General features: G+C 53.5%; 3 protein-coding genes across 11 annotated transcripts in view; 2 read left to right on the forward strand and 1 right to left on the reverse strand.

The window, feature by feature from the left end:
• The first annotated feature begins 16,516 nt into the window (after positions 1-16,516).
• Positions 16,517-76,764, forward strand: MAP4 (microtubule associated protein 4). 8 transcript variants are annotated; one of them, XR_005955375.1, is made up of 18 exons: positions 16,517-16,588; positions 17,447-17,590; positions 21,617-22,393; positions 23,341-23,484; positions 24,163-24,309; positions 25,361-29,728; positions 51,593-51,693; positions 52,520-52,732; positions 54,287-54,464; positions 58,051-58,110; positions 58,622-58,941; positions 60,633-60,755; positions 62,483-62,575; positions 66,609-66,690; positions 69,847-69,959; positions 71,215-71,392; positions 71,515-74,574; positions 74,622-76,764. XR_005955375.1 is itself a non-coding variant. In XM_041470224.1 (17 exons), exons 1-17 carry the CDS (start codon positions 16,531-16,533, stop codon positions 71,619-71,621), a joined length of 7,104 nt encoding a protein of 2,367 aa, XP_041326158.1. In that variant the 5' UTR covers positions 16,517-16,530; the 3' UTR covers positions 71,622-76,764. The 8 variants fall into 8 exon arrangements, 7 of the variants coding, with proteins under 7 accessions (XP_041326158.1, XP_041326159.1, XP_041326163.1 ...); XM_041470224.1 differs by having other exon boundaries at positions 71,617-76,764; XM_041470225.1 differs by having other exon boundaries at positions 58,625-58,941; positions 71,515-76,764.
• Positions 76,765-77,528: 764 nt separating this feature from the next.
• DHX30 (DExH-box helicase 30) lies at positions 77,529-109,254 on the reverse strand. Of its 2 annotated transcripts, XM_041470215.1 has the most exons (20): positions 109,208-109,254; positions 105,988-106,036; positions 96,173-96,303; positions 93,976-94,086; positions 91,723-92,078; positions 90,894-91,020; positions 89,783-89,932; positions 89,135-89,287; positions 87,548-88,369; positions 86,375-86,453; positions 85,377-85,481; positions 84,212-84,387; positions 82,223-82,429; positions 81,821-81,902; positions 81,121-81,314; positions 80,888-81,047; positions 80,494-80,651; positions 79,944-80,047; positions 79,726-79,865; positions 77,529-79,221 (listed from the first exon to the last, which is right to left on the reverse strand). In XM_041470215.1, exons 2-20 carry the CDS (start codon positions 106,016-106,018, stop codon positions 78,986-78,988), a joined length of 3,522 nt encoding a protein of 1,173 aa, XP_041326149.1. In that variant the 5' UTR covers positions 106,019-106,036; positions 109,208-109,254; the 3' UTR covers positions 77,529-78,985. The 2 variants fall into 2 exon arrangements, with proteins under 2 accessions (XP_041326149.1, XP_041326148.1); XM_041470214.1 differs by lacking the exons at positions 105,988-106,036; positions 109,208-109,254 and adding an exon at positions 102,141-102,286.
• Positions 109,255-114,167: 4,913 nt separating this feature from the next.
• The window catches only part of SMARCC1 (SWI/SNF related, matrix associated, actin dependent regulator of chromatin subfamily c member 1), a 61,965-nt gene continuing 37,850 nt past the window's right edge, over positions 114,168-138,282 (forward strand). Inside the window, exons 1-18 of the mRNA XM_041470217.1 lie at positions 114,168-114,283; positions 116,788-116,873; positions 120,404-120,485; positions 121,294-121,386; positions 122,642-122,711; positions 123,884-123,953; positions 125,148-125,223; positions 126,172-126,297; positions 126,660-126,778; positions 127,322-127,446; positions 128,143-128,202; positions 128,817-128,854; positions 129,930-130,051; positions 131,084-131,155; positions 134,736-134,849; positions 135,554-135,707; positions 136,108-136,221; positions 137,837-137,896. Coding sequence (XP_041326151.1) covers positions 116,800-116,873; positions 120,404-120,485; positions 121,294-121,386; positions 122,642-122,711; positions 123,884-123,953; positions 125,148-125,223; positions 126,172-126,297; positions 126,660-126,778; positions 127,322-127,446; positions 128,143-128,202; positions 128,817-128,854; positions 129,930-130,051; positions 131,084-131,155; positions 134,736-134,849; positions 135,554-135,707; positions 136,108-136,221; positions 137,837-137,896 — 1,569 coding nt within the window. The 5' untranslated portion in view covers positions 114,168-114,283; positions 116,788-116,799. The remainder of the gene's footprint in view (positions 114,284-116,787; positions 116,874-120,403; positions 120,486-121,293; positions 121,387-122,641; positions 122,712-123,883; positions 123,954-125,147; positions 125,224-126,171; positions 126,298-126,659; positions 126,779-127,321; positions 127,447-128,142; positions 128,203-128,816; positions 128,855-129,929; positions 130,052-131,083; positions 131,156-134,735; positions 134,850-135,553; positions 135,708-136,107; positions 136,222-137,836; positions 137,897-138,282) is intronic.

The following is a 138,282-nucleotide window of genomic DNA, read 5'->3' on the forward strand; positions in this document are numbered from 1 at the left end:
TGAGATTTAGCAGGCCAGACTTTCAGGTAAAACCACATAAATATAGATACAAATGAGCTGATGAGAGGTTTCACCTGGCAGTTGTGTTTCCTGTGGTGATTTTGGAATTGCTGGTCACGGGGGTCACATCACATTTTTACCTTCTGAGTCTTGTGCTACTTTTCTGCCTCAGGGGTGTCTCCAGTCCTGCTAAAATCAGGTTTCAGCATTAAAACCTCTGTGAATTGAAGACAGCTAAAGGTTCAGCAGGGCCTAAAAGGTTCCAGGAGAGCTGCAGAGGGACACAGGAGCTGTGGGGCTGCAGAGGTTTGATCTGTCTCTTCTCAGAGAGAATGTCCTGTGGCTCTGTGTGACAGGTTCAGCCTGTGCAGGGCCAGGAGCTGGCCTTTGGTGACCCTCGTGGGTCCCTTCCAGCTCAGGATATTCGGAGATTCTGTGAAGTTGGGTTTTCTGTGCCCTCAGTTTACTCTGGCTTCCTGAAAAACCAGCCTGGCCAAACTCACTGCCTTCCCCTGTTCTTCCTGAACTGCTGGGGATCAGCAGTGCCTTGGATTTCAGAGGCTTGGGAGTTCCCTCTAGATGACTGAAGGACTGAGAAACACCCTTCCATTCTTCTGGAGCCCTTTTTCACCCGTGCAGATTAAAGCTGGCCGTGTTGTGTGGGACTGAAGGGTGGTCACGGTGAGTCAGTGGGAAGGCTGGGAGCAGAGCTCAGGTTTCCTGAGCCAACCATTAAAACTGTTCCTTCCCAAGCCAGCCCTGGCAGTGGCAGCAGCAGGAGCAGGGCTGTGGCAGTGTTGGCTCAGGCTGCAGTGGCCCTGTGACATTCCCTGTTCATGGATTTGCCACAGGGGAAGGGATGGAGGGGTCTGGCTCTTGGGATGCCACCAATCCTGCATTTATTGGGGCCCAGCTTTTTGTGCTTCCAAATCTCCCATCCCACTGGGGCTGGGGGCTAGAATCTGCCAAGAGAAATCATAAAATCAGAATGTCCTGGATTGGGAGGGAAACCCAGGGATCATCAACTCCAGGGAGGTTCTGATCACTGGGCAGCAGCATCTGATCTGTTCCTCCAGCACACTCAGGTGGCAGAAACTGGGCTGCTCCCCTGAGTCTGTGTGCAGGCTGAGAAAAGATACTTTTATCTTCATTTCATCAGAAGTTTTGGATTTCTAGGATTAAAAATGAAAACATGAAGCAAGGGTTGTTTTGGATCCTCGATCCTCACACTCTAATAACTGGTTATGTTCCTCCAGGAAGAGAATTCCCCTTTTGACATTGCCTTGCCACTTGTCACTTAGCCAACTCTTTATTTACCTTTGTGTCATTTCCTTGTGTCTCCACTTTCCCTAACATTTCCCCTGGCTACAGATAAAAATACTTTTGCTTTCAGCTTTGTCAAGCCTTCCATGCTTTGCCTGGGAAATCTGTGATGTTCCATCTCCTACATTAACACTCTCCTGCTTGCCAGTGATGCAAACAGCTCTTTCAAATTGTCACTCATGGGCAGTTTTGCAAGATTTTAGGGGCTCCATTTCTCAATTTTACAACCAAAATTACTGATTCTGCTTTAAAAAAAAAAAAAATCTGGAATTTTGTGTACATCACTGAAAGTTTCAGGTAGTTTTTGGCAGCTCTGTATTCTACCAAAGACAATCTCAGATTCAATAGGAATGGGAACCTGGCCGTGCACCCACAGATGGGATCCAGGAAGGAGGAGAAAAAATACAAATGAGTATATAGGGATGTATGTGTGTGTGTGTGTGTTTCAAGGGTGACAGTAAATACTGTCACTTCTGAATGGCTCCTCTCCATCTCATGTGAGGCAGAGTGAAAGTGCCAAAATATGTAGGTCAAAAGAAATGAAGTATTTTGCATCCAAGCAGCAATCAAGTGCTGCAATTCCGGGCTGGAATTCCTGGTACCGTGTGGTGGAACGTGGGGCAGGATTGTGGGGATGTTTTCCAGAGTTCCCACACTGCTTACATGTTTCTAATTCATTCCTCATCCTCAGAGGGGCTTCCTCACTGACAGCTCTTGGGGACAAGTGTTGGCTCCCAACCTGAGCTGAAGAGTTGGGATGGTTGGAACCTGGAGAAGGGTTAATCATGGAGCTGCTGCATGGCTTCCCTTGGGACAGCTGGCTGAGGAAAGGTGGGAAACAAGGAATATGATAGGATTGGCTGTTGTTAGAACATGAGCAGAAGGGAGAAAAGGGCAATAAATTTAATTTAATTGCCATCTTGGCAGTCAGGGATGGCAGGAGTTACACCTGTTGGAAGGTAAAGTGCTAAAAAACTAATGGAGGGAAGTGATTTGTATGGGTGGGAAAGACACTCACAGACCATCTCCAAGGAGGCTGTGTCAAATGCTTCTAAGAGTCTGGGAAAAAAGAAGGAAATTAATAAAAATGGAAGCGAGGACTTAGAGCTGGAGAGATTTAAGGACTGCCCAGATTATGGTGCACAGTGATTTACAAGCACTGAAGTGCACGAGTCAAAGGAAGAGGATTTCCAGTTTATTAGAGATAAGAGAAGGTTGGAAGAAAGCTGTTAAATGGAGGTGGAGGGGAAAGTGCTGCACAGGAGGCTGCAGGGTTCAGCCCTGCTTTAGTTCTGGTTGTTATCATTTGATAAGGATTAGAGCTCAGGCTCCATCCAGGCCAGGGAGCTCGGGGATGGGCATGGGTGTTCCCAGGTGATGGACAGGGCTGGGGGTGTGAAGCATTATTAATTTGTAACCTAGTTCATTAAGAGATATCAGAAGAAGTGCTGACACAACCAGAAAGAGCCAGCTGGAGTGACAGAAGTGTGAGGAGGCAGCAGACGAGGTGTAGCTACAGCATGGTGCAGTGAGGGTGTCTTCTTCATGTATTTTGTCTGCTGTAAGTTTTGAGAAGAGTCAGAGTTTTGTGCCCTCCTCAGCCCGAGGAATAGCTCCTGAAAAGTGCTGGTAGTGGATCAGGTGAGCTGCTGGGTGGACCTTGTTCTTCTTCGTGGTTCTGTAAATATTGACTCTCCAAGGAGCACACTTGGAGCTCGTGATCCCCAGCAGAGACTGTAAGTGCTGCTTTTACTTCTTTTTTTCTTCTCTGGCCCTGATTGCTTTTAAAAGAGAAGAGTTCAGGTCCTGGATGGTGTCAGGGGAGGATGTGGGGCTGTGTCCTGCTGGGGTGATGGGGTGGGAGCTGGGCACTGCTCCTGGCTGGGCAGCTCTGCCCAGGCTCTGCCAGGCACAGGGCATCACCCTGGGGACGTGGGGAACGTGTGCTGTGTGCCTGAGCCTTGGGAAGACAGCTCAGCTGCCAAATTCCCATGGAGAGAGCAGAGCTGGCTTGGTCTGTCTGCTGTGGGCACAGCAGGAGGAGAAGTCCTGGCCTGCCTTAGGATCTGAAGGTGAAGGAGTGCTTTGTGTTCAGCTGAGGAGAAATCTGCAGCTTTACTCTTTGTGGTAAATGTGCTTGGGTCTCAGAAGGATGAAGCTTAGGGAAGGTTTGAGGTACCAGATCATCATCAGTGGGAAGTAGGGGATGTTTTCTTTTTAGAATTTTGCTGACTATTTATTCCTCAGGTATTTTCTATATTTCACTCTGTGGCTCTTGGGTTTCCTGGGAGCAGGAGGCACTTTGCAAGTCCCAGTCCTGTGTGCACACTGGCAGCAGATGGTGGTTTGGCTGCTCTTCTGTGCTTGTGGTGTCCTGATCCCTCTGCAGGTGTTGGCACCAGCCCAGGCTGCAGCTCAGGATTCCCTGAACTGTGTCTGGTACCAGCCCAAAATCTCAGCTGGACTGGAGGGTATTCCTGGGCCTCCTGCTGAGCAAGAGCAGAACCACAGAGTCATGGCGTGGTGTGGGAAGGGACCTCACAGGGTTCCACCTCTGCCATGGCAGGGACACCTTCCACTGTCCCAGGCTGCTGCCAGCCCTGCCCAGCCTGGCCAGGGACACTGCCAGGGGTTGGAATCCACAAGTTCTCTGGGCACGCTGTGCCTGTGCTCTGCTCTGAGCCCCAGGGAGTCACCACACACCTGGGGGGCACCAGAGCACATGCTCCAGCTCTCAGCTGCTCCTGCTCACCTTCCAAATCTTGGGTTCCCTGCCTGGGCCTGGTGAGTCTCTGGTAATGTTTGCTCATCCCTCCCCCCTTCTCCAGAGCCTTAGAGGAGATCTGTGTCCCTGTCCCAGAGACTGCTTCAGTTTTCCTGGGGGAAAGCAACTTGCAGACCTGCCTGCCTTGGAAGCCCCTGCAGGTGACAATTCCTGTGTCCCTGTGTGAAAGGGCTGAGCACCAGTCTCAGCAGTGACCTTTGAGCAGGAGTCCTTGTGTCCCTCGTGTCCCTTGTGCAGGGCTGCTGCTGTCAGTCGTGCCCTCCTGAGCCCGGGCAGGCTCCAGGGCTCAGACCTGCCCAGCCTCTGCCCCGCCGAGGAGCTGAGTTGGAACTGGAGCATTCCCTCAGTCAGGCTGGAGCAGTGTAAATCTGGTAACAGCCCTTTCAGGGGAAATTGCCTTTCCCTGCTCAGAAGGAGGGCTGACAGCTGCGGGTCACAGCTCTGCAGACTGCACTGTCACTGTGCCTGGTCACAGGGACACGCTGCCCTGCCGGGGCTGGCACCGGCCAGGGAGGGGCTGCCATCCCCCCAGACCTGCCTGGGGCTCCTGCCAGGCTGCTCTGGGACTCAGGAGCTTCTGGAGGGCACGAAAGCAGCACAGCTCGGTGGGAGACTTCATGGAAGCTCAGGTGACCCTTATTTTACACCGAGGTTTTGTCCCTCAGGATTTTGTCACATCGCTCCCAGCCCTGTGTGCTCATGGCTCTGGGATCTCCTGCTCAGGAGCTGTGGCCAGGCTGGCACAGGGAGGAGGAGGCTCCAGCTGGTGCTCACAGCTCAGCCTGGAGAAAAGGGGGCTCAGGAGGGACCTTGTGGCTCTGCACAGCTCCTGCCAGGAGGGGACAGCCGGGGGGATTTGGGATCTTATCCCAGGGAACAGGGACAGGAGAGGGAACGGCCTCAGGCTGGGCCAGGGGAGGTTTGGGTTGGACATCAGCAGGAATTTCCCCATGGAAAGGGTGATCAGGCACTGGAACTGCCCAGGGAGGTCTGGAGTGCCCATCCCTGCAGGTGTCCAAGGAATTCCTGGATGTGGCACTGAGTGCTCTGGGCTGGGGACAAGGTGGGCATTGGGCACAGCTTGGACTCCATGGCCTTGGAGGGCTTTTCCAGCCTGGATGATTGCAGGATTCTGGGACCTCTGGGGCTCTCCCCGTGCCAGCACAGTGGGGTCTGGACAGGCCTCCTGTGCCCACTCCTCACTGTGACTCTTCTGCCTCAGAATTGATTTTATTTCACTTCAGGTGTTTCAGGCAGGGCAGCCTGGGCAGGGTGCCCCAGACCTTCCTGTGGCTTCTCCTCAGCTCTGGGGCAGGATGCAAGGCCAGGGAAGGGGGCAGGGATTCAGCTGCCTCAGCCTGGCATTGCTGCCCTGGCCCTTCCACAGGAGATGGTCTCTGCATCACCTGCACCTCGTGCTGGGCCTGCTGAACAGGTCTGGGGGGTTTGCCTGGCTGTGGATGGAAATATTCCCTGCCAAGGATGTGCAGAAGGCTCCTGGCTGTAGGAAGGAACACCAAGTGAAACAGAAGTGTCTCAGTTGTGCCACTTGGCTGAGAAAAACCAAACAAGAAGTCCAAGCAGGGACACCTCCCACTGTCCCAGGCTGCTCCCAGCCCTGTCCAGCCTGGCCTTGGGCACTGCCAGGGATCCAGGGGCAGCCACAGCTGCTCTGGGAATTCCATCCCAGCCAGGAATTCCCAATTCCCAACATCCCATCCATCCCTGCCCTCTGGCAGTGGGAGCCATTCCCTGTGTCCTGTCCCTCCAGCCTTGTCCCCAGTCCCTCTCCAGCTCCCAACACCTGGAGTAGTTCAGTGTGGTGTAAATAAGTCTTTAGTGAGCCCTTTGCTTAAAAACAGAGCTTCAGGTGCCTTTGTTATTAGCAGATGAGTTTTTGTTATGAACAAATGCTGTTACCTGATGAGTCTATGCAGGGTGGATCCAGGTGGGAGTCTGGGGAGCTGGGGAATCCTCGTGTCCCATGAGGAATAAATCTGAGCAGTGCTAAGGATTCCTCACTCCCTGAGCAGCTGATGTTCCCAGTGAGGAGCAGGAGCAGCAGGACAAACAGGGAGCAGTTAGAGCAGGGCTGGGAGCTCTCTGCAGCTGCCCTGGCCCTTCCACAGGAGATGGTCTCTGCATCACCTGCACCTCGTGCTGGGCCTGCTGAACAGGTCTGGGGGGTTTGCCTGGCTGTGGATGGAAATATTCCCTGCCAAGGATGTGCAGAAGGCTCCTGGCTGTAGGAAGGAACACCAAGTGAAACAGAAGTGTCTCAGTTGTACCACTTGGCTGAGAAAAACCAAACAAAAAGTCCAAGCAGGGACACTTCCACTGTCCAGGTGCTCCCAGCCCTGTCCAGCCTGGCCTTGGGCACTGCCAGGGATCCAGGGGCAGCCACAGCTGCTCTGGGAATTCCATCCCAGCCCCTCCCCACCCTCCCAGCCATCTCCCATCCATCCCTGATCTCCCATCCATCCCTGCCCTCTGGCAGTGGGAGCCATTCCCTGTGTCCTGTCCCTCCAGCCTTGTCCCCAGTCCCTCTCCAGCTCCCAACACCTGGAGTAGTTCAGTGTGGTGTAAATAAGTCTTTAGTGAGCCCTTTGCTTAAAAACAGAGCTTCAGGTGCCTTTGTTATTAGCAGATGAGTTTTTGTTATGAACAAATGCTGTTACCTGATGAGTCTGTGCAGGGTGGATCCAGGTGGGAGTCTGGGGAGCTGGGGAATCCTCGTGTCCCATGAGGAATAAATCTGAGCAGTGCTAAGGATTCCTCACTCCCTGAGCAGCTGATGTTCCCAGTGAGGAGCAGGAGCAGCAGGACAAACAGGGAGCAGTTAGAGCAGGGCTGGGAGCTCTCTGCAGCTCTGTGGTTCCACCTCCCAATCCATGACACAGCAATTGCTGCTGAAAATTCCCTCTGGGAAGGAGAAGTAAGGAAGGGGAAAAAGCTGGACAAGAAACTGTAGCAACTGCATTATTTTTTTCCTTGCAGATTTTTTTTACAAGGCACAGCATGAACCTTGTGTTGAACTTTCAAGTGACTGATTTTGCATCTCTGAAGTTTGGAGATAGTGGTTCTGACAGCTGTAGGCACAGGGCCCTTTTAGCATTCAGGATTATGTAACCTCATGGAATTTCAGAGGGAAAGCAGTAAAACCCTTCTGGAACTGTCAGCACCCTCTGAAATGCCCTGCAGTTCCTTGAGAGCCTTTCACAGATTCCTGATCTTCTTCCCATCCAACTCAGTGGTGGAATTTAATTTGCTTCTCATTGCAGGGACTTGAGAGTGCCAGGGCAAGGGGGAATGGGTTCCCAGTGCCAGAGGGCAGGGATGGATGGGATACTGGGGAGGAATTCCTGCCTGGGAGGGTGGGGAGGGGCTGGGATGGAATTCCCAGAGCAGCTGTGGCTGCCCCTGGATCCCTGGCAGTGCCCAAGGCCAGGCTGGACGGGGTTGGAGCAGCCTGGGACAGTAGAAGATTGGAATGAGATGATCTTTAAGGTCCCTTCCATTCTGATATTCTATGAAATGAAAGTATTTTGTGTAATCCCAGCCAGATTTGGGTTCAGCACTGGCTCCTGAGAGTTAAACTTTCGTCTCCTGCAAGGACAGAAATGCCTTTTCTCCAAAAAGCTGGGTCTGAGGAGCCTGTGAGGGCTCAGCAGGCTGGAGGAAGCTCTGCCATGCTGAGGCCAGCAGCTTTGCCCAAAGCAGGGAAAGCAGGCTCTGCCCAGCTGGGTTTGGAGTTCCCCAGGGCTGGACACTCCAGAGCCTCTCTGGCCAAAGTGCCCCATGCTCAGCCCCCTCAGAGTTCAGTTTTCAGCAGAGTGCAATTGCTGCATTTCACTTTGACAGGAGGAGGGACAGGGAGTAACCAGCTCTGACAGCTCTGCTCTGGGTGAGTTGTCCTCCATCAGGGCTGCCAGCTTAGTGCTTCAGACATTGATCAAATGCAAGAACTTCTTGGAATCTTGAGCTCTTATCCCCTTGGATAAAAATGTACAGCCTCCCTTTGGGTGGCTGGGTGACATCTTTTTCCATGTAGCTCCTGTCTGTGCTTATCCCTTAGATTTTGGGGATTAGTGAAGCTTGTCTGCAGAACTCACTCAGGGGGATTTTCAGACCCTTCACTCTGAACTGAGCTCAGCAGTATTTTATTTTATAAAATGATGAGACTGATCATAAAACATTGAGGAGGTATTCCTGCAGGAAACTCCATGTTTACTCTAAAGCCAGCAGGCACAAAGAGAGCCTGAGCTTCTTGGGGGAGGTACCCTGTGACCTTTCAGGGGAAACTTTTACCTCCCTTACCCTGAATAATGTCTGGAAATAATGTCCTGAGCAAGGGAAGGAGACCCTGGAATGTCTTGGTTGCCTGTTGGGGTTTTTGCCTGATGTTCCAGGTAGATCCCATCCTGTACAACAGCACTGGGCAGCAGATTGAAGGGGTGTGTGCCTGAAAATCAGACAGGTCATGCAGGCAAAGTTCTGATGAATCCCTCAGGTGGGAATCAGAAGCTGCTCCTGGTAATGAATGTCCTGGGCACAGACAGTTCCTCACACAGGCACCCAGTGCTCCCAAAACAGCCTAAATCTCCTGTGGAATCCTTACAGCATCCAGTGTGGAGAAGGAAAGGCTCCAGGGAGACCTTGGACCATAAAGGGGCTCCAGGAGAGCTGCAGAGGCTCCTTTTCAAGGCTGCAAATCCCACACCCTGCAAAGGGGGATGTGTTTGGGACTGATGGGAGCTGACTGGCATGGCTGATAAATCTGCTGCTCTTTGGGGTTTCCAGCAAAGCCAGCTGTGCCTCCCCATCCCAGGGGGATCTGGGCAAATTCCCTTTGGGATCCTCTGCAGGAATGGAGCTCCCAAGCCTCCCTTTCCCCGTGTTCCCTGCTGGCTGCTGGCAGGGCCCTCTCCTGGCTGCTCACTCAGAATTTTGAAGCTCCTTAACCCCGAGCTGGAGGTCTGGCCAGTGACCTGCCAAGATTAGCATCTCCTGCAGGGAAAAGGCTTTAGAGGGTAATCCTGTGCTCAGAGAGCCCCTGGCTGGACATTCCCTGGGGTGTCCTGTGTGCCAGCAGCTCCAGCAGCGTGTCCTGCCCCAGCTCCCAGCTCCCAGCCCCCAGCCTGGGCACAGGGGTAGGTGGCCACAGGGGCACTTTTGGCTGGATTAGCTGTGAATTGGGTGCTGTGACCGAGCTGACCTGTGCAGAGAGATGATCAAACAAACAATTCCACGCTGTCAGCAGCCCTGCTAAATGTTCCACCCTCATCCTGCCCTGGGAGCAGTGCACGGAAGGTGCTACTTGCATGGGATCCTTGTTTTTACTTTCAGAAGCAAGTTTGCTTTGTAAGTATGTTGTTAATGATCTTTTTTCCTTTAAGCAAGACTTTGTAAGCTCTAATCCTACATTGGTTTATATTATCAGGGCTCGTAACCGGATTTTCAGCTATCAGCCAGCTTTAATACTTGCTAAAATTGCTTTACAGGTCTGTGGGATCTGTCAGATTTGCATTTTGCGTGGAGTGCATTATCTCTGCTGCTGCACATCCACGGGCACTGGGCCTTGGAAGAGTTTGGCTTCTCCTTTGTGTTGTTTTGTGTCTTTTGTTGGTAGATCAGAGGTAGAAGGTGTGTTTGGGGAGCTTGGGTTTGGAACTGAAAAATCCTCTTTTCCCAGTCCTTGGGAAATCTGAGATCACGTTTTGTGTTCCAGGTTTGATAGGGGAAACTGAATATTGGGATGGGGTGGGGATGACAAATGTGCTGGAAGTGTCCATGTTATGACACATAACTTGGGAAACATTGTGGGAATAGCAGAGGGGGTTTGCTGATGCTGACTGTGATCCAGAAATCTTTGCAGTCCTGGCAGGGACAGCTGGGTCCTGGCTGGCCCAGGGAAGGGGTGGCTGCTCCAGGCTTGTCCCTGTGGCTGGCCCTGCTCTGCTCTCCCTGCTCCAGAGCTGCCTGCATCCCCCCTTGCACCAGGATTCCTGCTGGGAAGCACTGCCTGGTTTGGGTTTTTAATTTGCATCTGTTGTGAAAATATTGTGTGCAGAATATTCCAGTCTTGGGTTTGGATTTGGGAGGATTTGGCAGAGGCAGCTCCCAACTGCTCCTGATGCAGCTTGCAGCCAGCTCTGGGGCTTTGCTGCAGCTCAGGGCTTGCAAACACTGACTGAGTTTTGCTCAGCTTGGTTTCGTTTGATGGCAAATGGAAATATTTCCCATCCCAATTCCTTTTGTCCCTCCTTTTCCAGCCCTGGGTGTGGTTCCCCTCTGCATTGAAAGGCATGAACACAACCTGGTACTAAACCACCCCCCCAAAGTAGAAGAGTCTCTTCAGGTTTACTTTTCTGACCCTAGTTTTATGTTCTTCCCTGTGAAATCTTTCATTGTGGCAATATGCCAATATCTTTTTAGTGCTAACAAAATATTCAGAGTTCAAGCAGTGGGTGCTCTCCATCAGCCTCAGTGTGGGTCCAGCCCAGCACTCTGTTAATGTCATAATACCATAATATCATCTTTGAGGAAGTTTTTGAATGCTTTAACTGCTCCCAGGCTCTTCCTCACACTGTCAAGGACTTTTAGTGTCTTCTGGTTTTTTTTTTGCTTTAAATAGTTTTATAGACACACGAATGACAGGCTCCTGTCTAGAGGAATTTACAATGGAATCTAATTAAATCCCTTGCTGTTCTGTGCCACAAATAATGGTAAATAATAATAATGCCTCTTGACACGTTGCAGTGGCACTTTATCTCCAAAGCACTTTGCAAAGCTAAATGAAATAGTACCAAAATTACCTTATATTACCAAATAGAATATTAATTAAATATTTTCTCCTGGAATGATCAGGCTTTCAGCTGCTCCAGGCTCAGACAGCATTGCCCAGGCTGGATTTTCCACGGGACACACAGGGGTTGTTGTGTCCCCTGTCCTTTGTCAGGGGCAGGCAGAGGTGGTGTCACCCTGCCAGGGAGCTGCTGAGTGCCCCTGCTGAAGTCAGCCGTGGCAAATGGAGTCGCTGAGCAGAGTCAAAGCTCCGAGCTCGGGCACTAAAGCAGCGTGCCTGTGCCAAGCCCTGCTGCTGGGGGCTGCACAGGAGGGGCAGCAGCTCCAGGGAAGCCCAGGGATGGATCAGGGCAGGGCTGCAGGGATGGATGGGATGGATGGGATTGGGGCAGGGCTGCAGGGATGGATGGGATGGATGGGATTGGGGCAGGGCTGCAGGGATGGATGGGATGGATGGGATTGGGGCAGGGCTGCAGGGATGGATGGGATGGATGGGATTGGGAGGGAGTGTCACACACACAGTGTCACACACGGGGAGTGTCACACACACAGTGTCACACACAGGGAGTGTCACACACAGCAAATGTCACTCAGAGTCACACACAGAACAAGTGTCACACAGCATGTCACACTCAGTGTGACAAACACAGTGTCACACACAGTGTCACACAGAGTCACACACAGTGTCACAGTGTCACACACAGTGTCACACATACAGTCACTCACACAGTGTCACACACAGTGTCACACACAGTGTCACACACAGTGTCACACACACAGTCACTCACACAGTGTCACACACAGTGAGTATCACAGTGTCACACACACATAGTGTCACACACAGTGTCACACACAGAGTCACAGTGTCACACACAGTGTCACACACAGTGTCACACACAGTGTCACACACAGTGTCATTATAGCTGAATCTCTGCCCACCTTGCTGTGAGCTCTCAGCCCAGCTGACACCTCCAGGTTGTTGGTTTTACAGACCAGGGTTGTGTTTTTAATGAATTCTTCCCTTCTGGTCCTTCTGTGCCTTAACATTAGGTTGTTTTTAGTAACTGCAGTTTTGCACTGAATTAAGGGTTATATCCAGGGCTGTTTTGTGATGAATTTCCTCCTGAGCTCCAGGCTTGCAGGTATTGTCAGCCTAAGTGAAGGTAAAAATATTAAAAACCTAAAGAGATATATTGGCACAGAGCAGAGAATGTTGTATGGGGGATGAGAGAAGGAGTCACTGTAAATATTTGTGTTTCTTTCCAAAAGAAACTGGAACCAGTTTAAAACTGTAATGTTGTCCTCAGAAGAGTTGATAAATTCAGACCTCCTTAAAACAGAAATAAAACTAAAAGTCATTAGTCTGTGTATTAATTTTGAGCCTTTCCACTGAGTTTGTCCTGTTTAAAGCCTCAGGACTTAGGGTTTTGTTCCTTTTGTGCAACCGGAGGCTTTGGACCAGGACAGCACTTCCATGTGAGTCTGTTCTTGATCTTACATGTGCCTCAGGACACAGAAATCCCCATTATTCTGTGTCTTGTGTTTGAAGAGCTGGATCAAACCAGTCAAAAATGAATATTATGGTCTCTGGTTTGGCTGCCAGTCCCTGTTACCTGGGGATGTCACACCCAAATGTCACATGGTGCAGCGATCCATTTTAAATATTTCAGTGTTTGGCTTTTGACTGGGTCATTTTCTTCTCCCATGTCAGTATTCCCAGGAGAAATCATGGATGAGAAGATGTCCTACAAAGAGTTCCTGGATCGCAACGATTCCTGGTCAGCAGAGGAGAGGGACCTGTGCTTCAAACCCATGGACATGGCTGGTAGGATGGCTCAGGAGCTGGAGCACCCTGGTTTAGCAGCTGGGAGACCTCATGGGCTGCAGGCTCCATCCCTGAGGGGCTCCTGCTCCCCTCATGGAGTGCAGGCTCCATCCCTGAGGGGCTCCTGCTCCCCTCAGTCATGGAGTGCAGGCTCCATCCCTGAGGGGCTCCTGCTCCCCTCATGGCATCCCTGAGGGGCTCCTGCTCGGGATCTCATGGAGTGAAGGCTCCATCCCTGAGGGGCTCCTGCTCCCCTCAATCATGGAGTGCAGGCTCCATTCCTGAGGGGCTCCTGCTCCCCTCATGGAGTCCAGGCCCCATCCTGAGGGGCTCCTGCTCCCCTCAGTCATGGAGTGCAGGCTCCATCCCTGAGGGGCTCCTGCTCCCCTCAGTCATGGAGTGCAGGCTCCATCCCTGAGGGGCTCCTGCTCCCCTCATGGCATCCCTGAGGGGCTCCTGCTCCCCTCAATCATGGAGTGCAGGCTCCATCCCTGCAGGGCTCCTGCTCCCCTCATGGAGTGCAGGCCCCATCCCTGAGGGGCTCCTGCTCCCCTCATGGCATCCCTAAGGGGCTCCTGCTCCCCTCAATCATGGGCTGCAGGCTCCATCCCTGGGGAGCTCCTGCTCCCCTCAATCATGGAGTGCAGGCCCCATCCCTGAGGGGCTCCTGCTCCCTTTCATGGAGTGCAGGCCCCATCCCTGAGGGGCTCCTGCTCCCCTCAATCATGGAGTGCAGGCTCCATCCCTGAGGGGCTCCTGCTCCCCTTATGGAGTTCAGGCCCCATCCCTGAGGGGCTCCTGCTCCCCTCCTGGCCTTCGGCAGCCCCCAGACTCCCTGGGGGTTGGTTTTTGGTTTTGGGCCCAGCCCTGTTCAGGGGGTCCCCCCTGGGGATGGGGCATGGGGTGACCCCTCCGTGCCCATGGCCGGCATGGTGGGTGGGATGTGGCTGTGCTGCAGGGCAGGGGGGCTCCAGGGGGATCAGGACAGGCTGGATCCACAGGCCAAGGGCCATGTCCTGCCCTCGGGGCACTGTCACCCCATGGAACCTCCAGGCTGGCACTGGGGCTGGTGACAGCGGCTGGACACGAGCCCAGGTGGGCAGGGATTGTCCCCTGTGCTGGCCCTGCTGAGGGACCCCTGGGATCCTGGGGGCAGCTCCGGGCCCCTCCCAGCAGGAGAGCCCTGGAGGGGCTGGAGCGAGGCCAGGGAATGGAGCTGGGAAGGGAATGGAGCCCCAGGAGGGGCTGAGGGAGCTGGGAAGGGGCTCAGCCTGGAGAAAAGGGGGCTCAGGGGGGACCTTGTGGCTCTGCACAGCTCCTGCCAGGAGGGGACAGCCGGGGGGTCGGGCTGTGCTCCAGGGAACAGGGACAGGAGGAGAGGGAACGGCCTCAGGCTGGGCCAGGGCAGCTCAGGGTGGAAATTGGGGAAATTCCTTCACTAAAGAGAGGTGAAGTGTTGGCAGGGGCTGCCCAGGACATAGTGCAGTCCCCATCCCTGGAAGTGTTCAAAGCCCAAGCAGACACAGCATTTTGTGATGTGTTTTGGAGGTATTTGGTCAAAAGTTGCAGTTGATTGTCTTGGAACTCTTTTCCAACCCTAGTAATTCTGGGATTCTGTGCCCAGATCAGGTTTTGGGGCACTCCCACAGCTGAGCTGCTGTGAGCACTGTGGGTTTCAGTGCAGCCCTCCCCAGATGTGTTCCCCTGACCTGCAGTGTCCCCAGGCAGTGCCTGTCCCTGTGTCACGTCCTGCCCTGCAGCTGGGGCTGTCCCACACCTCTGCAGCTGCTGGCACTGCTGAACATGAGCTGCACCTTGTGCAACCCAGCCCTGCACACAGATACACTTTCACCCAGCAGCTTCCCCTCAATATTCTCCTTTTTTCCCCTCATTCTTTGAAATTAAATTGCTTGCTGGCTCCAGGAGCACCTGAGAAATGTGGGTCCTGCCCAGATTATCCCAGACAATCAACCTGGAAAGATACAGGATGGAAGTTCTTTTTTTTTAATATATTTTTGAGTACTGTAGGCCTGCTTGGGGCATGATTTTCTTACTGACTGTGAAGAACTGATGTATTTTTACATGGATAAGAAATGATGCATGGAAGAATTGGAATAGCCACAGGTTTCTTGGGTTTTCCCTCCTGTTGCTGTGTGGGTGCAGGAATGGGACATTGGTGTCATTCTGCTCAAGAGCCAGATGTCAAATTTGTTCATGAGGAACAATTTACATACCTGGCCCATCACCCAGTGTTCTTTTGGCCTGAACAATATGAATATTTCAGGTTTTTTGTTGCATGACATTTCTTTAGGTTTCGTGTCCTTGGGGTGTCTTGCACACCTGTACAGGCACCACATAAAGTTCAGGATCAAAGTGTTCCCTGTGTTGCTCTTCCAATTGGATATAAATGAGATTCTGCTTAGAGCTCCCATAATGGAGCAGAGATCAGACTCAGAGAAATCATTTGGTTTATTCAATATTTGTGTGCCCACTCTTTGGAAAATGGGAGGACAATTTCCCTCCCAAGGAGAGGATTCTTTGGCCAGTGGTGTAAAGGATCTCCTGACCAGCATCCCTGTAATTCCCTGTTCCTTGGGGAGAAAGAGGAGAAATTTCAGCTCTCCCACTCCCTTTTCCCTCTGGAGCTGAGGTGGGTTGGCCCAGAGATCTGAGCTGCCCATTTTTTCCACATCATCCAACTGCTGGGCAAAGAGGGAACATCAGCAGGATCTCTTCTAATTTTAAATTGGTTTCAGTCATGCTCTTTTTTTTTTTCCCCTTGTTTTTTGGGGTTGGTTTTTTAATTGGAAAGAAGGCAGTTGTTCAGACCTGGCAACACTGTTGTAAACAGCTCGAAATCAAAATATTCTGCACGTTGCTCCGAGGCAAGATGTTGTCTTGGCATCTCAAATAATCTGACAGGTTTATAAAGGAATTCACTCAGCTCACCTGATCTTGACATCCCAGCAAACTGTGGGCATGGGAACAGCTCAGGCTGGGCTCTCAGCCCTGCAGGGAGCATGTCTGGCATGAAAATGAGCCACAGCCCTCAACCAAATCCCCCTGAGCTGGGTTTAGCTGGAGGAAATCCGAGTGTCTGGAAACAGGGTGTTCCCCTGGAGAGGAGAAGGCTCCAGGGAGAGCTCAGAGCCCTGCCAGGGCCTGAAGGGGCTCCAGGAGAGCTGGAGAGGGACTGGGGACAGGGATGGAGGGACAGGACATAGGGAATGGCTCCCAGTGCCAGAGGGCAGGGCATGGATGGGACATTGGGAAGGAATTGTTCCCTCTGAGGGTGGGGATGATCTGGGATGGAATTCCTAGAGCAGCTGTGGCTGCCCCTGGATCCCTGGCAGTGTCCAAGGCCAGGCTGGATCACCCTGGGACAGTGGAAGGATCCCTAGGGAACCATGGGAACCAATCCTGCTTTATGGACAGCACCTGGAATTTCACTTTTCCCATATGGCTCCTTACCTTAGAAGGTCACAGGATGGTTGAGGCTGGAACTTCCCCAATCTCCCTGCTTAGGCAGGGCTACCCAGAGCCACTTGCCCGGAAGAACTGAGGAAAGAAACTCCTCTTCAGTGCTGGGTGTAGCTCTTGTCTGATGAGAGCTCTCACTCCCAATAATCCTGGAAGAACAGAGGTTCTGCTGCCTCTCATAGAGGGAATTGAAATTCTCTGAGGATGAACCCCAAACCCAGCAGGCTCAAACCTTCCCCTGGGAAAGTCAAAGGCCTGTGGGGTCAGGGCTGGACTCAGTGTGTTTGTTTCCACAGTCCCTGAAGAATACTGGATGGGAGCTCAGCAGGACATGAAGGGACCAGATACCTCTTTCTTTGTTGAGCCACCAGGTAAAAACCAGTTCTGAGCTGATCTGCAGGAAGTGTTGGCAGAGCAGCAGAACCAGCTCCTGTCCTTGTCTGCCTCCTCAAGGGACACCAGGCTGTGACAGAGCCACGTGGGAGCTGGCCAGGGACAGCACTGCTTCTGCTGCTCACATCAGTCTAGAATGGAAATGAGTCTTTGAGGAGTGGGAATGCCTTTAAACTGAAAGAGAGTGGGGTTGGATGGGATATTGGGAAGGAATTCCTGGCTGGGAGGGTGGGCAGCTCCTGGCACAGGTGCCAGAGCAGCTGTGGCTGCCCCTGGATCCCTGGCAGTGCCCTGGCCAGGTTGGACACTGGGGCTGGGAGCAGCCTGGGGCAGGGGAGGTGTCCCTGCCATGGCAGGGGTGGGATTGGGTGATCCTTAAGGTCCCTTCCCACCCAAACCTTTCTGGGATTTTACAATTACCTTTAAATTCTAGTCATAGATAAGTCTTTGAAGCTCCACTGGAGCATTATCCCATTGGGAATTTGTGTGCATTACAAAGCTTGACCCATAATGGGATCTTTATTTCTGTGAAGAAACTGAGAACAGTTTCACCCTGCTCAGGGGTAGGAAGGGTTTCTGGAGCTGGAGGTGGGATTGGGAAGGTTTGGAGCACAACCCTCCCCAGCTTTGCCACTTCTCCTGGGATTCAAGAGTTTTCCTGGGTGCCGCACAAATTATTTTCCTGAGAGTGAGCAATCAAAGCCAATTCTCTCTGAGCTCAGGGAGATTCCCTCCCCGGGGTGGCTGAAGGAGCACCTGGGGGTGTCCCCCCCATCCCAGCAGCTCCATGACCCGAGGCCTTTCCAGGAGCTGATTCCAGCTGCTTGTGTTCCCAGTGCCCCCCGCAGCCACAGAAGCCATAAGGACGAGCCTGCCCGAGAGCCCCACGGCAGCAGCAGCCCCTGGGAACGTTCCTGCTGCAGCCCCAGCACTGCCAGGAGAGGCTGCAGCCACCGAGGGACCAAAGGCTGCAGCTCCAGGTGAGTTCCTGCAGCCTGCTTTGTTGAGCCACCAGGTAAAAACCAGTTCTGAGCTGATCTGCAGGAAGTGTTGGCAGAGTGGCAGAACCAGCTCCTGTCCTTGTCTGCCTCCTCAAGGGACACCAGGCTGTGACAGAGCCACGTGGGAGCTGGCCAGGGACAGCACTGCTTCTGCTGCTCACATCAGTCTAGAATGGAAATGAGTCTTTGAGGAGTGGGAATGGCTTTAAACTGAAAGAGAGTGGGGTTGGATGGGATATTGGGAAGGAATTCCTGGCTGGGAGGGTGGGCAGCTCCTGGCACAGGTGCCAGAGCAGCTGTGGCTGCCCCTGGATCCCTGGCAGTGCCCAAGGCCAGGCTGGATGGGGCTTGGAGCAGCCTGGGGCAGTGGGAGGTGTCCCTGCCATGGCAGGGGTGGGATTGGGTGATCCTTAAGGTCCCTTCCCACCCAAACCTTTCTGGGATTTTACAATTACCTTTAAATTCTAGTCATAGATAAATCTTTGAAGCTCCACTGGAGCATTATCCCATTGGGAATTTGTGTGCATTACAAAGCTTGACCCATAATGGGATCTTTATTTCTGTGAAGAAACTGAGAACAGTTTCACCCTGCTCAGGGGTAGGAAGGGTTTCTGGAGCTGGAGGTGGGATTGGGAAGGTTTGGAGCACAACCCTCCCCAGCTTTGCCACTTCTCCTGGGATTCAAGAGTTTTCCTGGGTGCCGCACAAATTATTTTCCTGAGAGTGAGCAATCAAAGCCAATTCTCTCTGAGCTCAGGGAGATTCCCTCCCCGGGGTGGCTGAAGGAGCACCTGGGGGTGTCCCCCCCATCCCAGCAGCTCCATGACCCGAGGCCTTTCCAGGAGCTGATTCCAGCTGCTTGTGTTCCCAGTGCCCCCCGCAGCCACAGAAGCCATAAGGACGAGCCTGCCCGAGAGCCCCACGGCAGCAGCAGCCCCTGGGAACGTTCCTGCTGCAGCCCCAGCACTGCCAGGAGAGGCTGCAGCCACCGAGGGACCAAAGGCTGCAGCTCCAGGTGAGTTCCTGCAGCCTGGGGTGGGAGGACGTGGAATTGCCTCTCCTGAGGGAAACACAGCAAGGTGGGAACAGATCTGCTGTGCCTGCAGGTGTGGGAGAAGCAGCAAACCTTCTCAGTTGTTGTGCCAGTCCAGGAGCTGATTCCATGGCTCTTTGCTGTCTCCACATTTTAGCTCCAGGAAAATCCTAAGGCTGTGGTTACAGCAGAGTGAGGGAATGGATTAGGGGGAAAAGCCCTCTGAGGTCACCAGGTCCAACCCTTCCCCAGCACTGCCAAGGCCACCACTGACCCACGGCCCCAGGTGCCAGATCTATTCACAAGGACCTTTAACCCATCCTTTTAAAACATTCTCTTTAAAAAAAACCCCATTTTTAATGTATTTATACACAGACTCATGCCAGTTGTTGTCCAGTTTCCTAATACTTCATCCCACTCATTTCCATAATTCTCCAGGGAACATCCATACTGCTTTTAATATCTATCTATTTGCAGTCTTATTCATGTGTAAAATCACAGTCTTTTGGAGAAGATCATGATATCACTGAAAAAACCCACAACAAAGTCAAACCCAAATGAGGCTGGTGCATGATGGATCCTTTTGGTTTGGTTCACTAAAATATTAGTTTCATCTAAATGGATCCTTAAGTACCATTTTAAAAGGGACTTTTTCAATTTTTCTATTTCTTTCCGAGTTCAGTTTAAGTATCTAATTTAGATTTCATACATTTTCCACTGGTTGGGGAGGATATTTTTAGATGTGACTCCAAAAATCAGTAGAAATGTTGTTTTTTGGTCATCAGCAATAGAGAGATGTTCAGGGCACTGAGCTGCAGGACACAGAGGGTGGGCAGAGCTTGGGGCTGTCCAGATGAGGAGCTGCAGAAGAGAGATCCAGTGCTTCTGGCACTGATCATTTGGAAAAGCTTGCCTCTGGACAGCTGAAACATTAAACAAAAACTGACTGGAAAACCTCCTTGAAGGGGATTTTAGGCAAATAAGAGCTTAAATGCAGAGGTTTGATTTTGCTGTGAAGTGACAAATGTTGGTTTGGAGCTACCAGCTCAGTGTTAGGAGATACTGTGTGAAAAATGAACAAGGCCAGTTTGGAGGAATAGAGGGAATTTGGGATTCGTGGGAGGATTTTGTGTCAGGAGTGCCAGAGCTCCTGCTCGAGCACCAACCAAACCCCACCACCAGCACAAACCATGTTTAGAATGAAGTGTGTGGCTCTGGAGTGTGTCAGGACTTTTCCTGCTCTTGGGAGACCCGCTGGGCTCACACGGGTGATTCCACATTTTCTGTGTCCTGCAGTAGAGGGAAAACCAGCTTTCCTAGGGAAGCTGTGGCTGCCCCATCCCTGGAAGTGTCCCAGGCCAGGATGGAGCAACCTGGCACGGTGGGAGGTGCCCCCAGGTGCCAGATCTATTCACAAGGACCTTTAACCCATCCTTTTAAAGCATTCTCTTTAAAAAAAATCCCCATTTTTAATGTATTTATACACAGACTCATGCCAGTTGTTGTCCAGTTTCCTAATACTTCATCCCACTCATTTCCATAATTCTCCAGGGAACATCCATACTGCTTTTAATATCTATCTATTTGCAGTCTTATTCATGTGTAAAATCACAGTCTTTTGGAGAAGATCATGATATCACTGAAAAAACCCACAACAAAGTCAAACCCAAATGAGGCTGGTGCATGATGGATCCTTTTGGTTTGGTTCACTAAAATATTAGTTTTATCTAAATGGATCCTTAAGTACCATTTTAAAAGGGACTTTTTCAATTTTTCTATTTCTTTCCGAGTTCAGTTTAAGTATCTAATTTAGATTTCATACATTTTCCACTGGTTGGGGAGGATATTTTTAGATGTGACTCCAAAAATCAGTAGAAATGTTGTTTTTTGGTCATCAGCAATAGAGAGATGTTCAGGGCACTGAGCTGCAGGACACAGAGGGTGGGCAGAGCTTGGGGCTGTCCAGATGAGGAGCTGCAGAAGAGAGATCCAGTGCTTCTGGCACTGATCATTTGGAAAAGCTTGCCTCTGGACAGCTGAAACATTAAACAAAAACTGACTGGAAAACCTCCTTGAAGGGAATTTTAGGCAAATAGGAGCTTAAATGCAGAGGTTTGATTTTGCTGTGAAGTGACAAATGTTGGTTTGGAGCTACCAGCTCAGTGTTAGGAGATACTGTGTGAAAAATGAACAAGGCCAGTTTGGAGGAATAGAGGGAATTTGGGATTCGTGGGAGGATTTTGTGTCAGGAGTGCCAGAGCTCCTGCTCGAGCACCAACCAAACCCCACCACCAGCACAAACCATGTTTAGAATGAAGTGTGTGGCTCTGGAGTGTGTCAGGACTTTTCCTGCTCTTGGGAGACCCGCTGGGCTCACACAGGTGATTCCACATTTTCTGTGTCCTGCAGTACAGGGAAAACCAGCTTTCCTAGGGAAGCTGTGGCTGCCCCATCCCTGGAAGTGTCCCAGGCCAGGATGGAGCAACCTGGCACGGTGGGAGGTGTCCCTGCCAGGAGAAGGGATGGGACTGGAACTGGGACATCTTGAAGGTGCCTTGCAGCTCCAGCCATGCTGGGGCTCTGCTGGCTGTGGTTCCTGGCTGGGCTCTGCTGGAATGTGCTCCTGGCTGAGGATCCAGCAGCTCTGGCCCCCAGCCAGCTGGGTGGCATCAGGCAGCTTTGGCACAGAAGCAATCCATGCCAGCTGCTGCGGGCTGGGAGCAGATGGGAGCCCCGCTGCAGCCAGGGGTGCACACAGGGCACGGGGGGCTGCAGCAGGAGAAGCTCTGCATGCATCCAGGAGAGGATAAGGACTGGCACAACTGGGTGAGCTGCTGGCAGGGGGAGGAGGTGGTGCTGAAAGCCAGGAGGAGACACAGGGAGCGAGCCCTGGGTGTTCCAAAACCACAGAGCAGCAGGTCAGGAGTTCCCATGGGGTTTTCCCTGACCTGTGGTGCCTGTGCTCCTGGCAGGTGCAGCCTCTGTTCCCCCCGCCGACGCCGCGTTCCTTCCCGCAGAGAAAGCTGGAGACACCAAACCTCCCCAGAGTCCTGCAGCAGCAGCAGCCAGCCCTTTCCAGGCCACGGATGGAGGCTTTTCTCCTGCACCTGAAGCCAACCCTGCCAAAGGTGTCAATGACACGTCCACCCCAGGGACAGAGCTCGGCTTCGCCCCGGCAGCAGATGCTGGATCCCACCATGGGGTGGATTTGGGGTTTGCTCCAGCAGCAGGTGTGGAGTCCCACCAAGCCACGGATCTGGGATTTGGCCCAGCAGCAGGTATGGAGACCCACCAAGCCATGGATTTTGGATTTTCCCCATCAGCAGGTGTGGAGTCCCACCAGAACATAGATTTGGGGTTTGCTCCAGCAGCAGGTGTGGAATCTCACCAGAACATGGATTTGGGATTTGCTCCAGCAGCAGGTGTGGAGTCCCACCAGACCATGGATTTGGGGTTTGCCCCGGCAGCAGATGCGGAACCTCACCATACCTTGGATTTGGGATTTGCTCCAGCAGCAGATAACAAAGCTCAGCACGTTATGGGCTCTGAGTTTTCTTCAGCAGCAGAAGTCAACCATCACCATGGCCTGGATTCTGGCTTTGCTCCTGCAGCTCCAGCCAAGCCTGTCCCTGCTGTGGACGGTGGGAACGTGGAGGCTCAGCCTGGCCCTGCAGCTGCCCCCAGCCTTGCTGTGTCTGGGGAGCTGCTGACATCTGAGGCTGCCCTTCAGCAGGACAAGTGTCCTGCAGGTGAGTGTGCCCAAATCCCAGAATCCCAGTCACAGATAGTCCAGGTTGGAAAAGGCCTCTGAGGCCACAGAGCCCGGTGTTGATTGGCTTTGGGTGAAGTAGCTTGAGGAGAGCTCAGCTCTGCTCTCAGGAGACACAGAAAATGCATCACGGGGATTCTTCACTCACAGAACATAAATCTAGAGGTTTTTAATGATTTAAAAATTTTCATTGGGTGTTCTTAGCAGTGCTGAGTGGTCTGAGGACAGCCATGGAGAGGTGCTGGCTCATCCCTGCTGGTGCTTGTCTCTGTGTCACCACCACCCTCAGCTCTCCTTGAAATCTCCCAGATCCTGTAGGACACAGAGCTGACAAAGAGAGGTTCTTGAAAACAATTTCTGAAGAGACTGAAAGGCTTAGTTGATAATTTTGGGACCTTTCCTTGGGATGACTGTAGGTGTTGAATGCTGGGAATGGTGTGTTTGGTTTTCCATGTGCAGATTTGCTGTACTCTGTGGATTTCTCCAGGGACACCATCCCTCTGGAGAGAAAACTGCTCTCCAAAATTGTCTTTATTTTATATTTATATTACTAAAATGCAGCAAATAGTCCTGGGCAGAGGCAGCATATGTGGATTGGTTGTGGACGGGGTTGGAGTGAGATATTTTGTCTCACCTTCTAATACTCTTTAGTTTAATGATGAGGATACATTTCAAGAGAGAAGTTGTAACAACAAAAAAAAACCTCAGTAAAATGTAAAGACTGAGAGGCCCAGGTGAATGAATGAAAGAGGAAGTGCAAGACAATGCAGGAAGGTAGAAGGATCCTAAAAATCAGGTTTTGAAAGTGAGGAAACCCTACAGTTCCTTGCAGAAAATGAAAAATTAGGCGAGGGAGTGATTTTTATCTAATTTAATCTGATCTATATTTAAAACCAGGAATTTTTGTTCTTTACATTCCTTTTGCAGAAGCAACAGCAAAGGTGGAGGCAGAATCCAAAGTCCCAGAAATTTGTGTGGATCACTCAGAGGAGATGAAGGACAGGAAACCTCCCCCGAGCCCCCGGGAGGAGGAAATTCCCGGGAAAACCCAGCAGCCCCCGGAGGCAGCAGGTGGGAAATGCAGCCAGGGCAGAGCTCTGCCCCAGCCAGGGCCAGGCTCCAAACTGCAGTCCCAGCAGCTTTTCAGTGCCTGCTGACCCAGGGCACATCCACAGAACTTGTCCTTTTCTTCCCCCTGAACAGTTGTTGTACCAATGCCTGTCATCGTTTCCCTTTCTATTTAAAATTTAAATAAAATTAATTACAGAGAGAACTGCTCTCCCTTGTAATTATGCCTTACAAATGAAAACTGGCTGTAATTATGCAGAGTGAGGAATGTTGTGGTGGCTGTGTGGATGTATTGTAAGGTATGGATGAATACAAGATGATCAGCATTAGCCAGGGACTCCAGGCTGATCATGGAGTTCATTCTGGATTTGAATTCCCAGTGGGAAGCTGGGATAGTCTGAATTGGCTTGATTACAAAGAGGAAAAAAACCCAAACAAACCCTCACTCTGTGCTTAAAAGTCCTGAAACAGCCCCTGCTTCGTGTTCTACCCCCACCTTGGCATGTGCCAAATACAAAAGTGCTGCTGAAATGGGATTGTGAGGGGATGACCCAACCATGTCTCATAAACCTCATTCCTGCTAAACACAAAATTAACCCCTTTGCAAGGGCTGGGGTTTAGCTGCAGGCTGCCTGTGCTCCTGAGACCTGAAGCTTTCTGTTCCTGTCTTTCATGTTCCAGCTGAAGCAAAAGGAGCACTAGAAAACAAAGAGCTTCCAGAAAAATCTGCTCCTGCTGAGAATGGTGAGACACAGAAGGAGGAGGCTGAGCACAACCACGTCCAACATGCAGAACCTCAGGAAGGGAAAACCCTGCAGGAGCCCACAGGTAGGATAGAAATCTTAACATAAAAAATAATTCCATTTCCTCATGGAAACCTCCTCTGGGAACTCTTCACCTTCTGCTCCTGGCTGTGGGGCCACCTGGGCAGCAGAAATGTCTTTGTGTGGCTCTCAGTGCTCCTGGTGCTGGGCTCTCCCTTCCCCTCGGATCCCTGCCCTCTCCAAGGCTCTTTTCCCCCCACACCCAAACTAAAAGCCCAAATAAATCCCTGTGCTCTGGGTGCTTTATCACTGGGACTGGCTCACAGCTGTGCTGGAGGATTGCAGAGCTCTCATCTCTCTGCCATCAGCACTGGCTTTTATTTTGGTGTTGAGGACTGTTAATTCTCGTGAGGATATTCCAAGGGAGGATCTCCTTCCCAACTGAGCTGTGCAATTGCCAAAGGAAGATGTGATTTTCTCCTGCTCCACTGACCCAGCCTCCAGAGGGGCTGGTGCTGCTCACACTTGGTGAGGAGGAGGATTTGTGGGCCAGGGCTGAGTGACAAACAAGTGCTGCTCTCCTCACCCCCTGAGGGATCCCCAGGGACACAGCAGGTGACCCTGGGACAGAGGCTCTGCCTCCCCCTGCTTCCTCCCTGGCTGCTGGGGAAACTTGGCTCTCTTGCCCCCATCTCTCTTCCCATCTTCCCACTAAACTTCTGTTTTCCCACTCTGGAAGGATGCCAGCTAGAGATATAAAAAGGCTCTCTCTGATCTTGTCTTGCTGAGACAAAATGGATCCTTAATGCATTTTTAAAAAGCAATGGCATGTCCTTGCAAGAACTGGTGCTTTTTGGTGGGGTAAGAGCCTGTGTCAGACTTGTGTTTAAATAGCACTGGTGGATGGATTTGGGGTAGATCACACAGGTGCTGGGGTAAATACCTACCCCAGCCCTCCTGAGGTGGCTCTGGTGTGGTTCCAGTGCTGGGAAATCCTGCACATCTGCCTGTAGGGCCTGTTTGAGAGGGCTGCAGCCACACAGAGAATATATTTATTATTTCTTTTATCAAGCAAATAGTGGCCTTGATGTTTGAGCAGGCTTCCTGTATTCCAGGTCTTCCCACTGCACAAGTCAGGCAAGCTCCCAAATCCAGGGACCGTGGGTTTGGCAGAGCAAAACCTGCCCCAGTGCCTCTCACAGATGTGCCAGAGGAGCATCCTGTAGGTGTCACACAGCAGAAGAGTCCTGAGCCCAGAGCAGACCCCTGTTCCACAGTGGAGCTTGGCTGTGGTGCTGGAGCATCCCCTCGCTTTAGGGCTCCTCACAAAAAGGCCACCAATGTCCCCACGGAGCCTGTGGAGAGCTGCAGAGATCCCCCCCAGGAAAACTGGGATTTGGAAGGTGCCATGGTGAAGAAAAAGAAAAAGAAACCAAAACAAAGGAGAAACCAGCTGCCAAGAGGGATGGAGTTCTGGGATGAGAATGGAACAGCCTCCCGAGGTGCCAGGAGTGCTCCCTTTGGGGTGGAGTGGCAGAAGCCAGCCGTGTGTCCCAGAACACCCCCAGGAAGCAGAGCTCTGGATGTGCCACAGGATGCTAAAATAACAGCAGGGAGTCATATCCTGGAGGAGCAAAAGGCCTTCCCTGTGCCAGCCCCAGGACAGCAGGGCCCAAAACCCAGCGTGCTGCATGCCAGCCCCAGGGAGGAGATGGAACCACAGGGAAGGAGAGGTGACAGCTGGATGCTGGGATCTAAGGGCAAAAGCAAAGAGGTTCCCTCAGAGCAGGTGGGCCAGACTGAGGTGCAGCAATCTGCTGCAGCCAAGGAACCCAGCAAGGCCACGGAGAGAGATTTCCCCAGGAAAAATGAGAAGAGGGAGGACAGGGAGTCAAAAGGTGCCGAGCTGAAGGTCAATCTGAGCAAGGCAGAAACTCCCTTACAGACCAACCCTTCAGAACTGCCCCTGTCCCATAAAAACAAGGAGCCCAAAACCCCATCTCCAGGGCAGGAAGCACCCAGTGACTCTGTCCAGCAGCCTTCCCTGCAAACAGCAGCCAAGAAAAACTGGGAAAGAAGCAAAGGGCTTGAAAGGGAATCCCTCAAACAGCCTCACCTGGAGGCTGCAGCCGTGGAGGACAAGCTCCCTGCAGAGCCAAAGGCAGCTGGAGAAAGTAAAAGAGGGTCAGAGGGAGGAGTGAGGAGCCCAGCAGATGCTCCTGGAGCTCCTGTTCCAGTTCCACCAGAAGCTGGGGAGGTTCCAGCTGGGCAGGACAGGGCCCAGGGTGTCCCCAAACATCCCAGCCCTGGCGAGGCAGGGGGCAGGGGGGTGGCAGCAGATCCAAAGCAAGGGAAAGGAGTCCCTGGTTCTGAGCAGCAGGCTGGGCCAGACCCCGGCCTGGCACACGGCACGGACCGGCCTAAGAAAAAGCGCAGCGAAGGGAGAGGCAAAAGAATGAAAAGCTGCTCGGAGCAGGTGATGCTCTCAGAGGATGGAGGCAAATCCTCTGATGGAGGGAGGACAGACGAGGCTGGGAAGGAAGCAGTTTATCCTGAAAATGGCCAGGGTGTTCCTGCCAGAGGACACCCATCAGGCAGCGCTGCACAGGCCTGTCCTGCAGACAAGCCCAAAAAAAGGGGCAGCGATGGAAGGAGCAAAAAAGGGGAAAGGAGCTTTTTCCAGCAGCCTTTCCTTGAGAATAAGATGGACTCAGGGAGTTTTCCTGAGGGAGCTGATAAGGTGAAGGAGGGCAGTGATAAGGGCAGAGAGCAGGGCTGTATCCCTGCTGGGGGCTTGCAGGAAAATGCAGCTAAAATGCAAAGGCCAATTGAGCTGGGACCGGAGAAACCGAAAGAAAATGTTGGGAAAGGTGAAACAGCTGATTTGGGAGCTTTAGACCAAGCTTTGCTGCTGGAGAAGAGCAGAGAGGAAGCCAAAACTCCTGCTGTGGCTGCCACCATCAGCCCCACAGAACAGGTGGGTTGGGCTGGGAAAGGCAGGGAGGCTGGAGGTGCTGGGCTCAGCTCGGATGTGCCAGTGCTGGCAGAGAAACCCAGGAAGAGGAGCAGTGATGGGAGAAGGAAACAGCCTGAGAAAAGCCCCTCTGGGCAGGCAGCTGTCCTGGGGGCTGGGGGGGAAGCCAGGCAGGAGCAGGTGGCTGGAGGCAGGAAGGAAATGAGCTTGGCTGAGGAGAAGGGGTCTGGTTTGCAAAGAGAGAGGCTGGAGGAGGAGCTGGGCAAGCCCAAAATCCAGGGTGGCACTGGGAGCTTCTCTGAGCAGCCAAATCTTTCAGGCCATAAAACAGAGACTTCAGAGCCAGAAATAGGGAAAGGAAACTTGGAAACTAAAGGAACTTGGCCTGTGAATAAAGGGAAGGAAGCAGATAAATCCCCGGAGCACAGGGCAGGGATGCACAGTCCCACCAGGGAACTGGGCATGGACAAGCCCAAGGGTAAAAGCAGAGATGGGAAAGGCAAAAAGGCTGAGCACAGTCCTGAGCTGCAGCCAGGTGACATCCCTGCAGTGGGACGTGTTCAGCCAGCTCAGTCTGAGGAGAGTAAAGAGAATTCCAGGACTCCAGAGGTGCTGCTGGGTCACCTGCCTGATCCTGCCAAGGTCCAGGCCCCTGCTTTGCCCCTGGAGCCAGGGAAGTCACACACAGGTGGTGAAGAGAAGCCCAGAAAGGGGGAGCCTGACCCACAGCAGCCTTTGCTGCTGGAGCATAAAGCAGGAGCAGGGGTGCTCCCTCCTGCTGGCCTGGAGATCAGGGACAAACCTGAGGCCAGAGGTGCCAGTCCTTGCAGCAGGAATAAAAATCCTATTCCAGAGCATCCAGCAGTGTCAGATCTCAGCCTAGCCCCAGTCACCGAGAGATCTAAAAAGAGGGGCTATGATGGAAGCAGTAAAAAGGCTAAAAATGCCTCCAGGCAGCTTGTTCCTCTGGAGGCAAAAGCAGACAGGAGGGAAGCACAGCCTGCCGTGGGAGCTGGGCCGGAATGTGGGGTGGAAGACACAGATCTTGTAGATGAAAACAGAAACATTAAAAACTTTCCCACTGGCCCTCAAAGACTTGGCAGTAATAAAGGAAGTGACTTCAAGTCCATGTCTCAGACCCCAGCAAGTGGCCCTGGGGGTGGGGGTGATGCTCCCTGTGGCCTCCCAAAGCAGGGAGAGGGGGGTGCAGGGACTGGGGGCCTTCCTCCTCCTCCTCCTCCTCCTCTGGAAGCAGTGGCAGAGAAAAGCAACAAAGAGCCTGGACTTGGTGCTAAGAAGGAGATGCAGACCCTGAGATCTCATGAGCAGCCCAAAGAACCTGGAAAAGAGGTTTCCCAGAAAGGTGGGGAGAGCAGAGAGGCTGGTTCCCAGGGTGGCCGGCCCGAGGACAAAAGTCACCTTTGTCCCGTGGCAAAGGTGGATGATAAGGAAATAAAACCCATTGATACAAAGCACAACACTGCCAAGGCTCCCTCAGAGCTTCCTCACAAGGCAGCAGATCCAAAACACAGAGCAGCCTCTGCAGCTGCTGAGGGGACAGGGGGACCAGAGGCCACCGTGTCCTGTGCAGAGACGGGCACAGGGAGGTCCCCAGCCCCTGCAGGGACACCTGGCAGCACAGGGAGCATTTCCACAGCCCCTGCAGGCAAGGACAGGAAGGCTGGAGGGGCTGAGCAGGGCAGGGACATGAGGAATGAGCAGAGCTCACCCCAACAGCAGGGCACTGAGCCTGAGGCTGCTGGGACAGCTGCCCAAACTACCCAAAAACAGCCCAGAGAGAACAAAAAAGGTCCCTGTCAGCCTGCAGAGAAGGGCCCTGCTCTCCTGAAGGATGATGCTCCTCGTGCTGGGGAGGTTCTCCTGAAGGATGCTCTGGTGTCAAAGTCTGAGGGGGATAAACCTCAAGAGAAAACCAAGGAAAAGGATTCTCAAGCCAAAACCAAAGAAAAGGAGTCTCAGGACACAAATAAAGAAAGAGAAACTCAAGATACAGCTAGAGAAAAGGAATCTCAAGACATAACCAAAGAGAAGGAATCTCAAGAAGTAACTAAAGAAAAGGAGTCTCAGGACACAACTAAACAAAAGGAATCTCAGGACACAACTAAAGAAAAGAAAACTCTAGAAGTTACTAAAGAAGAGGAATTTCAGGACACAACTAAAGAGAAGGCATCTCAAGAAATTGCTAAAGAAAAAGGATCTCAAGACACAGCCAAAGAGAAGGAATCTCAGGACACAGCTAAAGAGAAGGAATCTCAGGACACAGCTAAAGAGAAGGAATCTCAGGACACAGCTAAAGAGAAGGAACCTCGAGCCCCAAGTAAGGAGACAGAAGAAGAACGTGAGCAGAAAGTGGTGAAAGAGGCAAAGAAAGAGAGAGTGAAGGCAGCAGAGCAGCCCAAGGGCTACATGAGACCCACCAAGGCCCGAGGGGTGCCAGCCCTGGTGCCAGCCCTGGCGGCCAGAGCCGTGCCCCGGCGGCCGGACAGAGGTGTGTGTGTGCCAGGGCCTGCTGCGTGCCCTGGCCTGGCATGAGCCCCGTGGGCATCCCAGCGTGGCATGAGGGGTGCTGGCTGCTCTCAGGGGCTGCTGGGGCTGCTTGCCTGGCTCACAGCGCTCATCCCCAAAGTCAGAGCTGGCACAGCTCTGCCTTGGGTCATCCTTGGGATTGAGTTACAGCTGTTGTGGAGGGTCTGGGTGCAGGTGGCCCTGAGCTGGGGTGTGGCAGTGTCCCCTGACCCTGCTCAGGGATGGAGGATGCCAGGGGCAGGGAATGTTCTGGGTCCCTGCTGTTGGCAGGGTTTGGCTTTATCCCACCTCAGACCAACTGCATCCCCTTCTCCTCCTGCAGTTGGTTTGGCTTGAGCCTCCTTGAGCCTCTTCATCCACAAAATGCGTTTCCTTCTAGAATCAAAACCTTTTCCAAAGCAGCTCTAACAAAACAATGGTGGGACTGATGTAAATTTTGGGACTTTATCCCTCTTAGGAGACTTTGGATGGGCTGGTCAGCATCCAGGGCTGGGCACCCTGGCTGTTCTCCAGGGAACAAGCTCCCTGTGCTCATTGCAAATGAGCTGGAATTCATCCCACAGAGCTGAACCCAGTTCTTAGAAATTTTGAAATATGGCTAGAGATAAAATTACGAATATTCTTGTACTTGTGCTCATTGTAAAGCTTCCTCAGAAAGAGCTGGCATCTCTGTGAGCCCCGCTCTGCCGAGACGGGCCGGGCAGTTTATCCCTGCCCTCAGGTGCTCTCCAGTTTTGCCTTGTCATCAGGCATGGAAGTTTGCTGCTGTTCCTGCAGAGTTTCTTGCTGCCAGTTTGCATGATGCAGCCACTAACTCACCAGACCCCGAGCTCCAGAGTGCCTTAACATGCTGCTCAGGTTTTTGAGAGGTTTTGTAATTTTAATGAGTGTTGCATAACCTGAAGTAGTTCTGTTTTAGTGGAAGTGGTGTTCTCTGCATGAACTTGTGCCTGCAGAAGTGATGCTCTTTGGTGCATGATGCAACAAAACAAAGGGAAAGCTGAAGGCAGCATCTTTTACAAAACCAACACTTCTTCCAAGCCTTTCCATTGTCTGCCAGGAGTTTTTGGAGGAAAAGCTCCTCCTGAGTATCTTGCACAGGTAACGGTGCACGGATTGGAGGAGTCCTGGCTCAGAGTAGCACTGTGAGTAAGTTGGCACAAACTTTGCAGCTGGAAGTTGTCCTGAAGTCAGTTTACTCAGGGCTTTGATATCCTTCCATTGCTTTCCTCCTGTCAACACTTTGTAGAGTCAACAGTTGGTGTGTTGGGGTTTTTAGGAGGAGCTCGGAATGGCCAGCTCTGAGTTTCCCCAGAAGATGCTGGGCCCTGCCCAGGCTCCCCAGGGAATGGGAACATTCCCAAGGCTGCCAGAGCTCCAGGAGCAGTTGGACAGCACTCTCAGGGATACACAGGGTGGCATTTTGGGATGTCTGTGCAGAGCAGGAGGTGGATCAATGATCCCTGTGGGTCCCTCCCAGCTCAGGAGCTTCCATGGTTCCAGGCCTGAGCTTGTTTTGGAGCTCCTGGTGCTGTGTTCCCACAGCAGCTGAAGGTGCTTTGCCATCCCAGAACCCCAGGGTCATTAAGGTTGGAGTCCTGTGCCCAATCCCAGCCTTGTCCCCAGCCCAGAGCCCCGAGTGCCACCTCCAGGAGTTCGTGGGATGGGCACTCCAACCCTCCCCGGGCAGCCCCTGCCACCAGATCCAGATCCATGACTGAGGCTTTTGTCTCCATTTCCATCCGTGCTGGCCCTTCCTGGACCAGCTGTTCCAGAGCTGCAAACACCCCCAGGGCCTGGCTGAGTCCCTCAGTTGGCACAAGTGGGGTGGAAGTGCCTGGAGAGGGAATTCACACCCCAGGGGCACGGAGCTGAGCCCAGCACCAGGGAGGGGAAGGCTGCTGAGATCTCTGGCCAGGTGACTGTGCTTGTTCATGGCAGAGATCAGGGAACTGGTCAGGTTGGAGAAGTCCAGCCTTTAACCCCAGCACTGACAGGACCACTGACCCACATTCCCCCGTGCCACATCCACAAGTTTTGACCATTTCCAGGGCTGGTGGTGGCAGCACTCCCCTGGGCAGGGCTGCAGGAGATCTCTGTGGATGTCCAGGTGTCACAGGGACTGTGTGTCCCCTCCACGTGCCTGTTTGTGCTCCTGTTCTGTGACAATGGCATGCTCAGGGCATTTGTATCTTTAGCTGTTGTCACACCTTGGCCACCTCCTCACCTGTGACTGTCAGGCAGGACTGGGGGGCTCCTGCTCCACACCTGATATCCTCACAGGATCCTGGAATGGTCTGGGTTGGGAGGGACCTTAAAGAACACCCAGTGCCACCCCTGCCATGGCAGGGACACCTCCCACTGTCCCAGGCTGCTCCAAGCCCTGTTCAGCCTGACCTTGGGCACTGCCAGGGATCCAGGGGCAGCCACAGTTGCTCTGGGAATTCCATCCCAGCCAGGAATTCCCAATTCCCAATCTCCCATCCATCCCTGCCCTCTGGCAGTGGGAGCCATTCCCTGTGTCCTGTCCCTCCATCCTTGTCCCCAGGAGGGGAAGGCTGCTGAGATCTCTGGCCAGGTGACTGTGCTTGTTCATGGCAGAGATCAGGGAACTGGTCAGGTTGGAGAAGTCCAGCCTTTAACCCCAGCACTGACAGGACCACTGACCCACATTCCCCCGTGCCACATCCACAAGTTTTGACCATTTCCAGGGCTGGTGGTGGCAGCACTCCCCTGGGCAGGGCTGCAGGAGATCTCTGTGGATGTCCAGGTGTCACAGGGACTGTGTGTCCCCTCCACGTGCCTGTTTGTGCTCCTGTTCTGTAACAATGCATGCTCAGGGGGTGTGTATCTTTATCTTTAGGACTGGGGGGCTCCTGCTCCACACCTGATATCCTCACAGGATCCTGGAATGGTCTGGGTTGGGAGGGACCTTAAAGAACACCCAGTGCCACCCCTGCCATGGCAGGGACACCTCCCACTGTCCCAGGCTGCTCCCAGCCCTGTTCAGCCTGGCCTGGGCACTGCCAGGGATCCAGGGGCAGCCACAGTTGCTCTGGGAATTCCATCCCAGCCAGGAATTCCCAATTCCCAATCTCCCATCCATCCCTGCCCTCTGGCAGTGGGAGCCATTCCCTGTGTCCTGTCCCTCCATCCTTGTCCCCAGCCCCTCTCCATCTTCCTTGTTTCTTTCCCCTGGTGGGCAGGCAGTGATTTGCTCCCGTTTTAAGGCATTTTAGAGGACCTCCTGCTGAATTTCAGTGATGAAATCTCTTTAGCCAGGCTCCCATGTGCTACACTGTGTGTTCCAGGATAACAGGATGCTTCCCTAAAAACATCAGCTCCTGTCTGTGCTGCTAAAATAGGTGCCAGCGTTGTGGTGCAGCTCCCCCGGGAGCCATGGCAACTGTGATGCTGCAGATCCCTCTCTGACGGGAGTGGATCCATCTCCTGTAAATTAGGCCTTGCACACTTGGGTAATTTTATTTTTTTTTTCTATTTTTGACTGTGCAGCTTAAGGAACATTGGCTATAAGGCTGATTGTGCAATTCTTAAATTTAATCCCTTATCCCTCTTTTGGGTTTATTTCAGCTTCTCATTGTTGTCGTTGCCATTGGAAAAACTGCCCCAGAGCCTCCTGGAAAATTATTTTATATCTTTTAATGTAAGGAGGCAAAGCTGATAACAGAAACACCACAGGCATTATCAACCTTTACAATGTGACTGAACCTTTGTGGTGCCTCTTGTGTGAATTAAAACTCAATTTGGGAATTAGGGATGACAGTCAGGGTCCTCAATTCTGTACTTCCAAGGAGGTGCTGGGTGCTGGGGAGTGGTTAAGGGGGGGATGATGGAAAGTTTGCACGGGGCCAGGGTTGGGCTGTTGGATTCTGATCTGCTGCTGACATCCCCCTTCCCTCTGCTCCTCAAGCTCTATTTCAAAGGGAGACTTGCAGAAGATTTTTTTTTTCAATCTGTCCTTGAAGAATAGTCGATTTTAGAAAAAAGAAATTAATTTGTTTCAGTGTTTGGGGGCTGTATCCTCTTATGGATTTTGATTTGCATAAGCTGTTCAGCCCAGGGCCAGCTCTGCAGCTGAGTGCTCGTTGCACAACCACCCTGTGGTGCAGACAGTCTGCTCCTGAATTCCTGCCCCAAATGGGGGCTGGGGGCTGCTGGAGGGCTCATCTCAAGCCTGGATCCCTCTTCCCCCCCATCCATCCCCATCCCTGTGGCTGCCTCCTGTCCCCAGCCCGTGCCAGGCTGTCGTGCTGCCCATTGCCGCAGTCACCCTGTGGGATGCAGGGCAGATTTCTCAACAGTTTGTGTGCAAATCAAATCCATTTAAAAGCAAGAAATGCCCATCCCTGTCTAATGACAGGATTTGCTTTGCTTTTGCAGCCACAGTGAAGCTCTCACTGTAAATATTTTCTTCTCCTGCCCGATTTCCATTTTTTTAAGTGGGTCTAGCATTTGCACAGTAACCTTTCAGTCATACCATGTTTGTAGTTCTCCTGTGGGACCCCAAACTTTAATTGGGTTTGTCTGACAGGAATTCATCAGCTGATTAACGCTGTGTTAATCAGGGCAGGGGCTGAAGGATGTGTAAGTGCAGCCAGTCATCCTGAGATCATCAGCACCGATGCAGTTGTGTGCAGGAGCTGGTCATAGCAGAGGTGCTCTAATAATGCTTTGGAGATGCTCAGTGCTGCTCATCATATTGCAGGCTGTGCATTAATTAAAGGCCTGTTAATTATCCCAGGGGGTGTGTGAGGGCACTGAGCCCCACTCGGTGTCACCAGGCAGTTCTGTCCGTGTCACACGGCTTTGAGAGGGGACCTTGGCCCTGGGCTGCTCTCCTGCCCTCGGCCCTGCTGTGAGTTTGGCTCAGCTTGAGCAGAAGGCTTTGTGGAGCTGTTGCTTCTGCCCCTGGCTAAAAACTGAGCTGAGCTGAGCTGAGCTTGCAGGATGTTTTTCCAGAGGTGCAGCTCTGCAGTGCTGGGTGCTCAGGGGCCTCTGATCCAACAGGATCACAGAATTCCTGAAGAGTTTGGGTTGGGTGGAACATCAGACCTCATCCAGTGCCACCCCTGCCATGGCAGGGACACCTCCCACTGTCCCAGGCTGCTCCCAGCCCTGTCCAGCCTGGCCTTGGGCACTGCCAGGGATCCAGGGGCAGCCACAGCTGCTCTGGGAATTCCATCCCAGCCAGGAATTCCTAATTCCCAAGATCCCTATCCTGCCCCACCCCACAGCTCTGTGTTCTTTCCAGGTTGCCCAGAGCAGCTGATCCCAGTGCAGATGCCCCTGGTTTTCCCCTGCTGCTTTCCCACCCTGCTGCACCAGTTCTGGTTCCTCTCCAGCTGGATGCAGCCGTGCCCAGCTCTCCCTTGGAGCTGGTCCTTGGCCAGCATTCCTGGGCTTGATCTCCTTCCTTTATTTCATATTCCTGCTCATCCTTGACTCTCAGATTTTCAAGAAAAGCTGGGAGCTAAACAAATCCACTTCTGGCTGCAGAGTCTGCCAGGCTGAGGCTGCTGACACATTTCCTTAGTGGTGCTGTGTAACTTTCTGGGAAATCTGAATTCCAAACCTCTTTCCCTGGCTGATGTTGCCAGTCTGTGGCTTGTGCATCATTCGGTGAACTTTGTGTTGCCTCTGCTCGGTTTCCACTATGAAATATCCCCACAATAAGCAAATATTGAGCTGGAAATACTCTGAGTGTGTTTGATTGCTGGTTTTGGTTGATCTCTGGTTTTTGATGTACATTCTAAAGCAGGGTTTGATCTGTAAATGACCCGTCCTGTAAAACATGGGGCTGTGTTTATGGTTTGTACAACTCCACACCTTTGCAATGTTAACCTTGTAGTGCAAGGTTCTGCTGGTCAGAATCCTAAACATTCCAGTTTTATCCTTCAGCCTGGTTTCTTGCAGCCTGTGGGAAGAAGTGAAGTGTGAATTGAGCAGGGCTGGTTCCACAACCCGTGTGTGTGTGTGAGCACAGGGGCAGGGGTGTGTAAATCCCAGGTTCCTGGGCACACAGAGCGTGTCCTCGTGGCTCTGCTCACTCTGATTGCTGTTCTTGCTAATAACTCTTAATTAGAGACCACACCAACCACGCTGGCACGGAGGAGCTCATCATGCTGGAAAGTGATGTTGCCTTAGAAACCAGTGCAAGAGGCTGCACAGAAACGATTGTGTTAGATTAAAGCAAAAAAAAAAAAAAACCAAACTCCAGAGCATTAGCAGGGATAAGTAATAGCTTCAGGAGTGAAGCAAAAATAGAAGCACTAGGCTGATTCATCTGCTGAGGCTGGGAGGCTGCAGATTGGGTACCAGAGCTGACGTGGGATGTAGTGATCTCCGCCTGCTCCGGGGACTGGCACAGCCCAACTCCACCTGGAGCAGCCCAGGCAGGGCTCAGGCATCCCTTGGGATGGCTGCCCTGGGAAAAGGGTCACTGAAAGCATCCCAGTAGATCTGAGTGGCTGCAGAGGGCAGTGCTGGGACTGAGACTGGGCTGGGGGTGCTCAGTGTCCCGGGCAGGCTGGTCCTGTCAGCTCTACCTGCAAGGAGGGACAGGGTTTAGTGAGGATAAAAGGATGTGAACAGGCAAAATAGAGCCTTCCTCCATGTGAACAGGTAAAACAGAGCCTTCCTCGTTGTGAACAGGCAAAACAGAGCCTTCCTCCTTGAGAGCAGGAAAATAGAGCCTTCCTCCTCGTGAACAGGTAAAACAGAGCCTTCCTCCCTGTGAACAGGCAAAACAGAGCCTTCCTCCTTGTGAACAGGCAAAATAGAGCCTTCCTCGTTGTGAACAGGCAAAATAGAGCCTTCCTCCCTGTGAACAGGCAAAATAGAGCCTTCCTCCTTGTGAACAGGCAAAACAGAGCCTTCCTCCTCATGGACAGGTAAAACAGAGCCTTCCTCCTCGTGAACAGGCTCTCTCACCTCCAGGAGGGAGTGGGACCCTCAGACACTGGGGGAGCTCCACGTGCAGAGCTGAACCAAGGCCTGATCTTCAGGATCTTGTAATGATGTCCCTGCTCCTGCCTGGCAGGAAAGGTGGTGGAGAGCCCAGAGGAGAGGGAAAGCCCAGATTTGGTACTTGAAGAGTAGGAAGTGCTCCTCCATGTTGAACTGAGGGTAAAAGCAGTGGTGGGGGCTCCTTTGAGGGTATCTGACTCTCCCTTCCAACCCAGCTCTGCCCCAGTGAGACCCTCCCTTACCTTGAGTCTCCTCTCAAAATCTGCCCAACTCTGTGTTCTGAACATCCTTCCACCCTTTCTGGCTCATCTTCACTGACCAGTTTGCCTTTTAGTTCTTCAGAGAATTAAAGGTTTATGGGACTCCAAAGGAACAAGAGGGAGCAAAGCTGTGGTGGGAGAGCTGCTGGTCACAGTGAGTGACCATTCCTGGCCTTGCACAACCACCATGGCACAGCTTCAGAGGCAGAATATTCATAAATAGAAATTAAAAGAAATGGACTGGGTAGAAGATGGAGGCCAGGGCTGGGCAGGGCTCTGGGAGCAGCATGCTGTGGGCAGGAGGAAGCTGTTGGGAAGCTCTCAGCATATGAACTCTGCATTACCTCCATTAATGTCCTGAGAGATTAAATACTGGCTGACTTTGGAGATTTTTCATAGCTAAGCATTCTCCTGCTTCTGAGCATCCCAGTGGTTCATTTCCTGCATTAGCAAATATTATTTAATAAGACAGCAGTGGTTGCTGTTACTGGCTGTGCACTGACATGGAGTCAGGCTTTTCTTCCCTGTGATGCAAATCCCTTCCGTGATCCCAGGCTCTGAAGTACCAGCCCCAAAATCAAAGAGGTTTTCTCCTCTGTTGGAAAGGGTAGATACTCGCTTTAAAAAAAAAAAAATCAAATTAAAAGCTCCTAGGGGGTTTCAGAGTGCTTTACAGGGCTGCCCTCACTCCTGGGGAAGTGCTTTGAGGGATCTCTGGTGGATTGAGATTTCCTGTAAAAAAAATCTTGGTTTGGATTGAGTGAGCAATGGAGGAATAACAGTAATTACAGAGGATTAGAGGAACTCAGGGCCTGCCAGATTGGGGAGCACAGTCAGTACTTTCAGAGTGAGCAACTGCTTGCAAACATTAGTCCTACATCAGGGAGGAGGGAGAGCACGAGCCGTGAGCTGAGAGCCCGCTTCCCACAGCAAGACACCTCGGAATATTTTAAAGCACAGAAAAATTGTTGAGGCTCTTTGAGAAGTGAAGGTTGTGGGTGGAACTATTCTGGTTAATTAGAGGCTGTCAGGAAAGATTCATATAACTTACAGTTCCTTAGTCATTGTTTTTAAATATAGCAGTGCCTTAAATCCCAAGCTTAAATACAAGCAGATAAATGTGTGGATTGTAGCATTTCTCACAGCAGGTTCAATTCAGGGGGCGTAGTGGAACTTGCAGGCTCTGGGTATAAAAATACATTTCTTTCAGTTCAGCTCGAGCAGGGGAGGCCTTTTCCACGAGCTCTGAGGACATTTTCCCCAGAGTGGAGCGTGGCGATACCCGGGATGGTTCATGTGCTGTGACCCTGGTTCAGAGAGCAAAATCTGCCTCAGTCAAGGATTAAGCTGCACCAGACACTTAAGAATGAAAGCTGAATCTGCAGTTTGGTGCCAATGCAGCCTCTGAGCAGCCTGCAGCCCAGTTTAACCAGGGCAGTGGTGTCCAAATCACAGCTCCCAGCTGAAGAGGTGGCTGAGGAGGGCACATCAGAGGTGTTGAGGCTGGGTTGGGATGGATCAACACAAACTGTGCAGTGCTGGTGTGGATGAAGGGTGACAGAAAAAATCCACCTGCACCAGGACAACAAGCAATGAAGTTCATATTTTTGTCAACTGGGGCACATGTCTGGCTTGTCTGGCAGATTCTGTGGACTCAAAGAGGCAGCTGTTTCAAAACACTGATATGTGGCATCTTTAAATCGCCTAAAAATACTGTAAGATACGTTGATGTTCAAAAAAAATGTAATGAAAATGAATCTTGCTGTATTTGAGACTCCAGGACCTTTCCAAAAACGTCCTATCCCATCCTTTTCAGCTTTGTCCTCTTGCTTACGGGGCGATCCGGTTTGTGAATTGTGAAATCCTCATTACAGCAGGACTTGTGATCACTGTTGACTCCAGAAGAATATATTAAAATGCACAGCAAACAAAGCCCTTGTGCTGAAAGGGCTCATTCTGCCCTGTGCTCTTGGGGCTGGGCTGGGGGGGCCGTGCTTGCCTTTGGTTTGCGGGGGAATCGCTGACCTCGGGTCCTGCGTGTTCTTGGAACGCCTCATCAGCAGGAATTGACACCGATCAAAGCATCGATCACAGCAGAGCTTGGCAGAGCAAAAGAAGAGACCAAAATTCCCCCAAACGTGTCAAGACCCCCCAAAAGCTGCTGACAGAAAAACCCTTCCCCTGAGCCGATTAAACCCACGGCAGCCTCAGCCCAGGGCCGGGCGCTCGCCTTCCCCAAGTGAATTCCTGAGGATTCTCCACAAAAGGATGCAACCTGCCGGTTTCTTTTGAACTAGTGGCTGCCTGCAGTAAGTGAAGGCGACGGCGCAGGGGGTGGGGAGGACGGGGTTTGTCACGAATACCGGGGGCACGCCGTGTCGTCACGGCAGCGAGCCCGGCGCGCCGAGCGCTGCAGCGGAGCCGCGGAGCCGCCGCGATGTCCCTCTCCAACCAGCAGCCCGAGTACAGCCCGCTGGGCAAGGGCAAGAGCCCCGAGAGCTTCCCGGCAGCCTTCCACCGCATGGAGTCCCCGAAAGACTTCGGCAAAACCGAATTCGAGTGGCAGAGGACCGAGGGGAAGCTTAACGAGATTGGCTTGAACGTGAACTCGGGGGGACCGATTAAGGACGGGCTGGTTAAGAACGCCGGTTTCACGGACGAGGACAAGCTCTGCTTCTTCGAGGGAAAACTAGACAAAGAGCTAAAAATAGCTCAGAAAGACAAAAGAGAATTTGAGGTGCCGGGCAAGAAATACCAGGCGGCTGCAGGTCACCTTGAGAGCTGGTCCCTGATTTCGGAAACCTTTCCTTGTGCTGAAGGCAACTTCGGGAACCCTAAAGCGACCGATTTCCGCGTGGGACAGGCAGGAGCCGAAAAAGCCGCTCCTGGGCTGGGTAAAAATGAAGCCATCACTGACCAGGAGAAAGCCGTGGGTAAGGCTGGGATGGAGACCAAGTGCCAGCCGGAGCCAAAGCTGCCCCATCTCTCCGTGCCGGAGAGCGATGCCGGCAAATACATGAAGGAGCAGGAAATCAGCGTCTGGAACCCCAATTTCCAGCCCGTCCTGCCGAACGACTCGGGGTCTAAAGAAGCGGCCGTGAAAAAAGATGGAGCCCCCGGCTATTGTGTCCTGGGGGTGCTTAACGACAGCTTCGGGCAGAGCGGGCTCTCTGCCCCCGCTCCCGCAGCCAAAGCGGCCCCTCCGACCACCACCGTGGAGCTGGCCCAGGACGAGTCCAAAGGCAGTGACCTGAGCGAGAGCCCCGAGATGGAGGAGGAGATGGAGGAGCAGCTGGGCTCTGAGGGCAGTTTGCTGGCCAGGGCTGCCCACCAGAGGAAGGCGATGAGGCGTGCGATGTCAGAGTGCTCTCACTTGTCGGTGCCCCTAACCCTTAACCTGGCCGATAAATACCCTGAGCCGGTGCTTAGAGAAGACGTCGCCACTGGGCTGCTCTCTCCTAATAGCAGCCTGACCCAGAGCCGCAGCCCCACGGCCGGCAAGCCGAGCTCCCCGATGAAGAGGTCGCTGACGGTGGCGGAGGAGCAGGCGGCCGCGGCCGGCCCCGCGGCCCCGCCGAGCCCCGGCCCCGGCGCGCAGCCCCCGGCCCCGGCGCGGGAGGAGCCGGCCGCCAAGAAGCGAGAGGAATGGAACGGCAACAACTCGCTCAAGAAAGAGCTGGGCAGCCCGAGCGTGTTCCACAGCAAGCTGGAGCAGATCCCCGAGCTCGGCAGCCAGGACAAAGAGCGGCAGGAGGCGGCGGGCAAGAGGGACAAGAGGAACGGCGGCGATGGAGCGCCGGGGCTCGATGCTCCCAAAGGCAAAGGCGCCGAGCTGGAGCCCGGCAAAACGGCTCCTCCGGAGAGCAAAGAAATCGAGGTCAGCAATGTGCAGAGCTCTCCGTCTCCCAAGCAAGGAGATTTCCCACGTGATGGTATGTTACTAATTTTTACCTCTCCGGGCAGGGAGCGGACAGGAGCTGGGAAGTGCCGAGTGACTTTAGAGCGCGGAGGGTGCACCCGGGAGCCCGGCACCGCCGTGCTCGGCAGCCAGAACAAAGGATGGCTCTGTACAGATAGAAATGGAGGGGAAAGGGGAAAATTGATTGCCTGGCTGGTTGCTCAGCGTCTGGTGCAGCAGCAGCTCTTAATGGCTTGTCGGGATCCTAAACCTGAGCGATGGATTTTTAGATCCGTGGCATCCCCAGGGGTCCCCACCGGTCTCCCCTGGGTACCCTCCTGCCCCGAGCAGAGGTACCCCAGATCACGAGCTGTATTGTGAGAGCAGGGTGATAGCAAAGTTAAACCCTTTCAGCCCCTGCCAAAAAAATCTGCGGATTGTGCTTTTCCCGTAAGCTTCTGGCACTCCGTTTGAGGGGAGCACAAGAGTGATGGGTGCAATGATTTACGGAGTTAAGCTCTTCCCGGTGCTGAAATTCAAAGTGGAATTTCCCTGTCACTTTCTGGAAGCTCTTTCCCAAACCCCCCGTTTGAATGGAGCCGTTCCCATTCCAAGGGTCAATAGCAGCTTGTTGTATTCTGTGGGGTTTGTTGTTTCAATGGTGCTGTGGTGTATGAGGTCACTCTTCCCGGATTTAAAATCTGTGAGAAGAGTAGTTAATCTTTGTTCTCCCGCCTGGAACAACATCTCTGTGTCCCCCTTGCCAGCCCCAGCCAGCAATAAACCTGCTTTTTTCCCAGATTTTGGATGCGACAACGGTGTTTGTGCTTTGTCTGTCGCCCGCATTAACGAGAGGAGAGAAAATGTGTCAGGGGATAAAGACAAAAGATTTACGAGAGAATTTTTGCATCCTTTTGTAGCCAGCTGGTTTTTCAGCCCCTGGGAGGGCTGATGTAAAATGGAAAGTGTCACGTTGTCGAGGGAGGGGAGGGTGAAACTCAGGTGTGCAGGGGAGTGAGCTCCTCAGGTGGAGCCCCAGAACTCTTGGGGTGAGCTGAGCCCTCTGAGCGGGGCAGGGCAGTCCCCGAGGGGCTGGCTGTGCTCACCCAGCCGTGGGTTTGCTCTCCTGTGGCTTTGTGGTGTGTGAGTGACACCCCATGGTCACTCAGGCGGCTCTCGCTGCCCGCGCCGGGCTCTGGGCATGGCCCTCCAGGCAGCACTCACTAATTAGGCTGGGCCTAATGAGAGTTCTGCTTCCTCCTCTTATTTCTCTAGATGCTCCAGGTCCCAGTCTCGTGTTTGGGGAGCTGTGGAACCAGGTTTGGGCAGTACGAACTCCTCTCTGTGATGTGCCAACGCGTCTCACCTTTTCACTGAACCACAGGATCCCAGGATGGGCTGGGTTGGAGGGACCTCAAAGCCCATCCAGTGCCACTCCTGCCGTGGGCAGGGACACCTTCCCCTGTCCCAGGTTGCTCCAAGCCCCATCCAGCCTGGCACTGGACACTTCCAGGCATCCAGGGGTGTTGAGGATGGGGAGATTCTTCCCTTTCCATCCTCTCAGTGTTCCCTGGTTCCTCGCAGTTGGCTTGAGGGACAGGTTTTTAATGAGCTCGGGTAGCCCTGGCCCCTTGGAGCCTGAGCAGAGCTGTCAGCTCCTGGCGGGCAGGTGGGAGCCATGGCTGCCCTGTGGTGGTCACAGGGAGCTCCTGGCTCGAGCCGAGGCTGGACAGGACACCTGGGGATGTTCCCTTGGGCTCAGGTCAGACCTCATGTTCCGTGGTCACCTGGGCTTGATTTTGTACCTAAACACGAGAGGGTCATCGGTTGTCTTGGGAACTGAAACTGGCAGGAGTAAAGAGGTGTTGGCAGCAAATGTGGAGCAGAAAAAAACCCAAAAATTATGTATTTGTGCACACCTTTCATGTCAGAGTTCTCGGGGTGAAGGGGCTTGCCATCACCTTTCGTGTCACAGATTTTTGGGAGTTTGCTGACACTTTCCACGTCCCAGTTTTTTTGGGGTGATGGTGTTTGCTGACACTTTCCACGTCCCAGTTTTTTTCGGGTGGTGGGATTTGCTGACACTTTCCATGTCCCAGTTTTTTTCGGGTGGTGGGATTTGCTGACACCTGCCCTGACAGCAAGGTTTAACTACAAGACAAATCAGCAACAATTCATATTTCATATTTTGGGCAACTGGGACCCCCAGTTTGGCTTGGCTGGTGAATTCTGTCCAGCTCAAGGGGTAGCTGTCAGAAAGCACAGCTCTGTGGGATCTTTAAATCAGAACAAACATTTAAAACCTCTTCTGAAGTGGATTGACATGTTTTCCCCAGAGGGGCTGAGCATCAGTGATGGAAAGGTCACTGAGATGGGAGTGCTCCGAGTGTTCTGACTGGCTTGTGTTTTGCAGATGGTTTATTCAGATTGCCAAGGGTTTTTTAGCATTTGGTTTAAAATTTTGCTCTTGCAATCTTTATTATGAAAGCTTGTTTGTTGTCCTTGCAATCACAGGTCTGGGTGAGCTGATGCAGAGATAACTGAGCTGGCAGAGCTCTCACAGGCATCAGTATCACAGAATTTGAAAACTTATTTTCTACTCTTTGTAGTTTTTCCTCTTTTTATCTCTGGGTTTATCCTCTTCTGGGAGCAAACAAAGCACTACATGCAACTAAACGTTTTCTATATGTGCAGTTTAGAGGATTTTCAGAACGCAAGAGAAACCAGACAGAAATTCCTCAGATGTTCCTGAAAAGCTTTCCAGCTTTCTGTGCTGAGGATTTTTCCCTCTCCCCTGTTAATCAGCAGAGAGGTGGTTATAGTAAGAATAACTCCCCCAGCAGGCAGTGCTGGCTGGAAGGTGGAGCTGGTGCTAAACCCCTCCTGTGCATTTCATTCACAGTTCCTGTCCTGAGGTCCTGATCAGCCTCCCTGCCTCAGCTCAGACTCACCTTGCAGCTCTCCATCCACTCCCCAGGCAGAGTGCTCAATGCATCCATTTGATCTGACAGAAAGGGGCTTTTCCTGGTTTTTTGGGGGTTTTTTTTGTTCTCTTTTTCTGCCTGCTCTGTCCGTTCACCCTGACCTCAGTGCTCACACCTGGGATAACAAATTTGGTCACTTGCACCTTTTGTCATCCTAAAAATACTTTAAAGAATTGTGCAGCCTGATCCCAATCATTTGTATGGTATCTCCACTTAAAGCAGACTTCCTTGGTTCTTCCCACCCTGGGCTGTGGGATTTTTTTGCTAAATATCCACTCCTCTTGTGTTCTTTTAATAGAAACAATTAGTAGAATTGTACATAAAACTTCTCTTCCATGCAGACAGGTGAGTGTTGGGATGATCATAGAATCCCAGGGTGGTTTGATTGGAAGAGACCTTAAAGCCCATCTGGTGATGGCACATTTAGTTTAATTTTAGTTTAGTTTCCTTTTAAAAGCTGCCCCCAAGGCACTCCCTCTCCAGCCCCTCGCGTGCCCAGGGCGGGTATTTTCAGCCAGGAGATCCTGGCTGCAGATTAGTCCTGATCAGAGCTGAGCCCCAGGACCTGCCCAGCTCCCTCAGGAATCAGATCTCCCTGGACAAGTGGCCCTGCTGTTCCCAGCACTGAGGACAGGTTTCACACCTGAGTGTTGTGTGATTTATTGGCATTTATTTGTCTGGACATCACTGCCAGAAGTGATGTCCTTCAGCACTGCCTGCACCTTCTGCCTTCTCTCCCTTCCTTGGCATCTCCCTGAGATGTTTCCTGCTCTGGAACACCAGGAATTGCAGGCTGGGTCTGTCACATCCAACACCAGCTCATTTTGCATCAGGAAACCATCCTGGGTTTCCAGTTCAGTTTTTTATACTCCATAAAGTCCAGCCTAACTTCCAGTCTCCTGAAGGATTTCTTTTTCAGCAGAGCACTGTGGTTTAGATGAGTACAGAACCCAGGACTCCCAGCAGCAGAGGGTGTGAGAGCCCTGGCCTCAGGTTTGCACTGACTGAAGTTAGTGCTGGGATTGGGAATGTCAGCCCAGCTGCCTGTAAGGAACCAGCACTGCACTGATGCTGTGGGGCACAGGAATTGGTGTTTGTGATAGGGGAGAAGACAGAAGTGACTGCAGCTGCTCTGTGCCTGGTTTGGACTGGGGAATACTGGGGAACCTCCCTGGAATTCACTGGATCATTAGTGACACCTTTGTGCTTGAGGGTTCCAACACAGGATTGTCTTTATTTTACATTTTGAACAGTGTGGGACAGTTTTATGCCTTCAGACACTGAAAAGCTGAAGAGGGGCTTTGAGCAAAGGCCTGGAGGGACAGGACACAGGGAATGGCTCCCACTGCCAGGGGGCAGGGATGGATGGGAGATTGGGAATTAGGAATTCCTGGCTGGGAGGGTGGGGAGGGGCTGGGATGGAATTCCCAGAGCAGCTGTGGCTGGCAGTGCCCAAGGCCAGGCTGGACAGGGCTTGGAGCAGCCTGGGACAGTGGGAGGTGTCCCTGCCATGGCAGGGGTAGCACTGGGTTCTTTAAGATCCCTCCCAACCTAAATGAGTCTGGGAATGTCTGAATTCCATGAGCTCCTTTGGGGTGTTGAGGAGTGAGGAAGGAGCTGAGGGGTGAGGAAGGAGCTGGTGCCTCTCTCTGGTTCCACATGAGCAGGTTTTGTTCCAGGGCTTGTTTATGTTCAAGAGGGAGAGTAAAGACATGGATGGTCATTGCCCTATTGCTTAATCTATTTCTCTTAATGGATTTTCAGCTGATGACTCTAATCCCGATGAGAATTATGGAGCTGTTTCATTGAATGATGTTTTAGTTGAGCTTAGCCTGCTAAATATCCCTGGCTGGGGATCTGGGGATGATGCCTGGCCTGGTTCACGTTGGCTGCAGCTGTGGGCAGGGCAGGTGACACAGGGACTGCCACACAGAGCCAGAGGGACAGCTGGGAGGGACAGCACTGCGGGATACAGCCTCAAACATCCCTGGAAATCTTTGTTAGAGGGACAGAGGAATCACAGAAAAAGTGTGGAATAACCTGAGCTGGGAGGGACCCACAGGGATCATTGATCACAGACACCCCAAAATCCCAGCCTGGGCATCCCTGAGAGCGTGTCCAAACTGTCCTGGGGCTGTGGCAGGGTTGGGAATGCTCCCATTCCCTGGGGAGCCTGGGCAGGGCCAGCACCCTCGGGATGGGACACGAGGTGCAAGAGTCCCAAAAAGCAGGATGGGGTTACAGATCCAGCCTTGGCCTGCCAGGGGCCAGAAAGCAGGAACACTTCTGGCCTTTTGAGAGGAGCCCAAGACAGGTTCTACAGGGTCTCCTTTTGGCATGGAGGATGGGTTTTTGGGAAATCTTGCTCTTTCCTAAGCTGCTGGTTGGTGTTGAGCTGCCCACAGGCATTGCTTCTGAGTTCTGTGATTTATAAAACAGTGCAGTAACACAGTTTAACTTCAAAAACATCCTCCTGGGTGCATTTCTGCAAGTGCTGTTGCCTCATTTTACTTCTTCAGGGAATACAAACAGCAAAGCTTTTCGAGTTTTGTGCCTGTTTGGGTTTTTCACACAGAGTTGCAGCTTTTGTGAGAGCTGTTACTCAAAACTGAAGGTTTGTGTTTGCTCCCTGCTGGCTCAGCTCAGCATCACCTCACACCAGCTGGGGCTCTGCGCTGGATCTGGAGGATGGAGGTGCCATAAGGATGCTTCTGTGTGGCTTTCCTCCAGCACAGGGACTTGTAGGAATCCAGAAAGAGAGAGAACAAAAGAAAAAAGTCTGTTGATTCATAAATTCTGATGTTTGAAAGAGAGAAAAGTCAGGTGAAAATGAATGGAAAAAATTCCTGGTTGTGAGGGTGGGGAGGTGCCCAGAGCAGCCCCTGGATCCCTGGCAGTGCCCAAGGCTGGACAGGGCTGGGAGCAGCCTGGGACAGTGGGAGGTGTCCCTGCCATGGCAGGGGTGGCACTGCATGATCTTTAGGGTCTCTCCATCCCAAACCATCCTGGGGTTCCATGATTCCATGTGCTGGCCTTTGGTTCCAGTGTCTCCCTGCACACCTGGTCCTCCAGGGGCTCCCTGGAAGGAGAGCTGTGACAAATAAATCATCCTGGGGAGCTCACACAGGCAGCGGCCAACGAGGCTGCTCAGCCTGGGAGAGGGAACGTGGGGAGGTGGGAGGTTGTGGTTGTGTCTGAAAAGTCATCAATGGCAGGGGAGCTGTGAAACAGAGGAGACAGTTCTGCTTTTCCAGGAGGGGAATATGGGTCAGCAAACGAAAATAACAGCAGCAGCTGAAAGCAAACCATGCTGGGTGACTGGTGAGAGATTTCAGCAAAGCTGTAAAACAGCTTCTGCCAGGAATTTGGGAACTGTGAGATTTTAGCTTTTTTGTGTTTTTTGGTTTTTTTTTTTACAAGGAGGGTGATCAGATATAGGAGCAGAAGCTCCCAGCTGTGGAATTTCCATTGCTGGAGATGCTCAGAGTAAGACTGAACACCCCCTGAGCAGTCAGGTGTAGCTGGAGGGGGGGATTGGGGTAACTGACCTCCCCTCACCCCCTCCAGCCTGCCTTGTCCTGTCACTCCATGGCTGCCTGTGCTCAGAAGCTGTTGGACAGGCAGGTGCTTCCAGACTGCAGTTCACAGGATGGGCAGAGATGTTTTTTCCAGGAGTGGGGTTTTGTTTTCCTCCTTCTGGTTAGGAATTCTATTTATAGTCACCCAGGAGCCTGGAGGGCTGGCTGTGGGCTGGGAATGGGCTTGGCATGGCTTGGAGCTGCCCATGGAGCTGGCCATGGAGCAGGCCATGGAGCTGGCCTTGGAGCTGCCCATGGAGCTGCCGTTGGAGCTGCCCTTGGAGCTGCCCTTGGAGCTGCCCATGGAGCTGCCCTTGGAGCTGCCCTTGGAGCTCCCCTTTGGAGCTGGCCTTGGAGCTCCCCTTTGGAGCTGGCCTTGGAGCTGGCCATGGAGCTGGCCATGGAGCTGCCCTTGGAGCTGGCCATGGAGCTGGCCATGGAGCTGGCCATGGAGCTGCCCTTGGAGCTGGCCTTGGAGCTGGCCATGGAGCAGGCCTTGGAGCTGCCCATGGAGCTGGCCACAGCCTGGGGCTCCACCAGCAAGTGGCTCAGACACTGGGATGAGGCTGTTGCAGGAAATGCTGCAGAGTTTGAGTCCATGGATGTCTCTGCAGGACTCTTGGTGCTGCTGTTGCAGAAGCCATAAGGTCACTTAGGAGTTTGTTCCTTCCTCACTGGTGCCTGTAAAACCCCAAACCAAATCCTGGAGTTTGTGGTTTAGGGGTTATTGTGGAGTCATTTGTTCTCACTGGTGCACTTAAATACAGAATTCCAGGCTGGTTTGGGTTGGAGGGACCTTATCCAGTCACCCCCTGCCATGGCAGGGACACCTCCCACTGTCCCAGGCTGCTCCCAGCCCTGTCCAGCCTGGCCTTGGGCACTGCCAGGGATCCAGGGGCAGCACAGCTGCTCTGGGCACCTGTGCCAGGGCCTCATCAGTGATAGGAAATGATTTCTTGATAGGAAAAATGATAGCAATGATTTCTTGATAGGCATCATGATAGGAATAATTTCTTGCAGCGCTGCTCCTGGAAACTGTTGGGACATCCCAAAAATGGTGATTTTCACCCTTTGGAACAGGAGCGGTGAGGACAGAGGATGAGGATGGAGGCACTGCCAGCACACTGCCATCAGTGTGGAGAGAAACTGCTGCTGGCAGGGCTGTGCCTGGGAGGGATCCATGGAGGATGGCAGATGGGAATGTCCTTCCCTGTCTCCTTGCAGCCCCTTTCCCTCGGGAGTGCTTCCGTGGTGCTGCTGACTCAGCCAGAGCCACGGAGCCAGCTCAGGGCACAGCAGCTCCAACAAAATGCCTTCCAAATATCTTCCAGGGGCTTCTGGCTGTGCTTGGGGGAGCAAGCAAACTGAAAAGTCTCCTAAATAATTCTTGCAGCCTAATGAACAAATGTGATTAAGGTTTGGCAGCTTTTCATGTTCGCTGTAACTAGGAAATGGTCCCAGTTCTGTGCTCTGAGAACACTCTCGTAATTAAACCATGAATGAGAGCAAATGTCCTGATGAGCACAGGACAAATGAATATTAAACCCCAAACCTCTCCTCCTGTAATCCCTGGGGGATGATGCAGGGTTGTGTATCCTGGGATGTCAGAGTCTCTGAGAGATGGAGCCTGAGTTATGGCCCCTCAAGCAGGGAAGGTCTTTACCCAGTTCCCCTGAATTTTAATAATAATAATGATAATAAAAATAATAATAGATGATGGAAGCATGGAATTGTTTCGTTTGGAGGCACCTTAAAGCCCATCCAGTGCCACCCCTGCCATGGCAGGGACACCTCCCACTGTCCCAGGCTGCTCCAAACCAAATCCAGCCTGGCCTGGGCACTGCCAGGGATGCAGGGGCAGCCACAGCTGCTCTGGGAATTCTGTTCTAGGGCCTCACCACCCTCCCAGGAAACAATTCCTTCCCAATATCCCGTCCAACCCTGCCCTGTGGCAGTGGGAAGCCATTCCCTGTGTCCTGTCCTGTTTTTTATTCACCTTCTATTAAGCAACATGAAATAACATGAAATTCTTGTTGCCATTGGTTCAGAAACGTGGAAGCTGCAGGAATTCAGATCCTGAACCTTTGGGTGTTGCAGGATTTGAGGAGCACTCCCTGATCCTGGGAATTCTTGTCATGGGTGCTGCAACCCCTCATCAGCCAGAGGTTTAATGTTGGTGCTGAATTAGCTGAAATAATTAATGACAGCAGCTTTTACCAGCTGGAAGTCACCTTGATGTGGGGGATATTTGAGACTGGTAGGAGTCCAAACGAAGCAGGGAAGCAGAGAGAAGGGAATGGACAGGAGTTGTTTTTCAGGAGAGGGAACTGCTGACAACTGCTGCTGCTGGCATTGCTGGGGATGGAACTGACAGGTGAAACCAGGAGAAGAGAAAGGATTATTGAAATGCAGGGCAGGAATCAGGTAGAGAGGAGCCTATACAGATCAGCTGCAATAAAACCAGGTTTTCCAGGTGAACAGACACAATTCCTAAGGATTTTGCATTAAAGCAGGTGTTCAACCTCTGCATTTTGCTGGTTTTCCTTCACAAGCCTCTTTCATGTGCCCAGGATGCTCAGCCCAGTGCTGCAAGACTGGAAGGCCAGATGGGTAGGAAGGGGTTAAACCAATTCAGGGGCAAAAAAGGCTTATCCTGAGCTTACCCCGGAGTCAGAACATAAAAACAACAGCCCCGTACTCTGGTGGGAGGGAGGCACTGGCTGATTTTATTTTCCTGGCTTGTACCAGGACTGAGCCATCCTCTGAGACACTCCTGTCAAGTCTGACGAGCAGGAAAACGGGGAATAGAAACTGTAATTTCCAAAAGATGTGGAGAACAGGCTGTTTACTGCTGGAATCCTTACCCTGGCCTTGTCACAATCTGTTGCAGGGTTATGAAAAGCAGCGTCCAACACGGATGAGGCTGGGTTTGAATCCCCAGATGACAGGGGAGATGCAGGAATTTGTGCTGGGCTCTTGGCACAGCAGCCTGGCAGGATCCAGCCCAGGGCAGGGTGGATGTGCAGCTGCACCCTGGGGAAGGAGGGCTTGGAAGGGATTTGTAGGGAAGCTGCTGCTTGCTTGTCCCTGGTGCTGAGCAGCACCAAGGGCTGCCGTGGGATTTTGGGGATTTGGGGAGAAAACGTGGGGAAACTGCTCCTAAATGAACGATGTGTTGGGCTGGAGGGCAGCGCTGGTGCTGCTGGGGCTGCTTTGGGTTCTGGGTTCTCAGAGGACACGAGGAGGGGGTGCTGCTCTCCTGCCCCTCAGGGAGCAGCCTGGCTGTGTTCCCTGTCCCCAGCCAGTGTCACAGCCCGGGTGACAATGGCCAGAAGGAACAGTCACAGGGAAAACTGGCACTTGTTGGAGCTGGCTCTGAGCTCTGTGCTGTAACACAGCTCCAGTGAGGGGCCAGTGTGATCCTGTCTGCCAGAGTGGGATCTCCATGTTCCTGCTCTCTTGGGAGTCTTGGAATGGTTTGGATGGAAAGAGGCATTGAGGACCATCCCAAGCCACCCTGCCTTGGCAGGGACACTCCCACTGTCCCAGGCCCTGCAGCAGCTCCAGATGCCTGTGCTGCTGGATCCAGGGTGGCACCTGTGACCTGTGTGACCTTTCCTGTTGCTCCCTTTGGCTGCTGGGAGCCCTCCTGCTCACTGAGGGCTCCAGCTGTGCATGTGGGCAGAAGAAAGGTTGGGCAGGAGCAGCTGTAACAATAGGGATAGCTGGGAACAGAACCCCACTCCAGGATAAGTGTAAAACCTGGAAGAGGTCAGGACTTCACCATGAACCTTCCAACAATTTCTTGTAACACCTTAAAAGATGAGAAGATTTGCTATTTAAAGTAAACCACAGGTTTTCTTCATCTGCTGTCTGGCTTTTCCCACTGGGATAATGTGAGAAATTGGAATCTAACAGCACCTGGATGAACCTGTCCTGTTGCAGGGGAAATCTTTCTTCCTGCAGCTATTCTGGGGTTTAGGAACTTTTCCACTAACACCAGCCTGTGCTGTGTCACTTCTGTCTCCTGCTGCTGCTGTGTTGAATAACAATAAACTAAAAAAAATATCTTAAAAAAAAAAAAAGCTTAAACTTACAAGTGTCCCTTCCTTCCCCCAGCCAAGGCAGAGGAGCCCAAAGCAGCCGAGGCCGTGAGTGGGAACGACATCACTGCTCCTCCCAACAAGGAGCTGCCCCCCAGCCCCGAGAAGAAGAGCAAGGTAGGAGCTGTTCCCTGCTGCCATCTCTGCTCCAGGGCTTTCATTTCCAGCTTTTGTGCTTCCTCAGCTGTGCCACTTCTGTTTTCTGAGCTGCCCCTGGGAGCCCTGTCCCTGCAGCAAACCCGTCCAGTTGGGAGCTGCCAACGGCCCAGCCCGTGGCAAACTTTGATCAAAGTGTGGGAGCTTCATTTCAGGAATTCCCTGGGATTGTAGCAGTAGTAAACGCGTAGTAAACCTGTAGCAACCCCTGTGCTCAGCCCTGCTCTGTGAGCTGCTCCCAGCCCTGCTCAGGCCCCTCTGGCTTTGGAGCTGTGCTCTCAGGAGCTCCCAGCAGGCAGCAGAGTCCCCCCGGTGTCCCCAGCAGGGCTGGGGGGGCCGGGGGCTCTGTCCCCTCGAGCCCTGCCCGTGTGACCACGGGAGCTGATCCCAGGGGATTTGGAGCTCGCAATCCCTGCGTGCCGTAATTGGAAAGCCACGGCCTGTGGATTGCACGTAGCCCTGGATGCCAGGAGCACCCAATTACTAATCCAGCTTTACCAGCCATTCCTTCTGTTGCTTTCCATGCTGCTGCAATAAATCCTGTTGGTTTGGAATTGAATGGCAGAACCCCCCCAGCCCCGGAGTCCGCTGCATTTCAGTCTTTGTTGCACTCAGAAAACAGAAAGCTTCTTCTTCTTATTATTATTATAATTATTATTATTATTTGTTTCCTTTAAAATACCAATTTTCTGTTGTTGCAGCTCAATATTTTGGTTTACAATGCGCTATTTTTTGTTGTATTTCTTTGGTTTTATCCTGGATTTTGCTTTTTGGCCCAACCCTAAAGCCTGCTGCATCCTCCTCCACTGCCAAGGCGGCGGCGGCGAAAGCCAAGCCCTCGGCCAGCACCAGCCCCAAGCGGCCGAGCTCGGCCACCCCGGGCACAAACAAAAAGCCCACGAGCCCAACTGCAGCTCCTGCTCCAGGCACCACCTCCAAACGCCCCGGCACCAGCAGCACCCGTCCCTCCACCCTAACTCCAAAAGAGACTAAACCAAAGGTAAGAACTGCCTGGCTCCGGGAGCACCAGGGCTCACTGCAGGGCAGAACTCCTGTGCCAGGCTGGGACCACTCAGTGTGCTGGGAGCTGCAGGGTGCTTGGAGCAGCTTCCCAGGGATGGCATCGTGTCCCTGGCACTGAACTGTGTCACCACAGAGGAGAATTGAACCTGAGTGTAGTGCTGAGATGGCCCTGATGAGCTGCCATGAGTCGGGGATCCCAGGCTGGGTTGGGTTGGGAGGAACCTTAAAACCCATCCCATCCATATCCATCCCCTCCCATCCATCCCCTCCCATCCATCCCATCCCATCCCACCCCACCCCTGCCATGGCAGGGACACCTTTCACTATCCCAGGCTGCTCCAAGCTCTGTCCAGCCTGGCCTTGGGCACTGCCAGGGATCTAGGGGCAGCCACAGCTGCTCTGGGAATTCCATCCCAGTCCCTTCCCACCTCCCAGTAAGGAATTCCTTCTGTGTACAGCTCCTAAATCCAGACAAGAACATGGGAAATCTGACTGGAGACATTTGATGAGTATTGAAGAAAAACAAAGCCATGTGAATGTTCCTTATTTCCCACCAATGGTCATTTTATGATGTGTGGTCACTGCAGAACTGCCCAGAGAGGACTGATAACACACAGAAAACTCTGGAGATTTGTAACTCCCCAAAAGAGAGGATTCATGGACAGTGTTGCATCTTCCAGATAAGCAGGGAATCCCCATGTGTTGGGAATGGGAGGTGTCCCTTGAATGATCCCTGTGTTAAATTGTGATCTTACAGAGTAGGGGAATTCAGCTTTAAAAGGGAACATCAAAACTATTTCAGAAGCTTTCATTAGTGGCTGAACACCACCACTCCTGCTGTATTAAGCTCAAATTACTGCATTTGAGTGTCTTTTATAAGTAACTAAAAATAACAGAAAAAATAACAGAAGGCAAATGAAAGCCCAGGTGTAAAACTGCACTTTTCTCTGAGCTGGTGACTTCAACTTTTTGTATCTTTTTGATAAAATAATATTTATTCTCATGCGTTAATTCAGTATTTTCATACCTCAGAGATCAGGCAGTTGACAAACAAGTGAGTGGCCAGGGACAGCAGGAAAGAGTTTTCCAAGGAGGGATGAGCCGTGGCCACCCGATTTTCCTGTCCCCACTGTTTAAACAAATTGCAGCTTAGGGATCATTGCTGCTCCTGGAGGGTGGGAATCTCTCCTAGGAGCATTGCTGGTGTTCTGCTGGTTCCATTTTATCCAGAAATCAAAACCTCCTTCCCAGCTGGAGAGGCCCCCACACATCAAAGCTGAGCCCTGGCTGGGAGCTGCTCCTCGCAGGGTCCGTGCTCCGTGTCCTGCCCTCCACACCACCACTCGCTTCTGCACGTCTTAATTATATTTTAATTGCATTATAACCTTTCAGCAGTGCCAGGCTTCATTAAGTGCTGAGGAATTGCAGCGATTCCTGTTCCTTTCAGCCTCTCCTGGCTCTTCCCCTGGCGCTGAGCGCGCGGTTTGCCGGCGCCGTTCCGGCCGCTCTGACGCCGCCCGCTCCGTTTCAGGTCGCGGATGCGAAGCCCGCGGAGAAGAGAACCTCCCTGTCCAAGCCTGCATCCTCCACCACTCCCAAAACTCCTTCCAGGAGCTCCTCTGCTGCTCCCCGGACCACGGCACCGTCGCCGGTGACGGCAGCGGCCGCTGCCAAAACCACGGCGGCCACTCCTCCCAAGAGGCCAACGTGTGAGTGCTCCCTCCTTTCCTGGGGAATACCCTGGCACCAGGGGCTCTGCACAGCTCCTGACAGGAGGGGACAGCTGGGGAACAGGGGCAGGAGGAGAGGGAACGGCCTCAGGCTGGGCAGGGCAGCCTCAGGTGGATATTGGGAATGTTCCTCCTGGAACATTCCTCCTGGCACAGCTGGTGGAGTCCCCACCTCTGGAAGTGTTCACAAGCCGCTCCATCACTGCCTGGATTCTGACAGTAGCTCAAGTGTTCTTCTCTCCAGGGCTTTCTCTTCCAAATTCCCTTCAGGGCCCACCTCCATCAGCTGTGTGTGATCCAGGGTTAATTCAGTTAGTGGACACACTTGATTTAAGAGTGGACATTCTACTCCCTCTGTATTTTGCCATAGGAACAGAATAAACAGCAAATAAAAGTTAAAAAAAGCAAATATTCAGAAGAGGACTTGAAACACCTGAACTGGTGTGTGAAATCCAAAAGGGCTGAGCAGAAGTGGAGGATTTTTAGTAGAGCAGGAAGAATTTGGAGCTGAAATCACATCAGCTTCATCCAAAAATTGTGTCCCACTCGTACTGCTGCTAAAGAGGGAAGTTCCCTTGAGTTCCACAGGAAACCTGAGCAGTGTTTTAAATAAACTAACACTGTTCACACTCCTTTTAATGGAGCTTGAGAGATTTAACATCAGATAAGATTATAGTCAAGTCTTCTCAAGTCTTTTCAAATGACTGGGTCTCAGTGGCAAAATTTGTCAACAAAAGTGTAAAATGAGACAGACTAGTTTAAATCCCAAAGCATGGGTTCATATCCCTGCTTTCCCAAAAGAATTGTCATGTTTTAGCTGTGCTGGATGGATTTGGCCTGATGGACATCCCAGACTTTATGCTGTGGGGGAAAATCTAATTAATCAAGTGTAGAGAAGGTGTTGCACATTCCAGGAGCCACATATCCTGTCTGACAAACTCATTTTGTGAGTAAAACTCATTTTGTGTGGTCTTGGAGGCAAGCGGGAGCCCAGGAATGCAGGATCTGTTCTAATGAGTTGGGCTCATTGCTGCTGCCCAAACTGAGCCACAAACAAAGCAGTGTTTGCTGCTGCCATCTGAAAGGAGATGGAGGCAGCCATGCAGAGCTGCAGGGAGCTGTTCCAAGAGGCAGGAGGGGCAGGGCAAGGGGCTGTGGCACCAGGAACGTGGTGGGACCCTGCCAGAGCACAGGCCCTGGGGTGAGGGAGGATGAGGTCAGCTGGAGGGACTCCATGGGGAGGCTGAGAAATCTGGATCTGGAAATGCACAGGGAAGGCAGGAATAGGAAGAGCAGGGTGTCCTGTTCTGGGTCAGGTGGAAGCAGGGGTGGGACGGAGGGTGGAAGGTGCCCTGGGGTCTCAAGGGAACCACAGAGAGTCCAATGCTCAGGGTTTGGTTTGGTTTGGTTGGGTTGGGTTGGATTGGGTTGGGTTGGGTTGGGTTTGGTTTGGTTTGGTTTGGTTTTATTTGGTTTGGTTTGGTTGGGCTGGGTTTGGTTTGGTTTGGTTTGGTTTGGTTTGGTTGGGCTGGGTTTCATTTGGTTTGGTTGGGTTTGGTGTGGTTTGGTTTGGTTTGGTTTGGGTGAGATGTGGCTGGGAACACCTGGAGCTCTTGGGGTCACAGCTCTGGTGTCACAGATCCTTTAGAGGAGGGGACAGCCGGGGGGTCAGGCTCAGCGTGGATATTGGGAATATTCCTCATGGAAAGGGTGGTCAGGCCTTGGAATGGGCTGGGCAGGGCAGTGGTGGAGTCCCCATCCCCAGAGAGATTTCAGAGCCACAGGGATGTGGCACTTGGGGACATGGTCAGTGGTGGGGAACAGTTGTACTGGATGGTCTGGCAGGGCTTTTCCAACCATGGTGATTCCATGGATTTAGTTTCTCACAACACAGTGTTGACCCAGACAATAACTTTGGGGTGGGGATAAGATGCTCTTTCAGGACAGCTGCTGGTGCTTTTCTCGTGCCAGGCACTCGGTGCCTTGAGCTGCCATCAAGTTTCAGTCGTTGTCTCACATGAAATGTGTCTGTAAAGGCCAGTTTGACATGATGTAGTTCCACTTTTTCAGGTATTTTCAGGTCAGTCATTTTCTCTGATAAAGGAGAGCCGTGGGTTATGTGGGGCTTGATGTTTTGATTTTTAATTTTATTTCTTCATTAGTTTTTGCCCCCCTCCCTGTGGAAATGACTTCAATGTTTGTACAAGACCACGCTCAGCCCTTCAGATCAGGCACAGATCAAAGTGTGTCACACAGACCCTTGTCCCAGGGGCTCTGTCTGGGTTTTCAGCACCTCACCTTCATACAAACAGAAGTGTTCAGCATTTGGCTCCCCACTGACACCAGCAGACAAAACATCTCTGTATATTAATGTAACATAATATTCCTCTGCCTTTTACACAAACCTAAGGCTGTTCTGTCCGTGCAGTTTCCCCAATTAAAGTTGTGGTCTCGAGGAATGAAATTAGGTTGGTTTGCCAGCCCCTTGTTTGAAGTGTTTGCTATTAATTATGTATCCATCCTTTAGGCCTTATTAAATTATCCAAATGGGTTTCACCTCATTAGCTGGAATCTTATCTGGGGTGTTTAATTGAATGCTTTTAGCAAAGTCAGGGTGGAATGATCCAGACTAACTTGGCCTGTAGTTGTCTGCCTCTTCCCCTTGGTCTTTTTGGTATTGATATTCCATAAAGGACCCTGACAGCTGCTGGAGTGTATCTAAAAATCTGAGGCTTAATGGGAATTAAATATTAAAAAATGAGGGTTTTCATAATTTCTAACTTGGGTCTTTTCCATTTATTATTTCTTTTCAATGTTGCCTTCCTTTGGCTGTTGAAATTAAGCAGATTTTACCCAAACGTGCTCATCACTAATAGTAAAAACCCTACCATTTCATGATCAAAGAGTTCCATAAAATAAAGTCCCATTTCTGTTTTTCATTCTGTGGGTTTTGCCTTGATCAATCTGGTGTTTGGTTTTCTCCTGCCTGGAGAAGTGTGGCTGCATCCCTGGTTTAGAGTGTCCTCTGTGCAGTGTAATCAGGTCGTGATCGTTGGGCTTTGCCCAAAGGCAGCTCAGTTTAGGGATTGATTTTTGGGTTTATACAATTAAAATAGGAGCCAAAATATGTGCAATAACTCCTGTGCAAGAAAATTGGCACAGGGTAGGACTGGTCTGGCAATGAGAGCAAGGTTGGGCAAGGACAAATGTGGGGCTGCTTTTGGTCCTTTGTAAAGAAAGGAAATGTTCTGGGGTGGGGTTTTTTTGCTTGGTTGGGGTTTTTTTAAGAAATTAAGATGTGGCAGAATTAAAATACTCTGGTGAATGCTGTCAGGTTCAGGAAGTTAATGTGAGGAGAAGCAAAATGCAGCCCATCCCCGGTGTGTGGTGTCACCGAGCGAGGATCCTTTGACAAGGATTGGTGCTTTGGCTGCCAAACACCAGGGGGTTGTGGTGGCAGCAGGAGCTGCCCAGGCAGGGGCTCACACAGAGCAGGCAGTCCTGGGCTGGTTCCAGGCTGGAATGCTGCAGGGATCTCCCCTGACCGCTGTGTTTGTGTTGGCAGCCATCAAGACAGACACGAAGCCGGCAGATGCCAAGAAACCCCCTGCAAAGTCTCCCTCAGGTAACCGCTCACTTCCCTCCTCACCTGGACTCAGGGAAGTCCATCTGGGAAAAGCCTGCAAGGCCATCGAGCCCATCTGTCCCCAGCACTGCCAAGGCCACCCCTGACCCTGTCCCCAGTGCCACATCCACCTGGATGTCACATCCCTCCAGCCATGGGGATTCTGTGCCCTGGGCAGCTGTGGCAGGGCTGGACAGCCCTTTCCAGGAAGGAATATTCCCAATATCCACCTGAACCTCTCCTGGCACAGCCTGGGGCTGTTTCCTCAGTCTGAATCAAATCCCCTTTGCTGGGGCTGGGGTCATTGAGGGGTCCCTGTACATTTCTGGGAAGGGCGGTGTCCCAGGCCGGGCTGGAGGGGACATGGAGCACCTGGGACAGTGAAGGGGTTCCTGCCGTGGCAGGCTGGGATGAGCTGATCTTTGAGTCCCAGCCCGTGCTGGGGGTGTGTGACCGAGGCAGCTCCTGAGCCCTGTTCCCCCCTTCCCTCCTGACTGCTGCCATCCCACAGCAGATTCCAGCCGCCCCAAGAGCGCTCCCGGCGGTGCCACCAAGAGCAGCGCCACCACTCCTTCCCCCGCGGCCTCCAGCGTGCCCGGCGCGGCCCCCAGCCGGCCCAAGCCCAAAGCCACGGCTCCCAAAGCCGCCACGGCCTCCACGGTGTCGGCGGACGCCAAGAAAGCCCCGGCCAAGGCCGCGGGCAGCAAAGGCAGCGCCGGAGCCGCTCCCCGGGCGCCGCGCCCCGCCAGCGCCGCCGGGCCCGACCTGCGCCACGTCCGCTCCAAGATCGGCTCCACCGACAACATCAAGCACCAGCCCGGCGGGGGCAAGGTGAGCCCCGCTCTGTCCGCCTGCCCGGGCTCCGTGCCGGGCTCTGCTGGGCTGGTGGCTGTGTCCTCGCTGCTCTCTCGAGCTCCTCGCTGGGTCCTGCTGGGGCAGAGCGCGGGGTCCCCCCAGAGCCAGCCCTGCCCCAGAGCGGGAGCCCAGAGCTCCAGTGCTGCTCTCCTGCCCCAGGGCCTGGCACACGAACACCCTGTGCCGCCCTCAGGCCTGTCCGTAGTCCAGCCCTTTGCCCGTAAGGAGCCGTACAGAAGTGGAATAGTGCTCTAGGATGAGGGAAATGTGGGTTGCACAGCACCTTTCCCAGGCCCAGCTCATCAGGCCCGAAGCTGACGTTAAATGAGTCTTTTGGGATTCCAGTGGTGGGCATGAGGAGAGGGTAGAGCTGGAAAACCATTACCAGAGAGGAAACCTGGGGGTCTCGCTGCCTCTTAATGCCCTTAGGTGGCACTTCCACCATCAGCAGGTCCCATGGAAGGGACAGAGGTGGGATCCACCTGCTGAGCACTGAACAGCGTGGCTGTGCGGAGCACAGAGCCCTGCTTAGCTGTTGTGTAAGCCCAGCCTTGGCCTGGCCACGTGTGTCAGCAGCAGCCAGAGGGCTGTGACCCCCCCAGTGGGACACAGATCTTTCCATTCTCTTTGCTGCAGCTCTGTGGTGCTGAATAACCCGGCCCAGAACTTTAATCTGCTGCCAAGGGAGCACGTTCCATGCTGGGAGAGCTTTAATCTGCTCTCAGGCACATTAAAGTCAAGGGCACTCCTGGCTGGGTGTTGTGTGTCCCAGACAGCATCGATACAGCATGGATTTATCCTCAGAGCCAGCAGTCTCCTGGCTGTGCAGCAGCTCAGGGGACTTTCATTTGCATTTAATTGCACTGTCCTTGATTTTCTAAATATTTTCATAGAGTTATTAAATCCTAACAATTGCCTTGTTAAGCAAATTGTCCTTTTTGTAGTCTTATTTACACTGAGCTGGTTTTAGAGTCTGAGAATTGTTGTAGTGTTGGGGTTTTTTTGTTCACTGGTCTTTAGGTTAGTGAAATACAAAATTTATGCTAAGCCCCCCCAAAAATGCAGGTCCTGCTGCACTCCCTGCATCTAAACTACCAAAACAATGGATATCCTCGGGTTGCTAAATTTTTGTGAAACCTGTGAATTTTCCTTTGATTTTCTGCTCAGCTGGACTCTCTGGGTGCACCTGCCCTTTGGTAGATAAAAACCAAAGGAGCTGCTGAGCTCCAAGGCTGAGGGCAGTGTGCTGGGTGGGAATCTGAGCTGGGAGCTCAGGGTGTGTGTCCAGCAGAGCCCCCAGAGCCCCAGACCTGCCCTGGGTGTCTTCACCTCCCAGACCTGCACCGCCTCCTCCACGTGAAGGAGCTGCTCCTGCTCTGCTCTTGGGCTCCCCAGGGATTTGGTTGGATTTTTTTGGCAGGATCATTGTCCTGGGGTGGCTTGCATCCCGAGGAAGGGCACCAGGAGCTTTTTGAGAAGTGCCCTGGGCTGGGCACTGCCGTGCCCTCGGTGTCACCGCTCCTGGGCACGGATTGTCCTTGACCTGGGAATCAGAGCCTGCAAGGAGTTCTCCTGGGTCAGCTCTGCAGCAGGTCCAGCCGTGTTCCCGTGCTCCTGGCCACACTTGTGCTTTTGCTGGTTGAAATCATCCCTTTGTCTCCATCCAGGGGAAGGTAGAGAAAAGGCCAGAGTCAGCCGCCGCCGCGCCCAGCTCTGAGCCCAGCGCGGGCACTAAAGTGGCTCCTAAAGTGGCAGCAAAAGAGGGGGTCCCCAAACAGCCCAATGGGAAAGTGAGTTGCTTTCACACTTTTCTCTGGGGGAGATGAAGGAAAACGTTTCCATTTTGAGTCACTGTCCCTCCTCTCCAGCTGTCCTGCTCTCTCCTGTCAGTGGCATTGTTCCTCGCACAGACACTTCCCCTTCTCTCCCGTGCACCCTGAGGTGTTCCCAGGGAAATTCCTGCAGGGAGGGACCTTCTCCACTCCTGCTGGAGAGCTTTCCAGAGCAGTGTCCTCCTGTTTCACCTCCAGGTTAATACAGGGTAACTTGGAGTCAGAGGGTTTCCCTTAAACCAGTTCTTCACACACAGAACCAGTTTGTAACGAGGCAGAGAGGTTGAGTTCACAGCAGCTTCATTCAGGACTGCACAATATGTAGGAATTCACATCTTCCCTGCAATATTCCCAGCCCAGTAGTACCAAAACTCTGTAACTCCAAGCCTTAGGCCATCACCACTGGATGGGTTCCTCCAAAGTGCCAGTGGATGGTGCGAGGTGGGAGTGGCACAGTTTCATTCCAATATTACCAGGCAGGAATGGTCAGGAATGAGCAGGATTTGTACCTCTAGGGAGTCAGTGAAGCACCCCACACTCCATGGCACAGGTGTGTTCCCAGAGCTGCTGTTCTGAGTGCAGCCTTTCAGAGCTGGCTGAGGAGCTCTGGGAGCCTGCCCAGGTGAGAGTGTTGGGTGATCCCTGCTGTGCTCCAAGCTTTCACCTCTTGTAGGAGCCAGGATCCAGCTGGGGCTTGCTTGTGCTGTGGTAAATAACTCAGCTCCAGACCAAACCTGTGTTGTAACTAACCTCTGTAAACACTGGTGTCTAACCCAGTTACTGCTGTGAGTAGAGCTCACCTAAACCACTCCTCTTGCCTTAAAAGTCACAGACTCCCTGAGGCTGGAGAAGCCCTGTGAGATCATGGAGTCCAGCCATCCCCAGCACTGCCAAGCCACCACCAACCACGTTCTCACACCCCTAATCTGAGTCAGTGTGAAGGAGAAACCCTTTCATTAACCTAAGACTCATCTGAGCTCATTCCACTGAAGGTCATTCCACCTTCAATAGAAGAATGTTTCTCAGACCCAGCTGTACTGCCCAGGGCTTTGGAGGGACATTACCCAGGGCTGGAGCCAGTCCAGGTGTGGGCATGGAGCAGCTCACAGCGTGCTGGGAGTGGTGCCTCTGGGGGCTGGCTCTCCCTGCTCTGGAACAGTTCTCAGCTGTCCTGGAACCCTCCCAGGAGGCTCCTGGGCCATGGACAGTCCCATCCCACCTGGCTGTCCCTGCTCCAGGAGGTTTCCAGGCCCTGGGTAGTCCCATCCTGTCCCTCTGGGCTGGCTCTCCCTGCTCCAGAGAGGTTTCCTTGCCCTGGGTAGTCCCATCCTGTCCCTCTGGGCTGGCTCTCCCTGCTCCAGAGAGGTTTCCTTGCCCTGGGCAGTGCCATCCTGTCCCTCTGGGCTGGCTGTCCCTGCTCAGGGGGGTCCCAGGCCCTGGGCAGTGCCACCCCAGCCCACCCCAGGGCTCTGCAGGGTCTGTCCCCGGGTGCTCCCAGCCTGGCACTAACACTGTCTGTGCAGCCTCCTGTCCTTCACTGTCTCTCACTCTCCTCCTTGGTGGCTTCCCCCAGCACTGGTCGAGCTGCTCAGGGTCCCTGGTGCCCCAGAGCCCTGTGCCCCTGCAGAATGACAACTCTAACCAGTCCTCTTCCCTTGTGTTGTTTCCGTTCTGTGACGTTCCAGGTCCAGATAGTCTCCAAAAAAGCGAACTACAGCCATGTTCAGTCCAAGTGTGGTTCCAAGGACAATATTAAGCATGTCCCTGGAGGTGGGAATGTAAGTATGGCTCTGGGCAAGCTGTGTGTCTGCTAACTCCTTCTCTCTGCTGCGGTGGTGTGCCAGCCCCAGGAGTGCTGTGCTGAGGCAGGAGCCGTGGCAGAGCCCCAGGGCTGCTGGACACAGCTCAGGCTGGAGGATTCTTGCACTTCTCTGGGGCTGCCAGGCTGAACTGTGGCTTTGTTTCAGTACAGCTACAGCAGGGCTGGTCCTGCTCTCTGGGCTGGCTGTGACCCACACAGGGGTGGGGACGTGGCTGAGCCTGGGACTGAGCTCACCCCCTGACCTCCCTGGAGCCTGCCTTTCCCAGAGCTGATCCATTATGGCCTGGCAGTGCCTGTGACTCTGCCCTGCCTCACAGGGCCAGCTGGAGCCACACTCATTCACTCCTTGTTTCATAAAAGGGACTTGGGAGCAGGCAAAGACTCCGGGACTTAACCTTTGAGCTGAGATTAATTTCTAAATTTAAAGGCTGCTGGTATCTCTGGCAGCAGGGCTGAGCTTATTAAAATAGAAAGTTAATCTGGTGGTGTCTGCAGCTTGGTTTGGGGTGTTGGGTGTTCCAAGTGTCTGCCAGGCAAGCCAGGTTCACTGTCCAGCCCCTACCAGCATGGTCTGGGGGCTCAGTCACTGGGGCACATCTGTGCTGCCCTGCCAGACCTGGGCCGGGCTCTTGGCACAGGGCAGGTTCAGCAATGCAAAGTTTGGGTGGCTTCAAAGACACTGAAGGACCTGAGCCCAAGGAAGTTTGTTCTGAGGTGTTTAAATATCCTGGGCTCCTGAGGAGGGATGGCCAGCTGCCACATCTGTGAGGTGCCCAGGGTGTCTGGTCAGAGCCTGGTGCAGTGACACAAACCCTGCTCAGGACCTGCCTCTGGAGCCAGCTGGGGACCATTTCACCTGGGAAATCCATGTCCAGCTGGCTGAACCTCTACATGACTGAGTTTTCCACAAATCTTTGCAAGTGGCAACCAAATGTGGGTTCCTGACAGCTGGTTCCCTCCAGGGTGGCCAGAGATGCTGAAGTCCCAGCTGTGCCACTGAACCCAGGCTGCCTTCCCACATCCCTGCTCTGGGGATTTGGGATTTGTGGTTCTCTGCTGTTTCCATGATGTACACCATGTTTCTGGGACTGTTTCCCATGGAAATGCCCCACAGGATACCTGGCCATGCTGGCCTCGAGCCCTGGTGTCCATGGGAGCCCTCGGGGGGTTTGAGCCCTGTTTCTATTCCTGCTGCCCCCAGCCTGAACCAGACTTGGTGGCAGAAGTGCCTGTGGCCACACTGGTGACAGCTCTGGGGCAGCTGTGGCACTTCCCTGCCCGTGCACTCCAAGGAGCTGTGCTTTCTAAACCACTTCAGTGTTCACCTTCAGCTTGCTCAGCCTTTCAGGAGCCTCACAGGTCCTCTCCTGTTCTTTCAGCACTGGGGCTGGGATGTGGGGGATCTTTCCTTGCCTGATTAACTGTGTCAGTGAAGTGTCCTTCTGCTCGTGAGTCACCATCCTGTCCTTCCCTCTGCACTGCCAGACATTCCCAGCCCTGGGGACAGCTGTATCCCTGCTTTCTTCTCCTCTTCTCCTCTCCCACACTCTCCTTTCACCACTGCAGTTCTGCTCCTTGCTGCTTAAGCAGCTCTTTATTCTGCCTTTTCTGAGCCAAAAGCTCATTTCCAGGCTCCAAATGCTCCCAGAGCAGCTCCAGGAGAGCATTCCCAGCCCTCCAGCACAGGCAGTGTGGATGTGAGTGCTCAGTCTGTCTTCCTAAAAAATCCTTTCTTATTTTTCTTTTATTCATTTTTGTATCTTCCCACTCCCTTTGGAGCACTGTGATGTTAGTGATCTCTTCCAGGATGTTTTCTTGCTCAGGTAGTTGTGATGATCACCTCTGATGGAATTCCCAGTGTTTAATTCCCAGGTGGGTCTGTGCCTTCAGTTAGAGCTTTCAGGAATCCTGTGGACAAGTGTGTTGTGCTTTAGAAACAATTCCTGATTGAGCTTTAGGATTGCTCTGGTAGAGGTGATGGCCATGGAATGGTTTGGGTTGGAAAGGACCTTAGAGACACTGAGTGCCACCCCTGCCATGGCAGGGCCACCTTCCCCTGCCCCAGCTGCTCCAGCCCTGCCCAGCCTGGCCTGGGCACTGCAGGGTGGGCACTGTGCTGCCCCAGTGGCTCCAGGCTGCCCATTCTGCCCTCTGCCCAAGGAGACCATTTCCTCTCCTTGCCAAGATTCCCCAGGAGCTTGCCCAAAAGCAGCAGCTGTTGTTGCTGCCCACCAGAAGTACAAACATAGCTCAGTTCCTGGGGAAAAGGGTTGGATGGGTTTTTGTTTGGTATTTCCCACTCTCAGAACCACTGAGGTTGCAAAAGATCTCCAAGACCATGGAGTCCAAGCTCTGAGCAAGGTTGCTGTTCCAAGAAAGCAGAACAGAGGTGGATTTCACAAAGTGCAGCCAGTGTCTGTGGGTGAAGGAGGTTTGGGAAGGAGTTTGGAGTCCCTGAGCTCCCCTGGCCTTGGGCTTGGCTGCACTGGGCCGTGGTCAGAGACACAAGAGCTAACAAGAGCTGAGGCTCTCTCCACCTGAGCCAAACTCCAAAGTTTATTTCTGGCACCACACTCTGTGCTTGGCTCTCCAATGCAAAGCCAAGGTGCAGACCCAGCTCCTGCTGGAAGTGCTACAAACAGACCCTTCCCTGAGGGTGGCACAGTTTCATCTCAGCTCAGGAGTCACAGCTGGCAACAAACTGCAGGATTTCCAAGTGCATTCTGTGAAATCAATTTAATCTCAGCTCAGTTCTGAGCGAGCAAGGACTGGTGATTAAAGCTGTAGTAACTTCACTCCTGAGAAAACCAAATCAGGGTCTGTGACTGACCTTGGCAGGGTGTCACTGAGCTGGGGACGTGGGACCTGGCAGGGGCTCAGCTGGGCTGTCCTGCCCCCCCTGCAGCATCCAGGGGCTCCTCCCTGGGCACACAGAGCAGGAGGATCCCTGCTTCCCTGGGAGGAGTTCTGGCAAATTCTCCTGAGAGCTCTCAGTAAACTCCCAGAGCAGCTGGTGGTCAAGGAATTCTTGTCACGTTGGAAAGGAAATCCTTGGGTTTCCTCTGTGAGCTGACCTGGGGCAGAAGTTCTGAGCCTGCAGCTCCAGCTGTGGCTGCTCTCAGCCCTGGCCTTGGTCTTGGAGAGGGATGGGTTCCTGCAGCAGTGCATTCCATCTGGGCACCAGGATCCCTCTGAGAATTCCAGACTGCTTGGAGTGCAGGGACCTTAAGGATGATCCAGTGGCACCCTGCCATGGCAGGGACACCTCCCACTGTCCCAGGCTGCTCCAAGCCCTGTCCAGCCTGGCCTTGGGCACTGCCAGGGATCCAGGGGCAGCCACAGCTGCTCTGGGCACCTGTGCCAGGGCCTGCCCACCCTCACAGGGAACAATTCCTAATTCCCAGTATCCCATCCATCCCTGCCCTCTGGCAGTGGGAGCCATTCCCTGTGTCCTGTCCCTCCATCCTTGTCCCCAGTCCCTCTCCAGCTCTCCTGGAGCCCCTCCAGGCCCTGGCAGGGCTCTGAGCTCTCCCTGGAGCTGCTCCTCTCCAGGCTGGACAGGATGGTGCAGAGCAGGGGCTGGAGCTGTGGCACAGCCCTGCAGCAGGGCTCCCTGAGGTGGCCCCAGCCCTGGTGGCACTGCCCAGGCCATGGCCGTGTCCCAGCTGGGCAGGAGCCCTGTGGGGACCCTGGCAGCAGGGTTGGCTTTTATTGTCCTGTTCCAGGGCTTCTGTGTCCCGTGGCTGTGCTGAGCTCAGCCCTGTGCTGTTCTGTCCCTCTGTCCTGCTGTCTGTCTCAGCTCTGTCTCACCTTGGCCCCTGGCTCTGGGTGACCCCAGGGTGGCCAGGAATGCCAGGCAGGATTCTGGGAATCTGCAGGAGGACTGAGAGCAGGGACACAGGCTCACAGAGCACAGCCTGAGGTGCCCTTTGGCCTCCAGAGTCTGAAGGGGTTTCTCTGTGCTCAGCTGCTGCTTTTTGTCTCCCCAGGTGCAGATCCAGAACAAGAAAGTCGACCTTTCCAAAGTGTCCTCCAAGTGTGGATCTAAAGCAAATATCAAGCATAAGCCAGGTAGGAATTTTGCCATTTCCTCCTTTGTCTTTAAGTTTTGTCCCTTAAATGCAGCCCTGGATTGGGACTGGAATAGTTTTGGGGGCTTGCTGCTTTCAGGGGATGTCCCCAGGGCTTCTGGAAATTCCTAAAAAATGCTTCTTCCACAGTTCCTGGTGGTTTTAAGAGCAGAGAGGGGGATTAGACATGTGGGATGTCCTCTTGCCTGTAAAGATAATCTACAGCTTTGACTCATTTCTGCTTTTCCTGCTCATTTGAGAAGGAAAACAGGAATGCTTCCATAATCATTCCAGGAAGCTTCATCCATGCTCACAGAGGCTTTGGGGCACCTGGAACATCCCAGGATGTTCGTGGAACGTGGCAGGATGAAGGGAATTCCCTGCAGTCCTTCAGATGAGCCTTGAGTCCCCAGCAGCTCCTGCCTCATGAAACCCTTCTGGCCCCTGGGTGAATTTTCTGGGAGGAGTGTGGGAATGACCTGCTCCCTGCTGGGAACACAGCAGTTCCTCTGCCTGAATTCCTGGGAATCTCGGGTTTGTCCCCAGCCCAAGGTGCTGGGAGTGGAGGCCCCAGGCTTGGCCTGAGGGATGGTCACTTCAGTGTCCTTGAGCTGATGGTCACTTCAGTGTCCTGGCGCTGATGGTCAGTTCAGTGTCCTGGCGCTGATGGTCAGTTCAGTGTCCTGGCGCTGATGGTCAGTTCCGTGTCCTGGTGCTGATGGTCAGTTCCGTGTCCTGGAGCTGATGGTCAGTTCATTGTCTGAGCTGATGGTCAGTTCAGTGTCCTGGTGCTGATGGTCAGTTCCGTGTCCTGGTGCTGATGGTCAGTTCCGTGTCCTGGTGCTGATGGTCAGTTCCGTGTCCTGGTGCTGATGGTCAGTTCCGTGTCCTGGTGCTGATGGTCAGTTCCGTGTCCTGGTGCTGATGGTCAGTTCCGTGTCCTGGTGCTGATGGTCAGTTCCGTGTCCTGGTGCTGATGGTCAGTTCCGTGTCCTGGTGCTGATGGTCAGTTCCGTGTCCTGGTGCTGATGGTCAGTTCCGTGTCCTGGTGCTGATGGTCAGTTCCGTGTCCTGGTGCTGATGGTCAGTTCCGTGTCCTGGTGCTGATGGTCAGTTCCGTGTCCTGGTGCTGATGGTCAGTTCCGTGTCCTGGTGCTGATGGTCAGTTCCGTGTCCTGGTGCTGATGGTCAGTTCCGTGTCCTGGTGCTGATGGTCAGTTCCGTGTCCTGGTGCTGATGGTCAGTTCCGTGTCCTGGTGCTGATGGTCAGTTCCGTGTCCTGGTGCTGATGGTCAGTTCCGTGTCCTGGTGCTGATGGTCAGTTCCGTGTCCTGGTGCTGATGGTCAGTTCCGTGTCCTGGTGCTGATGGTCAGTTCCGTGTCCTGGTGCTGATGGTCAGTTCCGTGTCCTGGTGCTGATGGTCAGTTCCGTGTCCTGGTGCTGATGGTCAGTTCCGTGTCCTGGTGCTGATGGTCAGTTCCGTGTCCTGGTGCTGATGGTCAGTTCCGTGTCCTGGTGCTGATGGTCAGTTCCGTGTCCTGGTGCTGATGGTCAGTTCCGTGTCCTGGTGCTGATGGTCAGTTCAGTGTCCTGGCGCTGATGGTCAGCTCAGAGCCCCTGGCTGGCCCTTGGGGACGTTTCTCCAGCCGGGAGCGCTGCCTTGGCGCGAGGGCCAGAGTTCAGTGCCCGGCTGGGAACAAGCCTCTCGGGCTGCTCCTTGCCCCCTGGCAGTGCCCTGCAGGTGCCCAGATGCCAGGTGGGAGCAGGGCACTCCCTCCTGCAGGAGCCCCTCGCTCCGTGCTCGCGGCGCTGGGAACGCGCTGCCACGGGCGCGACCTCCGCGAGTGACAATCGCCGCCTTGTCCAGGCCTGATGAGAGCGCTGCCACCCTGCCAAGGCTTCGGCTGCCTTTGTGGCACCAAACCCCTGGGTCTGCACCGTGCCAGGCTTCCAGAGCAGAGCTGAGGGTTTAATGATGTGCCTGGGAGGCAAAGCTGTGCTTAGCGAGACTTGAGCTGGGCTTTGGAGAAGCTGCTGGGATGTGGACTGCAGCCAGGGAAAGGTGGCCCTGTCCCTGCAGGGGTTGGAATCATCCTTAGGATCCAGGATTCCAGTCCGTGGGTTCGTGCACTGGTTTGTCAGTAAAGGAGGCAGCATTGTGACCAGAGGGATGGAGCATTTCCCCTGGGAGAAAGGCTGAGAGAGCTGGGATTGTTCAGCCTGAGAAGGGAAGAAGTTACTTCCAAAGGCCTGGAGTGCCAGGACAAGGGGAATGGCTTCCCACTGCCAGGGGGCAGGGGTAGGTGGGAGACTGGGAAGGAATTGTTCCCTGGAGGGTGGGCAGGCCCTGGCACAGGTGCCCAGAGCAGCTGTGGCTGCCCCTGGATCCCTGGCAGTGCCCAAGGCCAGGCTGGACAGGGCTGGGAGCAGTCTGGGACAGTGGGAGGTGTCCCTGCCATGGCAGGGGTGGCACTGGGATGATCCTTAAGGATCCTTAAGGTCCTTTCCAAGCCCATTCTGGATTCTGTGATTAATGGGAATCTATCTATTTCTAATTCTATCTATTCTATCTATATCTATATCATCTGTATCTATATATCTATATCTATATCGAGGAATCTATTTATATCTAATTCTGCAATCTATTCCATTCTGGAAAAATCTTGCTAAAATTCTGAGCCCTGTTTGTGACCCCCACGTTCTCCTGCAGTGCTCCTGCAGGTGTGTGCCAGAGGAGCTGCCCAGGGATGCCAGGGCTGGAGCAGCAGGGGGAAGGGGTGAGGAGGGGAGGAGGGCAGGGACACAGAGGAGCAGGAGGTGCCCTGGCACTGCTGAGTGCACAGGTGGCTGGGCAGGGACAGGGACAGGACTGGCACCAGGGAGGGACGGTGGGGGTGGCATTTCACACCTCTGCTGGAGGAGGCAGCCTCAGGAGCAGATCCAGGGAGGATCTCTCCAGCCTGTCTGGATGTGCAGCATTCCCCAGGGCCCTGTTTGCTGGCACGGCTGGAAATCACCAGCTTTGGTCTGCCAGAACTTTTCCTGAGGCAGTGACTGTGGAACTTGTCCTGTCCCTCCTCCAAAGGGTCCCCAAGGGCTCCTGGGTGGGACTGCTGGGGGCTTCCCCAAACTCAGCCCTGCTCCATGTCCCTGCAGGGGGAGGAGACGTCAAAATCGAGAACCAGAAGCTGAACTTCAAGGAGAAGGCCCAGGCCAAAGTGGGATCTCTGGACAACGTGGGGCACTCGCCGGCCGGAGGAGCCGTCAAGGTGAGGGCAGGGATCTGGCACAGCCAGGGAATGGCTTTGGTCCAGTTCTGGTCCTTCTGCTGTGCTCCTGCTGTGCAGCTCCTCCAGCACAGCCTGGCACAGCCTCCTTGCTTGTGAGGCCTCTGCTGTGCACCCCAGGGTGGGGATGGAGCCCTGGGTGAGGCTGGAGCCCAGGGGGAGGATGGAGCCCTGGGGGAGGATGGAGCCCAGGGGAGGATGGAGCCCAGGGGAGGATGGAGCCCAGGGGAGGATGGAGCCCTGGGTGAGGCTGGAACCCAGGGGGAGGATGGAGCCCAGGGGGAGGATGGAGCCCAGGGGGAGGATGGAGCCCAGGACAAGGATGGCTGGAAAGGAGAGAGCTGGACCCACCTCGGGTGCCTGACCCTGCAGGGCATTCCCAAGGGCTGGCACTGCCCATCTCCATCCTTCCTCCTGGAACCTGAGGGCAGGGATCACTGCAGGCTGTGAGCCCAGCAGAGAGGGTGGCAGTGGCCATGGCCCAGCACAGGGCTGGCAGGGGCCTTCACCCCCAGTGAAAGCTGCTGAGATCCACGTGCTCTGTGCTGGGGGAGAGCACCTGTCAGTCCTGGGAGCATTTACAGATCCATGGAATGCCCTGAGCTGGAAGGGGTCTGTCCAGCCCAGTCCTTCAGCCCTGTTTGTGGGGGTGAGAACAGAGCACAGCTCTCGTGGCTGATTCATCCCTCCTCCCACAAGAACACAGACTGTCCCCAGCCTCGGCTCTGCACGCTCCGGGTCTGGCTGCAGCAAAGGGACATCTGTGCCCAGGGAGGGGACATTCCCTCCCTGAGGGATGTGTGGGCCTGGCACAGCCCCAGGGAGCTGGGAATTGTGCTCAGGAAAATCGTGACACCCCTACAATGGCAGGGACACCTCCCACTGTCCCAGGCTGCTCCAAGCCCCTGTCCAACCTGGCCTGGGACACTGCCAGGGGTCCAGGGGCAGCCACAGCTGCTCTGGGTGTCCCCAGGTCATGATCCAGTGTCAGAGCCGTGACCCCATGCCAGAACACGGGGGTTTGTCCCTGGCATTCCCTGTGCCGGCTGTTCAGGCTGCCCAGCTGTGCTGCAGCTGAGCTCCGGGACCGAGGGCACTCGGAGGAGCTCCAGGGCCCGGGGTCCGTCAGACCCCGCAGGGCCGGGCAGGATCTGCTTTCCCAGGAGCGGAGATTCCCGCTGCCATCTCCTGCCGTCCCTGGCGTGGCTGTTGACCCGTGCCCGCGCTGTCGTTGCAGGCGGAGGGCGGCGCGGAGCCGGCGCAGCTCCCGCCGGCCAACGGAGCGGGGCCGGGGCCGGGCGAGCCGCCCGCGGGCCCCGCGCTGCGGGAGAACGGCGTGGGGCCGGGCCTGGCCGCCCTCAGCACCGCCGACCAAAGGGAAATGCAGAGCCTCGACACTCACATCCAAGAAACAAGTAAGTGCCGGCGGGGAGGGAGCCCGGGGGAGGGAGCCCGGCAGCCCCCGACCGCTGCTAGCGACGTCTGCAGGGTTGTCGTGCCTTTCTTTTAATTCAGAAAATTGCCTTTTATCTTCCAGGCATCTAATGATGACATTATGGTATCGTCTTCCATTCCCCTCCTGTCCCTTGTCTCCTCCTCTCCCCGTGTCCCCTTGTCCCCTGCCCTTGTGTCGCTGCAGATTGAGTCTCACAAGCTGACGTTCCGTGCGAAGGCCAAGGCTCGAACAGACCACGGAGCGGAAATCGTCGTCTCCAAACCCCCCACCCTTTCCAGCAGCACCTGCCCCCGGCGTAGCACCTCCGCCAGCGACAGCCCGGGCTCCGGCGCCTCCCCGCCACCGCTGCCGCCGCCGGCCGCGCCCTCCCAGCAAGGCTTGTGACCCCCGGCCCCGCTCCGCGCCCCGGGGACCCCAGCTTGGCTCTCTTATCCCGGCTCTGGCTTTAGGTGGGAAGGGGACGATGTTCTTGGGCCGGGCCGCTCCGGAGCGCTCGGCCCCGCCCGGGCTGGGGTCCCTCGGCGGCCGGGCGGGCCGGGCAGGGCTCCCCTCCCTCCATCCTCCCTCCCTCCCTCCATCCCTCCCTCCATCCCTCTCCGTGCCCTCCCGCTGGCCCGGGGACTCTCGGGTTGCTGCGCCTCGGGGCCGAGCGGGCAGAGCAGAGCCCCGGGCGGGCCGAGGCCAGGCCGAGTTAACAGGGATAAGCTGTGATCTTTCTTTCTGTCTCTTTTTTTAACCCCTTCCCTTCTCGCCGCTTCAGTTTCTGCCGCCTGTGGGATGCTGATAAATCCCCTCCACACTCGTTAGGCTGTTTTAACTGTTGACTTGAACCTTTTATTCTTTGTGACGAAGTGTTGATGATTTATGGTGTTCGAACCCGTGCTAAGTTTCCTTTTCTCTTTCCTTCTTTTCCGACCCGTAGGAGAGTAGGGACATTTAACCGCTGCTGCCGTGCTGGCTTCTTACTGACATATCCAGCCGTTGTAACTTCTTTGTTGTTGTTTGGGGTTTTTTCTTTTTAATATTTTAAAACGATGGAGCGAGTTCATGGGATTAAGCCATGTCCGGAACGAAAGGCACAGGAATGTGTAAAGGGCAAACTTGCTGTGAGAGCTCAGGTGGAGCCTGTGTTGACCTCGAGATGTGTAATTGATGCTCGAGATGCGTTAATTGATGCTCGCGAGCCCTCCCCGGGCGCCTTCTGCCGAGGTGGTTTATTTATTAACGGCACGGCCGAGCCCTGGCATTTCTCCCGTTTTTCCAGGGCCGAGGCTGGAGGAGCAGGAGGGCCGGGAGTTGCGAGGCTGCAGCAGGTCCGTGGGGGTGTGGGGAGCGTGTGGGGGTGTGTGGTTTTTGGGGTGATGATGGGGGACCCGAGCGAGCGCCGGGATGAGCAGGGCCTGCAGGGGCAGGGAAGGGCAGCGCTCATCCCGGGGCGGCAGGGCAGGCTTGGTGCCAGGAGTCGCAGCTCTGACTAGGAAGGAGATCGAACCACTCTTGGAGCTCCTCGTTTCAAATGACACTAAAGAAACGAAATGTAAATAAATTAAAACAAAAGAAAAGTGTTCTTGGGTGGTCAAACTAATTTAAAGAAAAAAAAAAAAAAAAGGCAAGCAGAATAACAAAACACTGGGATCAAAGAGAACTGAACCAGGCGTGTGCTAAGGGGGGCTGCTCCAGGAGGGGACAGAGGGAAGCCTGCAGCTTCTCGTGCTTGTGGGAGTGTTTCTTTGGGAAGCCAACAACGACACGATAACCCGGAATCTGTATTTACACACAAAGATTCTTATTGCACTTGTATTTTTTATATTAAAGTTTGCATGGTTTCTAATAAAATGGCATTAAAATGTACTAGTTTGCATCAAAGTCGTCTGGTAGTTTCATAAGTGCTTTTTCATCTGATTACAAATTTAAACGATGCAGATTTGCACCTGAAAGGGGCGGTTATATATACCCAGAGACCTCCCAGTGCTTCCCTTCCCTTCCTCCTCCTCCTCCTCCTCCTCCTCCTCCTCCCCCTCCCCACCTTCCACTCCCCTCCGCATCCCTGTGATCCCGGCCGGGGAAGGCGGCCGTGCCGTCGCTCCCTGCCCTCCCTGTGTCCCGGTGTCCCGGAGCAGCCCCCGGCCCTGGCTCGGAGGAGGAGCTGGAGGCGGCCCCGCTCCCGCCCTGCTCGTTCCCTGGGTGCCGGTATATATCACTGCCCTCCCGTGACGCTTCCTTCTTTCTGTACTGCTAAATTCCACACACCAGCTTCAGCTTGGCAGCCTTGCCTTTGGTTTGGTTGATTTTTTTTCCAACACTTGAATTGAGGGAAAATTAGAAGGAGAGGAGAGGAGCAGGGTGAGCCCCTGGGCAGGACGGTGAGCCTGGAGCCTGGTTCCCAGGCTGGAGCCTCCTGGTTCCCGGCCTGAGAGCAGCCAGGGTGGCCTTGGCAGGGCTGGAGCCGAGCTCCAGGCTCACAGCCGGCAGGGAGCAGAGTTTGTGCTGGGTGGAGATGTTCGTGGGCAACCAAAGAGGCGGCGGAGGCTGAGATGTCGCGTTTGTCTTGCTGCTCTTCTGGGGCACCCCAGGCCTCTGGTGGCCTGGGATGTCCCAGGATGAGATTCCCGGGATGTCCCAGGATGAGATTCCCGGGATGTCCCAGGATGACATTCCCGAGGTGTCCCGGGATGACATTCCCTGGGTGCCCCAGGATGAGATTCCCGGGATGTCCCAGGATGACATTCCCTGGATGCCCCGGGATGACATTCCCGAGGTGCCCCAGATGAGATTCCCGGGGTGCCCCAGGATGACATTCCCGAGGTGTCCCGGGATGACATTCCCAGGGTGCCCTGGGATGAGATTCCCGGGGTGCCCCAGGATGAGATTCCCGGGGTGCCCCGGGATGACATTCCCGAGGTGTCCCGGGATGACATTCCCAGGGTGCCCTGGGATGAGATTCCCGGGGTGCCCCGGGATGACATTCCCGGGGTGCCCCGGGATGACATTCCCGGGGTGCCCCGGGATGACATTCCCGGGGTGCCCCGGGATGACATTCCCGGGGTGCCCCGGGATGACATTCCCGGGGTGCCCCAGGATGAGATTCCCGGGGTGCCCCAGGATGACATTCCCGGGATACCCCAGGATGACATTCCCGGGGTGCCCCAGGATGACATTCCCGGGGTGCCCCAGATGAGATTCCCGAGGTGCCCCAGGATGACATTCCCGGGGTGCCCAGGCGAGGCCCCGGGCGAAGGGAGGCAGCCGGTCCCGGTTCAGGGACTGCAGGAGGAAGGCAAGTGGCAACATTGCACTTTATCTTCTGAGATTGCAAAAATCAAACGAGCCCTGCCCCGCTGCAAAGGGACAGTGACGTCACCTTCTCCCTGCGCTGCTTTTCTCCAATTTCCGATGATTTCCCGAGCGCGGGGCGGCGGTGGCTGCGTGCGGTGCCCAGGCTGTCCCTGCCCAAACCCCGGCCCAGCTGAGCCCCGGCCCGTGCTTCTGTGCCACTTCTCTAACACTTGTTGTGCCTGTGTTTAGCTGATGAACTAAATCCAGATACACTAGTTTGCCGTGGTGTTTCTAGGACAGCTTCAGTTTTAATACGGATTTCTTTTTTAACTTTATTTTGAGGAAGCGGCTGTACATATTGCTAGGCTGGGAAGGAGCCGTGTGTGCTGGGAATGACTTTAGTTTCCTGTCTGGAGAGGTGGGATGAGCTGGGTAGTGCTGAGACCTTAACGCTGCTGGGGCAGGGGCTGCGGGCGCCGGTGGCTCCATCGAGGGCTGGAGGCAGCAAACCCGGGGGGAAGCAGGAGCCGAGCTCTGAATGAGATGCAAGTTGAATGTACGCGTTCCCGTCCGGCTTTGGCGCACTGCGGGGCTCTGGGCTGGGCAGGGGCTGAGCGGGGCCAGGCGGGCGCCGGTGGCTGGCTCCGGGCAGGATGCTGGCGAAGGCTTTGCAGAGCTCGGGGCGAGGAGCGGTGCCCTGGAGGGGCTGAGCTGCCCAAGGGCTGGGGGAAGCGGCGCGGCCGGGTGCGAGCTCCATCCCGGCGGGGCTGAGCCTCCCCGGGCCGGCAGCGGGCGGAGCCCGGCGCCTCCCGGCATATCAGTGGCATACACACACAGTTCTTTGGGCTTTTTGTACTGTTAAACAGCGACATTCAAGTAACCGAGTTCGTGGGCTCGAGGCCGCGGCCGCCCCAGGGCGCGGCTCCCGCTCGGCTCCCGGCCGCAAACTGAATGTAGTTTTTCTACGCTGCCCCCGCGCTGTCCCCGCGTAGTGTGGTGTGTGAGAGGGGCCCGGGCCCTCGCGTGTTCGTGTCTAGGCAGAATTCCTGCTTTTCTTGGAGCTTGGTGTCGGTGGCGTTCTCGGGGTGACGGGGCTGCCCTGAGGGCAGGGCCGAGTCCCCGCGGAGCCGCGGCCCGGCTGAGGCCGAGCGGCCGCGGCGGAGCTCAGCGACCTCCAGGCTTGGAGAAATGTCCCCAGGGCCGAGCGGCCTCCAGGCTTGGAGAAATGTCCCCAGGGCCGAGCGGCCTCCAGGCTTGGAGAAATGTCCCCAGGGCCGAGCGGCCTCCAGGCTCAGGGGAAATGTCCCCCAAGGCCTGGTGGCCCGCGGAGCCGGCGGGTGGGGCGGGAGAGGCCCCGGGCGGCAGCAGCAGCATGGAAAGGGCTCTGAGGGGCTCCGGCTCTCCCTCCTCCCTCCCCGCCTGAGCCCGGCCCGGGCAGCGCTCGCACGGGTCCCGCCGGCCGAGGTCACCCACGAGGCCGCACCGCGCCCCTGCCGATCCCCGCTGTCCCTCCCGCAGAGCACCGAGCCGGCAGCGAGCGCAGTGACCGCGGGTGGGGGCGTGCGGCCGGGCGGGAGGGCTCGGGGCAGCGCCCCGGAGGGCGATCCCGGCCCTCGGCTCCCTCCGTGGTCTCGGGAAGCCACTCAACCTCTCTGCCTCAGTTTCCCCATCTGCAAAGGTGGGGGGGATTCAATTTTACCTCACCGGGCTGTTGTGAGGCGCGAGCAGCGCGTGACGTGTTCTCTAAATGTGACGTGTTATTATTATTTTGTGTCATAGGATTATTCTGCAGGGCGTGCCCGAGGAGGGGGACCGCGCTGTCCCTGCCGAGCTGGGGGAGGCGGGGGCCGGGGAGGGGAGGTCAGTGCTGGGTGTGAGACAGCAGCTCCGGGGCCGGGCAGCGCCCCCGGCCCGGGGGGAGCCCAGCGGTTCCTTCTGCCTTTGTGTCTCCCCTCCCCGGGGGCTGTAAGAGCGTCGTCTCCTTAGCAACATTTCCTGACTTGATGTTGTGATTCTTACTATTGTAAAGGGTTGAAATAAAGCTTCTAGATGTTCCTCCTCAGGCTGCTGTGGCTCTGTGGGGCGGGAGGCCGGGCGGGGGCGGTGGCACAGCCCGGGCCACCCGAGGTGGTGCTGGCAGAGCGCTGAGGAAGGCGCTGAGGGAATTTGGGTGTGTCTGATTTCAGCCACAGGACAATTCCCATCCCTGGCTTTGCTCCGCAAGGCTGGGCTCAGAGGGGAGGGGGCTTTGGGCTGACATGGGCCCATGGCACAGCAGCTGGCACAGCTGGCACAGCCAGAGGTACCAGCACCTCCCAGGAGGTGCCCCTGGCCACTCACGCAGATGAAAGAAAAGGTTTCCCACCCTGGCTTGGACCTGACCTGAGACCCCAAACCGGACTGTGACCCAAGTTCCAGGTCCCGGTGCCTGGAGCAGCAGCTCCTGTGCCCTCCTTGAGCGCTGCTGTGGGAACAGCCCCAGCTCCAGCCACGCTCAGCTGCCCCAGACACGGGCACAGGAACACCCTGGCTTGGCTTCCTCACACGAGGCAGCTCTGGGACACCCTGGGCTGGTTTCTCCAGGCACCAGCAGCCCCAGGACACGTCCCCCCAGCAGCCGTCCCTCAGTGCCAGCCCCCTGTGCCCCTGTCCCCTCGGGGTGGCTGGGGTCGGTCCCCCACAGCCCCAGGGCAGCTCTGCACCGCTCCCAGCAGAGAAGGAGCTGTTGCTGCTCTTCCCTACCCAGGGAAAGGCACAAAATTCCAACCTTTGCAGAACAAAAAATAGTAAAAAAAAAAGAATGAAGAGGACAGAGGCAGTTCCTACTCTATCCCTTTTTATTGTCTTTAATCTATGTTGTAAAAAGATCCAGTATCACATAACAGCCACGGAAGTATCCCAATATCACACTAGTTCGGAACCATTTAGACAATAGCTTAGTCTTTTTTTTTTTTTTGTCCTTTTTTTTCATTTTTTTTTTTTAAACCTGCTGGAAGGGAAAACCATACTGCCCATTATACAGGCCAAAAGAAACAAACACTGGTCAAATAATAGTGACAACCTCAAGCAAGTGAAATGAAGATGAGCAGTTCGGAGTGACCCCAGGCTGCAGGACTCCAAGGGCGTCCCCACGGCCGGGGCAGCGGAGCCTCGGGAGGGCCCCCGGGCCTTGTGCTGGCACAGCCCGGCGCCCCAAAGCCCATGAGCAGAACTTAAATGGTAGAACTGGGAGAACCAAAGGGTGGCCCCGGGGGGCGCGGGGCAGGAGCCCCAGCGCCATGGAAACGGCCTCGCTCCCATTCCCGGCTGCAGGTACAAAGAGCGTAAGAAATGGGAATAAAAAGAAAGGAGCCCAGGCCCCGGGGGGCACAGCCCTGGGCCCGAGGGCTCCCGTTACAAACCCCGACCCTCACAACAGCCCTGTGAGGTAGGTCACTGTCTTCTTCGGACAGAGAATCCAAGGCAAAGCTGGGATTAAACTCCAGATTCCTCAGTGAGTGCTGTGCCTGTCGCAATCCTCCTTCCACAGAAATATGGTCCCTGTTCATAGAAAACAAAGGTTTTGTGCCTCTGCTCCTGGCTTCCCGCAGGAGCGGCGCTCACAGGCAGCCTGGCAGCTACAATCACGTCCTGTGTTGCACAAGGGACAGGGATTCGGCCTCCTCCACGTAGGGAGAACAGGAATTTAAAAAAAATCATAGGAACAACGCAAGAGGACGAGAAGTACAGGCAGGTTGGGAAGGACGAGTCACATCTCACACTCAGACGCCACGACTGTGCTGGGGCTGGCAGGGCCCCTCGGATCCCGCGTGGAATTCCCGTCCATCCGGTGCTTTCGGGGCTTCCTCCATGTGGAGAGCGGAGAGACGACGATCAGCGATCCCTTCCCTGCCGGAGCTGCTGCATCCACGATCCTGGCACAGCCGGGACATCCGTCCTCCTCTTGAGCCCCGAGCGGCTCTGGCCCCGTGGGGAGGGGGCAGAGGAGGGCCCGCAGCAGCCGTGGCCTTGCTCCCGGTCAGGGACGAGCGGAGGAGGCGGGTGGGTGTCCGCGAGCCGGGGTCCGTCGGCACTCCCAGTCCATTCCCGGCGGGACTGCGCTGCTCTTCCCACGCGGTGACCATGCACGGAGCCGACAGCAGGAGATTCAGACAACATTAATCTTCTAGGATGGAGAGAGATGACTTCACAAGGGATAAATAGAACTTTATTTAAATAAACATTTGTGAACATCTTTATACAAATTACAAGTCCCCACACGAGGCTGCAGCTCCGCCTACGAGCCGAAGCTGCCGGGAGGGCCCTTGAGCAGATCCACCAGGATGTCGAGCAGTTGGCTGTGCTGGTGGTGCAGGTCCCCGGGGATCGCGGCCATCTCGTAGCACAGGCACGTCTCCACCATCTTGGAGAGGGACACGCGGAAGTCGCGCAGCAGGCGGATGGTGTAGGAGTCCCCCTCCAGCACCAGCAGGTCGCTGTCCGTCAGGGACACCGTCGCTCGCCAGCCGTCATCTTGGGGGAGGGAGAGCGCGTCAGGGGGAACGGGGCTGCTGGGGCTCCTCGGCTGCCCCTGAGGCAGCTCCTCCCCACACTCGGTTTAGCCGGTCCAGGGACTCGGCTGGGCCAACAGCTCCACAAAAGCCAGGCGGCTCTGAGCACACTCTGGGATCCTCCTGGTTTCCCACAGGAGGTGACCGATGGCACAGCCCTACTGAGCTCGTGGGCTAGCGACCGACTGCAGCACTGCCAAAACCCCACAGGCTGAACAGACACATCCCCAGGGACAAGTGGGATCCTGCCAGCTCAGCTCCTTGCCCCAGGATGATCAGGCACAGCCCTAAGGCTCAGCCTGCCAGGGCTGTCTTTGTCTCCCTGCAGAGCAGCAGCTGGGAACAGCTCACAAACCATCACCTCCATGGCCCCGCCACAGCAACGCATGGCCAGCCTGAGAGCCTCGGGAAGCAGGAACTGGGGCCAGGGAGCAGCTGGAGCAGGCTGGGTGCCCTGAGCACTCACCTCGCACGTGGATGTCGGTGTCAGTCATGAGCAGCACGGCCAGTGGGTGCACCTGGGACGAGTCGCGCACGAAGACGCCGCCGTTGGACTTGACGGCCATGAAGTAGGTGAGCCAGCGGCTGTAGAGCTTGGATGCCTCCCTGCAGGAGCAGCTCTGTCAGCCTGGCCAGGCCTGGGCACAGCCACCGCCCCGTGGGACCCCCTCCCCGATCACCCACCTGTTGATGGTGGACTTGTGCAGCAGCACGGTGCCGGCCTTGGTCCGGTACGCGTAGCTGTTGGGCTTGAACTTCCCCTGGCGTGTCACCTTGCCTTGCCTCACCTGCCACGGGAGGGGACTGTCACACACCTGCACCAGCAGCAGCCCTAACAGCCACAGCTCCCTCTGACAGAGGGAGGGGGATGATGTCCCTCCACTCCCAGGAAGTCCACGGGTTAGTGGAGCGTTCCTGGGGTAACCACACCTGGCAGTCACTCAGTGCCACCAGAGACAACAGGAGGAGGAAGATGCCACCTCAGGCAGCAAACAGGAGAAAAATGCCACTTCAATGGCTCCCAAACCCAGTGATGAGAACCTAAACATGGACCCACACAAGCTGGGGTGGCCACTCCCCGTGAGCGGGGATCAGGGACAGCACTGGAGCACAGGCCGGAGCCCAGGGCAGGACACTCACTCCCAAGAGAGCAGAAGCTTCTCTGGCACCTCAGCACTTCCCGGTGCCACCTGCTGTGACAGCCCCCCCCAGAGAGCAATGGCAGTGGCAGTACCTGGATGAGGTTGGGGTAGAGCCCAGCCATGAGGACACCCTTGACCAGTTCCTCCTCCTCACTGTACTGGTTACACACAGACGAGGGCATGGTACAGTCAGACGGGGATGACACCAGGAAGGCTTCATAGAGATTCTCAGAGAACTGCTTGACGAGGCCTGGAGGGAGGAGACAGCCCCAGAGGTGAGATTCACCCTCTCCTTCCCCCCGTGGAATGAGTCACCTCAGCAGGGCAGCACCACCCGGGCTGGGACAGGAGACCTGTCCTGGGCCAAAGCCAGACCCTGCCTGGTCCTGCGGCTGCTGGCCCAGCACAGCCCATTTGTGCCCCGTGTCCCTCCCTGCGCAGCAGCCGCCCGAGGCCAGGGCAGGGGCAGGAAGGCTCTGAACTCACCGTTGATGAAGCGCAGGCTGGGCCCGTACAGGTAGTAGTCCTGCAGGTAGTTGTCCCTGGCACGGCTGTCCCTGCGCCGCAGCACCTCCTCCCAGCCCGCCACCGCCCGCACGAAGGCCAGGTGGTCACTGCCGCTCTCCCGGCTCAGCACGGCCTTGGCCTGGGACAGGGACACAGCTGAGCCACGGGCAGCCCCCGGCCCAGCTCCCCTCCTGTGCCGGGGGGCTCCTCACCTTGTCCACCTCGGCGCGGTTCTGCAGGCTGCTGCTGAAGGGGTCCCGCGTCAGGCACGACACGATGACCAGCAGCGGGTGGAGGCAGCGGTAGATGGAGGCCAGCACGATGGCCTTGGCCAGCCGAGGGTCCGTGGAGATCTGCGCCAGGCGCTTGCCCAGGGTGGTCAGCGCTTCCCGCTGGTCCAGCACTCCTGCAGGAGAGCCACCCGTGTGGCACATCCATCAGCTCCCAGCACAGCCAAAGCAGGGGATGGGGGAACTGCCGGGGCTGGGAAGATTTGGGGTGACCTCCAGAAGAGGCACACGGACAGGGGCCTGCAGTAAGCACCCAGAGCCCCCCAAGTTCAGCTGAGCTCAGGACACAGAAACTGCTGTCACAGCCACAGGAGCATCCACAAGGCCCAGCCCTGAACTCCAGATCACCCCTTCCTTCTGTCCCTCAGCCATCAACTCCAGATCACCACTTCCCTTCTTTCTGTTGCCTCCCCTTTATTTTTTTAACCTTAGAAAGTTATCCCCGGTTTTTATGCAAAGCAGGGTGGGAAATAAAACAGCACAGGGCACGTCGTTTGGGGAAGTCACTGTCAACTGCTATCCAGGGACAATCCTGCCCAGTCTGCCCCACAGCAGCCTGTGCCAAGTCCCACTCCCCAAGCTGAGACAACAAACATGTTTCCAGGACACAGAATTAACTCACCAATCTCCTGCAGCAAGATCACGGCTTCATCCACAGCTTTGATGTCAGGGCTGTCCAGAGCCTTGGAGAGAAATTCAACTGCCTGCAACACAGCAGGGGAAGGGAAAAGGGAAAAAGTGAGCCAGTTTCCCATACAGTGTGAGAGCCATCGGGAACCCAGACTGCAGCACAATTCCCTCTTTGTTTGCCTCCAGGGATATGACTCAGCCCTCTCCATTCCTTCAAGCTTCCAGACACACTCTGTGGTCTCAGGGATCTACACGTTTCCTGGGCTGAACTTCCCTGGACAGCACCATGTTTAGCAAAGCACAAACCCAAGCCATCAGCACTCTGGGTTCTGCCTACTCCTGTCCCTGGGGCTCCACGAACCCCCTCAGTCCCCGCAGCCGGTGCCGTGCTCACCGTTTTCTCTGGCATGTGGATCTTGGCCTGCACCACCAGGTTCTCCAGGGGCGTGCGCAGGATCTCGGGCACCTGGTAGGTGGGCATCTTGTCCAGGCGGCTGCGCGGGAACAGGTGGTAGGCGAAGCCCGACTGGCAGCGCCCGGCGCGCCCGCGCCGCTGCACCACGTTGGACTTGGACACCCACACGGTCTCCAGGCAGGACACCTGTGGGGACAGCAGCAGGGTGAGCCCTCCCACAGCTCTGGTCAGAGCACAGAACCCTGGACTGCTTTGGGCTGGAAGGGACCTTAAAGCCCATCCTGTTCCACCCTGCCATGGCAGGGACACCTCCCACTGTCCCAGACTGCTCCAAGCCCTGTCCAGCCTGGCCTTGGGCACTGCCAGGGATCCAGGGGCAGCCACAGCTTCTCTGGAAAATCTATTCCAGCCCCTCCCCACCCTCCCAGCCAAGAATTCCTTCCCAGTATCCCATCTAACCCTGCCCTCCGGCAGTGGGAAGCCATTCCCTCTTGTCCTGTCACTTCAGGCCCATATCCAAAGTCACTCCCTTTGCCATCTTTCCACCCAGCCAAGAGAACTCACACTGAATGGTCCCAAAGGGCCAGGGAAGCCCTTCCCACTCTCCTGCCTCAGTGCAGTGCCGCTCTCTGTCCAGCAGCAGCTCCGGGCTGCGTGGATGGGACCCAGATGCCACCTGCTGGACACCTGTCCCTGTCCCATCCCGGGGCTCCCCATCCCAGCCCTGCCTCAGGGTCTGCATTCTGAACTGGCATAAAACTGGGCAAATACCAAAGGGCTGGGTTTAAACCAGAACTGCTCCAAGGTGTGAATGGCCACCTGGCAGCCCATCCTGTTCCACCCTGCCATGGCAGGGACACCTCCCACTGTCCCAGACTGCTCCAAGCCCTGTCCAGCCTGGCCTTGGGCACTGCCAGGGATCCAGGGGCAGCCACAGCTTCTCTGGAAAATCTATTCCAGCCCCTCCCCACCCTCCCAGCCAAGAATTCCTTCCCAGTATCCCATCTAACCCTGCCCTCCGGCAGTGGGAAGCCATTCCCTCTTGTCCTGTCACTCCAGGCCCATATCCAAAGTCACTCCCTTTGCCATCTTTCCACCCAGCCAAGAGAACTCACACTGAATGGTCCCAAAGGGCCAGGGAAGCCCTTCCCACTCTCCTGCCTCAATGCAGTGCCGCTCTCTGTCCAGCAGCAGCTCCGGGCTGCGTGGATGGGACCCAGATGCCACCTGCTGGACACCTGTCCCTGTCCCATCCCGGGGCTCCCCATCCCAGCCCTGCCTCAGGGTCTGCATTCTGAACTGGCATAAAACTGGGCAAATACCAAAGGGCTGGGTTTAAACCAGAACTGCTCCAAGGTGTGAATGGCCACCTGGCCCTGGGAGATGATGTTCTAGAACACGGGCAGAGGGATGTTGCCACAATTCCTTTTCCCAACAGCAACAGCAGCACAGTTGCCTTCACTTTGTTGCAAAGGTGTACAAATGAGCCTTCCCAGACTCAGGGCCCAGCACTGCCAGGAATGGGCCTGGGGGCAGCAGATCCCCCTTGGAAAGATGAGCAACAGGGACTGGGCCAGGAGAGCTGGAAACAAGAGTAGGATCTAACAGGTCAGGACTGCCCTGCGAGGGCCAGCAAGAGGTTTTTGATGAAATCATAGAAAAAGGCTGAAAGCAAACAGAGAAGCTACTGGTGTTCTGTAGTGAAACAGAGTTGGGAATGGAGGAGGATTTGCCTTAAATTGTTTGAAAAAACTCAATAATTTGATGGGGAGCCTGGCCCAGAGCCTGGACACAGCAAACACTGACGAGGAGTCCAACACTCTCCCCAAACAACACAACGCCTGTCCCACTGAGGCAAAATGAGAAGCAGCTCCATCATCCCATTGATGGCACCTCAAATACTCCTCTGACCACAGCCCTCTGCTCCGGAGTGTCCCAGGTGAGTCAGAGGCAGCAAGGCAGCAGTACCTTGGTCTTGAGGTCGTAGCGCTCCTCCTTGTGCGTGCCGCTGTCCACCACGTGCACGATGTCGTTGATGGTGATGGAGGTCTCGGCGATGTTGGTGGCCAGGACAATCTTCCTGACGCCCGGTGGAGGCCTCTGGAAGATGTTCTGCTGGTCCATCATGGGGATGTTGGAGTGCACTGAGAAACCAAACCAGAGTCAGATCTGCCCAGCTGAGCCTCTCCTTGTACTGTCACCTCTCGCAGAAGTGGGGACACCACCAGTGGGCACTGCCAGCAGCTTCCTGCCAGCCAGACCCCAGGAAAAATCTCCCACAAGTCATTTGGGAAGGCCTCATTTCAGTTGCTTCAACCTGTGGCTCAGCAGCAGCAGGAGCTCTGCTCACCTCCTGTCCCAGAGCCTGGTGGAACCCCAGGAATATCCCTGGCAGAAATTCCACTCTCTCCCACAGTCCAGCTCTGCAGCTGCCCCTCCTCAGAAGTCCCTTGGGGCAGGGATTCTCACTGCATGGGGGCCCACTCTGTCAGAAGTGCTTCACATGGAGGGCCCATGGCTGTCCTGTATCCCAGCTTTCCCTGCCACAGCTCAGCACCGTGCAGGAATTCCTGGCAGAGCACAGTGGGGCAGAGGAGAGCCAGGCACTTTCCACCAAACTACATCTGCACTTATTTTAACAGCCTAGCTGCTCAAAGCTCTGCTCCTGCCTGGCCTGGTTTGCCACTGAATAGGCAGAGCTGCTCAGAAACAAACAAAAAATGCCAAAACCCTTGAGAGCTTTTGTTGTAAATTTCCTCCTGGGGCAAGGAATGTTAAATTCACTGATCAAAGCCGAGTTCCAGAGTCCACCTGCATCCCACAGAACAGGTCCTGAGATCTTTTGTGGTCCTGAGATCTCAGCATGCAGCTAGAGCAGTGCAGAACTGAGCTGCTTTCCCTTTGCCTAATTCCAAATTGCTGGAGGCAAATGGGAAGCCACTCTCTTTGATCACACACAGGAGTTACTCAGCCTCTGCTAGGAGGAATTACTCACACTTACCACACACCATTACACAGCTGGGACATCAAAGCTCACCAGCTCTGTAGCAGAGCAAAGCTGAAGGGGCACATGAAGCCAACTGTCCCAGATTCTCCTGAATCCTGGGAAGAAGGGGCTGGCCTGCCCTCTCACCTGGCAAGACGAGGTAGCGGCTGTTCTGCGAGCCCAGCATCTCCAGCAGCCGCTGCTGCACCCCCTTGATCTCCTGCCAGCCAGGGAGGAAGCACAGGATCCCACCTGGAACACACCAGCAGTTAAGAACACAGCCTCTAAATCCAAGTGCTTTTCCCCAGCTGGAGACACACATTTCCAGGGCACAAAGCTACCAGGCTACCTGGAGTTTGACAGTGAATACCCACGAGCTTTGAAACACTTCAATCTCTTGAAGTCACCTGAGGGTCCTGCCTTCTTCCCAAACACATCACCTTCCAGGCAAGGGTATCTGACAGGGATGAGGCTCCAATACAAAAGGTAATTATGCAGCACAAGGCTCCCAGTGCTGAAGCACAGACAAGTCTTGGAATAGTTGCCCAGGACACGGAGGAATCCAACCCTGTGTAGCTACATTTCTCTTTACAGAGAAAGGCAAGACACAACTTCTTAAGGATATTTTCTAGGAATCACAGTGAGGAACTTCAGAGAAAGAGAAAACAGCTCTTATCTCATTTGCTGCACCTGTGTTGTGCCAAAGTAAAATGCAATATAGAGATTGTTTCTCAAAGTGTTTTGTTTCCTTGGCCTATCAGGGCCAAGTGCGTGTCCAGACTGTCGGTCAAGAGACAGTCACAAAGTTCTAGTCAGTAGACTTAAATACTTTAAATACAGATTCAATGTAATATAGTATAAAATAATATAATGTAATGAAGTAATTAATTAGCCTTCTGGTATCAATAAAGTCCTCCTCGTCATTCCTCCCTTCGTCAGGGTTGCCCTGATTTCCTATAACCCTGTCTTAGCTAAAGACTCAGAATTTGTTCGTGCCGCATGGCTCGAGACCACTTGGCTCAGCAGGAATTCAAGGAGCCCTTGCAGCAGAGGCTCAGCATCGTGGTGTCTCTGCAAAGGCTCTGGAGGGGCTCCCTTTCTCTCCCCCCAACAGAAGGAAGAGCTCGGGGCGAGGCAGGACCCACCTGGCTCTCCATGGGCATCGATCTGCAGCACGAGGTCGGTGATCAGGTCAAGGTCAAGGACGCACTCATCGTCGGATTGCTGGGAAGGACAGGACAGGGCTCAGGGGGTGTCAGCACAGCACATGGGCACTCCAAAGCACCTCACTTGGACAGCCTGCCCAGGACTTGGAGCCAGGAGCCTGGTCTGGGCTCCATCTGGAGCCTGCTCCGGTCACAAGTGCTGCCAGTTTCCCTGCTGTGAGGAGAGAATGCACAGTCCCTTCCCACTGTCCAGATCTGTGCACCTCTGCTGAACAGCACCTCACAAGTTACAGAATTGCCACGAGATTTTTGTTGTCAAAACTGCCACATGGACCTCGGAGTTCAAATTCATCAGGCTCCAAGCAGGAGCTCCTGTAGCTCTCAGGAATTTGGAACAGACTATTAAAGCTCAGATACAATCCCTGCAACAACAGAAACAGGAAGAATGCCCTGGAGGCAATGGGATACTCCAAGCGAATTTGCTGATGATCCAGGAGTGGGAGAAGTGGCTGATACTCCAGACACTTGCTCAGCCACAGGGAGTGATCTCTCCAGCCTGGAAAAATGGTCTGACAAACTCCAGACCAGCTGGTTGGACCAGAAAACGTCTGGAGATGCTGGCCAACCTCTGTGACTGTGTGACTCCATGACCCACCACTGGTGTAGGATTACCCAGAGCACTGCACATGTCTGGAGGGCATTTTCCAGAGGGTCAGACCAGCTGCAGAAAGCAGCAATCAGGGAATTCAGTCATGCAGGACGGTGAGCACTGAGGTAACAGTGCTGGAAGCCACAACCATCCCAGTCCTGAGCCAGGCTTGCCTAGGGTGTGCAAACATCCAACTCTGTGTCTGTGTACACATAGCAATGAGCTCAGCCTACTCACACATCAAACTTCCCATTAAAGAGAGACAAGAGCAACCTGACCCCAATGCAAAGTCATCTTTATGCATAATTTAATCTAAATCCTCTGGGGTTCTACTAAGCTGACTTCACCTCACAAGGACTGGCACGGAATTAAAGCTAATTAAACAGTGTCCAAGAACCACAGGGAAGCAGGAGCAGTCCCAGGCCCAAACTGTCCCCCTGCTGACAGGCCAGAAGCCAGTGCCCCATCCAAGGGGGACGGCTTCCCCCTCTCTGCACACCCACCTTGATCTCGTAGTGCCGGTGCCGGTGCCGGCCCAGCTTGGCCAGGATCTCCTCCAGGTAGTATTCCTTCACAGGGTACATGAAGCCCGGCACCTTGACCACGGGGCAATCCCCAAAGTAGTGGGAGAAGCGCTGGTTGTCCCCCGTGGCGCTCATGAGCACCAGGCGCAAGTCAGGGTTCAGCTTCTGGATGCCTTTGAGCAGGATGAGCAGGAAATCCGTGTTCACGTCCCGCTCGTGCACCTCGTCCACCACGACGTGGCTGACGCCCTCCAGGCTGGGGTTGCCCTGCAGCTTCCTGAGCAGGATGCCCACGGTGCAGAAGAGCAGCGCCCCTCCCCGGGCAGGGGGCTTGCTCTCCAGCCGCACCTGGTAGCCCACGTTCTTCCTCATGTTGGGCCCCAGCTCCTGCGCCACGCGCTGGGCGACCGAGATGGCGCTGATGCGCCGGGGCTGGGTGATGACCACGTTGCAGCGCGCGCCGCGGCCCTCCAGGATGTAGTGTTCCAGCAGCAGCTGCGGGATCCGCGTGGTCTTCCCGCAGCCCGTGTCTCCTGCTATCACCACCACGGGGTTCTGCTCGATGGCTGACAGGATGGTGTCCTTGTGAGGGTCTACTGGCAGCGGGTGGCTCTCCTGCCAGGAGGCTCCTCTCCTTTTCCAGAGGGCCAGCAGGTTCTGGCTAAGGCGCACTTCCTCTGCTTCCAGCATGGGGATGTAGGTCTTCCCCGTGATGGCGTCGCTGATGGCACCAGATTCCTTGGTCAGGTTCATCATGTCATCGGCAATCCGGGGCCTGGACTCCCTGATGTCCACGGGATACTGGGAGAGGGGAGGAAGCAGGCAAGGACAGCAAGGTTAGTGCCAGTCCTGAGAAGGACAGAAAGGAACAAGCGCCTGGAACAGACTCAGCCAGTCTGGCTTGGCCAAGGCTCTGCCGAGGTCTCCTCAGATCTTGGGTAAGTCAGTCGTGTTCTGAACCAAGGTTATTCAAAGTGAAAACTAATTTGGGCAGCCCCCTGTGTGCTCCTTGCTGCATTCCCTATTTTAGGAGGGGTATTAGTGCTGCTGCCTGAACTGACAGGCACAGACCAGTAACTTCAGCTCTGCAGTGCAACAGCCCCTCAAAGACAACTTTTGGAAACTATCAAGTTACACCACCACCCAGACACATAACTTATGCCAAATACAAGCTTTTGGCTAAGCCAGAAATATTCTGTCTTGGCAAAAGAAAAAACTGAAGTCCCACATCCCACAGGAAGAACTACAAAGAGCAAGAGGTCAGGAATTGTCTAGAACACAAATCAAAGCATTGGCCCAGATGTTCATGGGATTAAAAGTTGCAGAACTTTTAATCAATCACATCTTTTGGATTCAACGTTAAGAATCCCAGAGCCTTCCAAAAGGGAATGCCACTGCCCAGAAAGGGTCTCCCTTCCCCAAAGGGCAGCAGAGACTGATCAGGTTTTGTGGCAACAATCAAACCATGAATTCCCTCAACATCTTGACAGGAAGCTTTCAAACATATTCAGTTCCTGAACTGAAAAGGGATCAGGCACAGGGGATCCTCAGGGGGCTGAGCCTTACGTGGTTCAGGTAGTTCTCAATCTTGCGCAGGGTGGCCTCAGGGACTTTGATGTGGCAGGGCTTCCTCTGGTTCTCGCCCAGCTCCCGCAGGGAAGTCATGTTGTACATGGCGTGGCTCAGGGGGTTGTTGTTCTTGTCCACCAGGCCAAGGCTCTGCAGGGAACAGCAAACAACGCCATCAGGTCTGAGGCTGCTCACACCAAGGGCAGGGATACAGAGCACTTGGATCCCACGTTTGGATAGGCCAACTCCTTACCATCCCAAACCCACCAATTCCTGCTTTTCTTGCCACAGCAAGAAACCAGACATGATCCCACTCCAGCTCTGGAGGACCAGACACACCAGAACCAACCACCTGCCCTGATACTACACCTGCAAGGTCTCAAGCAGACCCACCAGAGGAACAGCAGCCATGACTGCAAAACCCTCTTGTGGAGTTCCTTGCTGTGGTTCTGGCATGCTGTGAATCCCAAGGTTTGGAAATAGATGTTTATTAAGCATTAGCTCATTAAGCATTAGCTCATTACACAAGTCAAAGCTCCGGAAGTTTCCAGCATCCCCTGCCAGGCTCAAACCCAGCGAGTGAGGCAGAAGGAGCCCGTATCCAGAGGCACATCCGCACGGGATGCAGCAGCCAGGGGCACTCACCTTCAGCTTCTGACAGGCCAGAGCTGCTGCCTTGTTCTCGGCCTCCACCTTGCGCCGGCCCTTGGCAGCGAAGGTCATGGGGCAGGGCCAGCGCAGCGTCAGCTTGCAGATCTTGGTCTTGGTGCCCACCGTGCGGAACTGCATGTACTCCTGCAGGAACGACACACCGGGCTCCGTGGGACAGCAGGGACCAGCCAGCCCTGCCCTGGCCCTGCACAGACACCCCAACAACCCCACCCATGCCTGGGAGCGCTGTCCAAATGCTCCTGGAGCTCCGGCAGCCTCGGGGCTGTGCCTGTTCCTTGGGGAGCCTGGGCAGTGCCAGCACCCTCTGAAGAAGAACCTTTCCCTGGTAGCCAGCCTGACCCTCCCTGGCCCAGCTCCAGCTGTCACAGGGAGCAGAGATTGGAGCTGTCCCTTGGGAGGAGCTGCAGCTCCTGCTGAGCTCTGTCCTCAGACTGCTCTGCTGCAGCTGAACCATCCCAGTGGCCTCAGCCACTCCTCGTGTGGCCCCTCTGGACCCTTCACCATGCGTTTTTTTGCTGGACTTGTTGGATTTTTTTTAATGGAGCACTACAAGAAGGTTACTGCACTGAACTCCACTCCCCAGCTCACAAGGTGCTGTCTAAGCCGAAGTGAGAGCAGACAACTGTGGGGAACAGAGCCTGAGGGTGGAGCTCAGCTCCTTTCTGCTGAGCACACAAGCTCTGGGAGGTGGGTGACACATCCTGGGAAGGAGGATCACCGGATATGGGCAAGAATGGAGTTGTGGAAAGATTCTATCAGCACAGAAGTTACACATCGCTCCCAGCAACACAAACTTGTGCTTGTTGCAGGTATATGGGGAGAGGAAACCTTAGAAAATACCTCCTTCATCAGATAGCAGCTCCTCCACTGCCCTGGCCTCAGGGGCAACATTCCTCATTGTTCTGTTAAGACATTCCCTCAGCTCTCAGCACAAAGTCTTTTCTTTGCTGTTCACACTGATTTCTCTAGGTCTAGTTTTAACTTCACTCCTCTCCCCAGCTCTGCTGCCCAAAGAAAGCATCCAAAGTGATTCCAGTTGGAGCCCCTGAGCTTTCTCCCTGGCAGGAGTCAGACAGCATCTTACCTTGACTGTGGAGGAAGAGGTTGCAATCTGAATCACTTGGGCCAGGAGGTTTTTGGGAAGTGGGAACTGCGTCAGGGCACGGATGGCAGTGTTGTCGTCTGTCATTTCAATGGAACTGCCTCCTCGGCTGCAGGGGACGAGAGGAGAGCTGCATGTACAAATGTCCACTTGTGCTCAGCCCTGCCTCGCTCCAGGAGTGCTACTGAGCTCTGGAACTGCTCTGTTAAAGCCCAGGTAATTCTGGTGATGGGCAGAGTCCTGCTGTCCCTTGCTACTAAAATCTGTCAGTCACAACCACCCAGCCCAGCAAAGCCACCTACTGCAGAGGGATCAAACCTTTACACCAAGGCTACAGACCAGATGGCATCAACAGATCAAGACAGATTTAATTAATAAATAATTCTGAATTTAAAAACCACATCACAGAAATAACCACCATCACCTACATCTCTTACAGATCCTGCTCCTGCTGCCTATTAGAAGTCCAAGATTGTGCTCATAAAGTCAAGCAGGCAGCTATGGGGACGGAAGGGAGCAGATTTAACATTGCTCTCAAAACCAGGGTGGTCAAAACCTGGTGTAAGTGGACATGCACCACTTCTGGGGATGGAAATGTCTTTAGGCACAGAAGAATCAGGCAGGTAGCAAGACTGGCAGCAGTCTCTCCAGAGGGCAGAGCTGCAGGGAGGAAGTCTATGCATTCCCTGGATGGCAGCCAGGTACAAGACCAGCTGCCCCACTATTCCTCTGGCCCATCTCCAGGCCCCCCCAGCTACAGGAAAACCCTCCCTTCCCTCTGCCCTGGCTCAGCATTCCCAGCCAGACCCACCTGGCGTCTCTGCCGGGGGTGCGTGCGTCCTGGTGTGCCATGGGCAGGTAATCCGAGACATCGATGGCCTCCTCCTCCAGCTCCCCCTCCTCCAGCTCCCCCTCCTCCAGCTCCCCTTCCTCCAGCTCCTCCCTCCTCATGGCTTTGGGCATCCTGCCCTGCTCCATGGGCTGGATGGCATCGTCGGGCTCCATGCGGCGCCAGCAGGTGGACAGGTCGGCGAGGGAGGGCCCGGACTTGGAGCGCCACTTGCCCTCGGAGCACCAGCGCTCGTCGGGACAGCCCAGCTGGTCGGCCAGCAGCCGGTACTTGGCCGCGTCGAAGAGCTCGTTCCGGGGGCCCAGCAAGCCCCAGCCCTGCAGGAGAGACAGGGCAGCTCTGGGAACCCACACCCTGCTGGGGACGGGGGGCACGAGCAGCCCCATCCTTCCCCACGCAAAGGCAGAGCGAGGAAAGGCACTTGCAGGAGCTCTGGACTTTCCCCCAGCACTGCTCTGTCCCATTGGGAATCTGGTCCCTGCCTTCCCTTCCCAGGGTATGGCTCTCAGCCACGCACAGCTCCTTAGAATGGGTGGGCCAGGATTTACTGGGGTTTTACAAACTCTTGGCTATATTTAGCACCCTCAAGTTTTGAAAGCACCCTCGGAGCAGGAAATGCATCTTTTTGGGAAGGCTAGTCTGAACTAGCATAATCTGGGATAATACAGGGTGAGAATTCAGGGAATGGTTCATCTCCTTCCATTTCCCAGGAACAGTTATTTGTACAAGCAGCAGGAAAATATCCCTAACCTGTCAGGCTCTGAAGCAAGCCTACAGTAATTAAAAACTCTCCTACCATCACCATTTAGGACTGAAGCCTGCAGGAAGCTCCAGACATATCCAGAGAGTAGCACAACATTTTGAAATTACCAGAGTGCTGCAATAAGTTCTAGCTTTAATTTTAATAAATTAAAAGTTACAGCTGTAGGCCATTTAATGGCCTTAATGGCCCTGTATTAGAAAAAGCTGTATTATTTTGTGCTGTGGGAGTGCCTAAGACACCAAAGTTCACCTAGCTCACTGCTCTACTCAAAGCCTCTCTATTCACTCTCTGCACTAATTAAACACTATTAATTTTCTTGAACTGATAACTTTTTAAGGCAGCTCTTCTTATAGCTGTGATCACAGAAGGTCTCCCATCACAAGGGTCTTCTGCCAGATTCCAGTTTAGCCGGCAAAGAAAGCTTTGCATGTTCAATCTGTGGTTTCAGGTGGTTGGGTTTTGGTTTAAGCTCTAAAACACACTTCAGCCATTTCCAAAATTCAGGGAAAATGTATCAGTAGGGTATTTTCCTTCCTTTGAAATCCTCCAGGGTCTCAAAGAAAGCAGGGAACTGGACTAGAGAAGATAAAACCAGGATGTATTCCCAGTGAATGCTGACTGAGTGAGGTGGAATGAAGTCAGTGAGTGAAGCAAGTTTTGCTGATCACAGAACTAGAGGATCAGATCAAGCAGCTGAAGAAGCTGAGTTTTCACACTGCCCTCCTGAATTTCTGAAGGTTGGCTATTTCCTTAAAGAGCATTCTGGTCTACAAGCAAATCAAAAGCTGTCTCACTGCCAGAGCATCCCAGCATCCTCTCCTGAGCACAGAGATATGCCTGTTCCCACTGAATAGATTAATAGGAAACTCCAGAATCAGTCTCACTTGCTCAAGGTAACACAGAACAGCCAGGGGCAGAGCTGGAGATAAAACTGCATCTTTTTCTCAGCTATAAACACCTTCAAGTGTGACCTTTATAGTTTTACTGTGCCTGTTTGATACTGGCTGCACACACCCATTTCCAGCCATAAGTAAGTGCCAAACAAAGCATAACTGGAGAGTAACAGTAAATTACAACATGTAATTGCCACACTGGCTTTGATGAAGAGGAAGCAGGAGGCTCTGAAGGTCCTACAACTGCACACCCAGCTGCACTGGCAGAAGTGGGAGTTAGTGAGCAGAAAATCCACCTGAGGGAAACTATTTGCTGTAGATGCTGAGGCTAAGGAGCTGATTAAGGGCCAGGACAAAAGGAACAAAGACCAGGACTACCTGGAGCAAGTGGCATTTTAAGCAAAAATGGATTCAGACTCAGGTCTTCACCCTCTACCCCTGACTACCAGAGGGGCCAACTAAGGGAGTGCACAGGCAAAGAGAAAGAGCTCCCAGCACCAGGCCAGGCTGGCTGCACACTGCAGGGTGAGCCTGGCCAGGAGCAGCAGCAGAGCTCACCTTGAAGAGCTGACACGCTGCAGCCGCCGCCTGCCGCTCCGCGTCGATCTTCTTGGTCCCATAGCCCTCCACTTCCACATTCTTCGGCCACTTTATATGGAGAGTGACTTTCTGGAAGGCAAGGAGAGCCACAGGCTGAGCCAGGCAAGCTCTCCCCTCCACCACAGCACACCCACTCCACCCATCTCTGCACTCCAGGCAAAGAAGAGAAAAACAGAGGAAAGCTGAACAGAGCTGTGTTGGTCCCTGCAGGGGAAGCTCCACTGCAGGAGCTCTGCAGGAAAAGGCTGAGCAGGACACAGGGGTGCCACAGCCCCACAGGAGCTGCAGGGCTGAGCTCCAGCACAGGCTGTGGTGTCACAGGGTGTCAGCTCCCAGAGATAAATGCCAGGAGGTCATTGCAGGAACAATTCCATCCCAGGGCTGTCCCTCTGCACACTGCAGCAGCCAGAGCATGCCCTGGAGGAGATCCCCTCTCCAAGCACTTCCAGCTGCAACAGCAAGGAAATCTTCCCAACTGCTTCCTCACTGCGATGGAAGCAGCACAGGACTGACTCAGCTCCCAGGTACTCCAGCACTCACAGGGCACAGGAGCACCCAGCTCCAGCCCAACACAAGCACTGGCAGAACCACAGCCCCACCACAGCTCCTGCAAGGGAGCATGAAAAACCTGCAGAGGCAAAGAATGCTGAGAGCTGAACTTTGCCCTCTTCAAAGAAGGGCTCCAAATCAAGAGCTCGCTCAGCTCCCAGCCCTGCAGATGCCACAAGGCTCCAAGAGGGAAATGCCCAGGGAATTCTCTCCTGCTTCCACAGCACAGATGAAAGGCAGCAGTGGATCCCCCAAGGCTGGAGCACAGGCTCCTGACTCCCCAGCACCTGGCTGGCTGCCTTCCTGCCCCTGAACCTGGCTCAGGAGGGAATTGCTATGGGTTTTGCCTCAGGGCACTGCCTGGAAAGCACAGACCTGCTGGGAAAAAAAGGTGTCTCAGGAAGGCCAAGTGCTCACAAAGCCCCTGTTATTATCCAACAAGAGCTCTCCAGGCTCTCACCTGTCCTTCTGTCCACATTTGATGGGTTGCTTTTTCTTGGTGAGGCAACCCTCATTTTTCCCCAAGGCTCTTTTATTTCCTTTATTGTTTTCCTGGTTTAGTTTTTTGTTTTAATCTGAAGTTACTCTCCACATTAATCTATTTAAGTGCTGGCAAGAATGGGAACCAATTACGCAAACTAAAGTGATGAGGCACTGCCTGGGGTACTCCAAATTTTAGGGACGAGGCACTGGCTACGGTATTCCAAAATTTAAGTTGGGAAACTGCACTACTGCTTGAGAAAGAGCAAGAAAAACAAACACAAATAATGAAGAACACTGAAGTAACATTACTAATGTATCCCCTAAAATCCAGGGATGCTTGAAAAGGATGTGGCAATAAAAACTGTCTGGGAAATTTTAGACAGAATGTTACTGGAAAATGTTAAGCCATCAGAACTCAGTCTTTTCCTGGAATGTAGGTTACAGTTAAACTTCAGCTGGAAAGGGCTTTCAGCTCTGGAATGAGGGCTGGTGTGACAGGAGGAGGCACAGCCTTGACCATGGAGCACCATTAGGTAAGAATTCCTGCTCAGATCATAGCCCAGACCCGGATTTGGGCCTCGGGCATCCCAGAGACAGCTCAAACTACCTTGGGTTCCTCTGCTTCATTTAACAAACAAAGAGGATGCATTTCATTCTGCTCTTAAGTACTATTAGAAGCCTCCCTCCATTGCAAAGAGACTCCCCTTTTCTGCTCACAACTGGACATTCTAGGCTTCAGAATTTATTCCACTGGAATTTATAATCCAATCTAGGGGTCCTAAGGGCTAAAATACAGCTTTTAAATCTCAATTTTCTAAGGTAGCAGGACATCTTTAAGCACAGTCTTTCTGCTGAGAAAGGCCAGATACAGCAAGTCACTCAAAAGAAAAATATCCACACAAAAAGAGGAACAGCACCTGCATTTATACACCTTTACAGCACATGAAAATCAGGAAAAATAGGAAGAAGTGAGAATATTTCTTCTTTGAAGGATTATCACACAACTTTTAAGTGGAATTAAAACTGTCCAATGATTTTCTCTGGGAAGTTACTTCCAGGATTAGCAGTTCTGTGGCTCCCTTCCCACTCTGTGTGTCCCACCCTCCCAGCAGCATGGGATTACCTTTTTCCTCGGCCCGTTAGTGTGGATGTACACCAGCTTGTCCCTGGCATGGGAAATGCCCAGGGCTCGGCCAATCACGCTGTTGAGCAAGTTTTTAGGCTGTGGAAATTCCTTTAGTAAATCTCTGGAATCTGGAAAAAAAAAAGAAGAGGAATGAAATGTCTCCCAAATGCTGTGCAGTCCCGTCCAGAGGCGTGTTCCAGCACCAGCTCAGAGGAGGACAGGGGCAGGCAGAGGGTCCAGGGTTCACCTGCAGCAACTCCGGGCACCACTGAGCTCCTGCATCCCTGAGGGTGGGAGACATCTCCAGGATCATCAAACCCACCCGGTGTCCAATCCCCTCCTTGTCCCCAGCCCAGGGCACTGAGTGCCACCTCCAGGTGTTCCTGGGACACCTCCAGGGATGGACACTCCACACCCCCTGGGTGCCAATCCCTGATCCCCCTTTCCATGGGGAAATTCCTGCTGGTGCCCACCCTGAGCTGCCCTGGCCCAGCCTGAGGCCGTTCCCTCTCCTCCTGTCCCTGTTCCCTGGAGCACAGCCCGACCCCCCGGCTGTCCCCTCCTGGCAGGAGTTGTGCAGAGACACAAGGGCCCCTGAGCCTCCTTTGCTCCAGGCTGAGCCCCTTCCCAGCTCCCTCAGCCCCTCCTGGGGCTCCATTCCCTTCCCAGCTCCATTCCCTGGCCTCGCTCCAGCCCCTCCAGGGCTCTCCTGTTGGGAGGGGCCCGGAGCTGCCCCCAGGATTCCGGGGGTCCCTCAGCAGGGCCAGCACAGGGGACAATCCCTGCCCTGGGCTGTGCCCACCTGGGCACCCCTGGGCTCATATCCAGCCACTGTCACCAGCATGGAGCTGGTACTGCCTCCCCACCAATACCAAAACCCAACTGAGCAGTAACAACTTTGCACAGTTTGGGTGTTTGCAACATCCCCCCACCCAACCGTGGGTTAAATCCAGGGTCTCACAAGGCACACATTAGATCCAACCGGTGGAGGAAATGCAAAAATGCCTGAGGACTTCTTCCTGAAATGACTGAGATGGCTGGATTAGAGCCTGGGAATGTGGTTTAGTACTGAATTGCCCAGAGAACCTCCTGGAAAGAAGTCTGCCAACAGTGTTTGGAGACACAGCAGCCCCAAGGGCAACAGCAGAGGGCAGGTGGGACTGACCCCTCCCTCCACAGGGAAATGCTGCTCAGGGTACAGCAGGGAGGCTCATGGTCAGATCAAATCACTCATTTAAAATAATAACAACAAAATCCCACTGCCCCAGACAGAGCCATGTCACACCCACCTCCTGTCCCAGCCTCCTCCCTGACCAACTCCAGCAGTTTTGGCAGTAAGGAAGCTGCTCCAGCTCCTCTCACCTGCACCACTGCCATGGCCAGCACTGGGAAGGGCCTTTCTTTCCAGCAGCAGGTCCAGTGAGATCAGACCAATGTGGTAACAATTCCAGATGTTCCTACACCTCACAAACAGGGAGGTCTCAAAGCTCCAGGTGTGGAGAGGGGCAGCTGCCCCTTCTCGCAGGCTCCAGCACTCCCACTAAGCCAGGTGTGCAGGGAGCCAATCTGCAGCCCTAACCCCACAGAAAGCCAAGGCAGAAAAGGAAACCCACAGGTTTTTGCTGGGCTCACCAGTGAATCAGCCAGCACAGTCCTGCAGGTACCAAAAGCAGCACAAGGGAACAGGGAGAGCGATGGGATCTCCTCTCTGCAGCAGCAAGCACAGCTCATCCCACATCCAGCCTCATCCCACACACGCTCCCTGGGCAGCCAGGACTTGGGTAACCTCCCTGCACACTGCCCTGGGGGTGAGCATTCCCTTTCAGAGAGCTCCTGAATCCCCTGCAGGAACCCAGGGTAGGTTTCAGCAATGAATCAGAAGCCAGCACAGAGATCACTGGTAACATCAGAAACCAGAATTTCCATCTGAGCCACCAAATGCAAGGAGAAACAAGGACAACCAAGATGTGCCACCACGGTCTGCTGGGAACTGATTCTGGAGTTACTGCCATGAAGAAACACAGGAGCTGCAGATAATCCCAGAATGGTGTGGGTTGGAAAGATCCTTGAAGATCTTTCATTCATTTATTTAACAGATGGGCAGGGGCACCTTCCACTATCCCAGGCTGCTCCAAGCCCATCCAGCCTGGCCTTGGACACTTCTGAGATGTTCAAGGCAAGAAGACTTCAGGAGAGGCTCTGTCCCCCAGGCAGTGCAAGAGATGCTCTCTGAGAAGATGCTCATTATGATGCTGTCCCAGGAGGGCCCAGCTGGAAGGGAGCAACTGGGGAACCACAGGAGGTTCAGAGAGAGCAGAGCTCTGCTGTGCCACTGCAGGCCTGACACTGCCTTGGACATTTGGCTAACAGAGAACAAAAAGCCATTGCTGATCCCATCACCCTCTCCAGCAGAACGCAGCAGCCTGCTCCACAGCTCAGCACAGAAGATGCACTGGTGACACTCACTTTTGAAACTGCTTCTTGCAAGCCATAGAAGAACCACCTGGATCTTGAGAAATGCTTTCAGTAGCCTTGGATAACTCCAGGGGAATTGCAGGAATTACTATCATTTATGAACACGATTTCTCTGTGAATTACCTTCTATATATTGGCCAAGGGAAAAGGAAAATGGTCTCAGCCTTACGAAAACCTATGAGCCAAGTTTCTGTAATTATACAGCAAATGTGCTATTTCTATCTGCTGAAGCAAGTTGCTCTATATTCAGACTTTGGCCTGCTCAGGAAAACTGGAAAAGTGTCCAAGATTTTGGCACTCTGCAGCTCTATTCCATTCCACATTGGTGGGACTAACAGAGGGAGGAGCAACAACACAACTCCCAAATGCTCCATTCAATTCACTAACTAAAAAGAAAAGCAAAAAGCAAATCTCCAGCATCAGCCTGGTCATTTGGCTTCCAGTTGTTTCCTCTTTCACAAACAATAACCTGGGAATTTCTGTGATAAGAGGTGCAAGAAGCACATTTTTATAATGCCCCCCAAGTGCAATTACCTATGACAGAGGCAGTTTCTCACATTCTGAGGTGACTCCTCGGAGAAGACTAAATATTTAATCTGCTCTAGAGGGGAAAATAGGATCTCTGACTAACAAAGCCCAGTTCTGGGGACAGCTCAGGCTTGGAATTCCCAACAAGGTGCAGTGTTTCCTCCCCAGCTGACAATGCCACATTCAGCAGCGCGTTCTGACTGTGCCAAGGGCTGCTGGATCACCTTCAGCCCATTCCTGCCCCAGTTCCAGAGCTGAAAGGATCTTATCCTGCAGGAAGCATCCCTCCCTTGGAGCTTTTACTGAAACAACCCCAACTGCAGAACTGGATCTGCAGAACGTTCAATCCCTGCCAAATGGGATTTTCAGCATCTTGCTCCAAGGAGTGTCTCAGGTCTGCCACAGCTGAGGGTTTGGGTGGGAATTGTGTCAGTGGGAGCACAAGGAGTACAACCCAACACTCCCCAAACAGCCACACATGACACCCAAACCACAGCCCTGACATCATGAAGGAATATTAAAAGCCTGTCTTGGAGAGCAGACAAGTCAGGGTGGGGCTATCAAAGAAGCCAATTAACTAATTAAAGTTCCTCAAAGCCAGTGAGTGCTTTAGTTGAATGTGATTGTGAAAGTCCAGGACAATTCCAAGCTACACTGAAAACCACAAAGACCAGACCCCAAAAGCAGCAAACCACCCAGCTGGAGCGGCCCAGCCTCCTCCAAACCCCTAAAAATGTGAGGAGTGGAAACACTCAGGTACCAGAGCACAAACAAAACAGCCCAAAGTCTTCTCCAAGGAGGACAGAGGAGATCCATCAGTTTCTCTCTTCTCTCCAATTCTACTCCCTGGAAAAGCAACAAATGAGGACCAAGGACAAACTGTCAGAGACAAAAGTCCTCAAGATATGATAAATTCAAGTAATAAATCCAAATGTGTTTCCAAGACATCAAAAATCCCCAAGGAAGAAAAAAAGCCCTGTGGCTCCACAATATCCATTTCACAAGGAATTAGCCCAGACACGTTCCACTGCAGAGATGGAGGGAGACACAGAAGGTCCCACCTGGCAGCGTGGCGTGGAGTACACCAAAGCCTGGCTTTTGGGGAACTTGGGGGGTTTTAAACCCTCCCCAGCCATCCTGACCATGGCTCCTTCCAACACACAGAATAAAGGCCACGTGCAGCTCCTGGCTGAAGGAGGGCTCAGGGAACACCGAGCAGGCTCCTCCAAGAGCAAGAGGGACCAGCTGAGGAGAAGGAGCAGTGGCCAAGCTCTCCCTCACAGCCACTGGGGCTGCTCAGCACCCTGCCCTGCTCCAGGAAGGGACCCAGAGCTCCAGCCCAAATTCTGCTGTGCTTCTACAGGACAAATTTAATCAGTGACAGAGGAGGAGCAAAGCCAAGGGCAGGGGCAGCCTGCCTTGTCAGCCTCAGGAACGAGGGGGAAGTGGCTGAGCTCCCCAAACCCCACTGTGAGCCAAAAACCTGAAGCCTCAGATAACAACATGGATCTAACAGTGACTTTTCGAAGCTGGCCTGGGTCTGAGTGGATTTTTCCATATTTGCATCCAAGGCTAATAACAAAGCAGCCAAATGAGGACAGCTAATGAGACATCAGCCCACAAGCTGAGGGCTCAGAACCGACCTCAGAAAGAGGTTTTTCAAATTACATTTATAATCTCCACGTGTTCAAGGAGCAGCCGGACAGGTAGGACAGGTTCACAAAACCCTGAGGGCTTTTATTTGTTCATCCAAAACAAATCCATTATTGGAAACAATTCCAGTATCACCACACTCCCATCTCAAGATCAAGAGCCTTCCATGGTCAATCCACCACACAAATTGGGAGGGTGAGTAAACTGAAGACCAAAAATAAAAGCACTCAGGGACTGCCTGAAAACACATTAGAAAAAAAGTGATGAGGGATGAAGTACAAAAGAAAAAAAAAATCCTGGTTTATCCTTTTTCTCAGGCAACACCTGAAGCAGCTCATTAAATAATAATTTGGGGTGGTTCAGCACTTGCTTTAGCAGGGAGTTAATTTGCTCTGTTGAACAGCTTGAATGCAACAACTGAAAGACCATCCCACTCTGAAGTCCAAGATAAAACTCAGCAGCTTCGAAAGACAAATGGAACCAAGACCCAAAGAATCCAGAAGTTACTGAGAAAATAATAACTTTAATAATGCTGGCGCATGGGAAAAAAACACTGAACGCAGAAACATGAGGGCTGAGAAAAAAAACCAAAAAGTTCAAATATAATGACACTCCGAATTTCCAAAATGCAGCCCATGAAAGAACACCGAACACAGAAGCATGAGGGCTGAGGAAAAAAAACCAAAAAGTTCAAATATAATGACACTCCGAATTTCCAAAATGCAGCCCATGAAAGAAAACTGAAACCAAAACAGCGATTTTTGTAAGGGAAAATGGTTCAAGTCACAACCTCTGGCACACAACCACCCGCATCCCTCCAAGCTCCAAGCGTTCTCCACGCTCCATAACCCAACAAAAAGCGATTCAAAACACGACACCAAACGCGAGTTTTAAACATTCTTTTACAGCAGCGACAACTCCCAAGGCATTCCCCCTTCCCACCGAGCCCGCACGGCCCCGACATGCAGCCGGGACAATCTTCCAAGCTGCGGCCGGAGCCGTGAGCCCCGGCGGGCTCCGGGGCCGCTCACACCGGGCCCGGTGCCGCGGAGCTGCCCGGGGCTCCCGGGCGGATCCGCGGGATCCCGCGCACGGAGAGCGGGGAACGGCCCTAACGGCCCGCCCGGCCCGGCCCTCTGCCGCCGCAGCTCCACGGGGATTTTCCTCTCGCGTCAGCCACGGCAGGCGGCCGGAGTTTCGCCCAGGCCCGGCTCGGCGACCTTGAGGGGAATCACCGGGGAAAGCCAACTCCGGCCAACAAAGGGCGGCCCCGCAGCAGCTCCGCGGTTCCCCCGGCGCCCCCCGGTACCTGCGCAGCTGGGCGGCTCCTCTCCCTGGCCGCGCATCCCGGTCCCGGCGGAGCCGCGGGAAGAAGGGAGGGAGGGAGGGATGGAGGGAGGGATGTGGCGGCTCCCCCGCCCCGCCGCGGGCCCGGGCTCGCCCCTCCCTTCCGCTGCGCGAGCGCCGCGCGGGGCCCCGAGCGCCGGCCGGCCCCGCTGCTCACCCTGCGCCGCCTCGGGCTCCTCCTCGTCCTCCTCGTCCCGGCGGGGCTCGGCGGGCCCGCGGGGGCCCGAGCAGAGCCCGCGGGGAGCCGCGCAGGGCCCGCGGGGGCCCGGCCCGGCGGGAGCGGAGCGGGAACGGCGGGGAGAGGGAGCCGAGAGGGGGCACGGACGGGGGAAGGACAGGGAGCTGCTGGCCTGGCGGGGCTCCGGAGCCGTGGGGCACCGGGAATTGCGGCCGGGAGTAGCGGGAATTGCGGCCGTGGGAGTGATGCCTTGGGAAGGCTGACTTAGAACAGAGGCTAGATGGAGTTAGAGTAAAGTCGGGATTCCCGGTAGAATCTATAAAAGCACCGGGAATTGCGGCCGGGAGCACCGGGAATTCTGTTCAGGGAACACCGGGAATGGCGCCGGGAGCACCGGGAATTGCGGCCGGGGAAATCCGGCAATTAGGGGTCGGGAACACCGGGAATTGCGTTCAGGGAGCACCGGGAATGGGGTCGGGAACACCGGGAATTGCGGCCAGGGAGCACCGGGAATTGCGTTCAGGGAACACCGGGAATGGGCCGGGAGCACCGGGAATTGCGTTCAGGGGACACCGGGAATGGGGCCGGGGAACACCGGGAATTGCGTTCAGGGAGCACCGGAGCACCGGAGCCGCCGTCCCACGCTCACGGCCAGGTGCGTATCCCTAAAATCCAGCTGCTCCCGCAGCCCGTTATTCGCTAATATCTGAGATAAACGCTGAAAAAATCAAACTCTTTACAAGCTTTGAGTCTTTTAAGGAACTTAAATCTGTACCTAATCTTAAATCCGTGCAATCTGAAGCGAAAATCTTTGATAAAATCTTAGAATCCTCATTAAATAAATCGGCTCTTCCCACTTCTCCCAGCTCCAGCTCCTCCTGTCACTCAGTGTTCTACGAATTAGTTCATATCCAGGTAGAGAATTCTAAAGGCTGTAGAGCTGATGGAAATTCCCACCCTACAGGATTATTTATTGAAATCTGATTTTTTTTTTTTGTTCTAATTAATCTGTATCAGCCCTGGCTGTACTGGGATTACCATTAAGTTTTGCATTTCTTTAAACCAGGGTCTCATTTTTATGTCAAAGACTTTATTACTGAGTATTTTGTGTGTGAAGTGAAAATTAACATCAATGGCTGGTTAAGCATCGTGATGCAAAAGGGGTTTTTTAAGTTTTTAAGTGTTTTTGTTTTGGGTTTTTTTCTGATTTTTTTTTTTAATCAGAGAAATCTTCAATAAGGCAAAAAATACTGACTAATACAATGGCACAGTTCAGTTTTACAAAGCTCCACGAGAAGAGGTTCAAGAGAAATAAAGTTATCAAATAAAACCCTTTAGGAGAAAGGAAAAAAAAAGAACAAAACAAACTTTAAAAAAAAAAAAATAAAAAAAAAGAGAAAAAACAAAACTTTAAAAAAAAAACCAAAAAACTTTAGAAGAGTTGAACACTCAAAAAAACTCTTATGACACCAAGTTTGCTTTCTCCTGTATTCACTTTTTAGAACCTCTGAATTAGCTGCTGATTTCTCTTTGTAGGTTCTTTTACTTAAAAAAAAACCAAAAAAACAACCAAAACAAACAACCAAACAAACAAAAACCAATTGGAAACACAAACCCAGATCTTGAATCAGCACCAGATGACAAAAAACCCACTTTTTTTGAAAGACATGAAGTTATTCTGGCACTTGGACTACAAATTTTAAGGGACTGGTCCACTAAAATGGGAAAAATCATTCAAAACTGATTGTTCATTCAAAAATCATCCAAAGATCACCCAGGCCACTAAAGAGGAAAACAACTCCTTCCACTGCAGGGAATGAATCCTGAGTTCATCCTGTGACAGCACCTGGCACAAACTGTTATTTTTACTGTTTGACCGTGAGTTTTACTATTTATTCAGGAATGAACTGAGGTGGTTTGGAAACGGAATCATCAAGGAGGACTGGAAGGAAAGGGAGGCTGGAAAACCTTGGGAACACAGGGGCAGGGGGCTGGAAAAGCTGGGAAATCTTGGAAAAACATGGGCAGGGGGCTGGAAAAGCTGGGAAATCCTCAGATACACAGACAGGGGGATGGAAGAGCTGGGAAATCTTGGAAACACAGATAGGGGGCTGGAAAAGCTGGGAAAACCTCAGAAACAGACAGGGGGATGGAAAAAATCTTGGAAACACAGAAGCAGGGAGCTGGAAAAGCTGGGAAAACCTCAGAAAACAGAAAGGGGGATGGAAAAGCTGGGAAACCTCAGAAACAGACAGAGCCGGGGCTGGAAAAGCTGGGAAATCTTGGAAACACAGGCAGGGGCTGGAAAAGCTGGGAAATCTTGGAAACACACAGACAGGGGCTGGAAAAGCTGGGAAAACTTTGGAAACACAGACAGGGGGATGGAAAAGCTGGGAAAATCTTGGAAACACAGAAGCAGGGAGCTGGAAAAGCTGGGAAATCTTGGAAACACAGACAGGGGCTGGCAATGCTGGGGGAAGAGGCTGAGAGGCAGCCCCAGCGTGCGGGGACAGTCAGGGGTGAGGAGGGCTGGTGGTTTGTCACCAAAAATGACATAAAAAATTATCTTGTGGGCACAGAAAGAGCAGTGAAGAGCGGATTTATTAGCAAATTCCCGGAGGCGCCGATCCCAGGGGTCTTTGTTTTGCAGAGAGCAGCGTGAGGCAGCACAGGCAGGATCTCCAGAGCCATCTCCCAGCTCTGGCAGCTCCTGGGAGCAGCTGGGCTGCACCTGCCCCTCCAGCAAAGCTGTGCAGAGGCAGCAGCTCCTTAAGGAGCCAAGTTTCATTCAGGAATTCCTTTATCCCCAGGGCTGGAGCGTCCCAGAGTCCCAAACCCAGCCTGGCCATGACAAACCAGCAGCCCTCACCAGGGAAGTTCCATCTCTCCACCCCCAGTGACAGGATTTGGGGGAGCAGAGGGGCTTTGTTCCCAGCTGAGGTGACTTTGGACACAATTCCTGCCCCAGACTGGGAAGAGTTCTGGGATTTTTAGTTTAAATTCAGCACCCCCAGTGCTGGTGGCTCAGAGCAGGGCAGTGCCAGGAGTGCTGGGGTCACTGCTGGGATTCCTGAGTGCCAGGGGAAGGATGAATTCCCTGGCATGGAGGGAGGGTCCCTCTGCCTCAGCCAGAGCTGGAATATTTTAGTCCATTCTATCCTCTTTCTTTAAGTAACACTGCTCAGGAAAGATCCACAAGTTAAAACAGGAAACAGTGACTGGAGGGATTTCTGAGGACAAAATATGACTGAGAGGAAGGCTGGCAAAGCAATGGCAGGGAAAAGAGCCACGGTGACAGTGACAGGTACTACAGGATCAAATCCCAAGGACAAAGAGCTCATGGAGCTGGTACTGAGGGATACAGGAATTATTTAGGAGGACAAAATTAAAAGGCAAAGAAACTGTACTCGAAGCTGAACAGCAAACAAGTGTCTGATGTCTCTGGATAACACTGCAGGGCTGCTCCCTGAAATCCTGTCCTGCCCCAGCTTCCTGCCACATCCCTCCGTGCTGCACCACCAGGACACAGCTGAGCTCCCTCCTGACACAAAGAACTCCTCCTCCTCAGCCCCCTGCTCCAGCTTCCCCTCGGAGCACGGGAGAGCCCCAGTGCAGGCTGTGCAGCTCTTACCTTTGAGGGAATTCAGCGAGAACATCTCCATCCCGGCGGGAAGGGGTTCCTGGGACAGCAGGAGGGAGCACAAAGAAACTGCAAGTTAGAATTGCTATTTCCTTTCAAATGGTTCAGCTGCTTCTGCTTTGGCTCTGGGGTGAAAATGAGGGGGTTTTAAAGCCTGTTAGGTCAGGATGAAGTAGATTATTGCCATTATTCCCTTTAAAGGGAAAAAAAAAAAACTGGAGAAGGAGAACTGTACTTCTGATAACATTCTTTAGTGAAACCGTGTTAAACTTCCTACTTAATGTCTTACTAAAATAACCTTCACTCAAATAAGAAAACCAACTTTGTTTTGGAGTGTTTTATCTGTGATGCCAAGTATTAAATACACTGTAGGGATTCTTGGAAACAGTAACAAGGATTTTCTATAAACTCAGATCAGATGGGTGAGGACTGAAGGTCAGCATTTACACACAAACTTAGTTTGGAGCTGGACTTCCATGATCCTGGTGGATCCCTTCCAAGTCAGGATATTCTGGGATTCCATGGACATTAACTGTCCCCATCAATGACTTCCTGTGCATGCAATTAATAGCCTGTAATTGTCATTCCAATTATTCACTTTTGCTTTCAATAAGACAAAATTACTTCAGCAGAAAAAAAAAAAAAAAAAAAAAAAAAAAAAAAAAAAAAAAAAAAAAAAGGCCCTAAAAAAGTAAGACAAAATTACTTCAGCAACAAAAGAAAAAAAGAAAAAAAAAAGGCTTCAAGTAAACCCACCCCATTTTCTGGCCACGTCTCTGGATGTGACACCTTGTCCATTTGTCCATGGTTCCTTCCCCATGGACACACGGACACCAAGCTGCCCTGGCTGCCAGGGCCACACCTGACCTTTCCCAAGGATGAAATCAATAAAAACAGAGCAAATTGACTTGGCAAAAATGAAAGCCCACGTGTGCTGTGGTGAATCTCGGAGGGAAATGTCCCTGGTGTGATGAATCACTGCAGGGAACAGTCAGGGAGCTCTTCCGTGGTCCTGGAGCCAGATTCCCAAGGCTGGAGCTTGGCACGCAGCAGCCCGTGCCCCTTCCATGGGGATCATGCCAGCCTGGCTCCAACTGCCCCAAAGCAAGGGGATTTGGGATGAGCTGGGTGAGCCCAGTGTTGCTCCAACAGGAAAGAGCCAATCCCTGAACGCTCCTGAGGCACTGGAGAGAGGGAACCAGGAGTGGGACAGGGAATGCTGCAGGGAATGCAGCTGCCAGGGCACTGGCCACATCCCCCTGCCCAGCTCTGACCAAGGAGGGGGGCTGTGTGGGGGTACCCCAGGGAATGCCTCCCTCGGCGTCCTGGGAGGGCAGGGAACTGCAGCGCTCCCTCCTGGGAATCCAGGGAGCAGGAACAGGAATGCCTCACCCACGCTGGGCTGGGGAAAAGGGCTCTTCCAAAAACGGCTTTGAGCTGAGAGAGGGCAGGGATGGCTGGGGTATTGGGGATTGGGAATTCCTGGCTGGAGGGCACGGAGGGGCTGGGGTGGAATTCCTGGATCCCTGGCAGTGCCCAAGGCCAGGCTGGACAGGGCTGGGAGCAGCCTGGGGCAGTGGGAGGTGTCCCTGCCATGGCACTGGATGATCCTTACACTCCCTTCCAACCCAAATCATTCCACAATTCAATGGGTAAATGCAATATAAAGTTGATGGAAATGGTATTTTCTTTGCTCAAGAGCAAAGAAATAGAAAACTGAGAACGTTCTGGGGATGAGGTTCCAAGATGAACAACTGGGATCCTCTTGGATAAGCAAGATTCCAGCCCAGCTGTTCCATGATGCTGTCTGCAGATCCCAGCTGGGCTGGGAGCCTTACTGGGAACCAGGCAGGGTCAGACTGGGGGGAGCAGGGCAGGACAGGGAGGAGAATGAAGGATCTCCTGAATTTGACACCAGGATCCCGACCTGGGAGTGACTTTTAGCACATCCAGCAGCCTGGGGGAAATCCCAGGGTGTGCTCCTGCAGATCCTGATCCCAAATAAGCAGAAGTTTCCAACTGTGGCAGCTGCTGCAGCCCCAGGGAAACGCAGGGATGCAGGACCAGCGTGGACAGGGGTACTGGAAGACTCAAAATGTATTTTGTCTGACGACAGGAGAGACGTGGGGGCTCTGAGGACACTGGGTTTGGGAAGAAATGGCCCAGGATGACACAGGACAGGCAATGGCACGGCTGGAATGAGAATCCATGGGAGCCTGGAGCCTCACACCCAGCAGAGCCCCGGGTGGCACTGAAAGTTTGTGAGGAGCAGACTCTGCTCCTGCTGCAGAGGCACAGAGTGAAGGCAGGCACTGCTGCAGAGAACTGTTAGATCAAATCCCCAAGGATGGGAAGGAACTGGGCCTTTGTGGGGGCTCCTCCATCCACTGGAAAACAACTACATGAGGGAAAACCACATCCCCGAGAGAGACGCGGGGAAAATCACAGCAGTTCTGGTTGTTGGCTGCCGGGGTACTCCAGCAGTGCTGCCAGGGCAGAGCCCCGATGCTTTGTGAAGAGAACAAAGGAGAAATCCTGCTGTGTGCACAGCCAGCCCCGAGGGTTGCTGCCCGGCTCCGGGCACCGCCAGCACGCCGGGGCGATTCCCGATTTTCCCTTTGGGTTACCGGGCCCCGGCACAGCGGTTGCTGCAGAAAGCTGTCCCCGCGGGCTGTCGCTGCCGGCAGCGGGAGGGCCGCAGGTGCGAGCGGGGCCGGGACAGCCCCGAGCCCCGACGGGGCACCCGTGCCGCAATTCCCGCGCCCACGGGGGGCAACGGGGCCAGCGGCGACAGCGGGGCGAGCCGCAGGCGGGCGCGGAGGGGCAGAGGCTGCGGGAGAGCGGCGCCGTGCGGAGCGGAGCCTTCCCCGGGCAGCGACGGAGCTCCGGGGACAGCCGCGCTCCCGGCGCCGCTGCCGGGGCTCTGCCCGCCGCCCCTCGCCCAGGGCCCGCGAGGAGCGGCGCCCCGGAGCGTCCCCGAGGCCCCCCGAGCATCGCCGGCCCCGCCGAGCATCCCCGGTGCCGCCGAGCATCCCCGCCCGCGCCGCCCCGCCCGCGCAGGCCGCGGCCCCGCACGGCCCTCCCCGCCTCACCCCGCTCTGCTCGGCGCCATCCCCCGCTCCTCCCCCTCCTCCCGCCGCCGTCCCGCCCCCGCGGCCCCCCCGGTTGTCCCCAGGGGTCGCGGCCCGACCCCCGCCCGCCCAGCACCGACCTCCGCACCGCGACTGCCGCCGCCGGGCCGCCCCTCGGGACTACAGCTCCCGGCAGCCCCCGCGCGCGCTTCCGGCGCGGCGCGCGCTTCACTTCCGGCCCTTCCCCGGAAGTGAGACGGCCCGCGCGTTCCCTCCGGCCGGCGGCGCCACAGCGCGAAGCCTCCCGTGGGCGCGGGGCGGGGTCTGTCCCCGTGGCAACAGATGATCCAATGGGCGGCCATGGCTGTTCCCATGGCAACGGCAGAGCCAATGGGCGGCGCGGCCTGTGGGGGCGCTGCAGCCCCGGCCCCGTTCGGATCCCGGTCCCGGTCCCGGTCCCGGAGTGGGACCCGGCCAGGCCCGATCCCGATCCCGATCCCCGATGCAGAGCAGCCGCGGCTGCCCCTGCACCCCCGCAGTGTTGTTGGCTGGACTCACTGTGCTGCCTGTTCAGAGTGGCAGCTCCGGGGTTCTGAGGTTCAGATTTCTGCGTGTTTGGCGGCTTTGTTACTCCCTGTATCCAGAGGGTTCCTTTCCTGCAGGGTTTATTTCTGCTTTGGAGTGTTCAGGGACAAGGGGACATTTACAAACCACACTAACGCGAGGGACGGGTTTGTACTGGCGATTGTGAGTTTAATGACGGACTTTTTGACACTATTTGATGATGTTTGAACTATGTTTTTTAATTATATACACGGTTTTGCCTTTAAAAAAAATCTGTAATGTTCAATTCGGAAATAAAACATTAGTAGAGACTCAAAAATGAGTGGTTTTTTATAAAGGAAATGTGGGGGAAATTGCTTCCTAATGGCCCATTCCACGGGTCTAGGGGTGATTATGGAAAGATGAAGGCGCCCAGCAGGGAGGACTCGGTGCGGACACCTGCAGGTAATTATGTCAGCACCCAATTTACTCCTTAATTGCACTTCAGGGTCTCCACACCGGGCCCGAGCGGCGGGGGCTGGAGCAGCCCAGAGCGGTGCCGAGGGCACGGGCGGTGCGTCCGGGACCCGGAGCGCTCCGGTACCGAGGTCGGCGCCGGCCGCTGCCCGGGGCCGTGCGTGGGGCAGCCCCGGTGGCCCCGGGCCGTTCCCGCTGCCCGCGGGGGCCCGGCCGCTGCCCGCCCGCCCCAGGCAGTGACTCTCGTGTGCGGGCAGGTCCCGGCCCCGCTGCGTTTCGCTGCAGCCGCGCCCCGGCGGTGTGGGGAGCGCTGGGAAGGGAGGAAAACGCCCGGTGCCGCTGGGAGCCGCGCTGAGCCCCGCGTGCTGCCCGGGCTCCTTGCGGCTGCTGCCCTGGGGCTCCTCTTCCTCCTCGCGCTTCGCTCGCCTCGGTGCCTCGCTTGCTTTGTGTGTTTTTCCCCCCCATGTGCTGATTTATAACTTCGTTTCGGTGCCCGAGCCGTGACGAACGGCCCGCTGTAACTTCGCCGCGGCGGTGCTGGAGGAGCTCTGGCCGGCTCGGAGCGCTGCCCGGCGATGCTGCGCGGCCCCAGCGGGCAGAATGCCCGTGTCCTCCCGGTTCCGGGGCCGTCCCGGTGCGGAGGAGCACCGGCTGTCGCTTGGGCTCTTTGTGTGCGGAGAGTCTGAGAACGGCAGTCCGAACCGGGGGTCTGAGCTGGAGCCCTGCGGGGTGAAGGCGGCTCGGCTCGGCTCGGGTGTGTTTTTCCAGTCCTTCCAGCTCCTTCCAGCTCGGCTCGGGGTGTGGAGCGCGCTTTGAAGCAGCAGCTCGGGCTCTTTGTGTTGACAGGGCAATGTAACAGAATATTTGTGCAGTTTGGCTTGTTCCGGTTGCGGTGCTGTCCCACGCCCTGGGGGAGCTGTGGTTTTCCCTTTGCCTGTCCTGGCCGAGCACCCCCGGGATCCCGGGAAATCGCTGCTCTGAGCGGGGCCCAGGTGCCCTGCTGGGCACAGAAAGTGTTTGTGTGGCTCTAAACCCCCTGCCAGGCTGGGCAGGGGGTGTGTGGTGCAGCAGTGGGAGCCAAGGGAAAAACCCTCCTTTCAAATTGCTAATAATAATATTACTACTACTATTATTATTATTGTTATTAATATGAATTATGTTATTCTATTATATGAATTATGTTATTCTATTATATAAATTATCTTGTTCTATTAGAAAGAGGTTTCAGTAGTAGTGTGAAAGACTCACACTGCACCTTGCAAAACTCATTGACAGGCACCAAACACAGTGACAGAAAATGAAATTATTGATAGTGTACTGAGCTGATTTATTCCAGGCTGCCTCCCGCTCCCAGTTTGTGTGTGTGATGTCTGGAAGTTGGTTTGTGTTGTTTCTGTGCACCAAGGGATGCAGGAGGTGCCTTCCCAGGCAGTGTGGGTGCAGGAGGGATGTTGGAGCCTTCCTTCCCTGGGAGCTGGGAATGGGTTTGTGCCGTGGGTTTGGAATCCTGAGGCATCTGACAGACTTGAACAGAACAAAGTCACAGGATCCTGGAATGGTTTGGGTGGGAAGGGGCCTTAAAGCCCATCCCATTCCACCCCTGCCATGGCAGGGACACCTTCCACTGTCCCAGGCTCCAAACCCTGTCCAGCCTGACCTTGGGCACATCCAGGGGACACATCCACAGCTGCTCTGGGCACCCTATGCCAAGGCTCCCCACCCTCCCAGCCAGAAATTCCTTCCCAGTATCCCATCTTACTCTTCCCTATGGCAGTGGGAAGCCATTCCCTGTGTCCTGTCCCTCCATCCCTTGTTCAAAGTAATTTGGGTAGACTGTAATGGGCACCTTGATGCCCATTATATATATAATATAGTTACTTAGAAACTCACAGTTCAGAAGTAAACTGGGCAATTCTCTATTTATTATATTAATGGTCATTTATCTATAGCATTATTTAGGCAGTTCCTTTCTCAGTAAGCCACATCTCTCATATTAAAATGGGGTGTCCCAAAGCAGTTACTTATTGTCTGTAAGACCTGTTTCTAAGGTAGTTTGGGAGGGTTTTTAGCAGCTGCCTGATGAAGGATGCAGCCCCTGACCTTGGTCTTGCAGCTGTGCTCCCCGAGGAGCCAGCCCAGTGCGTTGTTCATATCCAGGGCAATGTCCAGATCCGTGTCCATCTGTTGACCCTGGGAGCTCTGGTGGCTCTGGCTGCTCTGCCCCTCTGAGACAAAAGGCCGGAGCAGCTGATTTTTGGGAGGCAGGAGGATTTTTAAGGGGTTTTTAAGGAGCAAGTGGGATGTTGGTTAGAGGGGATCAGGGCGCAGCTCAGCACGGGAGCTCTGGGGCAGAGCTGGGACCCGCTTGCCCCTTGGAGAGGGCTCTGTGCAATCCCTGAGCTGGGGGGGATGCCCTGGGGGGGTCTGCAGGGCAGAGCTCCAGGCAGAGCTGGGCTCTCCTCCTCCCTGCCGTGGGTATCCCGGAGCAGGGCACAGGCTGGGTCCTGGCAGCTGCTGGGGACAGCAGTTGTGCCATCCGCGTGTCAGGCTGGCACCACCTGCTGTCCCCAGGGGCTGCCCTGGCACTGTCTGTGGCTCTGCTGTCCTTGGCAGGACCCTGCCTCGGCTTGGATCCAGGGAGGGGTCTGTCTGCAGCTCTCACCTTTGAAAAGGAACAAGGGTTTGACCCAAATCCAAGCATTTCAGGGAGGGTTTCCCCTTGGCTCTTGTGTGGTGCTCTGAGCTGCAGTGCCCTTGGTTTGGGGAGGGTGTGTGCACAGGGCCACAGCAGAGCTGATGTGGGTATTGAGCTCAGTGCCCACATCAAAGCTGGCTCTGGATCTGTCCCGCTTCGGTGACAAATGCTTCCAGGGCAGCTCCAAAGTCCTGTGCAGAGCCAGGAGTTGGACTCAGTGATCTTTGTGGATCCTTTCCAACTCGGGATATTCTGTGATTTTGATATAATTAAAACATTAATTCCTGGGTGAGGGAAGAGGCCAAATTGAAATGCAGCTTTGAAATGTTAGCCTTCAGTTCTTTCCAGGCTCGTGTTTCTGGTTCAGGATTTATACCCAGGACACTCAGGAGCCCCACAGGAATTTGTGTCCTTTGAGTTGGGAAGATTTAATTTCTCTGATATGTGCCTGCTCCTGAGAAACTGCTGGGGGAACTCTCATCTCAGGGTGGTCAGACACTGAAACTGTAATTGTTTCCATTCACTCTGAGTCTTTGTGGTGCCTTTGGCTTTGGAGCTGATGCTTTGCAAAGCTCACTTAGGTTTGACTGGTATTTGGCACCACAGCTTTAAAACTTGGAGGGTATGGGTCTCAAAAGCTTTTTCTTTAAGGGGTTTTAGAAGAATCTTATTTGAGGGAAGAGGAAAAGCTGAGAGTTACCCAGCTGAGAGGCTGGGGTAGCTCAGATTGCTCCATGTTCTACCTGGAAAAGTGATGTGTGTTGTCCTCTTGGCAGTCACCTGGCACAGCAAGGAGGTGACATCCAGTGAGTGAATACTGAACAGTAGGGGTGACAAAAACTCAGCACCGTGGGAAGGGTGCAGTGTTCCATGCTGTGATTTTGCATTCACAATGTAAATGTAATTTTATTGAGCCTCGGGAGCTGCTCAGATTGTCCCAAACCATCACAAGCGCCTTTGTGTGGCTCAGCTTTTCCCTCTGTGCAGGACATCCTATTTATACCAGAGGGCTGCTCTGAGGATTAATTGGGAGTTGCTTACAGCAGGAGGCTGTGAGGTGGCTGCAGAAAGCTGTGTGTGTGTGGGCAGCACGAGCCTGGTCCTTTATTAGGAGCTGAGATCAGCCTGAGTGGTTAATCCGTGTCTGGAGCCCGGCTGGGGAGCTGGGCCTCAGCCACAGGTGAGGATGGATGTTCAGCCTGAAGCCTGGAAAACGGTTGTGCTCGGTGCTCCTCCTGTGCAATTCCCCCTCTGCCCCTTCCCAGCCACGCAGGGATCCCAAAATGCTACAACTGTGCCCTGCAGGAGGGAGCTGGGGTGTCACAGGCAGCCTTCACTGCGGCCTCCCTGTCCCCAACAACCTGTGCTTCTTGTCTTGCAGTACGTTCAGGCGGATGCTCCTACCAATAAAACCTTGGCTGGGCTGGTGGTGCAGCTGCTGCAGTTCCAGGAAGATGCCTTTGGAAAACATGTCACCAATCCTGCCTTCACAAAGCTTCCTGTGAGTATTGTAGGGGGGCTCTCACTCTGCTGGCACAGCTCCGTGTCCGGGGCACTGGGACATCCCTGCCCAGCCCAGCTCCTCCTGCTGCACCCTCTGGGAGGGCTGCAGTAGCACACCTCTCCTTACTGCACATTTGCACTGTAATGCAGCTGCTTCTCTGCATTTGAAATGATTTCTGGAATGCTGTGGGAAGGTTTTTATTTTCACTAAAACTCAGTGTAATTCATCAGGTTTAAGTCAAATCTGGACTGGTGCATCCTAAACTGAGTGAGTGAAATGCACTTTCCAAGGCACACAAACTGCCACTAGGTGTTTTGGTTGATTAAACTCCGGGCTTGTGGAGTTGCCAAGGCTGAGAAAGGACTTTGCCACGTTCTGCAGCAGCAGGTGGTGACTGCTGGCCCTGGGATGGTTCTCCAGTCCCCTGGGATCCAGGTAGCCAGGAACAGTATCAGCACTGTGAGGGCTGCTGCTTCCAAAGTGCAGCCTGGAGCCCTGCCCGCACCCAGAGGGTCCTGTCCCGGGGAGTGTGGGGTGCAGAGAGCTGGGAGGAGGGCAGGGGTGCCAGCCTGATGCCAGCTGGGTGCTTTAGGGAGGTCTGTGGGCCAGGACAGCTGTCCTGATCCTGTCAGTGTGGCACCAGCAGGGAGGTGTGTGCCCAGCTTTGCCACGGATGTGTGCTGGCACTGGGGCCGTGCCTCTGGGGCTCTTTGGGGTGGGTGCACAGAGCTGGAATCATTTATGGCCAGTTAAGGGGTTGAAGCCTCTTGAAGCTGATGTTGGCCTGAAAACTTGGCAGAGCTCCTGTGGCTGTGGGTGCACGTGACAGGACAGTCCTTTTTTTGTTCTGGGCTGGTGTCCCCAGGTGTTTTGCCCCTGTAACCTCTCCACGAGGGTGGGCTGTGCACGCTCCTTCACTGGAAGGGTTTTCACTCCTGGGGTGAGTCCCAGAACAGTTCCCAGATGGATTTTAAAAGGAATCCTTCCTTTTGAGAGTGGGGAGGCCCTGGCACAGGTGCCCAGAGCAGCTGTGGCTGCCCCTGGATCCCTGGCAGTGCCCAGGCCAGGCTGGACACTGGAGCAGCCTGGGACAGTGGGAGGTGTCCCTGCCCACAGCATGGGGAGTACTGGCTGAACCTTAAGGTCCCTGCAACCCACACCTTTTTGGGATTTTGTGAATCTCCTGGTGCTTTGGAGAGCACCCAGAGGCACCCCAAGGTGCCATTAAGATCTCACCACCTCTCCTGATGCCTCAGTGATAGTGGGAAGCTTCAGGGACAAGGGGAGCTTTGCAGAGCTTTATTTGGATGTGGCAGCACAAACCATAAACCTGCCCGCATTCCTCAAGTGCATAAACCACTGGAGTGCTCCTGAGCCTTAAATCAATTTGTCTTATCTTAAAATGGGCAATAAACGTTGCAGTGGCATCATAAAGATGTTGTTCCTGTGTTTGTTCTCGCTGCTTCAAAGCTCTAATCCGGCCAAATTTGCTCAGTTAATTTACAGCACTTGGATCTCAGTTACTTGCACAGGAGACAGCTCCTCTGTGCATCCTCAGGAGTGCTGCTGCTTGGGGGGTCTCCTGCTCCCAGCAGAAAGCTCCTGGTGGTGACCAGAGCCTGGCCTCTCAGCAGCTCCCCAGATTCTGCTTCGTGCCTTATACAAGTTTTTTTTTACATTTACTGAGAAACACAGAATAATCCACAACCAAAGCAGATCCTGGTGTTACCCCTCCCTGTCCTGCCTTCAGCCCCATCCTCCTGTCTCCATTTCCAGGAGGACTCTGCCAGCAGCTGCCTTTTCCCAGGCACAGCCGTCCTGACCAGAGAGAGCAGGAAAGATGCACATTCCAGACTCAAATGTATCAGAAAAATTGGGCTTTTGTTCAGGAAACAGGGTTTTTTTGTAATAACCTTTCAGAGAAAGGACTTGGTGGGACTCTGAAGCTTGCAGCCTCCTCGTGCTCCTGTTGAATGTTGTGGGACTCCTGCTTTGGGAATGGGTGACTCAGGTGAAGCTGGGAGGGCAGAAATGAGCTGGATTTGGTGTTTTAGGGCAGATGTGCAGCTCCTGACACACAGCTTTCCCTGGGGGAGGGATGGAGTGTGGAATAGCTGAGCTCTGCTGCAGGTGCTCATTCCTGATGATCTGGTTTGATGCTCTCATACAGATGAAGAGCTGCTTCCCTGACAGCTACGATTTGAGGTTTAATTTACTATGAAATGGGTGTTCAAAAAGTGCTTTGGATTTTTACAGCTCTACTTGGAGCTTTCAGATACATCAAGTTCTTGCAAACACAAAGAATTCTGCTTAATCCAAATACATTTAATCTTCAGGAAACATTATGAAAGGAGGACCTCAAACTCAGAAGTGTTTCATCTGAAAATTAACTTTTCATTTGATATGCTCTGTGTCTGAAACTCACCTAACCCATCTGCATTTGTTTAAAATAATTGCATAAAAGTCAATGTCATTGTTTTTCCTTGTTTTCTGGCTTTCAGGCAAAGTGCTTCATGGATTTCAAAGCTGGAGGTACATTGTGTCACATTCTTGGTGCTGCTTACAAATATAAGAATGAACAGGGCTGGTAAGTTTTTATTTGTGGTTTATACACCTTTTGCATGAAACCAAGCACATGAACTGCTTATGCAAACTACCTGAAGTTTAATCCTTCCTGGAGACTCTGGCAGGCAAGGCAGTGGAGATGGGAAGAGGGAGCTTTTTCCTGTTTTGCTGATGGTAGCTTTTTTAAGACACACCCCCACACTTCTAAATTTAAAGAGGAGTTGGCCAAGTTTAAGGTTTTGGGTCTGTAGTTGGAGTTAATTACAAGTTTGAGGCTCCTTTTTTATTTCCTTGCTGTCTGACTGAGAAAATGAACCAGGATCAGTGTCACATCTGTGAGATCTAAATCTTTGTTGCTGCATTGATTATTTGGTTTAGTTATGATTGGGAAAGCATGAGGCACTGCAGGTCCTAGTGAATGCTCAGGTTTCCATTGCTCCGAAAATGGGGAGTGTAAGCACTTAGAAACTCTGCCCTGGAGCTGTTGGTACTGGGATGAAAATATCCCTGTGACATCTCAGGAGTGGTTTAACCTGGGTGGTTTTAAGTTGTAATCCTCTTTCCGAGGGAGCAGCAGCATGGGATCATAAAATCCTGGAATGGTTTGGGCTGGAAGGGCCCCTAAAGCCCATCCAGTGCCACCCCTGCCACGGCAGGGACACCTTCCACTGTCCCAGGCTGCTCCGAGCCCCGGTGTCCAACCTGGCCTTGAAATCACTATTTTTGAGAACACTGGGCAAAAAAATGAGGATGAAAAGTCAATAAATGTAAACAATCAATAACAATAAGCAGACATTGTTCCTGTCCCCAAATTTAAATAATTTGGATGTGATGTTTCCAATCTGTAGCAGCATTCCTGGAATTGACTGAGTTGTTTTTACACACAAGAGCCATTTAAAAGGCAAAAGAGAGATTTTTGAGAATGGTTGGTTGTTTTTAGGAATTATTTATATTCATATCTGCCCTGTCTGAGGTGGATATATCAGGAATAAACCACTCTCAGGGGCTTTGCTGTTCCAATCTTACCAACACCTGGGGCAGGCACCTCTCTGCGGTGTGGTTTATCAGCAGTGTCTTGCTACCTCTTTGCCTTAAGATACAGGAATTAAATGGTTCCAGCTTCGGGAACATTTGAATTGAATGAACATTTCTTATTTTTAATAAGGAAATGTGGTTTGCAGCCAGCTGCCCAGCCCAGCTGGGCTCTGGAGCTGCCTCCTCCCCTGTCCCTGCCTTGCTGCTGCTCAGGATTAGGTGGGTAGTGCCTGGTGTGTGTGCATGTGGGCTGTAGCGGGCAGTAATCCTGCACCTTAACTCTGAGATCAGCCCTAGAGCCTGGAATGTGTCCCCACTGACTGCCAAGTAATCCGTGCTGCTTGCCTGCCCTGTGCTTGATTTGATTTTTGTTTCGGTCTGCATTGTCGCTCCTGCTTAACCTGTTTGTGACTGATCTGTCTTATAGGAGAAGTCCCTTTCCTCGCCACAATAGGTATGTCTGAGAGCTGGACATACATACCTGGCCCAGCCTGGCCCAGGGAGCCTCTTAAGCTGAGCACAGGAAGAGTTAGTGCCATTTTATCCAAATGGGCAGCTGAAGCAGTGCTGTTACTCATGTGTCCGTGTCCTTCTCTGGCTTTCTGGAGCAGGCAGGGAGCTGGGGGCATGCAGCATTCCATGGATGCACTGTGCAGGTTTTGAGCAAAAAATGGCAACATTCTGGTCATGCCCTGGGTGTCTTTGTCTCACAGGTGCCAAGAGGTCTGTAGGTGTTTATTTGGCATCTGTCTCCCACGGAGCCATTCCGGGTGTTTTGGATGCAGGCCATGGCTGAATACTGGAGAAGGGGCTCAATCTTGACTCAAAATCCTCTGTATTAGAGGTGTAAAATACCTTATTAACAGTGGCCTGACAGCCTTGGCGTCTGGCCCTGCTTTTGCAAGTCAGGGTGAACTTCCCAAAGCACACAAAAAGGTCATAAATTCCTCTCTAAAGGGCTGATTCCAATAAATATGCCAGGATCTTACATTTGATTTGTTTGCCATGTCCTCAGTGTGAAGGGTAACGTGCTTTAGGACAGAAACCATCCTCCCTGAGAGAGGATGTTGGTAGAGCTGCCCACACCTCAGAGTGTTCCCACAGAACACCTGCCTGGGCTCCTTCCTCCTGAAAATCCCTGGAGCCCTGGAGGAGATCGTGGTGGTCCCAGCTGGGGTGTCACGTTTGATTTAGTGGGGTCACATCCTGGTGTGCTCACAGGGCTTGGGGCTAAAAGCCTTGGGGCTAAGCTTTGCTTTCCTGAACCTTCTCTGAGCCTGTGTGGACTGGAAAAAGGGATCTGTTGCTGGCAGCAGGGATGTGTTTACAGGGAACAGCCCTTGGCTGTGAAGGGCTGGTGTGAGCTGGGTGGGATTGCAGCCTGTCAGTGCCTCGTGGGGAGGACATCCCCAGCCTCCCACTGCACTGGGTGTGCAGGGCTTGGTGCTTCTCACCTGCCACCACCCCACGCCCCGGCAGCAGCGTGTTCCCAAACCTGGAGCTGCAGGCATGCAGGTCGTGTTCTGCATCTGGGAGACACAGCCTGAGGGCTCAGCTCTCCTGGAGCTGTGGGACAGGCTGGATCCTGAGGGCTCAGCTCTCCTGGAGCTGTGGGACAGGCTGGATCCTGAGGGCTCAGCTCTCCTGGAGCTGTGGGACAGGCTGGATCCTGAGGGCTCAGCTCTCCTGGAGCTTTAGGACAGGCTTTAGGCTCAGCCCCAGCTGTGGCACTCCCTGCTGCTGCTGGGAAGTGCTGGAGCTGCTTTGGGGCTGGGGTTGTCCCTCCTCAGGCTCTGGGTCACCACTCCAATCCCTCGTTCGGGTTTGCCCATCTGTGAGTGCCAGACGTGTTCAGGGGTCAGGTGGGCACAGCACAGGGAATCTGGGGGGCTTTTCTGCTGCCTCCCAGGAGGATTTCTCAGGTTTTGTGTCCTCCCTGTTTCTGACGGACACATCTCCATTGGCATTGCAATAATTGTGATGATTTGTCCGTGGAATAACAAAATTCAAGCACCAGGGTCCAGTAAAGGTGGAGATACAGTGCTGCCATGGATTATTAGCTGTCTGTGTCCTGGGGGGTGGTTTTCTCACATCAGGCAGAGGAATTGCTGCTTCTCTGGACTCCCAGGACTGGTGGATGGGGGCAGCTAGAAGTAAGAAAACCATGAGAGCTCATCCATGAATTTTCTCATCTGATGTTGAAATCCGTGGTGGTTGTGTGTTTAATTACTCCCTGTGACTGTGGCAGAATGCACAGCCCTGCTGCAGGGTTTGGTGGACACTATCAACCTTCCTTTTTCTCCCTGAACGTCTCACAAATCAGCTGCATTTCTTGATGTGGTTCATGGTGGTTTTTTTGCTGGTGAGGGTGCCAAGTGCAGCAGAAATAGTTGTGGCTGTGCTGGAGTGTCCTGGCACCCCTGCCACGATCCAGACTTTGTGTGGAGCAGGGAAGGTTCTGGACTGCTGGCAGCTGGGGACATGGAGTTAATATTTGTGAATCATTTCCCTCGACAGGAGGAGGTTTGACCTGCAGAATCCCTCCCGGATGGACCGGAACGTGGAGATGTTCATGAACATTGAGAAAACACTGGTGCAGGCAAGGACAAGCCCAGCCCAGGGCAGGCACCCGCTCCCTGGGCACCCAGGGCAGGACTTCACCCTGGCCCTCTCCAGGAATGGGGGGTCTCCCCTCCCTCTCCCACCCAGCTTAGTCACAATTCCACCTTTTCACTTGAAAAATGTGGAATATTTCCATTGCCCCTCTGTGGATATGCAGAGGTTTTTATTTTATTTATTTATGTGAGGAAAACCTGCTGTAAGGAAAGAGAAAACATCCCAGGTGTCCCCATGTCCCTGTGGCACTCTTGGGGCTGAGTAACTGCTCCTGTACCCATTCCAGGGCTGACTTCCAGTTTGATCTAAACTGGCCTTTTTCAGGTTAGGATCCATTTTACTCTCATTTTACTTTATCAAACAAGTGCTTATCTGTACCCATTAGCAGTTCTGTGCAGTGTCATTTGAAGTTCAGTTTTTTTAACTGCTGAGTGGGAATAATGTATGGTTTTTTTCAGACTCTGAAGCCAAATTCAGTGTATGATGTAGTCAAAACATAACTTTCAGGTGTCCATTAGGAATGGAAACAGGAAGAACAGCAAAAAACAACAATATTCTTATTAAAAAAAAACCTTGCCCACGTACAGTGGTTTCAGTGCATGATAAAAACCTGGGCAGGGCTTTGTTGGGAAGCTGTGTGAAGGGAATGTCCCTGTCCCAGGGCTCCTGGAGCTGGGATCACTGACCTGTGTTCCACTGGAGTTCCAGCACTGGGGGTTTTCATAGGAATAGTCTGATTTTTGCCACAGATCACCTCCTAATTCCTTGTTCATCTCGCTGTTCTCTCCCAGAACAACTGTCTGAGCAGACCAACCATCTACCTCATTCCTGACATGGAGCTGAAGCTGGCCAACAAGCTGAAGGACATTGTCAAGCGTCACCAGGTGAGTGTCACACAGACAGCTGTACCCAGGGCTGCTCAGCTCTGAGGGACACCCTGCCTTAGCCCCGGGGTGCCTGGGGACACAGGAATGGTGTTTATCCTCCCACGGAGGCTGAGCCCTGGCTGGGCTCTAAAAGCACCCCTGGACCTGCTGCCAGGTGGCTCTGGGGGAGCTGGGGGCAGGCCCAGCTGATTTGTTGCTCAGCACAGGTTTGTCCAAACCTGGGTCTGAAGCAGGGAGTGAGGCAGCTGTTCAGATGTGTGGGACAGCAGAAGGAGGTTTCACTCTGACATGGTCGTTGGTTTTTGCTTTATTTCACTCTTTGATTGCTGGTGCTGAGCAGAGCCCAGGCAGCCTTAGGGAACCTTGCCCTCGTAATTCCAGGTGCTAAAGGATGACTTGAGCAAGATTAATGGCTTCATCCTTAAAAACATAAACAGACTTCTCACTTGTCTGCAGAGAAATACCCTGCAGTGTGACCTCTGGATGGTCTGGTGGCTTTTGTGTCAGGACAATTCACAGCTGTAGCCAACGAGTTTCTTTTCCAGATTTAATGTATTTCCTGTGTTGTGATTATGAACCATTGTCTCAGCCTCAGTTGGGCAGATTTTCACAAGTTGCTCTTAATTATTTGGCTGATTCAGGATGGGTGTTATTGCTTAAATTAGAGTGAATGAGTCAATTTTCCTTTCATAAAGGAAGTCTGTAGTGAGCTCCACGCTGTATCCATGAGTGATTTAAAGGATTTTTAAAGCAGCTTTGTCTCTGCAGGGATGTGAGGAGATGAAAACAGAAATTGTCCCTAATTCTGCTTTTTGGGCTTTCCTTTGCTCTGCCTCTGGATTCTCATCTTGTCACTAGCTTTGCTTCCTCATTATCTTGGTTATTTTCATTTTTTAACCCCTTGCTGTCATCTCCCCACTACCCCATCCCGGTGCCTGTGGCTCCCTGCTATCCCAAGTCCTCCCTGCTCCAACTTCTGTTGTTTTCCAGCTCCCTCCAGAGTTGCTCCTGTCCCTTCCCTGGGCTGTGGGAGCTATTGCCCTTCAGCCCCTGATCCCAGAGTAGCCCACATCCCACAACCCTGTTCTAATTCCTGCTGCTGCCATCCAGGGATAGGATCTGCAGGTCATTGTGCTGTTAAATCAATCTCTTACACATTTATGGGATGTAAGTTTTGAACACCAGCTGCCTTTTGGGGTGATGTGCTGAGGGTTTCTCATGCATTTTCTCCTCTTCTTCCATATTCCCACAGGGAACAGTCACTGAAGAGAAATCCAAGGCTACCCACCACGTGTATCCAAGTCCTACCTCAGTGGATGATGGTAATGTCCTGTGGCAGTTTTTCCGTGGGAATACTCTTGTAATTAATGCCATGAGAAGCTGTGGAAGTGTTCACCAGGACTGTTCCCAGCCTGCTCCTGAGGAACACTTGCTGCATTGTGGATAATGTGCATGGGGAGCTTTAGGCTGGACATGGGGAGAATTCCTCCTGCCCAGGGCAGGGGTGGAGTCCCAGTCCCTGGGGGGATTTCAGAGCTGATGTGGCACTTGGGGACACGGGACAATGCTGAGGAGTGGCTGCACTCTGATCTTGGAGGGCTTTTCCAGCCTCAGCAATTCCTGATTCTGAGTTCCTGGCTCTCCAGGAGTTCTGTAGGGAATGCTGGCACAATCCTTGTGTGTGGGGGGCGAGGAGAGCTCCTCCATGAGCCTTGGCTGTGTTAAAGTTCACTCTGCCTGCATGAAGTGCAAGGTCCAAAAAAAGCAATTTCACTGCTGCCTCTTTCAGCAAATAGCAAAAAATATTTCTTCAATTTTTCGTCTTAAATAAATTTAGTTACCTGGCGGATCATTGTCCTCAAGCCCAAGTTGCACAGACATAAATAAATCATTTTCCCACATTTCCTGGCCTGTGCTGGCCACTAGATGGAAGTGCTCCCTGCAGTTTTCAGGGAACAGGAATGGTTTGTCTGTGTCCCTCTGGAAGCACCAGGCTCAGCCCTGTGTGTGTCTCAGGCTCTGAGCCCCAGGTCATACTGGGGAGCAGCCCAAAATCCCAGCAGGGACTAGAGATGCAGGTTCACATCCTCGGGGTTTCTCCTGTGATGCTTCTCTGGGCTCTGTTCTTGGGGTTTGTGTTGCAGGGTTTGGTACTTGGGAGCTGCAGGGATGGATGAGATCTTGGGAATTAGGAATTCCTGGCTGGAGGGTGGGCAGGCCCTGGCACAGGTACCCAGAGCAGCTGTGGCTGCCCCTGGATCCCTGGCAGTGCCCAAGGCCAGGCTGGACAGGGCTTGGAGCAGCCTGGGGCAGTGGGAGGTGTCCCTGCCATGGCAGAGGGGGATTGGGATGAGCTTTAAGGTCCCTTCCCAGCTCAGGCCCCAGCAGACCTTTAGCAGGGGGGTTTGCAGTAGCTTCCCTCTGACTTGCTGTGGAAAAGTGAGTTATTGTGCTTTTCCCTCCACATCTGACCTGGATCTCGTTCCCTCTGCAGATGAGTGGTTGAGACCTGTGATGAAAAAGGACAAGCAGGTGCTGGTACATTGGGGCTTTTTTCCAGACAGGTAAAGAAAGCTGGGGGAGAGCAAACCCTGAGTTTTGACTGTTTGTTGATGGAAAAGTCTTGACCCCCATGTGCAAAGCTTGAAAAGAATGAACCATTGATTTAAAACTGCAGTATCCACATCCATTGTGGCTCTGGCAGGTGGGTGAGGCTGGAGAAAGAGTTCCTCTGCAGAGCCACAAGGAACTGGTTGGAAGTTGATTTTAAAGCTGGAATGAGCCTTTCCTTACATTTTAAAGGGAGAACTTCCAGTCACCTGGCTGATTTCACTCCAAGGGTGTCTTCAGTCAGGGAAGTGACTGTTAATGCACCCCTTTGAGAAACCTGCCCTGTGCTCTTGGAGCATGTTAAAATTCAATGTGTGTGCTGATAGGAGCTTCACTGTGTTTGCAATAACTGGTTTCTGAGCCCAGGCTATGGAAGATCAATCAAAACATTGATAACCCAGTATTGACTGCTATTTAATTAACTTTTTCAGGCCACTGAAATCTGTTCATACACCAAATTCCTCGGAACTCTATCTCACATGGGGCTCTCAGTGGAGGAGGGCAAACAGTAATCACACTGAAGTTTTTCATTCATACAGATGAAGAACCCTTAAATATTTCTATATTTCTATCAGTAGTCAGGTCTATATTGGTGTTTTTAAACCAGGTGCACATAAAGCAGTATAAAGTCAGGAATGCTGTGCACATCTTTCCTTGCACCTGACTCCTCCCTGTTCCTCAGCATCTGCTGTTGGTTACAAAGGACTGTGGCTTTTGCTGTTGCTCAGTGCAGTTTGTTAATAAATAGACTTTTGAGGGAATAATGTGGAAGAGTGAATATAAATAATGAGTGATTTCTAGGACAGGGTGCAGCTTCCTCCCTTCCAGGAATCCAGTAGCTCTTGCTTTGAAATCACAAGAAAAGAAATAAGTGGATTCAATTAATGGCAGGGTTTGGTTGGGTGACTCAGAGCTGCCCCTGAACCTCTCCAGACTTGCATTTGAAGCTGGAGCTGGTTCATTGAGAGGATTTTTAACTTCTAATGTGCATTAGATGCCCCTGTGCCCAGTTCCTGTGGCACAAAGCAGGATTATTCCCTGTGGGAAGCCCTGCAGTCCCAGCAGTGAGGTCTGCACATGCCAGAGCTGCTGGAAAACCACTCCTGGTGCTCCTGGTACCTGAGCTGCTCTCTCCTGACCCTCCCCAGCTACGACACCTGGGTCCATGCCAGCGAAATCGAGGCGGAAATTGAGGACGCGCCGATCCCCGAGAAGCCGTGGAAGGTGGGTCAGGCTCAGTGCCTGGGGAGCTGTGCTGGGTCTGGCTCAGGGCCTGGGGAGCTGAGCTGGGTCTGGCTCAGGGCTTGGGGAGCTGAGCTGGGTCTGGCTCAGGGCCTGGGGAGCTGAGCTGGGTCTGGCTCAGTCCCTGGAAGGTGAGTCTGGCTCATGTCTGGGGAGCTGAGGTGAGTCTGGCTCAGGCCCTATAAGGTGAGTCTGGCTCAGGCCTTGGGAGGTGAGTCTGGCTCAGTCCTTCTCAGGATTCCTGGGCTGGGGCCGTTGAGTGTTGCCCTGCTCTGGTTGTTCTGCACTCACTGTGTTACCCTGGCCATGTTCTGTGTGTGCTCCTGGAGTCACAGCAGCTCGGGCTGAAAGGACCTTGGAGTCTGTTCAAACACCTGTAACTCACTGGAAAACAGGATTTTGGGTATAAACCTTACTAGGAATAGTCAGAGAGAATTGTGTGAAGTATTAATAAATGGTATGAATTACTGTAAAGCACCAGAAGTTTTCTCAGCTGTATAAACCAACCTCTCTGAAGGTGGGTGTTACAATCCTGACAGGTTTTGGTTTTGTCCCCTCAGGGAATGGCCAACTCCTGCTCACTTTTTGGTGGTGGTGGCACACCTGCCAAGGGGATGTGTGTATTTAGGAGGTTTTGATGGCAATTTTCAGCATCCAAAGAACACTGGTAGCCCAGAGCTGCTCTCCCAGCTCTCAGAACTGACCTCACACTCCAGGGGGCCTGAAAATGCTTGAGGAGCAGAGGTTGGGTTCTGAGTCTTGTTCATCCTTCGTGGTCCTGCCCTGTGTCACTGCCAGGAGTGTGTGAAACCAGAGGGATTGGGACATTCAGACCTGATAAAGCTCCAGGAATGTCCCTAATCCTGGGAGGTCTCTCATGGAGTTATTTCTCCCCAAAGCATCATCCTGTCCCTGTCTCCTGTTGTGCAGGTTCATGCCAAGTGGATTCTGGACACGGATGTGTTCAATGAGTGGATGAATGAGGAGGATTATGAGGTGGATGAGAACAGGAAATCCGTGAGCTTTCGCCAGAGGATCTCCATGAAGAATGAGGAGGTGGGTGGGGGCCTGGAGGGACAGCAGTGTCCTTTACCTCTGCATGCACAGAGCTGGAAAAGGGAGGGATCCAGGCAGAGCTCAGAGCCCTGCCAGGGCCTGGAGGGGCTCCAGGAGAGCTGGAGAAGGACTGGGGACAGGGATGGAGGGACAGGACACAGGGAATGGCTCCCACTGCCAGAGGACAGGGATGGATGGGAGATTGGGGATTAGGAATTCCTGGCTGGCAGGGTGGGAGGCCCTGGCACAGGGTGCCCAGAGCAGCTGTGGTATCCTGTTTTGGGCTGTGTTAAGGAAGGATGCAGCCTGCAGCTCTGCAGTGGGAGAATTTGGGGGTAACTGAAAGCTCTGCTCCCTCCCAGCCCGTGAGGAGCCCCGAGAGGAGGGACAGGAAAGCAGCAGCCAGCACCAGGAAGAGGAAACACTCCCCTTCTCCACCCCCCACTCCTGTGGAGTCCAGGAAAAAGACAGGGAAGAAAGGGTGAGTGTCTGCAAGTGTCCAGAGGCCTGGGATTTGAGGTGAAAAGAAATGAGGCAAAGAAATTGAAGAACTGATTATGGGGAGAGCTCTCTGACCTGGGGTTCTGGAATTATTTCTGGCTAGGCTTGAGGGATTATTCCTGAGCAGTTTGTGCAATTCCTTATTCTATCAGTATTTTACCCAAATAAAAACTTAATTACTATTAATTAAATAGTAATTAGTAAGTTTTTAATAGTAATTAAAAACATAATTACTAACTATGGGTTATTATGTGTGGGTATGGAGGGGAGCACTTCAAAGCTAAAAATTCAGGTCTTGTTTATGGACCTGTTGGGCTCTAATAAGACAGAACTGGAATTTCATCAAGAATGAGTTGATAATCTGAGTTCCTCCTTCCAAGTGTAGAGCCTGAGTTGGGGTCTGTGAGGAGATGTGGTTCTGCCTGTGTTCCCAGAGTGGTTTCAGGAGGGTTTGACCCTCCTGGCCTGGCTCTGAGCACTGTCCAGGAGCATCTGGCACAGCCCCTGTGTCTGCTCTGTTCAGGCAAGCAGCTCTCTATGGCAAAAGGAGGGGGCAGAAGGAGGAGGATGAGCAGGAGGATCTCACCAAGGACATGGAGGATCCCACCCCAGTACCCAACATAGAAGAAGTGGTACTTCCCAAAAATGGTAAAATATGGGAACGCTTTGGCCTCTTTCAATGTTAAAGATTAAACTGCATTAAAATTGTGTCTATGTTTTGTCAAATCTTTGAAGTACTCCATGGCCATGGGGTAGGTGGTCTCTGCCCATAAATTTATCTAGTCAGGCATGTAACAGCTGAAAAGGGCAGCAGTGTCACCTCCTTTTGGCCTTTCAAAATACAAAGCTACGTTTAAAAAAGACACTTTTAAAAATAGGTTTACAGCAATCTGCTTAAATGTTTCATTTCACTGGGTCATGTTGGGGGAAATGGAGTTTTCTGGAGCAAAGTATTTCCCTGCCAAGGCCCCAGAAGAAGGATGTTAAATGAGTGGAAAATGTGCTAGTGTCAAGTGCTTTTAGTCCCTTTCAGGGAAGTGTTGATGTGGGCAATGATAATTCTGGGAAAAGGAATTCCTTCAGCATCCCTGGCAGCAGATAATTTTGGGAGTCTGTCCGTTTGGGTGTTCTTGGTTTGGGTTTGCACTGAAGCCGCGCTGTGTGTTGGGCAGGTGGGGAGGAGCAGGGCTGTGCTGCTCTGTCAGGAGCTGGGAATGCAGGGCAATGGGACAAACGGGCCCTTGTGCTGCTCTGTGAACTCCTGAACTGCAGACAGAGCCCAGGGAAATGAGCCAGGCTGCAGAGCTGCTGTCTGCTGCTCTCTCATCACTCCTGTTCTTGCAGTGAACCCAAAGAAGGACAGTGAGAACACGCCCGTGAAAGGAGGAACCGTGGCAGACCTGGGTAAAGCCCCTGCTCCCTCAGCCTCCATCCTGCTTGCAGTCAATATTTTAAAATAGATCTTAAATATTTCTAAATCTCTCAATTTAAAAAGCAATCTCTGCTTCTGCTATTTTACTGAATTAATTCATATTTCATACACGTTCAATTCCAGTGTACTAGCTCTTCACTGCAAAACTGTTCCCTCATAGGCTGTTGTTATTTTTATTGTTTTCACATGACATAAGAGCTCTTTTCTAGCAGATTTTTTTTTTTTTTACTGGGAATCAGGGTAAATCACAGGTTCCCTGAGCTTTGCTGAGCCTTGACATGAGATACAAACTCATATCCCATATCTTATTATACAAAAGTCACCTAGGACACTGGGAAAGGAAGTAATTAATTATGGATTCTGAAGTGTTGAGAAATTCTGATTATCCTTCCTCTGTATTCTTACCTGTTCCCTGGTCTGGGACAGGTAAAGGTGTAATTGTTTTAGTGATGTGGGATCCACTTTGTTCTCTTCCCTTCCCAAAGAAATTAAATGTCCTTTCCAGTTAAACAGTTGTGTTGCTGGAAAGACTTCTGAACATTTAAATGAGTTTATTGGTATAATTCTCAATGTTTTTACCTTTCAGATGAGCAGGATGAGGAGACAGTGGCCACTGGAGGAAAGGTAACAACACCTGCTGCTTCCTGAACTTGGAAACAACTGAGATTGTACAGTCCCAGATGGTTTGGGCTGGAAGGGACCTTAAAAAACACCCAGTGCCACCCCTGCCATGGCAGGGACACCTCCCACTGGCCCAGGCTGCTCCAACCCTGTCCAGCCTGGCCTTGGGCACTGCCAGGGATCCAGGGGCAGCCACAGCTGCTCTGGGAATTCCATCCTGGCCCCTCACCAGGAAGAATTCCTCCCCAGTATCCAACCCTGCCCTCTTTCTCCTCCAAGTCATTCCCTGTGTCCTGTCAAGATCTTAATCTCACCTTCAGTAACTTCACCTGAACTCATTTTCCAGTGATCTATGAGATTAAATCAGTTACTGACAGGACTGAGGGTTTGTTATTATAGAACTCTCCAATTCTGTGGATGACTTGGTATTTTTAAATCTGGTGTGTTGAAGAGTAGAATGAAGAGACAGATGCCGAGTATTTTCCAAGAAGCATTTTTCAGATGAGAGGTTTTGCAGAATGAAGAGACAGATGCCGTCTGTATTTTCCAAGAAGCATTTTTCAGATGAGAGGTTTTGCTTTGTTTTTTTGGTTTTAGGACTAAATCTAAACCCTGCTTTGGCTCCCTGATCACTTCAGTAGAGCTGCAGGGGTGGTTTCTGTATTGAATTGCGTTTGTGGCATGGCAGGCACTATTTTTAACAGATGTCAGATCCCTGAGTGTGTTCAGAGTGATACCTTGTTGTCGTTGGGGGAGCTCAGTCCCAGATAAAGATCCATTATTGATACCAGCGCCTCCTCAGGGTCTGCCTGTGGGCCTTGGCTATTTTTAACATCGCTCAAACAACACCTCAGGTGTTTTGTACAGTTCTTGAGGTATCCTGACCCTGTTTTGCTGCCTCCTCTGTGCCCTCCTGGTGATCGCTGTGGCTCAGGAGTTGGCGCTTGAGTTGCAGAACAGCAGCTGCTCACGGGAGGCTTCGGTGGGGAGCTGTCCCTGCTTTGGGGGTGTCACAGAACGTCTGTGTGCTGGGGGAGCCCCTGCTGCCCTCACCCTGCCGTGTCCCCCTGTGCCCCAGGAGGACGAGGACCCCAACAAGGGCGACCAGAGCCGCTCGCTGGACGCGGGGGAGGACAATGTCACCGAGCAGACCAACCACATCATCATCCCCAGCTATGCCTCCTGGTTCGACTACAACTGGTGAGGGGGGCTTCCATGGCGTGGTGGCTGCTGCTGCCTGTGTCCTGTTCCCCAGTGACACCTCCTGTGGAAGGGCTGCTGGGGGAGCCGTTCAGGCAAGGCAGTCAGTGCACACACCACGCTCACCGTGGCCAGCTCAGCCAGGAGAGGCAGCAGGGCCTTCTTAGGGGCAGTTCCAGAGAGCTTTGTTTCAGCACACCAAAGGGAAATCGGGGGCAAAAGACCTGGCCACGTGCTGTGCACAAGGTTAAGAGTGGGAGGGCATAGGGGTGGCTTCAGGGGAGATGGGGCCAGCCACCAGGGTACCACAACCAAGGAGGGAAAGGAAAAGCCAACAGAATTTGGGACATACGGGGAAGGGTCTGGAGTGGTTCATGGTGTTGTGCAAGTCTCCGTGGGGAAGTCTTCTCCTTCAGCCTGGGTGGGGAAAACTATGGGAAATTCTTCATAGGCAAGGCCCTGGGGGTTTCCCTGAGGAGGAAGGATTCAGAGGATTCCACAACAGCCCTGGGGGTTTCCCTGAGGAGGAAGGATTCAGAGGATTCCACAACAGCCCTGGGGGTTTCCCTGAGGAGGAAGGATTCAGAGGATTCCACAACAGCCCTGGGGGTTTCCCTGAGGAGGAAGGATTCAGAGGATTCCAGAGGCAGGCTTCACTTCATTTTGTTTTCTCACCAATCAGCCTGGGAGCTGAAGGCAGTGACTCTTGTTTAGGTCTGGTTCCCATGTTTTGTGCTGAAATCTTTCTGGCCCTTCTCAGGGGTTGGGAATGAGGAAGAAGATTTCAAACAGGTTTTGCATACATTGATTTCCCTCTAATTCCCACCTTAATTCCTTTCTCTATTCTATTTCTCTAGTCACTGTCTGACCATTCTGTGTTTATCTCTACTACTGAAAGCCTTTTTATTTTGCTTCAGAACTTGACTTAGAGGAGAAGTCACTGATTCTAGAGGGAGGACATTTGTTGCAGCCTGGAATCCTCTTGGGGTCAGGGCTGTTTCAGGATCTGACACCTGAACTGTTTTGTTGCAGCATCCACGTGATTGAACGTCGTGCGCTTCCAGAATTCTTCAATGGGAAAAACAAGTCCAAGACTCCAGAAATGTGAGTGAAACCTGGGAATGTGGGCAGTGACAGTGTGGCAGGATAAAGGAGCTTCCCATCCCATAAATCCTGTGGCCACAGCTGGGGGTGTGAGAGGCTGATAGTTCCTGTAGGGCCTGAAAGAGAGACAGAGCCACTGACAGTGTTTGTACATTGTTGTGGTAGAGATAAAAGTTCAAGCATCCAAGTGATATTTACCAGTGGTTATCCAGGTAAAATAAAACTACTTTCCCCCAAGTAATACTGGAACAAATTCTCCAGCTCTGTGTGGTACAAGATGTGGTCAACATCCAAAGTCATGTTAAAATGTCATGGAAGGGTAGAAGTGGAACAATCCTGCTTATTCCTCCCTCTCTCCTCATGCCATGCTGTACTTCTGTATTTCTGTGTGTTGTAGATCCTGTCTCAGGCTGTGGAGTGAATTCTGTGTTTTGAATTTGGTTATTCAGAGTGATCTTGAAAGGCCATGGATAAAGGAAGGATGGTCAAAGACTTTGAACAATATTGTTTCTATTAAAATGATGCTAAACGTGAGATTTCACACCAAAAAATCCTGGGTTTGGACACCAGAATGTGCTGGGCAGTGGGACTGGCCTGGCTGGGGTCACTTTGTCCTGGTGTCACATCTTGGCTTGGTTCCAAAGCAGCTTTTGGGGATTTTAGAAGGTGGTTTTTCACCCAAGCACTACAGGAAGTGTTTGAGGTATCTCCTCATGGTCCTGATATCATCTGGGCCCTTCACTGCTCATACACAGCATTCCATGGGATCCCAGAATGGTTTGGGCTGGAAGGGACCTTAAAAAGCACCCAGTGCCACCCCTGCCATGGCAGGGACACCTCCCACTGTCCCAGGCTGCTCCAAGCCCTGTCCAGCCTGGCCTTGGGCACTGCCAGGGATCCAGGGGCAGCACAGCTGCTCTGGGAATTCCATCCCAGCTCCTCCCCACCCTCCCAGCCAGGAATTCCTTCCCAATCTCCCATCCATCCCTGCCCTCTGGCAGTGGGAGCCATTCCCTGTGTCCTGTCCCTCCATCCTTGTCCCCAGTCCCTCTCCAGCTCTCCTGGAGCCCCTCCAGGCCCTGGCAGGGCTCTGAGCTCTCCCTGGAGCCTTCTCCTCTCCAGGGGAACATTCCCAGCTCTCCCAGCCTGGAGAGGAGAATCCCTGCAGAGGTTGTCCTTGTGCTGGAATCTCCCACCTCAGGTGTGGCTGTTGGTCTGTGATGCTCTGGGTCTGATAAAGAAACAGGAATTAGGGACTGTCCTTTCTCCTGGGGCCCTGGTGGTGTTTGTGCCCTGCCCCAGGAGGTCCCTGGGGTGCAGCGAGGCTGTGCCTGGGCCTGTGCCAGGGCAGCAACAGCTCAGGCTGGAATGGAACAGCAGGTTCTGGCTGGAGAAAAGGGGAGTTTTGAGCTCTGAACAAGATGAAGCACTGGGATGGGGCCTTGGGAAGCTGGGATTGCTCCTCCTTGGAGTCTTTCAGGCCTGCCCAGACAAAGCCCTAAGAAGCTTGGTGACAATTCATGGCTTGAGCAGGAGCTTGGCTCAGACACCCCTGAGGCTCCTGGCACCCCAAGGATCCCCAGTCCTTGGTCTGTCCTCCCAGCTTCTCTGCATGTGTGAGTGCAGAGCAAGCACAGCTGCACCCCAGAGCCCCAGCAGGGCTTGGGGGCAAGGGGCTGTGGAGATCCTCTTGTTCCCCTCCCTGCCATTCCAAAATGGCTTTGTTCCAAGGCTCATCCAACACTGCCTCTGTTCCAGCAGTTTTGCTGCCCAGGAAATTGTAGTTTGGGGGTTTGTCAGAGTGAGAGGCAGCGGACAGCTGCAGTGTGGAAGGAATGCTCCTTTCCTGGATCTGTGGCCCCTGTGGTTGTCACTGCAGGCCCAGGTGCCCTTCTGCAGCTGGCATCACAAATCAGTGCTCCTGCTGCTCCTCCCTTGGCTGCCACTGGTCTCTGCCTGCCATGGAAGCAGCCTGGGGACTCCTGCCAGTCCTCCTGTCATCCTGGAGATCTGGTTGTGGTGCCGTTTTGGGGTGGTAGGAGCTGCACGTGGTCCTGGCTCTGTGTTTTCTTTTGAGATCAAAGAGGAGCATCCCTCTGAATGGGGACGAGTGGCCTCCAGCTGAATGTTCAGGCCAGAACACCGTGCTGGAGGAGCTCTCACAGGTTTATCCTTGTGACAGCAGTGCCTGGGGTAGGCCCTGGCTGAAAAGGGGTTCAGCTAAATCCTGCTGGACTTCCCACTGCTGACAGGGTTTGCCTGAAGGGTCATGGCTCAAAACCATCTCCCTTCAGAACCAGCCTGGGAATGTTTCTGTCTTGGGCTTCTCCCTCCACCTCGTGCTGTGACCTTTACTAATAAATACTAATTCCTGCAGCCAAGACCTGTTCTGGGCAGGCTCTTCCCCTCCTCCCCTGGAGCATTCAGAAATGTTCTCAGTATTCCTCTCTGGAAGAAGCTCCTTTTTGTTTCTTGCCTCCCAAGCATCCCACATGGAGCCAAACACCTACTCCAGCAATTTTCTTCCAGCCAGTTGCACATATGATCTGGTCAGGAGGAAGATGTGGGATTTTGGCAGGGACATGTGCTTGCAGCATCTGCCTGCTCAGGCCTTGCCTGGATGATTTATATTTTTGGTTCCCAGCTGCTTCACACACTGCATGTGAAACATTCCCCCCTGGAATTTTCCAAAAGCAGAAATCTGCTCTAAAACCACTGTTGTACTACAGCTTTGCATTGGATACTCACTAAACAGAATCCTGCAATAATTTGGGTAGAAAAGGACCCATCTCATTCCACCTACCTGCCATGGGCAGGGAGGGACACCTTCCATAGTCCAGAGTGCTCCAAGCCCCATCCAGCCTGGATGGTGCCAGCCTGTCTGTGGCAGGTTGGGTTTGTTCCCTCTAAAGAGCAGGGCTATCAATAATTTTATGGCAGGTTATTTTCTTCAGGATCATTTGTATTAGCAAGCATCAGTATTTTACAGAATCTTACTGAAATGGGGGAATCTCTGAGGAATTGTTTCTGCTCCAGCTGTTCCCAGCTGTGCTGGCTCTGGGCTCTTGTCCTCTGCTTTTCAAAGGTTTTTTCTTCTCCATGTTGCTGTTCTCCAGCCTTTCCTGCCTCATCCCTTCATCCATTAAAAACTCCACATGCAGCCACAGCAGTGTTCCATCCACTTCTGCTTTTCTGTGCAGCTTTTTTCCTTCACACGGGGATGCAGAGGGATTATTTATCCTGTTCCTGTGTGAAGACCAGACACCGTTCTTTTCATCCTGCAGCTTCTATTCTGCTGTGGGAACATTTGATCAGTGACCAAGTCCCCACAGATAATTGTGTGATTTACAATTTCAGCATGTTTCCATGTGCTGCTACTCCAAACACAGGAGAAAATCCAGAGTGAAGCAGTCTGGAAGAGTGTGAATTCCACTTACCTGTTGGTTCTGAAATGGCCCCAGCGAAAGAGATCTGTTGTTGTTTCCTGGTCAGAGAGGGGTGTTTGGGGGGTGATGTTGAAGTGCCTGCCCTGAGCTGTGGGGAAGCTCAGGGGACAGAGCTGGTGGCTGTTGTGTTGCAGATACCTGGCCTACAGGAACTTCATGATCGACACGTACCGGCTGAACCCGCAGGAGTACCTGACCAGCACAGCCTGCAGGAGGAACCTCACCGGGGACGTCTGCGCTGTCATGAGGTGACAGCCTGGCCTCTGGGGACCTTTGGGGTCTGGGCCTTTGGGGCCTGCAGCTTCTGGGCATTTCCAGGCATCAGCAGCATCATGGAATAACGGAGGGGGGAAAAGCCCTCCAAAGATTGAGCCCAGCCCGTGCCCTATCCCCAGCCCAGAGTAACATCCAGGCCTTCCTTGGACACCTCTAGGTCACTTTCCTGGGCAGCCCCTGCCAATCCCTGATCCCCCTTTCCATGGGGAAATTCCTGCTGCTGTCCACCCTGAGCTGCCCTGGCCCAGCCTGAGGCTGTTCCCTCTCCTCCTGTCCCTGTTCCCTGGAGCACAGCCCGACCCCCCGGCTGTCCCCTCCTGGCAGGAGCTGTGCAGAGCCACAAGGGCCCCCTGAGCTCCCCTTTCTCCAGGCTGAGCCCCTTCCCAGCTCCCTCAGGAATTCTCCAGCCCCTTCCCAGCTCCATTCCCTGGACACACTCCAGCCCCTCAGGGTCTGTCTTTGGGGCCCAGACTGGACAGTCAGGCTTTGGTTTATCCATCACTGCAGTGCTCTCAGGTGTGCACAGAGCTCCTGCTCTTTGGGATTAATGAAGGACTAGAGGAGCTCCTGGGTCTGGATGTGATCCAGCAACATCAGCTCTGTCCTGTGTCCCCTCCCACACGAAGCACAAGCAAACCTTTGGTGGCCAAGGCTGGATTTGTCCTGTTTTTCACAGGGTCCACGCCTTCCTGGAGCAGTGGGGGCTCATCAACTACCAGGTGGATCCCGAGAGCCGCCCCATGGCCATGGGGCCCCCCCCGACCCCCCACTTCAACGTGCTGGCCGACACCCCCTCGGGGCTGATGCCGCTGCACATCCGCACCCCGCAGGTGAGCCTGGGCCCCGGGGCTGCCTCTGACAGCCAGGGGCTCTGCCCACCTGGGAAAGGGCCCTTGCTGCCCAGCTGGGGAAGTGGCCTTTGCTGAGCACCTGGGAAATGTCCCCGTCCTGCCTGAGCACCTGGGAAATGTCCCCGTCCTGCCTGAGCACCTGGGAAATGTCCCCTTCCTGCCTGCCCAGCTGGGGGAAGTGCCCCCCTTGCTGCCCAGCTGGGCCCAGCATCCGGGGCAGTTCTGTGCAGAACCACTCACACATTGCTCAGACATTTGTTTTAGTGTCTTGGGCTTGTGTTCAGCTTCCCTGTCCAGTCCGTGTTCTGTTGAGTGTTGGTCTGAAAACCTTGGATAACTTTGTATTCCTGCCCCTCTCCCCTGTAACGTTTGTTCCCAGGTTCCAGCTGCCCAGCAGATGCTGAGCTTCCCTGAGAAAAACAAGGAGAAGCCAACTGACCTGCAGAACTTTGGCCTTCGCACAGACATCTACTCCAAAAAGACTCTGGCCAAGGCAAGTGTCCCCTCCCGCTCCCAGTGAGCTTGTTGCTCCTCAGGTGTCCCCCACTCTGTGTCCCTGAGGTGACTTGTGTTGCTCCTCCACTCCTGGTTTGGGTGTGTTCCATCCCTGTGCAGGACACTATGGTGGGAGGTTGTGCTGGAATTCTGATCTTGAGGGAATAAAGACATGGACAGCTTCCCAGAGCAGTCCACAATGTTAGCCTCAGGTGCCAGGCTCACTGTGTTCCTGCATGTCCTGCTGGAATGGCTCAGCATCAGCAGACCATCCAAGGATTCAGGACACAGAGAGCTTCCAGCAGGATCTCTGCCTCTCCTGGTCCCAGGCTGACAGACAGGGACCCCAGTTCCCACTGGTTGGTGCCCTGGGGCCACTGAGGGTGTGTTTGGGCACTGTCATTGCAGAATGTCACACAGGATAATGAAACCTGGGAGGCATCATTGCACTGGTGTGTTGATTCCACAGCCTCCTGCTTTTCCCTGCTCCCTGTGTGTCCCTGGAGGTGCTGTGGGAGTGCCAGGGTACCTCAGCACAGCCTGCAGTGGGAACTGGGACTCTCCAGAGCTGGGTAGTCCCCCTCCTGGGTGGGACCAGGCTAATTCTGTGCCGTTGGTTCATTGTCCTCAGAGGTCATTGTTTAAACCTAAAAAATAACTATTTAAACACTGTTTACCACTTCAGACCATCCTTTAAAAACCAGTTCTCGAGGTATTTTTATAAAGCTGGTTCCATCTCACATTTCATGGATTGACTTTTTCACTTGTTAAGGGAGGTATAAATTCTCTCCAAACTGATAAATCTGTTGCTGGTTCTGGGCTCTGGCTCTGTTTACAGGGGCTGTGAACTGGAGCAGGTTTGTTGGCAGATTGCCCTGTTTGGTTTCTGTGTGCTGGGGCTTTTTGCTGTGGAGAGCAGCAGTTGGGTGACTCACATTGATTAATGTTCTGTGTGGGTTAATGAGCTGTTTGAAATGCATCTGGAGATAACATTTATTATCCCAAACAGCCTCTTCCTCTCGGTCTAGCACGGAGCCAGCCAGTGGTGCTGATGTTCCTTAGGAGCAGTCCCGAGCTGTCAGGGTGTCACGGGAGGGGAAGCTCCACCATGAATTTGGAACTTTCATCCAATCTGAGCAGTTTACCACGAGGGGCAGATTTGGGAGCAGCAGATAATCCTGTTGGAATTACTCTGCCTTCTCACATAGCTCATCCCCCTGTAAAGAGTTATTTCTCTACTGAGTGACTGATGAAGTTGGAGATAAATTAACTTCTTTTGGACCAGCCCAGCCCACTGTGCCTCCAGCACTCAGAGGGGGTTTGTTATTCAGGAAAACCCTCTGTGCTGTGTGTGCAGGCACAGATCACTGGGACAGGAGGGTGCAGATCCCTTTGCTTTAGCTCAGAAGGTGTGGTGGGAAATTGGGGTGTGTGACCCCCAGCTGTGCCTTCACTTCGTGGACCCCTGAATGGGCTGACCAGCGGGAGGGGGAAGGTTGGAGTGCATCAAATCACAGCTTCTTCCCCTTTCCTCCTCAGTGTTTTCTCCTACAAGGTTTTGTGCAGGAAGTCCTCTGTTTCACCTTTTTTTTTTCCCCTCCTGTCTTTCATAGAGTAAAGGTGCAAGTGCTGGCAGAGAATGGACAGAGCAGGAGACACTGCTGCTCTTAGAGGTGAGTTCATGGGGCCAAGCCAAAGGGCAGGAAACCAAGCCAGGAGGGGTAGGTCAGGCTTTAAAAATCTGCAATTTTTTAGAGTTAGATGACAACTGCCATCATGGCTACAAGAGTGTTGCTACCAAAAAGAGATGGCAGGAGCATCTCTGTGAGAGAGGGGCTGCCTGTGTCTGAGGTTTGCTTCTAACTTGGACCTGCAAGCCAGAAATGAAGCATTTAAGAATTTGTGTTAGTCAAGAGCAGCTTTTGCAGTGCAGAGAGGTGCTTTCATTCAGCAGGACTCACTGACAGTGTGAAATGGTGTCACTAATTCAAATAGTGGTAAATATTCAGGTAAAGGTTTACCTGGCACTCAGATAAATTCTTGGGAATCTTGATTTCCA

Source organism: Pyrgilauda ruficollis, unplaced genomic scaffold (assembly GCF_017590135.1).
Source record: "Pyrgilauda ruficollis isolate IOZ18807 unplaced genomic scaffold, ASM1759013v1 scaffold242, whole genome shotgun sequence".
NCBI lineage: Eukaryota > Metazoa > Chordata > Aves > Passeriformes > Passeridae > Pyrgilauda > Pyrgilauda ruficollis.

Coding starts and splice junctions, on each gene's coding strand:
- MAP4 (XM_041470224.1), top strand. CDS start 16,531: ATGGGAGCTCAGCAGGACATGAAGGGACCAGATACCTCTTTCTTTGTT. Junction 16,589..17,446: donor TTTCTTTGTTGAGCCACCAG/GTAAAAACCAGT, acceptor TTGTGTTCCCAG/TGCCCCCCGCAGCCACAGAA. Junction 60,756..62,482: donor CCAAACAGCCCAATGGGAAA/GTGAGTTGCTTT, acceptor GTGACGTTCCAG/GTCCAGATAGTCTCCAAAAA.
- DHX30 (XM_041470214.1), bottom strand. CDS start 102,177: ATGCGCGGCCAGGGAGAGGAGCCGCCCAGCTGCGCAG. Junction 94,087..96,172: donor CTAACGGGCCGAGGAAAAAG/GTAATCCCATGC, acceptor CTTGCCTTCCAG/AAAGTCACTCTCCATATAAA. Junction 82,430..84,211: donor GCTACGACCTCAAGACCAAG/GTACTGCTGCCT, acceptor CTGTCCCCACAG/GTGTCCTGCCTGGAGACCGT.